The sequence below is a fragment of the Mirounga angustirostris genome, unplaced genomic scaffold (genome assembly GCF_029215605.1).
Source record: "Mirounga angustirostris isolate CCGP_5_RB_7025 unplaced genomic scaffold, mMirAng1.0.hap1 SCAF_9, whole genome shotgun sequence".
NCBI lineage: Eukaryota > Metazoa > Chordata > Mammalia > Carnivora > Phocidae > Mirounga > Mirounga angustirostris.
The window spans coordinates 133378607-133522785 of NW_026991717.1; the positions used below are offsets into that span (position 1 = coordinate 133378607).

The 144179-nt window shown below is 40.0% G+C and overlaps 1 protein-coding gene and 1 non-coding gene across 7 annotated transcripts; both read right to left on the reverse strand.

Annotated features, from left to right (window-relative positions):
- Positions 1 to 3798: 3798 nt before the first annotated feature.
- Positions 3799 to 86008, reverse strand: BTBD7 (BTB domain containing 7). Of its 6 annotated transcripts, none has more exons than XM_054513847.2 (11): positions 85756 to 85912; positions 59556 to 59743; positions 57767 to 58846; positions 27081 to 27289; positions 25498 to 25573; positions 21989 to 22149; positions 17269 to 17412; positions 15559 to 15748; positions 12769 to 12947; positions 10802 to 11254; positions 3799 to 9059 (listed from the first exon to the last, which is right to left on the reverse strand). In XM_054513847.2, exons 2-11 carry the CDS (start codon positions 59635 to 59637, stop codon positions 8244 to 8246), a joined length of 3390 nt encoding a protein of 1129 aa, XP_054369822.2. In that variant the 5' UTR covers positions 59638 to 59743; positions 85756 to 85912; the 3' UTR covers positions 3799 to 8243. The 6 variants fall into 6 exon arrangements, with proteins under 6 accessions (XP_054369822.2, XP_045757395.2, XP_045757396.2 ...); XM_045901439.3 differs by lacking the exon at positions 85756 to 85912 and adding an exon at positions 85232 to 85472; XM_045901440.3 differs by lacking the exon at positions 85756 to 85912 and having other exon boundaries at positions 57767 to 57894.
- Positions 82102 to 82205, reverse strand: LOC123862573 (U6 spliceosomal RNA). Its single transcript, XR_006795275.1, has one exon. It is a non-coding gene; the product is annotated as a U6 spliceosomal RNA (small nuclear RNA).
- Positions 86009 to 144179: the final 58171 nt, after the last annotated feature.

Below are 144179 nucleotides of genomic sequence, written 5' to 3' on the forward strand. Positions count from 1 at the left end.
GTAAACTGCTGTCACGCCACTTAAGGATGGGGACCCTGAGGGTTAGTGCTTAGCCCCCCGGTCCTTCAGGCCTGGCCGTGCCCTGGTTGGCACCCTGGTGACGGTCCTCACTAGGCAGGCCCTCCTTGGGAACACGAGTCCTTCCTCCCTCGGGTTTCCTGGCTTTGGCTTCCTCACTCCCTCCGAAGCCCGGCCACCATCCAGCAGATTCCCCAAAGTTGAGAGACAAGTGATGCTCGCCCCCAGATCCGAGGCTCTCCCCCACCGGGGAGACCTCAGAAGAGGACATCTTCACCCCGGCGCTGGTGCAAAGCTCAGGGCTGACATCTGTGGAAATGTGCATGGCTATGTGGACCAGCCAGCTCTGGGGCAGGTGCGGGGGGCGGGGGGTTCAGAGACTGAAAGGGGTCCATGGGCCAGAAATATGCAGATGGAGGGACATGTCAGGAGGTCACTGAAGTGAGGCCCATGACAAATCCCGATGTCATTATCAATGTCACGCATACAGCTGCGTTTGGAGTGGGGACAGTGCAAGTTTAGCAGGTGACAGAGGGGGCAGAACAATGCAGCTCACTTCCATCCTTTCTGTCAAAGGGAGCACCCTTCAAACCCAGACGAGCTGAGCAAACGTGACAGGGAGGATCTGGGGACCCTGAGGGTCACTTCTGCGGAAGCAGCATGCTACTGTCCTTCTGTACAGGAAGACCAAATACTAGAAAGGAGCAAATGTCTCCGTTCATCTGCCCTGGTACCGTTAAGTGGGGGATGGTAGGTTCTGGTAAATGGGACAGGGCACCTTCACCTGTGTTCCCTCGAGGATTCTAAGATGAACTACTGAACACTCGCAGAAAGCCGATGGATTAGGAGTGGGGTGTTTTAAGAACAAATGCTGCTGAGCCGGCCTCCTTTCCACGTTGATGGGGTCAGCAGTTCTCGAGTGGGGGGTACGCCCCAGCCAGCCTGCACCCGTGTCACAAGCGGAGATGAAGAGACGGGGCGGCTGGTGGAGAGGACAGCACCAGCTTTGGCAGTGTCCCAGGCCCCCCACAGCTCATGGCCCCTCCGGCCCCGTCCCCTGCACCCCTCCCCCGGCCGGAGCCACTCAGGCCTGTCTCCGTGCGCGTCTGAGTCTCACCTCCATCTGCCCGGCCTCTCTCCGCGGCTCGCCGCCACGCCACCCTTGCCAGCCTCACTGGCCTCCGTGCTGCCAGCCCAGAGCATCTTTTGGGCCTGATCTTCCCGAATCTCTGAGCAGCAACCACTGGGTTAGCTTTTGAGGAGGGGCGGAATTGGTCCCTAATCTCTTACTTGTAATTAACTTGAAAAGGTAATACGTGCACGTACCTTGAGAATTCAACCAGGATGAAACGTGTACAATTAAGCCCCCGCTGGATGACGGTGCCCCTCGAGGCCGTCCTGGGAACATTCGCACAGGTCCTTGCAGACATTTTCAGGTCTATGTGAGTGTATTGCAGACCTCCTGTGTCTTCTCCATGAGTGGGAGCATACGTATGCGTGGTTTTGTGTTTCACTTCTTTCACTTCCTATATTCTGAAGATCATATTCCTTGCTTTTTAAGGGGTGGCCTTCGGGGAGCCCCACACTGCTGCTTTCCTTCTACCTGGTAGGCCGCCTTGGCCAGAGGCTCCCTCTAGCTGAACTGTAAAGGTTGGAGTTCCTCCAAGTTCATTGGGCCTCCTTTTCATGTCAAACCTTCCCCCAAAGCCACGCTATCTACTCCCGAGGCTGTCCACGTCAGCCACCTATGTGGCCAACTCCCACCTAGCACCCCCAGCTTGGACACCCAAGCTCCTAGCTCGCACCCCACTGCCACATGCACACGGCCACCATGCAACTGCCGTCTCTCTGCTGACCTAGCTTCTCCTGCTCTCCCCGCACCCAGCAGGGGCTGGTTCCTGTAGCGGTCACGCCATATTCAGAATCACGTTCAGCAGCCTCCTCCTCGTCTTCTGTTGGCTGTCTGGGCTCTTCTCGGGAAGGCCGCACCAGCCTCCTGCCCGGTCTCCTGATCCGCCGCAGCTCCTCTGCAGTCCGGGAACGTGGAACACACACATCTGCTTACAACTCTGGCGGCTTCCCGCTGCCGCTAGGATCAAAACTGGCAGCCCGCCCTATGAGGGCCCGACGGCCCTCTCACTCCGCCAGGAGCTTGTTTCCTCCGTGCGTCTTCCTGGAAACCCTCCCCCGACACGCCCTCCCCCTGCCCTGCGGTTCTCACTTTCCCTTGACCTGCACTCTCACTCCGAAGGTCCCTTCCACATGAAGTCTTCCCCATCCCGGGGCCAGTTAGATCCCCAGCCTCACCTCTGTAATAATCCAGTGTCTTTTATTCCTCGACAGCCTACAACCGTTATGGGGCAGGGCTGTGTCTCGTTCATTACTGTCACCTCAGGACTGAGCAGTTAGAAGTTACTCATTGCATGAATACATGTTTGCGGAACAAATAAATGCCACGCTTGTGCCCGCCTCCACCCCCTGCACATTATGCTCCCCCTGCCTGGGTCACCGTCCTCTCTGGGGTGCAGTATGTTTCCATGGTTGAGAACTCCAGCTCTGGAGTCACCCCATCTGGGTTTAAGCCTCTGCTCTACCTACCTATTGGGTGTGCGACCTTGGACAAGTTACTTGCTATCTCTGTGCTTTGGTTTTCTCATGGCACTAATAATAGTATGTAATTCACAGAGGATTAAAGGAAATGCTATCTAATTCATTGATTAAAGGAAAAAAAATAAAGTGCCTGACATTGAATCCGGCATATATTTCTTCCCTCATTCATTCCTGGGCCATGTCAAGCTGGTCTTCCCCTCACCCATGATAACCTCCTACTGCTCTGTACTGCTTTGTTTCTAGGACAAAAGTCATTTCTGGTGAGTCCAGAGTTTCTGAGAATAGGTATCCTGTTGGCTCTGTCTGCTGGGAAGAGCGGACCCAAGAAATATTCCTCAGTGCACCGAGGAAAGGTAAAGCCTGACATGGCTGAGGAGCTGGCCGGCACCCACCATTCCATGGGCCATCTGCAAGTACAGGAATGAACATTGACTTACTCAATTTTTCTTTTTTAGGTTTTTAAGAAGCTCACCTACAAAAAAAACCCTTAGCTTTTATCTCGAGAGTCCACACAGTTAAACCTAAGATGATTACAAAATACAGAGAATCGCCTTAGTGAGACATGAAGGGGGAAAGGCTAGAATGGAACTTATTAGTGAAATGATTAAAAAAAAAAAAAAAAGATACTGATTTTACAGCAACTGAAAAGATGGAAATTAGAAAACTTTCTATTTTGCATGTTTTTTCAGAAACCTAGACTAGATCATGACTCCCTTACCCTTTCAAATTGAAAAATATGAATGAGCCCGAGTTGGAAGGAGGAAGAGCTCAGACACATGGAGACCTGTGAGTCTTAGGGAGCATCTGGGTTTCTCATGGCCCGACCACAGCACCTGGCACCCTCCAGGTGTGGGTCCACATGGGTGGGACGCTGAACTTCTTTTGGAGACCCCTGTGCAAGTAACTCTCAGGTAAAATTTGTAAACCGAAATCTCTCAGAAGTGTCCCAGTAAAATAATAGAAGAGAATGAACTAGATTTAGATGAAAATGTGGTATTTTCAAGAAAACCATAATAATTTTAAAGAGCCCCCGGTTAACTGAAATCCTGGAAACAGAGAGGAAGTTCACCTAGAAAGCCTCCCAAATCTACCCTTAGTGGAGTACAATCGCTTCTGTAATTGAGGACTGTGTGCTCTAGGGCTCAAACAGACTGTATCCAACTCAGCAGGTTCTATACAAGCCATTTATTTGAAATGCCAACTATATGTAGGATAAAGTCAGTGCTACATGCTTATCAGTAACAGTAGAAAAATAGAACCAGTGGAAACCTTTGTACAACCGTAATGATACTCAAAAGAGAAATGTATCATTTTACAATGCTTCACACAGACGAATTCAAGTTTGGAGGTACCTAAATAAAAATACTATATATTTCTTTAAAAAACACTATGTACAATTGAAGCGTAAACAAGTTTTACAAAGTACTGGTTATGCAGGTTGTAGAAAACACTTGCATAGGACATGGAATCAGTTTAAGAAAAATTTCTGAGCCTTTAGCATTGAAGGCACTTGACTTTACACCGGTAACAGCACGACCACAAGGACTGCAGTGATGCAGAGGGTGCCGCCTCTCTGACCGACAGATGTGGTACACGAACAGCAAGGGGGTTCAGGGAGCGTTATCTTCCAGCCACCCCATCTGAGAGCAGGATTCCATACCACCTGCCCATGGAACCCAGATACACAGTCACGCGTAGGTACACCATGAAGCTTCCAGAGCTTATCTTGTCTCTTAGAACCCACGTAAACACACAGACACGAGAGGTTATTTTCAAGACACACACTTGCAAGTAATCTTTCTATTATAATATTCAGAACGTGGAAGATTGACACACGGTCTGAGGGTTTTCTAGAGGAAAAAAAGAAATCCAAAGACTTGCTGATTAAACAATTATATAACAGCTATTGCAATCTACAGGACAAAAAGACAACTTAACATTTCATAAAACATTGTTCATACAACAGTGTTAATGGAAAATAGTAAAAATACTTTTTAGTGTGTGACGGTAACTCGTTTTTAGTAAGGTTATGTGTGAGGAGGTTTGAAAGTAAACCACTTAGTAGACAAAGTAAACCATTGCAGAACCGGGAACAGCACCCATCACTGCTGCTTTAATAGTAACTTTCAACTGAAAGTTGAAAGTCAACCAAAAAAAAAAAAAAAAAAAAAAAAAGTCAAATAAACATTTCCCTTTGAGTTCATTCCTAAGGTAAAAACACGAATGCCTCAGAATTGCAAAACAAGTGTCTTACAAGTGTTTCATGAAACACGTTTCCCCCTGAAAGGTGGATTACACATTATGAAAATACCTATTTTGCTGAGTAGTTACTGAGAAGTGTTCCCGCTTCCCCGGCAGAGACCGGCGCGCGGCCCCCGCCGCCCCGGTCACGCTCTGCAGCATCACCCACGTTCACGTGCACAAGGGCTGCCTGCTACCAGAACGTCAACAACCAGTCAAGAGAAAACCCAACAATAGGTGGCAACTGTAGTAATAAGAGTTGTTGAGGACGCAAAACCAAGAATTAGGTAAAGTTTCATAGACAGCTCTACAAAAAGACTCAAATATAAAGAACCTGTTAAAAATCCTTAAAATCCAACTGGTTCTGGAAACGCCAGGAGAGCTTAGGTCTAGGGGCGTGTGCCTATAAGGACCTAATGGGGCAGGGGAGGAAGGCTGTGGTGCATGGAAAACTGAAACAGCTGCTTTCCACTGGTAATTTTTGCCTTTCATGCTGCTATTTCTTCTTGAGTCACAGGTGACTTGGAACTTATCCATCAAAATCACAAAACTAAAACAAAAATATAAGGAGAGAACCAACAGCATCTTGAAGAAACATGGGTCTTCTCTTCCCGCTCGAGGAGCTAAATGGTAGTTCTCTAAACCGCAATATGGCGGGCACTGAAGGTGGCGATTGTCTGACGGCCTGATTGTCCGTGGCCTCGAGAGGAGATCTGGTATTTTGAGATTTGGTTCTCATGAAATTTCTAAACCAAGTGAAATGCCAGGTCCTGTGGCCTAAAGTTTATATTATACATACTTTTTTTTCCTAAGAGCAATCTTAACTCAGACTTCACATTTATTTTAGTACAGCATTAACAGAATTTTAATGCCAAGTAAGCGTTGCAGAAGATTGGAGAGGTGGGCTCAAGAGCCAGAGGCACACAGCTATGCAACCTACCTTAGCCACCATCCTTCACAAGATACATCAGATGTCCACAGACGCCTGCCCTAGCATACACAAGCTGCACCTGCTTACCTTCTGCAAGTCCCACCAGTCCACAGTCCCACTGATTAAAGCAAGTCCCTCTCTATACACAGTTTAGTCAGATCAGCTACTAAATTATTAAAAGCAAACTTCATAAATTAAAGTAGGAACAGTGGCCACTTATTTTTATGTTTGGGGGATATGAAAGAATATTTAATAAGTTTTCAGGAAAATGAATGGTGTGACATCAAACAGCTCTTGTCTAACATTTTAAAAAATACAGGTCAGAGATGAGAAAGCTCTTCCCCACCCAAATTAGCTCTACTCACTCTTCTTTGCAGTACCAGCACAGTACAGTCTGAATTCAGAAGAGAAATTTAAAACTATATCAAAATAATTCATGTCGATACATGTATATAAATACACATTAAGGAATATGATGGAATTAACAATTTTGTTTCTGAAGAGAGACAGACTGAAATAGGCTTCAAAAGACACCATCATCTATTACAGTCAAACCTCCTAAAAATGAGCATAGAGTCCTATGTTTTTCTATCTTTAAAACAAGGAGCCTCCAAGGCGATGCTAGCCAACCTCCCAGGGGACGAGCGTGCGCTCCGGGAGGCGCGAGGCTGAGCACGCACCACCACCAGCATCGACGACCACGCGAGTAGTAGCTAACGAGGCAGGCAGAACGCGGGGCAGCGCTGTGCCGGTGAACGCAGATAGACTGACATGCTCCCCGTCTTTGAGACTACCTACTGTTAGGATTTTTTAAAATGTCAGATTATTCCTGAGTGTATATCCACAGGGTAAAGTAGGAAAGACTGTTAAGAGAAACTACAGCTTCGGGAGAAATCAGAGTTGTTGACGCCCAATAGAAACCTATTTACTTAAAAGTGCATGTAATTCATTTATATGGTAGCTTGTAAAGGCTCCCTAGCCCTGCATAGTTTTAGAGTGAGTGTGAGTGATTCATAGTTTTATATATATATACATACGTAGAAAAGAGGCTCCCAGACATCCTTCCCATGAGGGAATGTTCGGCAAGTCCCTTTCTTCTAAGTGCTACGGCTGTGTACGTGTATGTGTTTGTAAAAATACAAAGTGAATGCTCAAATAATGTTGAAGTGATTTAAAAACTCAAATACTAATATATTTACATTGGAGAGTAAGAAAAAAAACAGTCCTTAGCTCACACATTGCCCTTCAAAGGGAGAGGATCTTAAAAGATCCCATGTGCTCAGTGGTTCAGTAAAATCCCAAACCAGCGTCCCCAGTGGAGTTCAAGTAGGACATGTAGTGTTTCACTGGAAAAAAAAAAAAAAGGTTTCTTTTTTGGTGACAAAGCATTATGCATCCTTCAACAACTTTTTTAGGACACCAAAATTCAGACAAACTTTGAAAAACATTTAAAAGAAAACATAGGCTTACAAACACCAAATGACATCCGTAAGACTGAAGCCCTTTTGTTTTTTTTCCCACAGAGAGCAAGAAAACTGAAGGCAGCAGCAGTCATTTCCCGTCTCGGCTGGAGAGTCGGCGCTCAGAACCCGAAATCCCGTCGGGCAACCCTTAAGTTACTTCGCTATTTCCGCTGCCTTAGGATTCCAAGAAATCCAAGGTCTTGAGAACCTCATCTAGCGCTAGGCTAATGCGCACGACCAGCATCAGCGGGGATTCTGACGGCGCCCACACGGTGAACAACACTACAGCTTCAGCCCGGGCACAAAAGGCTTTGCTCCTTTCGGTTCTTTACTGAACCAGAAAACGTCAGGATCCTGACTGGACTCCCGCTGGAGAAATGAAGACCAGCTCCCAAGACTTGTTAAGGAAGAATGATATTAGACTTAATGGAGATCGAGCAGGAAGATTTCTGAACTAAAACAATTACCAAAGAGAGAGGAGCATTTTGATGTGCTGTTCTTTGGAATTTCTATAATTAAAAAATAAGCACAGAACTATTTCATAAGAAAATACATCTTAGTGTGCAGTCCAATGCACGTGGAAACTGGTAGATGAAAGGTAAAATGCAAAAAAGTATGAAAATACGGTTCCTTTAAATGTGGCAATAAAGTTTGACATACTGATAAAAAATCAATACAGATAAAATAAATGTACAAGTGCAAAAAAATTCCATCATTTGTAAAGAGGAAAAAAAAAGTGCCAGCTTGCTTGCTCTTAAAAATGCTTCCCCACACAACTGTTCAAACACAAAACAGACAGATGCAGCATTCAAAAGACCCTCGTAGCATGCCACGTCTCATAAACATGTATATACAAAAACTAGAATAAAATAACGTGAGACTGAGTTAGCTGGCATCGATAAACTGGTCTCTAAGTTGTCGGGTTACATCATAAAATGGGATGTTTCACATCTCAGGCACAGACGACTTGGAGGTTGCTCTCAGAGGGCAGACTTTTTGTAGAGGAAGTCTGGCTTGCTTGGTGACCTCCTTCCCCTGCTTATTGAATCTTCCCTTTCTAAATCGGTATTTCGCTGAGCTCCGTGGCCCAGGGACTCGCTGTCCACCAGTCTCCTATTGGATCGCTCTTCCGGAACTTCAGAGCCGCATGCAGGATGTGGGGGTCTGTTGGGAGTCAGCCCAAAAGTCAAGTCAGTTTCTACTGCTGTTCGTCCCCTGACGTGGGCTGGACCACTGCCAACATTTTCTGGGGCTGCCAAAGGAAAGTCTGACCGCTGGGGTGGCTGCTCAACAACATCAAGGTGGATTGGCTCATTCTTTTGTCTGTGAAGATGCCCGTCAGGGGAAAGTGGATATTCTCTCCTAGCTTCTTCCTGCTTTTTCGGAGAGGTCTGGCTAGGTAGGTAGGCTGACTTTAAGCCACTTGGTGATGCCTTATTGTGGCTATATAAATCAGGACCAAAATATCCACCTTGCGAAGGGGAAGGGGTGCGTCGGCCAGAAGCAGGCGTAGAAGGTCTGCAAGCAGCATTTGAGAAGTCATAGAAATCCGGATATTCCTGCTGATTTTCTCGAGCATCTGCTTTTTGCTCTAGTGTGTGTTTCTTTCGAGATGTGTGCGTATGCCTCTGTGGAATACATGACAGATGCTGGGGAGGCCCTGGTCCTACTTCAGAAACGGACTGGCTTAGCTCTGTGTCTACAGCCAGTTCTGGAAGCCTCCTGTCCTTAAGTGACAGTGTGGAAACACCCATGGCGATGTCTGGCATTAGATCATTTAGCACAGGTTGTGTATACTGCCAAGAGAAAGAAGAAAAGGGAGGGTTAAAAGAAAAAGGCCCACGACTCCCTCTTTGTACCAATGATGTTCACTGGTTTTGCTTCCTCATTATAAAAGTGATACATGCTTATTTTTAAGAATGATAACACTATAAGGGCGCCTGGGTGTCTCAGTCAGTTAAGTGTCTGACTTTTGATTTTGGCTCAGGTCATGATCTCAGGGTCGTGGGATCGAGCCTCATGTCGGGCTCAGCGTGGAGCCTGCTTGTCTCTCTCCCTCTGCCTCTTCCCCTCCCGCCCCCGTGCTTGCTCACGTGCTCTCTAAAATAAATACATTTTAAAAATCTAAAAAAAAGATTACAACATAGAAAATCATAAAGGCCACAAAAACAAAACAAAAAAACCCCACTAATCTTCCCTACTGCGATAACCACTGTTAACATTTTGAGGTGTTTTTTTTTTTTTTTCTCTGCTCATATATTATTTTTCACAAAATGTAGTACATATATAAGTCTGTCACTAAATTTTGAGGTTACTATTTAAATGACAGCATAATATTGCACTGTATTGATGAATCATGGCTTATTTAGCCATTCTCCCACTGCTGACATTAAGGTTGTTTCCAATTTCTCTTTATTATAATCAAGACTACAGTGGGGCACCTGGAATGTATAACTCTTGATCTCAGGGTTGTGAGTTGAAGCCCCGCGGTGGGTGCAGAGATTACTTAAAAATAAAATCTTAAAAAAAAAAAAAAAAAAGACTGCAATGAACATACAAATAAATTACCTTTAAAGGGAATTTTATTTAAAATCCAAAGTAGTAGAACTTTTGAAATTGTGGAACTGAGGGCAAGGCCAAAAGGATGGAAATTTGGCCTATCAAACACTACCAATCCCTATTGTTTCTTCTTTTTTAGGGGCTTGGGGGGACAGCAGGGAGAGTAGGTAGAAGGGTATAAGGTAAGGAAGGATCGTAATTTGACCCAAGGTGTACACTAGTCCAATGTCCAGAAAGTCATATTTTAATAAAGATTCCCTGAACTAATATATGTATCTTTTGTTTTTCTATTGAAAACCACTGACGGACAACGTGTGACTGAGCAGGAAGGTTCAAAAATCACTACTGTTTTTTTTTTCCCCAAAGGTATTATATAAACAGAAATTCAACCTCCAATACAATGCAAATCGACCAGGAATTATTGCTTAGTTTACTAGGTCCTGACGCTAGCTACTGTGACCCCCAGGCAAATGTGCGCTCTGATGGAACAGGCTGCCAGGCCGAAGGACTGATTATCTGTCCATTTTCTGAGCTGGGAGTCTTTCACCACATGGCTCCCGACAGTATACACAGCTATAAATAACTTCCCCTTCCCGGCCCATCAAAGCATTTGGTGGAAGAGTAGATTCTATAGAAATGAGGGCAGCTTCTAGACATGTGCTTGAATGGAACATCACTAAACTGGTAACATCCACTGGCACCGCCCAGTAACGTGACCCCCTCCGAGTACCCGCAATGAACACGAAGACAAGGAAGGTACCAACTAGCCCCGACGCACACGCCGTCTCTCCCCCCACGCTCCCACTCTGCTCCATTATCCTTCTCTCTCTTTTCCACAGCCCTGCAGTCTAAGCCCTCAGCTTGTCGATAACACCCCTGGGCATTGCTGAGTCCCAGCAGGGATCCTGGGGTCAGGGAAATTGCTTCTAATATTCCAGGAACATTTAATTTCAGGTAAATCAGCGAAGTGCTAACTTACCACTGGTTTCTCACATGCTACTGCTGCCGAAGGGGGGGCGGCGGCGGCGGCGGCGGCGGCCACGGTCTGTCTCCCCGGTCCTGTGGTGGTGGTGCAATCAGGTGCTGCAGCTCTAACACCTGGCAAGTAGACTGGAGCGGGGCCGGCTTTAGGGGCCGTTCTGGAGTGAAACAGCGAATGATTACAGGGATAGGAGAACGAACGTGAAGGGTGCTGGCTGGGAGGTCTTTGTTTCCAGCCTGCTTTGAGCTGGTTATGGATTGGGGTAGCTGGGGGGTGGTATGGAGGTGGTGGGGGGGGCAAGGGTGGATGGAAGGCCACAAAAGAGTCCAGATCTGTAAACATGGTTTCTGCAGTGGGGGTACTGTTAACACGACATCTCCCGGACTGTCTCATTGTCAAGAGTGGACTTTCATCCCCAAAACGTTCATCCGGAAAGAACTTGTGAGGATTCTAAGAAAGATTTAAACAAACAAACAAAAAGGACATTTATTAGCAAATTTCCTAGATAGAAATTTACAGGTTGAGAGCATTAAGTGAGATCCTGAGAAAACCACATTCAGCAAGAGTATAAGGCACAACATATTCCTCGAGGCCAGAAGCCCAAGAAAAAATTACCTTAATAACAGCACAAAAGGATACAGTGGAGGCTCTGCAGCCTAAGATATGGCTATCAAGGAGAGCTGCTTAACTAAATATTCCAGCAATCAGATCAGTTATCTCTTGCAAGATCACGTGATAATGCAAAAGCAGGAAATAAAACCTAACTCAAACGTGTCTTTGCTGAGAAAATAAAATTAAGTACCAAAGGAAGAAAAGGCATACAAGTGAGGATCCTCCTAGAATTTTCTGACAACATCTCCACTCTGCCTGAAATAACTATAAAATGCTAATCTTTACCTGTTATGTATGACTCAGTTTGATTAGTATTTTGATAAACATTATATAAGAATATTTAATTTATAAAACTTTTATACATCTTAAGATATCAAATTAAGATACAATTTAGAATGGCAAAAGGAAAAGAAATGAATAGATAACAAGACTCTATTTCAGGGATGGAAACCACGGCAAAAAATGAAAATCAAGAACGGCCTGCTGCCCTGTAAACACCACAACCACATTCCCTTTGAAGACTCAGGCTAAACAAGTCTGGAGTCAGGGGCAAAAAAAATCCAATCACTTGACCAGACAAAATAAAATTTTATTTTAGGCTCTGATTTCGCGACTGTGAACAGACCACTTTACACGTTTTCCTTCATCGCAAAACCGATGATACTGCTCTGGTACTTGGTAAGAAATGAGTTTTTTCCCTGCTCGTTAAAGAAAAAACAAAAAAGCACTCATTCCTTGATTCTCAAGCTTATAGGATTTTTAACTTCCTGCAAAAAATTTCTTATTATCTGGAGGAGGGGAGAGGAAGAAAAGGGGCATCTGGCAGATCTGTTAAGTCTGGTAGTAGGCCACAACCTGAAATCTAGAGACCCAAAGAGGGACAGAGAGCAGTGGAGGGTCAGAATTTTCTACTTCCTCTTTCACCTTCGATGGGGATGCACACCATGAACTTTTAGCAGGCCTATTAGGCACAAGAGACACAGCTGCTTACACACGGCACCTCTTATCTTCACAACATCCACTCTACTGCTATGGAAACTGACACTCGGAGTGGTTATGTGGTTGGCTCAAACTAACTAACTGATAAGCAGCAGAGCCAAGATATAAATTCAGCTCTCCCTCCAGAGCCTGTGCGCTCCATCCACCCTACATACGGTCTCTACAGAGGGCGGGGCGGGGGGATGGGTGCCTTGGACAGGACAGGACTTCCAGGCTATCACAGTCCCTCGAGGCAGCGAAAGGGAATGCGCTAAGAAACAGACGCACGCCGTGAGGGCTCCTTGAGAGGTCTGAAATAACTTCTGCACAATGATCAAGTCTCCCTATTGCACCTAGTCGAATGCCATCCCCACCTGCAAGAGCTCTGCAGCAGCGTCCGCGAGACCAAACTCTCTTAACACTCGAATTTGAATTTCGTAGCTGACCGTGGCGCCTTCCCCACAGTTGAGTGCGTAGGCTCTCTGCACCTGCTCAGTGTGCCGGAGTTCCTGCAGACGTCTGACCATGTCTTTCATAATGAGGAGACGAGGAACTGAAAAAAGAAAGGGTTGGTTCACAAAAGATCGGAGCTGCATGCAAGACCACCCACTGAGCACAAGAAAGAAAGCATGTGTTCTGCATTAGAATCTTCTTATACATTTGTTGATAGCATTTTAATTTCCTGGAAACATAGTAATTTATATGCTGCCTAGAGGAGGGGAATCTGAGTCTGGAAAAAGAGAAAACCAGGCAGTTAAGAAAGTAGAGTGAAGGCACGTGTCTCGAGCAGAAGGACCAGGCATGTGTCAAATGGGCAGGTGACAGCATGGCATGAGCAATGGGCATCACTAGTAGCTTAGGGTTCAGAGGTACAAGCAGGAAGAGTAGGAAGAGAGAAGGCGAGAAAGATGGGTAGCAGATCATGAATGACCCTGCATGTCACGGTAAGAACTACAGGGAGTCGCTTGTACAGGGGAATGACAGGATCAGAGGAGAGCGGTGAGGCAGTAAGCGTACTCTGAGAGCAGGGTAAAGCAGGGGATGGCAAACTACAGCCTGGAGGCTGAATCAAGCCTGCCACCTGGTTTGTAAATATAGTTTTACTGACACACAGTTACACCAACTTGTTTAGGTAGTGTCTCTGGTGCTTCTGATGGTAGAGTTAAGTAGCTGCGATGGGGACTGCAGAGCCAACAAAGCCTAAAATATCTACCAAATGGCCCTTCTGGAAAATGTCTGCTGAGCCCTGGTGTAAAGGCCAGAATGGGAGTTAGGTTAGAGGCAGGAACACCAGTTAGGAACCTGGACTAAGGCTGTAGCAGGGGGCTGGGGAATTGGGGACACCGTCTATAAATATCTAAGAGACAAACTGACTAGACTGGCCATGGCTATTATTTCTGGGGAAAGGGGAGCTATCATTTACTGAATGTTTACTTTGTGCCAGGCGAACTCCTAAGCATCTTACTCATGGTACTTCCTCAAATCTTCGTAACAACCCTAGAAAGGAGATATTATAACCATTTCGCAGACAAGGAAATTAATGCTCAGGGAAGTAGTTATCTTGTCAAAAGTCACACAAATAAAGTGGCAGAGCCAGGATATGAGCCTTATTGGCATCTTCTCCAATAAAGCTATAGGGCCTTCCTTAGGGTGAGGTGAGCAAGGAAGAGGGAAGAATCAGGTAACACCAGAATAGGACCAGGTCTTGTTAAATAAGACAACAAACACAAGTCTTATTTTTCTGAACATACTTAATTGTGAACATCTCTGGGCTTTTTAGGTTCAGTTTTAAGATTAAATTATGCTGCTATTCAATTGTATTAACTCAAGCTGATAAAACCAGGCTAATGACCATAGCTTCAATATCTGCACAAATCAGCTATAGTAGTATTTCTTTTCCTACTGTTGTATACTTTTTATTTATTTATTTATTTTTTAAAGATTTTATTTATTTATTTGACAGAGAGAGACACAGCGAGAGAGGGAACACAAGCAGGGGGAGTGGGAGAGGGAGAAGCAGGCTTCCCGCGGAGCAGGGAGCCGGATGTGGGGTTCGATCCCAGGACCTTGGGATCATGACCTGAGCCGAAGGCAGACGCTCAACGACTGAGCCAGCCAGGCGCCCCCTGCTGTATACTTTTCAAATAAATGATTGTCAATATTTTGCCCACAGTGGCTAAATGTGATAAGGCCAACAACTGATCAGACATCAGTCCCAGAGTAAAATGTATGTGTTCAATTAATAGTTCCTTTATTCTTTTATTTGTCCTTTATTGAAAAAGACATTTATAAGCAGAAAACGAACAGTGCCATTTCTACTAATGCTACAGTCTGCTGATGTTTTTGAATCCTGTGGTGGTAATTGGTAAATTGGTAAATTTCTATAAAATTTCTGACCCCCAGATCACTGTGGATTTTACCTCAAAACCTGACACTAGCATCCTTTGGTTAAAATCAACATTAACTGATGCTCAGAAATTTTTGGACATAACAGTTATATCTCTAACTAAGGTCAAGGAAAAAATTTCCTCAAAGTCATGACAGAAGCCTGCGCTACAACAGAATTCACAGAGCAGATCCTGGGGCGCTGGATGGATCTCTAGGAAACCAACAGTGATTGCATTTGGGAGACATGTCTAGATTGGAAGATACAAGTTTATAACTCTCCTCAGAGTCTTATGTGAGCATGCTTTATGGTGATGAAAAATCTGAATTCCTTTGAACTAGTGGTTCCCAACAGCAAGCGATTTTGCCCCACAGAGCACATTTAGCAATGTCTAGAAACATAAAAATGTTTCCAAAAGGTTGTCACAAAGGCGTGCGTGCGTGCGGTGCGCATGCGTGTGTGCACATGCTATTGGGCACCTCGTGGGTATGGGCCCAGGATGCTGCTGAACACCCTTCGGTGCACAGGACGGCCCCTCCAACAAGGAATTGTGTCAAGACCACCAAGGTTGGGAAACCCAGGGCTAACTGGAAAACCTGTACACACTGGAGAATAAAATATGAAACAAAAAACCCTAGCTTAGTAAGTACTAATTCTTTAACGAGAACAATGCAGAATGGGCACTGGAAAGTGGAGAGAATTAGCACATACAAAAGGCTACACAAATGATCAGATTATTCATTTAATATAAATGCCCGACAGAAGGCTACCGTCTCACCTGGAATTTCATTGGCTACGACTGAAGGAGGGCTTGACTGGTGACTGCTGATCTGCTGGTGGCTCATCATGTGACAGCACTGTGGCACGGCGGTGTTGACCATGTAAAGTGTGTCTGGCACGTTGGACATTCTAACCATTCGCAAACGCACAAGATCTGTTTGCTCCACCATCATCTCATCCAGCACTGACTGAAATAATGATTCAGTATTAAGAGAATCTGTCAACTCATCTCTGTAAATCACGTTTGGAGAAAGATTATAGCCTTCATCATATAAAAAAGGAATTTATTGTTTTCAGTGCATGAAGCTTAAAATTAATAGTAAAACGAGAAAGAACCCCTAAGAATCTTTCTGTATCATCTTGGAAAAGAAATAATTATCTTCTGATTGTTTGCTTTTAATTAAAGTATTCGAAATTTGAATGTATAAAATTAGTCAGAAGGAAATTATACCTAAAGTTACTATAAAAACAATCTATACATGAGCTAAATATCAGATCCAACAACAAATGCTCAAAATACAAAATACTGAAGATTGATTTTAAATTCAACAGACCTACATATAAACCCAATTGTTAATTTAGTTTCAGATGAATCTCAACAGACTACAGAATGGCCAAAACGATGTATAAACCCTTCCACATTTCCTGGGGGCAATTATCTATTTAAGTGTGGGTTCAGCCATCAGGAAACAGGGAAGTCCCAGGAGGACTATCTGATTAGCTCCCGCTGCCCCATTCTGAGACAGAGCAGAATGCAGGATCATTTATTACAGACCTTTTCTTTTATCACCAGACACAACCTTTGGTAAAGGCCTCTGCTACTTGCGTGCTGTTAAGCACTGAACTTATTTCCGAAAAACCAGACCCAACCATTTTACTTTTTTCCTATTTTAGATTATTTAAAGTGCCAACCACTCAATAAGAGGTAGATTATTGACCTACTCAATAAAATTAACTTCTCACAAATCCTTTCGCATATCTTAAGCTAGGAGCTCTGACAATCAAAATGAGAAAAAAAAATTAAGGTAACTTAATTCTATAACGAAACACAATGTGTTGCCTGTTAATTTGTTTCACAAAGCTTAATTAAGGGTGATTTCTGACTTTCAAAGAGTGTCAGTCAGTTCCTCAAAAGGCCATCCCAAAGTTCTAATGGCCAAATACAGCTAATAAACATCACAGTATTCCATTTTCACATTACCATATTTTCTTGGAATTCTTCATATTATAATACACAATTTACTTAATAAGCCTGAAATTTTATCTTAGTTTTGTGCACTTATTCTCAAACTAAACATAATTTCCAACAGTCAGCCATTACAGAAACACATTATAAGAAACCATGTCATTTCTTTAGTTTAAGAAAGACAAAATGTGTGCAATTTTCTTTCAGAACATTTTTCCCATCTTGAAGATCACAAAATACTATCATTTCAGTAAAATTTATTTTTTTCCAAATTAACAATTTGCAACACAACTAAGATGAGAAAAATGTAAAATGCAATTCAACATGACCTAAGTTATAAAAATACGCTTGATAATTAAACATTTCAGAAAACTATTCCCGTGAATAGTTGAACTAGAGTTTACTTTCATTTTCCCTATTACTGGATATTTAAGCGATTTCTAAATGTTTACAGTACCACAATGAGTATCTTTGCGCTAGTTCATAAAATGTACTCTAATATCTTAAAATGATTTTCATTACCTTCGCTTCCTCCACATAGGGAGAGAAGAGTCGAGGACGAACATATATTCCAGCATTTTTTTGCCGTAACCAGGCATTTGATTTTCCACCTTCTGTTGTAGGAAGCATATCTGATGGAGGAGTACTAATCAAGCCTCTTTTCATCTTGAAAAAAAATTATTTTTAGATGAACTATAAAGATTTGTGTAGACCTAGAATACTATTAAGATAAAAAATAATTACACCTATAAATCATGAAAATTTAGGAATATATGTGAAATTTCAAAATACTCTAAATGTTTAAGAATATTTAAAGGATTCAGCAATAAAAAGGTACTATAATGTACCACTTTTCTCTATACAGGGGAATGATGCTTTTATTTTTATTTTTTTTAAGTTTTTATTTATTTATTTGACAGAGAGAGACACAGCGAGAGAGGGGACACAAGCAGGGGGAGTGGGAGAGGGAGCAGCAGGCTTCCTGCCAAGCAGGGACCCTGATGTGGGGCTCGATCCCAGGACCCTGGGATCATGACCTGAGCCAAAGGCAGACACTTAACGACTGAGCCACCTAGGTGCCCCCGGAATGACGCTTTTATTTATTTATTTATTTAAAGATTTTATTTATTTATTTATTTGAGAGAGAGAGAGAGAAAGAAACAGCATAAGAGGGGAGAGGGTCAGAGGGAGAAGGAGGCTCCCCGCTGATCCGGGAGCCCAATGTGGGACTTGATCCCAGGACTCCGGGATCATGACCTGAGTGGAAAGCAGTTGCTCAACCAACTGAGCCACCATTTTAAAATGATGCTTTTAAAACAAGAGCTATAGTAATTAAAAATACAGTGAGTTGGATTAGCTTTCAGAACTTTTAATAAAAACCAATTTCTATTTTTTTTCCCTTACTCATTTAGAAACGGATTCCATCCCCACCCCATCCACCTCAAGACAAAGCAAGAACATCTTCTTGGGCCTATATCTAGAGTACAAGGATGCAGGCAGTCTGCCTGGTGGTTAGGGACAGGAGCTCTAGGGGAGGCAGACTGGACACAGATCACTAAGTCCCCATTTAATAGCCATGTGAGCATGGACATGTCCTTTCATCTGGACCTCACTTTAAGGGCTCCCAGATGACCCTGGAGACGGGACTCTGCATGACTAACTAAATGTGGTGGCCTTGTTTCCTCGTCTATGCTAGGAGAAAATAAATCAAGTTACCTATAGCTCATTAAGGTGGCTGTGAGGATTAATGATGGTAATACAGGTAATGCACTCAGCACAGTGCTCAGCACGCACTAAGAGTGTTTTATGCTTAACAGCTATTATTAGCAAACTTTCACTGGGGACTTCTGGGCAAAGCACGGAATTAAGAAGAGAGATATGTAATTTTTCTAAGTCTACTAAACCAAAGTTCTAAATTATCTTTCTAAACCAAAATCAGGGCTCACAAACCTTGGTTTGTGTCCCAGGTTTTTTTTTTAAAGACTTATTAGAGAGAGAGAGAGATCTCATGCGCGTGTGCACAAGTGGGGGAGGCAGAGGGAGAGGGAGAAGAGACTCCCCGTTGAGCAGGGAGCCTGAAGCGGGGCTCCATCCTAGGACGCTGGGATCATGACTTGAGCTGAAGGCAGACGCTTAATGGACTGAGCCACCTAGACGCCCCTGTGTCCCAGGTTTTTTTAAAAAAGATTTTATTTATTTATTTATTTATTTTTAAAGATTTTATTTATTTATTTGAGACAGAGAGCATGAGAGGGAGGAGGGTCAGAGGGAGAAGCAGACTCCCTGCCGAGCAGGGAGCCCGATGAGGGACTTGATCCCGGGACTCCAGGATCATGACCTGAGCCGAAGGCAGTCGCTTAACCAACTGAGCCACCCAGGCGCCCCCTTATTTATTTATTTGAGAGAGATCAATAGCGAGAGAGAGCACGAGTGGGGGGGAAGGGTACGGGCAGAAGGAGTAGACTCCCCATTGAGCAGGGAGCCCAACACAAGGCTCAATTCCAGGACCCCAGGATCATAATCTGAGCCGAAGGCAGATGCTTAACTGACTGAGCCACCCAGGTGTCCCCCAGGTTTTAAATAAAACCAAGTACTGTAAAAAAACAAACAAAACCAGAATCACACATTGTTTTGTGTCAAATATTACTCTTGTTAAATATAATAAATGTCTATTTGCTGCATTAGTTAAAATTGTTTTTAAGATTTTATTTGAGAGAGAGAGAGAGAGATTATGAGCAGGGGGGAGGGGTAGAGGGAGAAGCAGACTCCCAGCTGAGCAGGGAGCCCAATGTGGAACTCGATCCCAGGACCCTGGGATCATGACCTGAGCTGAAGGCAGATGCTTAACCCACTAAGCCACCCAGGAGCCCAGTTAAAATTGTTTTTAATTAATAAAATACAGCATTATACAGCATTAGATAGTATTTAGAAAACAGAGAAAAACTCATAACTCTAATCTACTCAACTGTAATAATACTTATATATTTCCTGCCAGTCTTTTTTTTTTTTTAAAGGTTATTTTTTTTTTCTTTTTAAGATTTTATTTATTTGCGAGAGAGACAATGAGAGACAGAGAGCATGAGAGGGAGGAGGGTCAGAGGGAGAAGCAGACTCCCTGCTGAGCAGGAAGCCTGATGCGGGACTCGATCCTGGGACTCCAGGATCATGACCTGAGCCGAAGGCAGTCGCTTAACCAACTGAGCCACCCAGGCGCCCTCCTGCCAGTCTTTTTCAAATGGATCTTTACATAATTGAATTCTAGAATACATAAAAACACATTATTTTGTATCCTTCTTTCTGAAATTATATTCCATCATTAGCATTTTTCATGTTGCTATATTAGTCTCTATAACCACTGTTCAAGGCAGCAAAATATTCTGTTGAGTAGTTGTCCTATAGTTTACTTTTATTTTTTCTGTTATTGGACATTTGAGCAGTTTCCAAATATTTAAGGACAATGCTACTAATGTATCAGTTATACTTCCCCTATGGGATGGTAATATTATTTCAAAAAATACTGACTTAATAGGTGAAAAAAATAGTAACTTATGGCTTTATTTTGCCTTCTTTGGTGTGTGTGATTACTAGTGAGACTGAACATTTTTTTCTAATCATAATTATCATAAATATTTCATTATTTTCTTCTACTTTTTCCATGTTTCAATTTAATATTTAATTCTGCAATCTAACAGGGATTAATTTTGTGTGCAAGTGAAATGAAGGTTTAACTTTATTTTTTTTATTTTTTTAAGATTTTATTTATTTGCGAGAGAGAGAGAATGAGAGACAGAGAGCATGAGAGGGAGGAGGGTCAGAGGGAGAAGCAGACTCCCCGCTGAGCAGGGAGCCTGATGTGGGACTCAATCCCAGGACTCCAGGATCATGACCTGAGCCAAAGGCAGTCGCTTAACCAACTGAGCCATCCAGGCGCCCGAAGGTTTAACTTTACACGAACTCCCCCAGCACACCAGCTAGTCTAGCACCACAATGATTCACTGATATCTGATAGATTATTATATGTTTAATTGTTAAATATTAATGAGGATCTTTTTCTGGGCTATTTTGTCTTTTCTGTTTTGCTAGCATCTCAAGTTAGAGGGTTTTTTTTTTTGTTTCTGTTTTTGTTTTTTAAAGTAAGCTCTAGGCCCAACATGGGGCTTGAACTCATGACCCTGAGATCAAGAGTTGCATGCTTTACCAACTGAGCCAGACAGGCACCCCTAAAAATATATTTTAAATTCTGGAAGAGTTAGCCCTCCTTCATTATGTGCTCTTTAGAGAACTTAAAAAAAATTCTTATCAAACAAACAAATGAACATTGGCAGGGGGGAGGGAGGAAAACCAAGAAACAGAATCTTAACTACAGAGGACAAACTGATGGTTACCAGAAGGGAGGTGGGAGGGGGGGATGGGTGAAATAGGTGATGGGGATTAAGAAATGCACTTGTTGTGATGACCACTGGGTGTTGTATGTAAGTGAAGAATCATGAAATTCCTCACCTGAAATGAGTATTACACTGTATGTTAACTAACGAGAATTTCAACAAAAACTTCAAAAGAAAATAAACAAATAAATAAAACACTTGTATGCAATGAAACAAAATTCTTATCATTTTTTTCCAGATGACTTATGTTCCTGAGCAGTTGAAAACACTATCATGATGTCTGTAAGCATTGCATTAAAGTTATAAACCAACATGTGAAGAAGTAATATTTATAATATTTATTTTTCATATCCATTAATTCAAGCAATTCTGTTAGTTAAAAATTTCACTTTAAAAAAACTATGTAAGTAATATGACCAGCTCCATTACTTTTTAACTGAAATACGATCATAAGATTCAGTCATCCTTTTCACATTGAACCAATCTCCTTCTCTTCTCCCTGATTTATTGCTGTGTAAAAGTCTCCAGAAGTAATCTCTACCCTTTCCTTTGTGAGTAAGATCTACTTGATCTACACTGATAAATGGCTAAAGTACCTCCCCCTAGCCTATCTTCTTGCAAAAGTCAGACTGCTATACCCACTCAACTCTCATTCACCAAACATTTGTGCCAGTGGTCAACACGGGGGACACAATACGGTACAAAACACACGTCTGTTTCTGTCCTCAAGGACTTTACAGTTTCACCATACTCTATTAGTAGAAATTAAGTACAATGATTAAAAAAAAAAAAAAAGATAAACCTGTACATTTTGGTGCATTTTCTTTTCATGAAAGAAAATGAAGAAAGGAACTTACCGCATCACTTAGGACTTCACTGTTTATAGGTAAGATGTGTTCAATTCGCACAAACGGTAGGAGAGAAGAAAGGATCTCTCTAAGCTCTTCAATGTCTAGGTCTCGTCTTTTTACGCCTCTTCTGTTCACACTATGGGCAGTGCCACTCAGTAAGTTTGGCTCTATGAGACAGAAAATGACAAGTCTCCAACCAAATCCAAATTTTCAAACTTTTTTTCTCCAGTACATTTTCGGTAACATGCTTTATACTTAAGTGCATCTGCTCTAAAAAGGATTATAAATCATTTTTGTGTCTTAAGTTTACTTAATAGAGATGTTCTTTGACAAAGACAAAGCATGATATCAACAGGATAGCTTCTTTTGATTGTTCTGCATTTTAAAAAATAAATAATTCTTTTCCACATACTAACTCAAAGGAGAAAAGATGACAATCTATTAAAATCTAGTTTGACCAAGGGCTTTTTCTTAAGCTTTCTCACTGCTGTGACCAGTCTTTACTACAATTAAGGGCATTATAGGGCAAGTGGCATTTCTGGTCACTGTGGGTTATCAGTATACTCACTAGGCTACCATGTTTACCAGCAACTTAACAAGATATTAATTACCTGGTATCTAAAGCAGCAAAACTCAATGTGCACTGTATTTAACTTTGATTTTTATGATAGTCTCCTAAATTTCCATAATACGGGAATGTTACTGCATAAAAGTGAACACTTTAATCTCTCACATGCCATATATTCCCACTGTTCAGGGCAGAGAGTAAAGGTTTTCTTCATTAGGGATCAATGAAAGGAGAAGATCTGAAGTACATATAAGCTTTTAACACTGAGTGGAAAAGAGAAATTACTAAAATTTTGGGAATCTTTAATCATGTCTATAATCTAGGGGCTATATTTTTTTTTCTTAAAAAAAAATAAGATCTTTAAATTTCCAAATATAAGTGCTGTATTTTTTGCAAACAGGTATTTCCCTTAAATCACGTGATAGACACATGGATAGAGAGATAAGAAATAATTGTTTTTTGAGAAGCTAAGCTTTTCCTGGCATCATTCAAGATAAAATTGTTGCAAGATGTGGAAAAGGGTTTTCTTCCTTGCCTTGCTATGATTTGGCTTCATCCTTATACAAAGCACGTTTTTCAAAAAAAAAAAAAAAGTTTTTTTGTTTTTTTTTTTAAGATTTTATTTATTTACTTGACAGAGACACAGCGAGAGAAGGAACACAGCAGAGGGAGTGGGAGAGGGAGAAGCAGGCTTCCCAATGAGCAGAAAGCCCGATGTGGGGCTCGATCCCAGGACCCTGGGATCATGACCTGAGCCAAAGGCAGACACTTAACCAACTGAGCCACCCAGGTGCCCCACCCCGCAAATTTTTCCCTTAAAGTAGTGGCATCGTGTTTTCAAATGATATCTTACATAAAACTCCCAAATATGTAACAGGTAATGGCAGAATCTTTTTATTTTTTTATTTATATTTTTTTAAGTGTTTTTTTTTTTTTTCTTCTTTATTCATTTGAGACAGAGAGATACAGAGAGAGAGAGCATGAGCAGGGGGAGGTGCAGAGGGAGAGAGAGAAACAGGCTCTCCGCTGAGCAGGGAGGTGGATGTGGGACTCGATCCCAGGACCCTGGGATCACGACCTGAGCCGAAGGCAGAGGCTTAACCACCTGAGCCACCCAGGCACCCGGCAGAATCTTATATATGAAGGTGACTGAAAGGTGCAGCCTGGCGTGCTTAGGTTCCTTCTCATCCCTGTGCAAGAGCCTTCCGTTCTAACCCCATTGGAAAACTACTATTTTAAGGGAAATCTTACCAAGGATGCTCATTATCAGCCCAAGATAAATATGACATTTCATCATTACCAACCTTACATCAATGAACAAGCCTATGGCCTATGATTATGTAGCATTATATACAATTAATTCTTGTTGTTTGGAGTAGCCCTATTCTATAAGGTCAGTGTAAACAATCAGCAAATACTGAACCATTGCTTCTAAGGGAAACACAGGGTTAGGTTCCTGTGAGCCTCTGGTGCCAACAATTTTATCAGCCGATGAAGACATAACCTTGTTTTATGTGTGTTTCTGTTTAAAGACACCTTATTACTATATATTGTTGATTCATGAACACTGCACTCATAGCCAAAAGCACTGTCACTCATGCCTGAATGAAGCTTATTTAACTCTTAGTTTCTCTATAAGGGACATCACAGCCTTCCTGTGCTTGGAAACATCATACAGCACTAAAAGTTACAATGGGAGGCCAGTTTGATCAGTAAGATCACCAAAAAACCCCCATAAAATATGAAAAACATGCACTTGAATAGACTGAAAAGGACACTTGTTTGCAGTATGAGAACTGATATAAGAAGCCAGAGTGTCACCCTGCTCCACCTGAAGCTGGGAACATGTACATGAGGGGACTCAAATTTTTTGTCACTCTGAGCACGTCTGCAATTGACCATGAAAGTGCCATGGGTACTGATTTTGGGGGTTAGAAGTAAATTTTAGCAGGTAGGTGAATTTGCAAATACAGAATCTGCAAATAAGGATAGATGGTATACTGGCCTTTCAGAAAGTCCCAAATTAATAGGAGTGGCTTTAATATTAAAAACAATTCACATCTGAGAACTGCTAAAAGGCTTTTTTTGTCAGCCATAGAGAAATAAATTAGTAGGAGAAACTAAAGGTTTTGAAAGGCAGGTGTAGCTTGAAATTTTTATGTATTCTGAAATGTGACAAAAACTGTAAATGCACTAAAAATTTATCATTGACTTGAACACTTTAAATAGGTGAGCTTCATGGTATGTAAAATATATCTAAGAAAGCCATCAAAATATGACATGAAAGGGAAATCTGTATTTAATTTTACTAATTAAAATGTTTTGAATAAATGTTTTGCTTTGGGCTTGCTATATAGAGGAATACAACATTCTATAAAGGGAGGAGCATGCATACGATGCTTCCACCTCTTCTGCACTATCCCCAGTTGGAAGCCATTAAAAGCACTATTTTGCCTTTACCTTCCACAAAATTGAAAAATAAACAAATACGCTTTTTATGGGGGGGATAGCCATATTTTTTAATTGAGGTAAAATTCACATAACATAAACCTCACTATTTTAACCATTTTAAAATGTACATTTCAGTGTCTTTTAGTATATTTAAAATGTTCTACACATGTCACCACTATCTAATTCCTAAACATTTCCATCAACAATATGCTTTAAATGAAAATCATTAAATGAAAAATTTCATTCTAATACTTCTATAAATCAGTAAACATATATTATTAAGCATATAGATAACATTAAAAGTACCCTTTTAAAGTTGTAAAATAAAATTTTCTGGCGTATTTATTTCTACCAAAGTATACCCTTCTCCACTAAAGGATTTTACGGATTGTGAAAATTTCTATTTTCACCAGGCAATAGTGGCTATTGTCAAGACTGACGCACAGCATGCCTCCGGATAAAAAACTTACAGTATAAGCTAATTTTGTGAGCTTACCTCTGTCAGCTATTCTTTTCATCAACTGATGCTCACCCCATTTAATCAGATATTTAAGGATATCTTGTTCACTTGCCTAGAATAAAAAATGGTTTACATTTATTTTAGTGAAATTAGACAAATGGCGAATTTCATTAATGACTTTTCCTAGGTCATAATGTACATACAGGGTGCAAGTTAACGCCTTTCCCTCTCTACCGGCTGTGTGAAAAGTTCCACTAAAGCTGCAGTCCACCAGCCGCAAATGCATGACTGCTTTGCATGTGTCCAGTAACCTATCTCTTGGCTCCAACGAAATTTTTTATTCTTGTTTTCATCTTTGTTTTTTCTTTATCCTATTCTCTTCATCTATTTTAAACTTATTTTATTCTACTATATGGTCTCTATACAGCTGCCTTAAATTCTTCTTGGGACAAGGGAGAGTAAATAGATCAAAGTAAAAGTATACAGATACCTGGTGATTACTATCTTCTGCAGGAACAGAAAACCCAGGTACAGCAACTTGTTTTGGCAGAGACTACACTCTGCACAATGTATGCTACTGACTGGTGAAGGGCCCTTCCAGCAGTCTGTGAAATGGCAAGGTGCCCCTCTTTCTTTGTTCTTTACTGAAAATCTTAGAGCAAATCTAGGCTGCTCTCCAAGGTTTTTACTTTCTAAATAGAAATGCAAAGCTTTCTAAAGACAATAATCTGAGAGAACTGACAAATCCTAACCTCCATAATGCACGCAGTCTGGATCAGGACAATGAAACGAGGTTAATGAATAGAGATCCTAAATAAATCAAATCCAATTACGACAACATTTGTACTGCAATCAAAGCACAGATGCTAAGTGGATTATTAACTCTTCACTGAATCTCTCACTGGGATGGAAACATTTTATTATTTTCCTAGTACAAATATAAAGAAATAGGTAATGGCTCAATGGATTTATGTTTTTGTAACATTAAAACTGTTTGTATAGTTTTCTGCATAAAATTCATACAACCAATTCCAAAAAAATTAAACTTGAACATATGTTACTTGAAAGTATTTTTTGCAATATTTTAAATCTATTGTTAGTTTAAATTACCAAATTAGATTGACATATAACTCAATGACAGAAGAATTTGCTAAAAACTACTTCTGATTACAAATAAGTCGTTGAAAACATTATTATATTTTGGTAAGACACATACACTGAGTTTTCATAAGCATTTGAGTAGATCAGAAATTGAATACTACTCGTAACTTTGTGCTGCTTAAGCTGCTGTCTACAGTCTATCTGATACTCCACCAAAACCAAGAAATTGTTATAGTGAATTAATGGAAGCCAAGAAAATCACTGTTGGGATATGCTTCTGACCTTGCCTACTGCCTCAACCCCTTTGGTGCAGTTGGCTGGGTCCGGGGCTTGTTCACAATGTTGAGTCATAGCAGCAGGTGCATGAAAGGCCAGAGAGCCAGGCTTTTCCTGTACAAATTTGAAGAGGGCATCCCTGGGTAGGCTGATCTCTCTAGATGGGAGAATAATAGAGTGTAGGTGGATTTCCTGGTGCACACATGGATGACAATGAGTTTGAGAGGTGTATAAATGATTACCTGTAGGTAGTCAGACTGGATAGCAGTGAGCAGATGGTCTTTGCTGAGTTCATAAAAAACATCCGAAGTCATGACCTGGGAAAATTCCTCACAGAGGAAATGTAAAGCTTGTCGGTGCACCCACTTAGAGCCATATGGATGAGAGCTCCACTTGAGGATGGCAATTAAGGTATCTAATGAAATGCTCTCAGCAATGATATCCTCACAGCCTAAAAGAGAAGGCAAATACTTCTTAAGATTAGTCATAAATAGTACTTAGGGAACATTAGCATGTTAGACACTACTTAAAAGTAGCAATAGTAAAAAAGAACAAGGAGATAAATAAAATTTCGTGGAAATCACCAAGACTTGGTGGGATGGGTTAACAATAGGTAACAACAGACTATGACATCTATAGGAAACCCGCTGTTCAGTAGAGACAGATCCATAGAAAGAGGCAGAGAATCTTCACAATTGTACAAGAAAGTAGGTATCTGTGCAAATCCAACAATTTGAGTAAGACACTAGTGGAGAGCCCTGGACTGCAAGGGAGAAAAGAGAAGGTAGAAAGGACACAGTTGTGGGAACTGGCCAGTCAGAGAAAGGCCAAAGCTGGGAAACACAGTTCATGACATACTGGATGACATGATCATAACCGGCTGAACAGATGGGTGAAAATGAAGGTGAAATAGAACCAGGAAATTTAGAAAGTTCTGTATCTCAGTGAAAGAAAATCAACTGCACAGAAGAGGACAGGAGAGCTACCTTAACCACAACCTATGTAACAGTGACACCTGGGCACCTGAGCTGAACAGATGCAAACCATGACATGGCTGCTGTAGGGCTGAAGCAAGCTCAGGCTTTTAAGATTCAAGCACAGAGTCCTGTGTCGCACTGCTGTCCTGTGGGGTGCTGTGTTCTGCTCTGGGCCCTGTGTTTTAGATGGGGCACTGACAAAATGCCAGGATTCTCAGAGGAGGGCAAAAGAACAGGAGAGAGTTTGAGGCCTGTCACAGGAGAAAAGCTCCGAGCAACCAAGATTACTTGGCTTATATAAGAGAAACCTGAGGGGAGACAAAGGTGCTATGTTTAAATGTCTGACAGACCTTCTTGAGGCAGAGGAGAAATGACTGACTTCCCTGTTGTTCCAAGGGCAGGTCCTGGATGTTAAATGGATGTTGAAAGAAGGGGGATTTTGCCTCAATATTAAGAAATTTCTAACAATTAGATTTGTTCTCCTCTTGTCCCTCAAAAAAAAGGATCCTAGAAAAATACAGGAGCGAAGCCTGGCTCATCACATAAGGGATAGGGTACCAAGAACCCCTATGTTGGATACGGAGCTGACGTCAGATAGCATCCAAGCTGCTTCCACCACAAAGATAAAATCACTTTTAGAAAAGCGGTAACAGAGTATCAGTGTGACAGTAATTTAATCTAAACATTAAAGATTAATTTACTTAATCTCAACATTAACCTGAGATCCTGATAAGGAACACTGAGACCACCACAATGGAATCTGTGTGTAAACAACACCCAAAGAAGTGAATATGCACTGATGAGGAGTGAGAAAAATGGAAAACTGTAAACCGTTCTCATGATTTTATGGTGAGCTTTGCATGCCAGGGGCCAGAGGAAGACCTGTGTCATTCTGCTGCTTGAAAGCAGGCCCTGGACTAGAGGTGAGGAGAATGAGTCAATCTGACAGGAGAGGCAATCTGATAGAGGTGTTTGGGCACGAAGCAGGGGAAGTTAGAGAAAAAGTGGTTATTCAAAAGGATGTTTCACAATCCTACGAAACCAGGATACTGGCAGAGGGAAAGGAGAATTAATTACATCATATATATATATATATATATATTTTTTTTTTTTTTTTTTAAGATTTTATTTATTTAAGAGAGAGAGAGCATGAGAAGGGGGAGGGTCAGAGAGAGAAGCAGACTCCCTGCCGAGCAAGGAGCCTGATGTGGGACTCGATCCCAGGTCTCCAGGATCATGACCTGAGCCGAAGGCAGTTGCTTAACCAACTGAGCCACCCAGGCACCCAACAACATCATATATTTAAACTCCTGAGAAGTTTTCAAAGAAGTGAGACGTGATAGGAAAATGTGGGCTTTGCAATCAAGACAGACTGGACTTGAAATCCCACTTTGGCCACTTAGAAGCAAAATCATTTTGGACAAATCCTTAGCCTCTTTGAGCTTGAAATGTTCTCATTTGTAAAACTGGATTTATACTCCTAACTCAGGGTTGTTATGAGATATAAATGAGACTGTACCCTTGACACTCTTCATTTGTTCAAACATTTTGCAGTACCTACTTACCAAGCGGTGTGAATACAACACTCTTTTTACCATGCCCTTTCTTGGGTGGTATCATCTAACCCCCAAGGCCTTAACTCCCAAAGCATCCTCATGACTTTCTTTTCTTTTTTTTTTTTTTTAAGATCTTATTTATTTATTTGACAGAGAGAGACACAGCGAGAGAGGGAACACAAGCAGGGGGAGTGGGAGAGGGAGAAGCAGGCTTCCGGCGGAGCAGGGAGCCTGACGCGCGGGGCTCGATCCCAGGACCCTGGAGATCATGACCCAAGCCGAAGGCAGACGCTTAATGACTGAGGCACCCAGGCGCCCCCCTCATGATTTTCAAGTCTATATACAGTTCCAGGGTGCCTGGTTGGCTTAGTCAGAAGAGCACGTGACTCTTGATCTTGGGTTATGAGTTCGAGCCTCACCTGGGGTATAGAAGATTACTTAAATAAACTTAAACAAAAATGTCTACATACAAGGTGCCTGGGTGGCTCAGTCGTTAAGCGTCTGCCTTCGGCTCAGGCCATGATTCCAGGGTCCTGGGATCGAGCCCCACATCGGGCTCCCTGCTCCGCGGGAAGCCTGCTTCTCCCTCTCCCTCTCCCCCTGCTTGTGTTCCCTCTCTCGCTGTCTCTGTCAAATAAATAAATAAAATCTTAAAAAAAAAAAGTCTACATACAGTTCCAACCCAGAGCTCTCTCCTGACTCCCAGACTCATTCCTTTAACTTCCCACTGAAGAATTCCACAGGGATATTCTGCAGACCTCTTAAAGGCAAATCAATTCATTTTCCTCTGGGAAACCTAGTACACCATCCCCCCCCCCCCCCCCCACCGGCCTCCTTAATCCTTGCTTTAGAGAGAGATACCTCTTCCTCCCAAAGCCAGAAATTTTAGTCCTAATAGTGATTCTTTCTCCTGAAGGCCACATCCAATCACCATCAAATGCTGTTCATTCTATTCTTGTTTTAAATACATCCCCTCCACTGAATCTCTACCACCTCCCCATTTCAGAATCTGATACTTTCTAAACCCCGCATCACTGAAATAGCCTCAAAAAGTTCCCATCTTTCTCCCTTCCAATCTGTTCTCCATACTGTTGCCAGATGATCTTTTAAAATGTAAATCAGATTATATATGTAACAAATTATTCAATAGCTTGCAAATAACTTCAAGATAAAATCCAAACTACATATTCTTGACGGTCTGGCCACTGCCAACTTCTCCAGCCCCATTCCTGTTCATATTCTACACTGCATTCATTATAGCATTTCCTAGAGTTCCACCAAACTCTCACCTCCAGGTCTTTGCATACGTTGTTCCATTTTTCTGAAATGCTCTTAATTCTCCTTCTTAACTCATCCACATTTTTTAGACTTAGCTTAGACGCTGCCTCTTTCAAAACCCCACATTGATCTACCCTACCCTACCCCAAGCCTAGGTCAGGTGTTCCTCCTACCTAAAAATGCTGCCCTAGTTCTCTCTATATAATAGCACTAAATTCTCATACTATCTTGTATTTCTTAAATATCAGTCTGAAGCCTCTACCAGACTGAGAGCTCCTTTGGGGTAGAGGCCCCACCTTATGTCATTCTACAATGTCTGACATTTAGTAGCTAATCAATTAAAAGCAAACATAATAGCTAATACTTTCGAAACTTATTACGTGCCAAGTCCGTACCTGACTTAGAATATTTAATTTCAGCACTCCTATTCAAAGAAGGTGGTATGATTATTCCCATTTTGCAGATGAGAAAACTAAGATTCACAAAGATTAATGAGCTTGCTCAGTCTTACCGCTAGGGAGAAGACAAGCTGTATTTAACTAAACATAGCCTTCCCCTCCCACCAGAAAATCTTCCCCTTTTTTATGCCTCTAAACTTAGGTCTTACATGAATCAACGCTCATCAGAACTTCACTTATAACCACTCCTCTTATGAACAGGAAAGCACCTTATAAATATATCAAACATGGTGATATTAACTCACAAATGTGAAAGGAAGGCAATTAGGCAAAAAATTAGAATGCTGAAAGTATATTTTAAGAAGAGATTTATCTAATATTGTCAAATGTAATACTTTCATATTACAGTAAAGGATTTCAATTAGTGGTAATTTGCCTTTTGTCAAGGTTATTGATAATGGAATGAAAATGTAAACACAGCAACAAGGCTGAAGGGGTGCTGGCAGGGAAAGGCCAGCAAGCAAAATGCAAAAAGGCTTCATACAATGCCATTTCCTTGGTAAATTCTGGACCAGTCTTGTTGGTCCAAAACATTACCAGCACATTATCGAAGATGGTTGGATTCCGGCTGACAAAGTGATACTAGGCCAAACCCCATAAGACCAATGTATAAAGGTCCACTTATGTGCAGTGTAGGTGTTTACTTCTAGTGAGCAGAATGCCATGTTCATAAACTATCTTGGGTCAAGAAACAGTTGTGTTTGCTTCTTTTTAAATTTATAATCTGTCATGGATCAATACTTTAGTAGAAACCAGTAAAAACACTGCTTGAATATTGTGACGATGTCAAACTGCCAGGAAGTTTCTAAATGCTTACTCTCAATAACCGTACTTCCCTCACTACAGACACGCTTTGAGGAGCACTGCTGTCTAGAATCCCTTCCCTTCCCCTGTGCCAGTTTCAGGGTGTATGATGGTCAAATTGGTTTCCTCCCATTTGCTACTAATTAACTCTCAGAAGGAACGCTTTTTTCCTCTTCTGTTTCCCTACAGAGTTTATGGACTCTGTTTCCTAACTAGAGATAAAATGATATCCTTTTCTTTAAAGACGACGAAGTTCATAGACAGAATGACTATCTTTTTAATTTTTATCCTGTATTTATTTTTTTTAAGTAGGCTCCATGCCCAGGGTGCAGCCCAACGCGGGGCCCGAACTCATGACCCTGAGATCAAGACCTGAGCTGAGACCAAGAGTCAGATGTTTAACACCGGACTGGGTCACCCAGGTGCCCCTCCTTTATCTTTTTTAAACTAGAAATATAGAGTGTAAGAGTATTATTCAAATATGGCCGATCATTGTACATATTTACCAACACCAGCCCTCTGATACCACCCCACCCATGGGCAGAGTATACATCCCCACCCCAAGACTTTGGGACTGGCCATGAGATCTGCTTTGACCAATGAAATGTTAGTGGATACGAAGTGACAAAAAGCTTCAAAAGCACTTTTTGGGAACTGGGCTTGCCCTCTTGCCTTCTGCCACTGCCATGGTAAGGACATACTGTGGCTGGCTTGTCGATCCTACGGGGAGAATGAGCAGCAGCAGGAACAGAGCCACCCGGCCCTGCTAAACCACAGTGGCAGTCAGAACGACCCCAGCTGCTGCGAACTTCAATCTGTAATTTTACTGGGGGACCTGGAAATCTGTGGGAAATACATATTCATGTCATATGCCACTGAGATGGAAATCTGGTTGTTACACAGCAATGGTTGACTAATACACTGTTTACCTTTTTTGGATGAACTTAAAAGCCTCTATCAATTTCCTTGTAACAGAAAAACTCATCTGTAGCCAAGACCTGGAATGGCTCATAGGTGCCAGGCATTCTGCTCAGGCAGCAGACTTCCAGTGATGCGGTTGTGAGGCTGGCAGATGAAATATGAAGTTAACTTCTTAGGATTTTTTTCCCTGAAAACTGCATTTTACAGACCCCTTGCTTACTTGATTAATCCCTTCTTCTATTCTTTTTTACCAGAATATTTTCTTTCTGGTATGTAATATTTGCAAAAAGGCCTTTTTAAAAATTTGAGATACAAAGAAGTAAAACAAGTTGACATTTAGTAATACAAATGATTGTTCCTGCTGCATGCTGAACAGGAACACTTTCTCCCTCTTCATGCTCCTGTGGTAACTATAAAATAAGCTTCAGTGTCGACAGATTTCCTGAAAACACGGTCAGGATCTGTCTTTATTGCCACTCTCACACTTGTACCACCAGCACCAGTGGGAAACCTTTTCACTGGCTCATGTCCATCAGAAAAGGTAAAAGCAACTTCTAGATTCTGTTTCATATTGGGGCTGAGGTGGGAAAAGGAAGAACACAGGCAAGGGGAAAGAAGCGGAGAACCAGTGGAGGGCGATCACAGCTCGTTATGCAGCACAGACGGAATAGTAAGTTCAGAGGAAGGCTGGCCTTAGAGCAGGCACGGTGCCTCTTCAGCAGCATCAGTTAGAAACAGAAGTAAGACTTCAAGTGCAAATAGGCTTGAGAAAAAAGTTGCTTCAGTTCTTTCCAACTAACCTGTATGGAACGGATTCCAGTTCCCAAGGAAAGGCATCATGAAATGAGAGGGAAGTGTGGGCAGTCGAAAGCGCGTATGGGGCTTTGAATTCTGGCAGTTACATCACTACCTCTTGACTCTCGCCCTTAGCGCCCCGTGCCAGATCAAAGCGCACCCCGTGATTCTCATTTCCTCACAGGGAGGATGAAATAATCCCATCAGAGTTCTGAGGATTATGTTAAATAACATCAGGGAGCCAGTGTGTTCATCAACATTACCCTTTTTCTAGGCTAGAAATCTTAAATCAGCTATGGCGACTCCACCTCCTTTGACATACATATAGAACTAATCGATGCGTCCTACTGATTCTTCCTTCAAGATGCTTTTATTTATTTTTTTTATTCTTATGTTAATCCCCATACATTACATCATTAGTTTTAGATGAAGTGTTCCATGATTCATTGTTTGTGCACAACACCCAGTGCTCCATGCAGAATGTGCCCTCCTCAATACCCACCACCAGGCTAACCCATCCTCCCACCCCCCTCCCCTCTAGAACCCTGTTTGTTTTTCAGAGTCCATCGTCTCTCATGGTTCGTCTACCCCTCCGATTTCCCCCGCTTCATTCTTCCCCTCCCGCTACCTTCTTCTTCCTCTTTTTTTTTTTTCAAGATGCTCTTTGATTAGCCTATTTTCCATTCCCAGGAATGCGACCTCTGTCTGAATCCTTCATACCTCACATATCAAATACTGAAAAGCTTCCTGCTGTCTCCCTCCGTCCGTCTTCTAATCCATACTGAGCACACCACGAGAAAGGTTTTCCACCATTGTCCCTGCATCTTCTCTATTTTATTTTATTTTTAAAGATTTATTTATTTATTTATTTGACAGAGAGAGCAGGAACACAAGCAGGGGGAGTGGGAGAGGGAGAAGCAGGCTTCCCCCCGAGCAGGGAGCCCGATGCGGGACTCGATCCGGGACCCTGAAATCATGACCTGAGCCAAAGGCAGACACTTAACAACTGATCCACCCAGGGGCCCCTGCATCTTCTCTATTTTAAACAGGCAACCAGAATTCCAGAGCCAAAGCAGAAAATGATAGTTAGACATGTAAGGGTTCGAAGAAGTCAGTCTGTGCTGCAGCGTTTTTAACTGCCAGTCCTTGGACTCTGCAACTTGTGAGAGCTGGTTGGATAAATACTCCTTTCCGCTCCGCCTCAGGAGGACCAGTCTGAAGACCCAACAGAGCTCTTCAGAGGGTCCTGGCAGGGTTGAAACCCTGGCGCCTCCAGTGGCGACTAGCCCAACACCGCTCTTCTGCTTTCCTTCCTCCCCTATCTCACTCTTCCCGGGCTTGCGTGCCTGTTCAGGGGATTACTTACCAAATAAGCCACCTGCAAGCAAGCCTTTGTTTTAGGCTGCCTCAGCACAGGTTGTGGGGGGATGGGATGAGACACCCATACAACGAGAGGAAGAGAAGTGGCCCTAGAAAACAAGATTCTCCAGTGAGATTCTGGAACTAGGTCACTCACTGAAGAAATGACAAAAAGGACCCTGGTTCCTAATGGTAAGTGGGGTGGTGGTGACTCCTGCATGCAGCAGCATGAAAATACTATGGTTTTTCTCTAAGTGAAGTACTAATTTAGTAGTAGAGGTGGCACCTGAATGGAATGGGAACATTAGGAACCAGGAGGACCTAAAATTGGCTGGCTTTAGCTAACTGCTTTCCAAGTCATGAAAAAAGGAAACAACAGGCTCAGGTTAGCCACCCCTCAGTCTACACATTCTGTCAGTCAGAAGACTTTCAGGTTGGTGTTTTAAAAAAATCCTTATTTCCTGCAGCTGCAGAACTGCCAAAACTCAAGCTCCAGATTTAATTTTAAAGATATGAGACCTCAAAGACTTGAATGCAAAGCCTCAACAAATCTTCTATGATCAAATCTGGGTCCAAATAGAAATAGCTGGTGTCAGAAATCTGGAATGGGGCTATTTGGGTGGATGAGCGAGGAATGTCAAACCCCAAGATTTGTCTGAACTTTCTGGGTTGGGAGACACAGCTCTCCTAACTCCCTGTAGAGGACAGCAGCCTCCTCCTACCAGGAGACCCTGCAGGTGCCTGCAAAAAAAATGTTTGTCCTCTTTAAGACCTGCCTCTGCCTCTGCTCACTAGCTCCAAACCAATAATGAGGAGCTAATCACTCATGATCACAGTCTGAGCAAGAAAATACAGTTTCTGTTCTTGCGGGGGGCGGGGGAGGGAGGAGAATGTACACATCCAAGAACTGCAAGACCTGGCGATACTGACCGGCACGGTCTAGAAGACCATTTGTGGGAGTGGATCTTGAGAGTGCTGGACCAGGATGCTAGGTCTGTGGCGATATAATACATCAGGAGCAGGAAGGTGTTTGTCTGGAATTCAAGGGATTCACCAGGGCATCTTTTGTTGCTTCTCTGCCCAGTGATAACAGAGACTGGGCAACTGTAGCAACCAAGGATATTTTAGTATATGTGCTGCCAAAGCGAGCACTAGCAACCAAGGATAAAGCAACTCAGAGCTCAGACACCTCTGGGATGAAGGTCTGGGTCAGCCCACCTGCAGGCTACCCAGACCTGCTGAAATACGGGCAAAGGAAAATGAAAACTTAGGTTGGGGGACAGAAGAGGGAGATTGTGCTAATCTGTACAGTTCCATCTTGCTTAAGCCTAGAACTGTTTCCCACAATCTCCGTTCCTATATGGTTCCAAGCAAAGCTGGTCAAAAGCAGAAATGTGGGAGATTGGGAGGGCAGAAGTACGAGCATTACTCTCTAAAAGTCACCACAACCAGATATGGTAACAGGCAGACACAGAGGTGCCTGTGGGTGCTAGTTTGTCTTTGCTCTCCCCTGCTCCAAGTCCAGTTCTCCGTCCCAACTGCAGCCCCTGCAGTGGCAACACTGGCCCCAGGTCACCAAAAGATGCTTGGCCGAAGAGCCACTCTTCACATGCTCCCGTACCCTGTGCAGCCTCCTGTCAGTGGCTCAGTGTGCCTGTCCTCTCAGGTTGACTGGCTGGTAGCTCCTCTGCATTCTACTTCTCTCCCATTCACACCTTCCCTTCCCCAGCTTTCCCTGCAGTGGTATGAGGCTCAAACCCTAGAAGAATTCCCTTCTCCCATAAGTCAGAGTTGCTTTGCTTCCCTCAATTGAACTCTGAGTGATGGAGTTTTGATAAGAATATCAATTATAGCCTCCAGCCAGTTGCAACAGCTGGTACTGCGACTAACTGCACCATCTTTCCTGAATTGAGTCTTTTGTAGAGGTGTGGCTGGTTATCACCCTGAAGGCTCTGTGATCTAAATTATTGTTTTCTCCTCGTTAAGTTAAATCACATCAAATTGTTGATATTAAACCATTTTGACCTGTGAAAATAACCTCAGAAGATTAAATAATGTATTAGTTTTCTACTGCTATGTAACAAATTACCACAACAGGTTAAAACAAATCATCTCTTATTTTCTGTGAATCAGGAATCTGGGCACAGGTCACGTGGACCCTCTGTCAGGGTTTCATAAGGTTGTAAATCAGGTGTCAACTGGCTTGCCATCTCATCTGAAGAAGTGGGAAGTTCTGGGGAAGAATTTGCTTCCAAGCTCATTCAGATTGTTGGCAGAAATCCCTTCCTTGTGGTTGTCTGACTACGGGCCCAGCTTCCTGTGGCTATTGGCGGGGGGTTCACAAGCAGCTTTTAGAGGCTGCCTGAAGGTCCTGCCATGTGGTCTGCTCAACAGGCCTTCTCATGACAGAGTAGCTTACTTCTTCAAAGCCGGTGAGGGAGGAAGTCTCTCGTGCCAGTCTATTAAGATGGAATCTTCTCTAAATATAATCACAGGAATGATGTCCCATCCCTGCCATATTGTATTGGTTAGAAACAAGACAGATGCTGTGCTCACGCTTAAGCGAGTATAAATATCAGAAGATGGGGATCATTAGGGGTCATCTTAGGGTCTTCTTGTCACAGTAAGTTTATGACCATTCTAGTAATACCACTTCTGACATACCGAGCAATCCAAATCATTTTAGTCTGTCCTGAGTGCTCCTTTCTTTGATCTACTTCAGCTGTCTTTTCTCAGAACATGTCTAACTTTACCACTTCTCTGAAGCGGGTAAGAAAAACTGCAATCAATATTTTAGGTAAAGGTGCATTATAATTTGGCCAAAAAAAGAAAAAAAGGTCAATTAACAAGGGAGTCAAGAATATTCAATGGGAAAAAGACTGTTCCTTCAGTAAATGGCACTGGGAAAACTGGATATCCATATGCAAAGGAATGAAACTGGACCCCTATCTTACACCACTCACAAAAACTAACTCAAGATGGATTAAGGACTTAAATGTAAGACCGAAACCATGAACTCCTAGAAGAAAGCATAGGAATAAAACTCCTTGACATGGGTCTTGGTAATGACTTTTTGGATATGACACCTAAAGCACAAGCAACAAAATTAAATAAGTGGGACTACATCAAACTAAAAAGCTTCTGCACAGCAAAAGAAACAGTCAACAAAATTAAAAGGCAACTTACAGAATGAGAGAAAATATCTGCAAACCATATATCTGATAGGGGGTTAATATCCAAAATATGTAAGAAATTCCTACAACTCAACAGCAAACGAGCTGATTAAAAAGTGGGCAGAGAGGGGCACCTGGGTGGCTCAGTCGGTTAAGCATCTGCTTTTGGCTCAAGTCATGATTCCAGGAGTCGAGCTCCCTGCTCAGCCAGGAGCCTGCTTCTCCCTCTCCCTGCCACTCCCCCTGCTCATGCACACGTGCTCTGTGTGTCAAATAAATAAAGTCTTTAAAAAAAAAAAAGTGGGCAGAAGTCTTGAATAGACATTTTTCCAAAGAAGACACACAAATGGCCAAAAAGTACATGAAAAGGTACCCAAATCACTCATCATCAGGGAAATGCAAACCAAAACCACAGTGTACCACCTCACACTTGGCAGAATGGCTGTTACAAAAAAGACAAGAGTTAACAAATGCCAGCAAGGGTGTGAAGACCCTGGTGCCCTGTTGGTGGGAATACAAGTTGGTGCAGACACTACAGAGAACAACATGAAGGTTCCTCAAAAAATTAAAGGAACTACCACAGATTCAGCAATCCCACTTCTAGGAATGTATCTGAGGATGATGAAATCACTCTCTCGAAGAGATGTCTGCACTCCGAAGTTCACTGCAGCATTACTTACAATAGTCAAGATGTGGAAACAGATGAGTAAAGAAAATGTGGTGTGTGTGTGTGTGTATATATGTGTGTGTGTGTATATATATGTGTGTGTGTGTGTGTATATATATATATATATATATATATATATAAAATGGAGTATTATTCAGCTATAAAAAAGGAAAGCCTGCCATTTGGAACAACATGGATGAACCCTGAAGGCATCATGCTAAGTGAAATAAGTCAGAGAAAGACAAATACTGTATGACCTCACTTACACGTGGAATCTAAAAATGTCAAACTCACAGAAAGAGAAAATAGAATGGTGGTTTCTAGGGGCTGATGGGTGAAGAAATGGGGAGAGGCTGGTCAAAGGGTACAAACTTCCAGTTATAAGATGAGTAAGGTCCAGAGTTCTAATGTGCAGCATGGTGACTACCGTTAATATCGTATTGTATGCTTGAAAGTTGCTTTGAGAGTACAGCTAAGTGTTCTGACCACCACCACAACAAACTATGTGAGGTAAAGGATGCACAAACCAACCTTATTGTGGTAAACATTTTATAGTATATACATGTATCAAATCATTACATTGTGCACCTTAAACTTACCACAATGCTATATGTCAATTATGTCTCGATAACGTGGTTGGGGGGGTGATAAAAGAAAAGAAATCTAGATTAAAATCTATTTTCACTGCAAAAAAAAGGAAAAGTAAGTTGAGTTTTTCTGGGTTTTATTTCTCATACTCTTTTGGTTAATGCTCAGAATTTGGTTATTTCTGTTGGGTAGATATTAAAAATAACTTCTATACATAATATAGAGCAGAGTCTTAAAGTACAACATATTTATCTACATTGAAGGATATCTTTCAAGTTTCTGTCCCTTTTAATAGGGGGACTCTTACAAGTTTCTTGCAATAACTAAATGCCAGAGGGCATTAGTAATATTATAGATCTATTCCAAATATCTTTTTATGTTTCCTTTCAATATATTAAAAAAAATTTTTTTTTAAGATTATTTGAGAGAGAGACAGCGAGAGAGGGAACACAAGCAGGGGGACCGGGAGAGGGAGCTGCAGGCTTCCCGCAGAGCAGGGAGACCGATGTGGGGCTCAGCTCGATCCCAGGACCCTGGGATCATGACCTGAGCCGAAGGCAGACGCTTAACTGACTGAGCCACCCTGGCATCCCTCCTTTCAATGTATTTTAAAAGTTATGTACTTAGACTATCTCTGGATGGATTTACATAAAATTGGTAACATTGGATGCTTCTGTGAAGGGAAACTGAGTGGTGGGGGCCAAAAAGTTGGGAGCGCAGGAGACTCTTCGCGGAGTACTCTTTGTACTGTTTGAATTCTGTTCCATCTGAATATATTATCTATTCAAAAAAATCAAATAAAAAACAAACAAAAACCATCAGGCTATGGAAGTTTCCAGGAGTTCCTTCCCCCAGTGCCAATATAAAATCAATCACTGACCACAGAATCCAAGCAAATATTAGAAAGGAAATGAGAAGGTTCTCTGCTTTGAGAACATTACTCCCCTCTGATGGGAGAGAGGCAATCACTGAGATTCACGCTGCTTGTGTGTGAAAACGTACCCTGACTGCTTGTATTCTTTATTCTGATAGCTTTTGCCAAGCTGTATGAAAAGGACAGAAAAGATAGGAAAGAAGTTACTGTAGTAACTTGGTAATAAAGGAGGCGGCTAAAGTACACAGATAATTATAAAAGATTAAAGATTTCTCTAAGCAATGGAAGGAAAAAGACAAGACTAAGAACAAGAACACTTAAGATACTTATTTGAATATATATTTATATTGCTTTAATGTTTACTCTATAAAATAATGTTTGGTATGGCATTTTTAATATTTAGGCTTCAGTGTTTTTTGGTGTAAGTGAAAACAGCATGATGAAAGGGAAAAGCCTTCACAGGGATGTTCTCTAAACACAGACACCCTATACAAGCCCCTGCTATACTAGAATGCAGAGGATCAAATTCTGGAGCCTACAGGACACCCGAACTCCTTGAAATTGAACACATATTCTTATGTGTGGGCATCTGACTAGAAGAGAGATGCAAGATACACTATCAGAGTCAGACTGACCAGAGACCCAACCCCAATTCCCTTTAACTATGTGATGTGTGAAATTTTGTCTGTTTCCTCATCTGAAAATGTTCCCTAATCCTCAAAAATCTACCTCTTACTATAATTAAGTTTCCTCACACACCATTATACTGGTGTATTCTAATTCAGAAGCAAGCACAGGGTCTGTGGGGAGTGGGAGAGGGTAGGAGGACAGCAGAGTCTCAAGAGAGCAGAGCAAGTCAAAGATTATAAAGAGAACAGAAATGCTGACAACCCAAGTGTACTGTGTACTTTCCACTCACACGTCACTTATTAAAATGTTAAATAAAAACAATTCTAGGGGTGCCTGGGTGGCTCAGTTGGTTAAGCAACCGACTCTTGATTTCAGTTCAGGTCATGTCAGGGTCCTGAGAGCGAGCCCCCTGTCCAGGTCCGCCCTCAGCGCAGAGTCTACTTGTCCCTCTCCCTCCCCAAAACAATTCTAGAAGTCTCAGTATGTGAACAACTCAGAGGTTCACATACCTTTAACAAAAAACAAAAAATACCCATTTACATCTATACTTTATTTACTATCCTTAAACCATTTTCTCACTGTGACAAAATAGTAAATTAGTATCCTTAATTCTGTTATAATAATAAGAAAAACCCAAAGGTTTGGGGGTAGAGCCATGTTATGATTTTCAGAAAACTTTTTGATATTTACTGGTTATCTCTTAAATATGATTGTGTCTCCCTTCAAAACAATGTACCTCACAGATAATTTCTTCCCATCCCTCTTCCCCCATGATGGGAAAGCATAGCCCTGCAGTTAGAAAGACTCGGATTCAAGTTTTGGCCCTAACACTTTCTAGCTGAACCCCAGGTAACAGTATTTTCAAGCATCAGTTTACCTATAAAATGGAGAGAATACTTACCATAGATGATGCAAGTTAGGAGCTTAGCAACAGTGCCTGGCAAAAAGCAGGTGCTGAAAAATTCTACTAAATAAATGAATAAATATAGTAAGAAACTTCAAAAAAGAATTAGCAGTTTTTGATGAGTAATTTATAGATTGTATCTGCTTAAAGGATGTATGTATTAAAAAAAACCCCCACTATTTCTGGAACATTTCTCATGATGTCTACGTGCTGATTATGGTCTCAGCCAAAGAGATCTTGTAATCAGGCCATATTACTTGCTGTGCCCAGGATAAAGCCCAATGTCTCTGCACAGTATATCAAGTTCTTTTTTTTTTTTTTTTTAAAGATTTTATTTATTTATTTGACAGAGAGAGAAAGAGAGAGAGAGAGCACATGAGAGGGAGGAGGGTCAGAGGGAGAAGCAGACTCCCTGCTGAGCAGGGAGCCCGATGCGGGACTCGAGGATCATGACCTGAGCCGAAGGCAGTCGCTCAACCAAGCTGAAGGCAGTCGCTCAACCAACCGAGCCACCCAGGCGCCCAGTATATCAAGTTCTTTACTGCACAGCCCTACTGGTCTCTGGAGCCTCGTTTCTCACCACACCCCTCTTATCTCTGAAACCCCTATCCTAACCCCAAGTGCCTGGCTCTTATTTATCTCTGGGTTTTTCTACCTGTGTTCCTCTCCCTCCCCTCCTCCTGCCTCACCTTTATCTCTAATCTTTACTTAACTCCCATTCATTCTCCAGGTCGCAGCTTTTCTGGGAAGCTCCTGATACTGTCTCCCTTCCCTAATTCTCTATATTGAGGTCTGCGGCTCCTCCTCTTCCGGTGTGCTCCCCTACCATCCAGTGCTTTGCTCTACTAAGACATTTACACTGTAACTGCCTATTGGTACTTAGCACTAGATGATCTTACTCATTACTTCAATCTCAGGGTCTGGCATACAGTAAGTGCTAAATGAATATAAGTATACGAGTCATAGTGCTAATTCTATACCGAGGTCTATCTGAATCGACAGGTTATATTCTTCCTTCTCCTCCATAATGTCCTATTTTCACCTTTATTTGCTGAGAACTCAGGCAGCTGCCATTCTCTCAGGTTTACAGACCTATTATGATGATCAGATTTACAACACTGTATCCATCCACTTCTATTTAACTTAGTATATCTAAAAACCTGACATCAAAATATAGAAGTGGGGCTCCCTACCAATGAAGACTTTAGATACTTAATATTTTTACTGCTTACACTTATATACAAAAAAAAATATCAATCTGAAAGTTAAGATGATGCATTAGAATAACAAAGAGACTATTTAATCACAGTTTAGCTTAGAAACTTTTCTGAACCTCTCATAATTAGATACAAGCCTAGATATAAAAGGTTTAGAGAACGAATGTGATGCCTACGTATCTTCTAAAAGTATTTTGGTGAATCAGTCTCAAAATTCAGCATTCCTCTTTAATAAATGTAAGCCTCCATTAGGAAGAAACACACTGACAGTGGAAACTGTATTAAAATCAACCCATTTTGGAAAAGGCCTAACACTATTATGGTTGAAGAGGAATATGGTTAGAAACAAAGACGTATAAGTGTGCAAACTGTGTTTTCGGCACAACTTTCAGATGTGTAGATATTTCACCTTCAAATGCCATGGCATGTAAAGCATGTATCAGAAGCTTTATAGACATGTCAATGCTGAGTAAGAGGTATACAAAAATGTTACCTAAACAGAGCTCAAAGCTATTTATTTTTTATGCTGAGCGAAATAAGTCAAAAAGAGAAAGACACGTATCATATGACCTCACTGATATGAGGAATTCTTAATCGCAGGAAACAAACTGAGGGTTGCTGGAGTGGGGGGTGGGGTGGGAGGGATGGGGTGGCTGGGTGATAGACACTGGGGAGGGTATGTGCTCTGGTAAGCGCTGTGAATTGTGCGAGACTGTTGAATCTCAGATCTGTACCTCTGAAACAAATAATGCAATATATGTTAAGAAAAAAAAAAAGAAGATAGCAGGAGGGGAGGAATGAAGGGGGGGAAATCGGAGGGGGAGACGAACCATGAGAGACGATGGACTCTGAAAAACTGAGGGTTCTCGAGGGGAGGGGGGTGGGAGGATGGGTTAGCCTGGTGATGGGTATTTAGGAGGGCATGTTCTGCATGGAGCACTGGGTGTTACGCACAAACAATAAATCATGGAACACTACATCTAAAACTAATGATGTAATGTATGGTGATTAACATAACAATAAAAAATTTTTAAAAAAGTTTTTAAAAGATTTTTATTTATTTGAGAAAGAGAGCGAGCACAGGCAGGGGGGAGTAGCAGAGGGAGAAACAGACTCCCTGCTGAGCAGGGAGCCTGATGCGGGACTTGATCCAAGGACCCTTGGGATCAGGACCTGAGCTGAAGGCAGACGCTTAACTGACTGAGTCACCCAGGCGCCCTACTTGTTTATTTTTATTTTTATTTTTTTTTTTTTAAAGATTTTTATTTATTTATTCATGAGAGACAGAGAGAGAGAGGCAGAGGGAGAAGCAGGCTCCCAAGAAGCAGAGAGCCCGATGCGGGACTCGATCCCAGGACCCTGGGATCATGACCTGAGCCGAAGGCAGACGCTTAACCATCTGAGCCACCCAGGCGCCCCCTACTTGTTTATTTTTAAAGACTTCATTTATTTATTTGAGAGACAGAGAGTTAGAATGTGGGTGAGAGGGAGAGAATCTGAAGCAGACTCCGCACTGAGCACAGAGCCCAATGTGGGGCTCGATCCCACACCTGGGAGATCATGACCTGAGGCGAAACCAAGACTGGACACCTAACCAACTGAGCCACCCAGGCACCCCTCAAAGTCTTCTAATAAATCAAAGTCATTCCCTTCGTGGAGACATATTGAGTAAGGCTAGCCCATGTTAATTTGTAATAGAAACTGTTATTTTTTTTCACCTAAATATATGAAAAAATAGTTGGAGGCAAGAACTTTCTGGTCAGTTACATACACTCCAAACTCAGATTCAGTCTTTAGGAGTTATTTATAAAAAGGTACCATTTGTTAGCAGTGTTTTCCATTGGGAAGTGAGACTGAAGGGTTCTTAAACACCTTTTGTATTATTTGTATTATCTGAATATCCAAACATCAGTACATCTCTTATATTTTTAGAAACAAAACAAAGGGGTGCCTGGATGGCTCAATTGGTTAAGCATCTGCCTTCACTCAGGTCATGGTCTCCAGGTCCTGGGATTGAGCCCCGCGTCAGGCTTTCTGCTCAGCGGGAAGTATGCTTCTCTCTCTCCCTCCCTCCCTCTGGCCCTCTCCATTGCTAGCTCTAATAAATAAAATCTTAAAAAAAAAGAAACAAAACAAAAAATGTAATTATTAAAATAAAGTAACTCTACATATTGACATAATTTTTGCAAAGCTTAAGTGTGAAAAAGGCAAAATGATAATATGTATAGTATGGTACTATTTATGCTACAACATAACAAGATATGCATGTGAAATACACACACACATTCACATACATATAAAGTAGATGTGATTAGAAGTGGCTTCAGGGAAGAAACAATGCAAGTATTTTTACCTGCATCTCTAATAACAGGAAGAGCATCTCTATAATAGGAAGAACAACAGTAGCTACCATACCAGTTACCATAAAGATTAAGTGAGGTATTCCACACAGTAACAGCTAAATAACGTCATTACTAATCTATCTTAATTCTTGGAATAGTTTCTTCCAGCCACTTTCAAAACCAGAAGGAGACGAACACCTGTGTGTGGTCAAAGTCCCTTCTACTCTAGACATTTTAGAAAATAAGTGTAATATTTGGTTTTAAGGCAAAAACTTCAATTCTGTATCTCAATATTGTATTTGTACAATGCTGAGGTTCTTCTATCATTTTCCTTCCTCAATCACTAATGTCTTCCCCCAAATAACCTGCAGCTTGGATTGCATTAGTTTGTACTTCTTGGCAATAGAAGGTGTAAGAGTAGTCAAAATTTAACTATGGCAGAGTCAGAAAAACAAAAATAAGTTGGGGCTTTAGGAAAAGGCAACAATTAGGCGACTTCTCTTAGTGTTTCTATGAGAAAAAGTGACTACAATCGAATCAAAGTGGAGTGGGAGTTTACACCAGACAGCTTACCACCATGGGAAAACTCTATGGACCATTTTTTATGGTCTTGTTTTGACAACCAATGTTCAATGTTCTCTGCAATTGTAATCCTATGTATCATAGCTGAAAAAAGTCTGAATCTGGTAATTTCTTTAGACTTTGGAAACTTGGAACCGTGCTGTCAAATGATGTGTAAGAAAAATAACTCAATTCTTATCTTTAGAAACTGTCTACCGGGGCACCTGGGTGGCTCAGTCGTTAAGCGTCCGCTTTCAGCTCGGGTCATGATCCCAGGGTCCTGGGATCGAGTCCCACGTCAGGCTCCCTGCTCGGCAGGGAGTCTGCTTCTCCCTCTGACCCTCCCCCCTCTCATGTGCTCTCTCTCTCTCTCTCTCTCAAATAAATAAATTAAAAAAAAAAAAGAAACCAAGACACATATGCACCCTCTACTCAAAGCCATGTTACAGCAAAAGGGTCAAAGAACATGCCCTTCAGGGGCACCTGGGTGGCTCAGTCCTTAAGCGTCTGCCTTCGGCTCAGGTCATGGTCCCAGGGTCCTGGGATCGAGCCCCACATCGGGCTCCCTGCTCTGCAGGAAGCCTGCTTCTCCCTCTCCCGCTCCCCCTGCTTGTGTTCCCTCTCTTGCTGTGTCTCTCTCTGTCAAATAAATAAATAAAATCTTAAAAAAAAAAAAAAAAAACTGTCTACCAAAGAGTTAATGTAATTCAGTTTTTAGAAAGATTTTATTTGAGAGTGAGCAAACGAGAGAGAGAGAGAGAGACAAGACTCCCCACTGAGCAGGGAGCCCAACTAGGCTGATCCCAGGACCCCAGGATCATGACCTGAGTTGAAGGCAGATGCTTAACCAACTGAGCCACCCAGGCGCCCCTGTAATTCAGCTTTAAAAACGTTTGTTAAGGCCCTCCCAAATGCAAGCCAGGCATAGAGCTTGGTGCCCACACTTCTGTGAAGAGAAAGGAATAAGCTCATCTGAGGAACCCAGGAAGAATTTATATGGTGAGTATGTGGCCGAGCCAGGATTGGAGCACAGATCTGACCCCAGACTTCATATTTATAAAATACCATTAAATTTGGGTACCGTTATTATCTGTGAACCTGAGCAAATCTCCAAGCTCCACAGGGTTGTTGTGAAGATGAAACGAAAGACATATATGTAGGGTGCCCATCATGAAGCTAGGAACATAGTGACATTCAAACATGGTTCCTTTTAGTTCTCTTCTCCCTGGTATTGCATCTTGCATAGCAATGGTGTTCAAAAAAATGCTAATCTGAAATCAAGTCTCTCTCTACTTCAGAATACATTGCATTGGGCAACATCATTGCAGATGCTTTCCAATATCCTCATGGTGTTCAGAGTTCAGTATACTCTTTAAATAATAAAAGCTCAGCTCTTTCTTGTCCCTATGTTGTTCAAAGTTTTGTGTCCATATCCTAATGACCTGACTACAGCATTTCATCTTTTGACTGATTATATTAGTGTCTACAAAGTTCTAATTAAATCTCTCAAATCTTGACTATAATAAACACATAATTTGTGTTGGGGAAGAAAACCAAACCAAAACAAGCAAGTCTTCCTGTTTCATCATTTCCCTCAACTGTGGTATTCTTGGGATTTTAGTATGACAGAGAAAAGATTTTGCATATTATTGAGAAAGGGTTCTAATTGTCCTCAGATTAAACTTTTTGGCTTCAAAAGATTGACAATCTTCCCTGGCTTCCAAGAATATGTTAAATTCAACTGATACCTATTACATATCAATGGACAACAAAAGAAAGAGTTGATGTGACTTTATTTGAAACTTAAAACTGAGTTTAATGGTATGGAATTATATACCATTTTGACCACCTCTAAACTTATTTTTAAAAACAATGCTTCATATTTATCTTCTAGATTGAGATTGAGCATCTTAATTTTATTTGCAACTTCAACGGTTAAGCATTTATTACACACACCCCCTTTTAAAAAGAAAAAGTTACTCAGTTTTCATAGGTATTAAAGATAACTCAAAATATGTAACGCATTGATTCTACCTGAAACTAATAATACAGTATATATTAATTAAATTGAATTAAAAAAATTTTTTTAAATGTAACTAAGAGTATATACTAAGAGCAAAGTAGTGTGCTAGGTTCTTTGGGTGATTCAAGATGATGAAGATTTTCACCTTGTCTTTAGAGAGTATAGCACACTAGTTGATAGAGGAAATGAGACAGGTACATAGGTAATTTCAAAATAAGTTAGATGTAAGAACCTAAAAGAAAAGTAAAAGAAGTGTTTTAGAAGTTTGCAGGAAGTAGAAAATACTTTTAATTTGGAATGTGTAAGACAAAACAAAGGAAATAGCATGTAAATTTAGCCTTAAAGAGTATGGTAGAACTTGGACATTTAGTGGTGAAAGGCAAAGATATTCTAAGACCAAAGAAAAGTGTGAGCAGAGGATCAGAGGTGGAGAGTTTGCAGTCTGTATGAAAAATGGTTTAAGTTCTAAAATAAAAAATGCAGTAAAATATTACACTTTAGAGCTCTACTCATAATTTTTTTTTTTTTAAGATTTTATTTCTTTACTTGAGAGAAAGAGAGGGAGAGAGTGAGCATGAGTGGCGTGAGAGGCAGGCTCTTTGCTGAGCGGAGAGCCCGATGTGGGGCTTGATCCCTGGACTCTGCGATCCTGACCTGAGGTGAAGGCAGATGCCCAACCGACTGAGCCACCCAGGCACCCCTCTACTCGTAATTTTGAGTAAAGAATTTCTTAAACGTTAAGTGTCATTATGATTAGAGATGTGTAACTTGAGAGTCATCTGAACTGCTATTCCTGAAACTGAGATTAATTCTTCATCTCTGTTGTATAGGTAACCGAAATCTACATTTTTACTCTTAACTGTTGTTGATAATGGTCTTTAACTTAGCTCCATTATTCTCTAGGAAGTATTGTCCGACTAATTTGCTAAAGAGGAAACAATTACAGATAGAAGCATATTGAACTGCCAGTTCAACTGAACTGAGACAGAAGAAGAATGTCAACACAGAGACAGTGGAGAGGATGGAAGAGGGAGGAAGGGCTTAGTGAGTCGGAACAGTTAGTCTTTACTACTTTGCATTTGTTTTGAATCACACACTCTTGAAATCTGACCAAGTTGCTAAGGGAAAATTAGGTCATAGCTTTCAGTTGTTTCTCTGTTAGATTTCGAACCCAATAAAATATAACCACATGCATTATGACTAAAAATATGGGCAATGCATTATAGAGTCCACTTTGGAACTAGTGTTATAAATACTTTTCATATTCCATAGATTGAAAAATACATTTTTGATCAAGATGAAAAAATAAAATCTGTGGTTTAAAGTGTACTACTGTAAAATGCCCTGACCTGGGATATACACATAGATATTGGTGCTAATCCTGAGCTATTTTGTTCTGAGGTCAAGAGTACTTATAACAAGGAAATGTAAGTTCTTAGGGTAGGCCCAAGGTTGTTAAAATTCATGAGAAAACCTACAGTTCTCCTAAAGAGTGGATTTTTACTCAAAGAATTAGAAATCAATACATATTCTCACCATGGTACTCACATTTTCAGAGGTGTTTACACAGTGTAGTGTATGCTAAAATCATCGTGAAAATCAGTGCTCAAACACCTGATCTTTCTTTTGAGGCTCTTCTAATCTAGCCACCTATTTTGGAATTACGTACACTGGTCTTTTTACTATAGGTACTGTTACCACCCAGGTTTCCCAGCTGTAACCACAGAAGACAACTCTAGTTGGCTTAATTAAAGAGAAAAGGGATTTATCTGAAAGGATACTGTTAGCCCACAGTTCCTGAGAAAGTTGAAGACCAGACTCAGAAAACAAACAAGAGCAGAGGAAGGCTGCAGAGTGAGCATTGCGTCAGGAAGAGAGCCAGTGGGTACCCCAGGCTGCCCACGGCCTGTGACCACCACAGCTCCAGCTCTGTGTACAGGCAATGGATGCCATCAGTCGCATCACCGCCACTGACCTCTCTGCTTTACCGCTAGATGTTGCTGCTCCTACCCTGCTTATACAAAGAATTCTCTACAACCCTTGCTATTCTGTTCTATCAGCTCCCATTCAAAAAGCCCAGGTCATGTGCTTAAACATTAACCACTGAGAAGACTGAGAAAGCAAGTATTTGACCTCTTAGGTTTTTACACTGGGGGGTGGCTTCTGCCCTCCATCAAGACCTGTACCGTGAGGAATTTCTCAAAACTAGGAAGAAGGTCGTGATGCTGACAGCCAAAAAAGTCAAATAACTGACACAGGAACACTCACCGACTCAGGAAAGAATGGCTTACTCAGTACAAAGCCCTCTGTTCTCTGGCTAAGTGCTCTGAAGCAAAGTTTGAGTGGTGACCTACCCAGGCCCTTGCCCCCCCAGTTTTTAAATGTCTTAACGGGGCCCACATTTCCCTCTTACTCCTGCCCAAGTGGTTCAGCACAAATCAGCTCACGGCTGAGACTCCTCAGAGCTGATGCTTCAATCACTAGTCTGCTATTTTGTTGTTACAACTGGGCCACAGTGTCCTCCCACCTTCATCCCTGGAAAGTGGTTCTCATACTGCTCCCCTCTCTCACCATGCCCACATTTCTGGGCTTGGGGTCAGAAGAGCTGGTACGAGTCACAACCTTATTCACAATCTCAGGAGAAGGCTAGTTACTCATCTCTGAGCCCCACCATACTCACAGGTTGTCAGGGAGACCAAATGAGAGAAAGTAAAAGCCCTTTGTAACCTAAAATGATAAGCATGATCTTACTAGTTAACATTATTGATAGATATGACAAATCCCCCAGTTCTTCAGGATTACGGCCTATCCTATCTAGGTCTCTCTGGTTCTTCTGAGCACTGATGTCATATCTTTATTGTACTAAAAAATTAATTTTGTAATCAAAGCAGTATATGTTCATGATCTAAAAGGTCTTGTAGCTAGTAGTAATAAAAAGCTTATTCTAAAGACAAAACCATCTGCCCTATGTCTTTCCTACTCCCAGTTCTGCTCCCCATAGGCACCTCCTCTCAATTTTTTAGTTGTTTCTTCTGGTATTTACCTCTCTGTATTATAATTTTTATTAAATCAATATTCAGTGTTCATATTTAAATACTGCTTATTGTGAGCCAAGTGGCATACCAGAGTTATATTTTCTTCCATATGTAATTTTAAATTTTTCTCGGAGCTATTATTTTCTTCTTTTCCCACTTCTTTTTCTTTTTTTTAAATTTTATTTTATGTTATGTTAATCACCACACATTACATCATTAGTTTTTGATGTAGTGTTCCATGATTCATTGTTTGCGTATAACACCCAGTGCTCCATTCAATACGTGCCCTCTTTAATACCCATCACCAGGCTACACCCCCCTCCCCTCTAGAACCCTCAAGTTTGTTTCTCAGAGTCCACAGTCTCTCATGGTTCGTCTCCCCCTCTGATTCCCCCCCTTCATTTTTCCCTTCCTACTATCTTTTTTTTTTTTTTTTAAGATTTTATTTATTTATTTGACAGAGAGAGAGACAAGGAGAGAGGGAACACAAGCAGGGGGAGTGGGAGAGGGAGAAGCAGGCTTCCCGCCGAGTGGGGAGCCCGCTTTTTTTTTTTTTTTAAACATATAATGTATTATTTGTTTCAGAGGTATAGGTCTGTGATTCATCAGTCTTAACACAGTTCACAGCGCCACTTCCTTCATTTTCTATAAATCTACTGTTAAGTCTTCATAAAAGCACCAAAAGACCCATGAAATCTCTTTCAATGTCCCTTGTCATTTAATGTTCCTAGAGCCTTTCACCCTCCTGGTCCAGTCTAGACGTGATGTCTGCTAGACCTACTATATAGCCAGTACTTAGGATTTCCCTTTCTTATTTCCTGTGTTTGACGCCATTTCCTGGGTCCCACACTTCTTTGTTCTTGGTTCACTTCATCATTTAGTGGAATACATCCTTCCTCAGGAGGGGTGCAAGGGAGATCAGTTCTTTGAGGCAAGACTGAAAAAAATGGCTTTATCTAGCCTTACACTTGATTGACAGTTTGGCTAAATACAGAATTTTGTGTTGAAAATAATTTTCCATCAGCTTTTCAAAGGCACTGTGCCACTGTATCACAGCTTTCGGCTGCTGCTACTGAAAAGCTCAGTACTATTCAGAGTCCGGTTTCTTTGTATGGAACCGAATGTTTTCCTCTCTGTAACATTTTAGAATCTTCTCTTTTTCCCTAGAGAAAGGGATAAAACTTTTTTTTTAAAAGTAGGCTTGAACTCACAACCCCAAAATCAAGACTCAAGCTGAGATCAAGAGTCGGATGCTTAACCAACCGAGCCACCCGGGCACCCCGGGATAAGACTTTTTAATACAGAAATTCCTTTAGCTTTAGCAGTATTTCTTATATTACTCCTCAGATACTGGCTTCTCTTCCATTTTCTCTGGTATGTTTCTAAAACCACCACTTGTTAAATTGTTATACCTTCTGGACCAATACTATAGTTTTCTTATTTGTCTCCACTGTTGTCCAGCTCTTTGTTATTTGTTTTAAAGGTTTCTTCAATTTCACCTTTCAATCCTTCTATTATATTTTTAATTTCTGCTATCTTATTTCCAAGAGTTCCTGTCTTTACTCTTACAGTATCCTATTTACATCTCATTGATTCAACAGAGCACTCTCTTACGTAAGGGTATTTTACTTCTGTTGTTTTCCTCTGCTTTCTTCATGGTTTCTGCTAATACTTTGTTCTGACCTCTGTCTCAATTTGGAAGCTTTCTTCAAAAGTCCACTGAGCCTTAGACGGGTTTTCGTATTTATGAATGAAGCACTAAACTGCTGTGTGGAAGCTCTGTTGCAAAAGTAGGACTGCTGACTACAGTCTTCTCTGTAGAAAAACGAAGGCAAACTGGTTTTTTCACCATGTTAACTCCTGAGCATAACTTCATCATGGAACTCCACAACATTGGTCTCCATCAGTCTATATTCTCTTGGGCTGTTCACCATTTCTAGAGCTCTAATTTTTTATCTTGTATCTGCCTGGCTTAGACTAGAGCAGGGGAACGGGAGTGATTTTGCCATTTACTTTGTAGGCTTTGACATAAATTCAGATTTCAACCTTGTGCTTTACCCCACACCCCCACCCACCCTTTTCATAGCTATTTCCAGATTTGAAATCTCTCTAGTTTGATTTCTTTAGAAAATAAATCTTAAGGTTTCTTGTGTTTGGTTGGGGGCGGGGGGTAGAGAAGGGAATTGAAGGGGCAGGTTAGGATTTGCCAAGTGGCACAAGTGATACTTATGTAAAGAACAAACAGATGGACCACTGAAACAAAATGGAAAAAGTACCAACCCAAAATACTTGGGAACTTAGAAAAAAAGGTAGCACAAATAAGAGGAGAATATGGATTAATAGAGGGTACTCAGAAAACCAGCTCACTATATGGAGTAAAACAAAACCCAATTCCTTTCTGACACCACCTATAAAGGTGAATTCCACGGTGGGGGGAAGGGTTGATCCATTCAGTAGTCAAGACTTAAAATCAAATCTCTCTTTTCCATTTGCAACACTTACCTCTTCTTCCCAGAGTACTAAGTACCCCCTGTGAATTGCCTCTCTTATCCTCAGTAGCCCCCTTTATAGGCTCTAGAGTTACAGACTGTTCCTCTGTTTTAAGTCAGTGATCAGTCCTTATCTGCTTTTCAGCTTCCAAAAATTTCAGTATCCTTTCTCCACTCTTGTTTTCTTCTTGGGTATCTTTGTCCTTGAGGGTTTATATTTGTTTTATTCCTTTACTATACCATTAGGGCTTTGGAAGAGCCAGAAATAAACTTATGTTTAATCTGTGTAGGAAATCAAGTGAAATTAAAGCTCATCCTAAAATGCCAGGCCAGTACCCCATTACCTATTAATTGACCTCCCTAATAGTGACTGCCTACTTGTCTGAATAAAACGCATTCTCAGTGTAGGCCAGGAAGCTGCCCTTTTATCCAAACCACTCTGGCTGTCTGCCTATACCGCCTCTTTTTACGATGCTCTTGAAACTATTAGATCATCTCTCCATCTTGAAGGACGTATTTAGTCTCAAGGTCCCAGCCTCCCTTGACAGAATTTGTTTCTTTTTAAAACTGGGCTTTAACTTTTGAAGTTAAATCTAATTAGGAATAAAAAGTAACAGTCATTAATTCAGAATCATTTACTGAATGCCCACTATGTCCCAGGCACAGGGGACACAAAGATGAGAACAATAAGGTCCTACCCTCAAGCTGCCCAACAGACTAGTCTCACAGCGTTGCTTAACTACAAGTTAAGCCCTTGTCTGAATCATAGAACAAAGATGATTTTGGTGACTATTTTCTTAATTCTCTCCAAAATGGTACATAACTATTACTATGCTGGATGCATCAGAGAGATGCTAATTCATTATACACAATATGATGCCTCAGAGTATTACAGGCTTAATCTGCTTGTAGAACTCCTGCTGAGAAAAACCAATTGTAGAATGACAAATAGCCAGATATTTACAATAGTTTGATAAGTGGCATGTATCATCTCACTAATGATAAAATTATAAGAAAATTTTAAAACTGGTAATAGTAAAAATCTGCAAAATATAGTTAGTATTAGGTTTAATCAATAGTTATAAAATTATTTTTCTGAATGTAAATAGTTTTTTTTTCTTTTTATTAAAGATTTTATTTATTTGTCAGAAAGAGAGAAAGAGAGAGAGCACACAAGCAGGGGGAGTGGCAGGCAGAGGGAGAGGCAGGCTCCCTGCTGAGCAAGGAGCCTGATGCAAGATTCAAACCCAGGACCCTGGGATCATGACCTGGACCAAAAGCAGACAATTAACCAACTGAGCCACCCAGATGTACGCCCCCCTTTTTTTCTTAGATTTTATTTATTAAAAGTTAGTTTTAGAAAAGAACGTGGTAGTGAATGAAATATGTTCTGATGATTATCATTTAATGGCTAATATTTATTGAATGCTAACTATGTATCAGGCGCCAGTCAGATCACTTAACATATATTATTTCCTTTAATCCTCATAATCCTACTTTACAAGGTTACTATTTTTATTTTATAAATGAGAAAATAGAAGCTTAGAAAGGTGACTTGCTCTGAGGTCAAGCACATTAAAACATGGTAGTGAAGGATTCAAATCCATCTGTCTGGTTCGAGTCTGAGCTCTTAAACTTCATGGTATAAAATTACTCTCCCAGTGACCAAATATTCTCCTTCCCAAAGAAATGGGGTAAAAATTATGCTGAAGGTATGGTCTGTTATAAACACTAATATGTACAGTATCATAGGCATGGGGGAAAAATAAGGCCTACATGGAGTGCAAAAATAAAAACATCAAATAACCTAAACTCTGTATTTTGAATAATGAAAGGAAACAGAGAGCCATGTACACCCAGGTTTAAGGAATATATATATACACATATATATTACAGTAACCAAGACTAAGGTAATACAAGGAGTGTTATATCTTTAAATGTACTTAAAAAAATACAATTTCTAGCTAAATGATAAAAAAAAGTATTTAAACTCACTTAACATAAAAGAACTCTAGATCAAGTATTACCTAAGAGCTAAGAGCTGGCTCACAATTTTACTTTTCACTCAAAACTTGAAACAACAAACCCCCAAAGAACTGTATTAGGGGATGCTTTCCCATTTTTTAAAAACAGCAAAGTGGGGTGCCTGGGTGGCTCAGTCGGTTAAACGTCTGTCTTCGGCTGGGGTCATGATCCCAGCGTCCCACGACTGAGCCCCACATCGGGCTCCCTGCTCAGCCGCAAGTTTGCTCCTCCCACTGGCCCTCACCCCACTCGTGCTCTCTTCTCTCAATCACTCTCTCTATCAAATAAATAAAATCTTTAAAAAAAACCCCAGCAAAGTGTATACAGTACACTTTGGTTTATTATTTAAACATGTCAAAAAACAAAACCAATTTGAGAAAACAGAGGTTATTACACATTTTGGGCAATGTCACAACCTTCAAATTTTTCTGTAGAGGCATTTTCTGACAAATTTGGTTTTACAGAATAAAACAGTGGTAGGTCAAGCTGCTAGGTTATTTTTGATAACATTATTTTCCTGTAGTCTGACATCAAAATAGCCTACTATTATTAATGTAATGTTGTTTTAAACTGATAAAAATATTTTAACATTTTAATTGTGGTAACAAAACTAAATTCGTACTATTACTAAAAAGATAATGGTAAAGTAAGATTTCAAAAGATCCTTTATGTAACAGAAATCTCAACTTTTTTCACTCAGGTTTATTAGTGCCTTCTTTTGTATAATTCCTCTCATGTAATTTATTTCTTATTGTTATTAAGCTGGGGCTTTATTTTATTTCTCAAAGTCCTATTAATTTGCTGATTGAGACATACAACACACATTTTTATTTTCAAGTTAGAAAAATGCGTGTAGCTTTCATTATTCCTTAGTTCATTAAATTCCTGTCTTTTGACCCAGCCATTAACCTTTTCTTTTAATTGGCAACTTCTAATGTTCTTTCAGCAAATACTCATTAGCTAAATTTCTCAAGTAATTTCATGTCATATAGCTTTCTTTTTTTTTTTATAAATATTTTATTTATTTGAGAGAGAGAGAGAGAGAGCGAGAGCAGAAACACAAGCAGGGGGAATGAGAGAGGGAGAAGCAGGCCTCCCGCCGAGCAGGGAGCCTGATGTGGGGCTGGATCCCAGGACCCTGGGATCATGACCTGAGCCGAAGGCATACACCCAACCCCAACGACTGAGCCACCCATGTGCCCCAGCTTGTTTTCTTTTAAAATACAGCCACTGAAAGCAAAGAATGCATTCTTTCAAGACCACAAATTCCTTTTGTTCCATGTGGAAGGTCTCTTTCCAGCTCTGAAATGTTAACATTCTAATGTTTACCAATAGATAGATAATTCTTTTAATGTTACCTTCATGTATTCATTTGCCTATAACCCCAAAAATGTGCCTTCCTGACCTAAAAGTTTTAGTTTATATTAAATGAAGAAGGCTCCTGAGTCTAGCACTGACCGTGCCTTACACACTGTAGGCTGTTGCTGGATATACAAGTTGAGTTTGAAAAGAAGATACAGAATACTTAAAAATTTAAATCAGGGGCGACTGGGTGGCTCAGTTGTTAAGTGTCTGCCTTCGGCTCAGGTCATGATCCTGGGGTCCTGGGATCGAGCCCCGCACCGGAATCCCTGCTTCTCCCTCTCCCGCTCCCCCTGCTTGTGTTCTCTCTCTTGTTGTGTCTCTGTCAAATAAATAAATAAAATCTTAAAATAAATAAATAAAAATAAAAATTTAAATCAGAAACTCTGCCTAATTCTTTGATTCAAATAAACTTGTATCCAAATGTGACTATTTTCATTTTTGGAATGAATTTTCATTCTTTTTCTAAACATTCAAGCATCAATAAGTTAATGAGTATAAAAATGAGACTAAGTTACCCCAGGAGTCCTAGATCAAGAATAACCATGACATCTGGGGAACGAGGCTAGTTCAAAGCTTGGGCGCAGACAGGGTGCAGGTGGTAGTTATATATTCCCACACGTATCATCTTACATTAGGGAATTAAGAGCCTCACATCTCATCTATTGCTCTTAGTCACTAGTTTTGAATGCTTGGTTTTAGTACTAAATGAACACCCACATTAATGCTGACCCTCAATTCTTTCTCAGATTCCTTAACTACATACTCAAAATAACTGACCCAGGCACATCCCAAACAGTGAAATCATATTGAACATACTGGCTGTGTTCTGAATTTGGAAGACAAATATGTAATTCGAGAAATCAAAATTAAAAACCAGAATTTCATACCTTGTGCAAGCATGTTAAATTCCAAGAACAGTGCTATGTGGTAAAGTTCCATGGCTTCTTCTGCCCTGGTCATGCTTGGCTTCCCTGCGACGAGAGCCTGAACTTCACTGAGACTCCCCACCGAGGGGCTACAGTGCAAAACAGAGAGGTCCACCGCATCAGTATACATACAGTGTAATATAACTTTCGCATATTTTTTTGGTATAATGGATTCATCTAATATAATTCTTGTGGGAGTCCTCAAAGTTCGGTCTGTGATTTCTTCACCAGTCCGTATCCTCCTTTGTAATAAATTCCGAAAAAATGGGGACCGTGCTGAAATAATAGCCTTGTGAGCTTTGAGCTCTTCATCTAAACAGTTCTGATTTCCACCAAAAGCTTCAACCAGTTCAGAGTCTGAAGAAAAACTAAGGACGACATCATAATAACACATGTAATCAAAAAGTCCACGCATATCTACATCAAGGGAATTCGGTGTTCCAAATTCTTCACTAAGCTGAACGAGGATATCAACATTTTGAAACCTTGAGTCCTCCATTCCAAACTCTCCTGTATAAAGGTAGTGTAGCAAAGCAGAAAACATGGGCATGTCTATACCAGCTGTATTGATGTCCATAACAATCTCTGCCCCATACTCCGGTGAGGAAGAAAGCAGTGTTTTAAAGAACGGACACCTTGCTGCCAAAATGGCCCGATGAACAGGAAAACAAGTTTCTTGAAATATTAAGTCTACATCGGTACAATACTTGTACTCATAAAGATCGGCCATATCTTTCTGCAATGTCCGAGCTTCTGGTCTAGCCAAACTGGCTTGTAGAGAAAGCTCCTTTAAGGCTGAAGTTCCCTCATATTCCTCCACTAAAGCATTAACATCTCTAACATCCCACCCAGAGAGGAGTTCTCGCATCTGCTTGGCGTGATCGGCAGACCTATTAGATTTTCGACGCTTAATAAACTTCTTTTTGAGGGTGGCAAGGCCAGAGGTTCTCTTTTTTTTGTCTTGTGGTTTCTCATGGCCATGGTCAAGGCTATATAATTTTGATTCACAACCATAGCCTTGCTGAGAATAGGATGATGTCCCTAAGAAGGAAATCAAACAAATGAAAATTTGTTTCTTTGTTCTTAACATTCATTTTCAATGTTCACTTTAACACATATTTCATGCTAAAAATTTTTACAGATATTCTTGAACCATTCAAATAAAATTAACTTTTATTTCTATGAAGGAAGTTATAAAAAGTTAAGTTTACTTCTATATTAAATAAGGAATAGAGACTAACAGAGTAGATTATTATTTACTTGACAAAATCTTTTTGGTTCTCTGGCTATCAAAAACCAAGTTATCACAGATTTTAATCAAGGATTTTTAGGAAATGAGAGTTAAGCAGATTTGTAAATTAAGAATACTACTTGTATGTAAACGTGAAATTTTTTTTTCTTCTTCTTAACTATACCAAGGCTGCTTTGCACTGGGGAAAATAAATGGACCAGGATGCAAGAAGCTTGTATTCCACTATTTTTACACCAATGGAGAGACTGCCAGGTTTCTGAGGGCAACTGGCAATTATGGTTAAGACATCAAAGATTGAAAGTGCTATAGCAGCTTGGTCAGGATAAAAATCATACAAGATAGATTTACATTTGTGGGGAAAAAACCTAGATGTTGCAGAATTATTATCTATAATAACTTTTTCACAGTTCAATTCTCTTTTCAGCCAAAAAGACCACTGAAAACACAATTCTATTTATACCCACAAAAGAAAATGAAAGTAGAAAAACTGAAAGTTACCTATAAAAGTCTGTTGGGCTTGAGAATTTCCCCCTACCCTCGGGGAACATGAATGAGGATAGTTAGATGCATTAGCACCCATTTTCTTCAGTCACTCAGGCATTCCATCTGCTGGTTCTTCAGAGTATAATCCCAGAGGCCTTTACGAACTTTCAACCCTGGATCCAGCAGCCTCTTTTCATCCATTTCTTGGTATGAAACAAAAATAATTTTATTCATTTTTTCAAATGTATTTCAAATTGCACAGTAAAAAAAAAAAAAAGCAAGCTAGTGAAAACTGCTTTTATTTGCAAATGACATGCTGTCAAATTCACATGTAGAAATTTCGGAAAATGTAAACAAATAGTTAAACTTGAATTATGAATCAGTGGTAGCTGCAATTTTGAGCCATAAAATGTACCAATTATATACTTTCTAAGGCAGTGAAAAGTAACAAATCAGACTAATTTAAATATATAATTATGGAAAGAGTATTTCAAATTACAAGGAAAAGTATTTAGAGACTAAAAAATTTTTCAATTTTTTTTTCTTACTCCTTTAGAGGCAACCATCAGTTATTATAATCTAACATTCTAAGCAATTTGTAAACATTGAAGAGGTTGGTGGGAGGGATGGGATGGCTGGGTGATGGACACTTGGGGAGGGTATGCACTATGGTGAGCGCTGTGAATTGTGTAAGACCGATGAATCACAGACCTGTACCCCGAAACAAATAATACATTATATGTTAATTAAAAAAATGTGGGGAAAAAACCACACTGAGGAGGTTGATACTAGAGGTGGTCCTCCTCATGAAGCCCTGAAATAAAAATACTGCCTTCTATTACCTGATATTATGACTTAACATGGACAGGGCAGTACCAGTAAGAGATAATTTTAACAATTACAGAATAAATTCCACACCATGGAGCCCTAACTCTCAGAGCTGCCGGCAGAAGATATATGCACAAAGAGAAGACACTCTAAGATTAGAGAAGAGGGTAATAGGAATACTGTATCTGTTTGGCATCTGGATATATAAAATTTATCTGACTAAAAGGGATAATGGTTTAAGAGAAAACACTATTTTTTTTTTTAAAGATTTTATTTATTTATTTGACAGAGAGAGATACAGCAAGAGAGGGAACACAAGCAGGGGGAGAGGGAGAAGCAGGCTTCCCGCAGAGTAGGGAGCCCGATGCAATACGGGGCTCAATCCCAGGACCCTGGGATCATGCCCCAAGCCGAAGGCAGACGCTTAAGGACTGAGCCACCTAGGTGCCCCGAGAAAACACAATTTAAAATCTATTACTGGAATTGTTACAAAACCAACCAGGAGGTAATCTAGCCTCATAATGAAGGATGAAGTGTTTTAACAAATAATAAACACACACACCCCAAATCACAAAAAATATGCTAGAAAACAGAACGGTGTCAAGATTCTTGGAATTTATTTTCATCTCTGTTACTGACACAGCATAACCTTAGGAATTCAAGTTTAAGAAAATCACTGTTAACATCTGTGCTTCCTTCAATCTTTTTCCATTAAATACATGCGAATTTAAGCATAGAATGATCTACCTATAATGTTCAAGACTGGGAAACCTTCTACAAACTGGATAATATGCCAAGTGACAGTAACTTCAAATCACACACTCACATAAGCAAATTTCTTAGTTGAAATTCACCTACCTACCAAGGAAAACACAGCATGTTAGACTTTTTACTCCGGGTGCCTGCTACTGAAGTCAGAGAAAGGCTATGGGTAGACAGGGATTTGACAGTGCATTCTGTAAGAACTACCCCGCAAGGAACCCAAAGAGTTTAATATACTATTTTGTAAACATTAAACGGTCAAGAAAATTACTTCCTCCAGGAAAGTTAGTTTTTTTAAAGTTTGGTGCTTAATGTAAGTAAATTCAGTTTTTTCTATTCTTAAATACTAGAAATGTACAAAAGGCTGCTTTTTTGGGTAATTTTGAACACTGTCAATTTAAAAAAGATTTTTATCATTGAAGTATAGTTGACATTAAATGTCAATTCTTATAAAATGGAAATTAAATCTGCCTGTGTTAATTTCAGTTCAAACTTAAGAAACAGTAAGTCTAATAAATCTTAGTTTTCAAATTGAGCTCCTTAAAAGCTTTAAGGTTCTATCAGGTACTTTCAGTGGTTCTTTAGAAAAAACTAGGGTCCTAGAAGCCAAGTTTGTGGCCTCATTTACAGGTCAAATCCTTTTCTCTCACTGAAGATTTGTAGATAAAACACAAAAACAGGGGTGCCTGGGTGGCTCAGTCGTTAAAGCGTCTGCCTTCGGCTCAGGTCATGATCCCAGCGTCCTGGGATCGAGCCCCGCATCGGGCTCCCTGCTCAGCAGGAAGACTGCTTCTCCCTCCTCTACTCCCCCTGCTTGTATTCCCTCTCTCCCTCTCTCTTTCTCTGTCAAATAAAAAAACAAAACAAAACACAAAAACAGCACAGAGAATTCTTTTTCAAATTTGAAATATATTAAGAAGAATGCAGATAAAAATGAAAGTCTTTACCAAAATGAGAGAAAAAAAGATTAAAAAGATGAGCTTTGAATCTGGAAGTAATGGATGGTAAAAAGTGCTGGTAAAATGTCCCCCTTATGGTAGGTCTCTTCTCATTTCCTTCTTTACTCATTCTTGAAGTTACATATTGCTTCATTTGTTTTGTTTGCTTTTAATTTTTTTTTTTTTTTTTTTTTTGAGAGAGAGTGTGCAGGCAAGCAGGCGGAAGGAGAGAATCTCCAACAGACTCCCTGCTGAGCATGGAGCCCAACGTGGGGCTTGATCTCATGACCGTGAGATCATGACCTGAGCTGAAATCAAGGATAGAACACTTAACCGACTGAGCCAACCAGGTGCCCCCGTTTGCTTTTAAATTTTTAAGACTGCAGAGCAAACTCACTAACACAGCACAAAGTATACTGCTGAAACAAAACAAGAATGGTGCCATGTTTCCAGATGAAGAAAAATCAGGGTCCACAGTAGTGGACAGAGTTCCTACTCTGTCACATTGTAACGAAGTGTGCACATACACATAGGAGAATCATTTTCATCTGAAAATTCTGCAGGATTGGTAGGGACACTGTTACCCTGGTCCATCTGAAATTTAAACCTTGTCAAAAATGTCTTTTTTTCTTTTTCCTTTCTTTTTTCAAAAAGCTCAATTTTATGGTGAGCATAATTAGATATTCTAAAGCAAACATACAAAGGTTACAAAACATCATCAGCCCCACTGGAGACACAAGACCACCTAGCAAGCACTAGGGAAGTCACAGGCTGAGATAAAGATGCTTGGCCAACTGCCACTGTAATTAGCACCACAGGGACAGCTGGGGTCTCACCCTGGAGAGGTGACTTGAAATAAAATGTCTTTGGGACTTAGGGACAGAGTCTCTTCCTGGTAGCTCCTATTTAATGGGAATCCCCTTCAAGATGAACTAATTTGGGCAACATTCATATTTTCTACTGGAGCTCTAATACTAAAATAAACATAGGTCTTGGAAAGACTTAGTGGGAGAGATTTTTCAGGATCAGATATAACCCTTAAGTCCACCCTGTGTCCCCTGTTTCAAATCCTGGGGTAATCCTGACTGTGCAGTTATAGTACTAAAACCCTATTTCTCAAAATTCTCAGGGAACACTTTTATTTATTAAGTAACCAAAACCCTATGCCATATGGAACACAGTATTATGTTATTTAGTTCTTAATCTAACCCACTGCCTTTAGATGCTGGAAATGAGAATAAGTCACAGTTAAAACTCTCAGAGATGTTTTCATTCTAGACAAGCTCTGTCTGTCTCCTACATAAAACAGGATGAAATCCAATTTTTGGATGATATGGCAGGAAAGGAAAGGAAAAAAGAGGGCCCACAGGATGCAAATGGCCCTATAAAGCGGATCTTTTTCTAGAATCAACATTCTGGGGGAGTTCCCCTCTGTTAATAGTCTATATGACCAATCTCAATCAAATGATCTAACTGGCTTAAAACAAGCTTCAGTGATTGCAGCGACCCAACTGAAGGGGAAAAATGATACTGAAGGTAACAGAATTAACAATCCCATGAGAATATTTTTAGAAAAAAAATCAACCTCTCTGCCTTCCAAAAAACCCTAGACTAGCATTTCCAAACAGTTTTCCCAAAGATTGGAAAATGCAGGATTGAACAAAAACTGATAGGTCTCTTTACATATAGAATGTTTTAGCATCTTTAAAGTGCTAAGGTGCATTATGAACCTCCAGGAGGAAGTATTCAGCGTGATCTAAAGGAGCCCCTTTGCCCTACAGAACATTAAAGGAATGTGCTTGTAATGATACACTTTGGACAACCTTGACCTTTGCCATAAAAACACTTTTTACTGCTTTACACACTAGAGAACAATGGGCATCAAGTGACCTGGGATAGAGTACATCCGTCACTAATGTACCACTTACATGGGATAAGTCACATTTAACTTCTATGAATCTCTGAAACTGAGATGTATGGGTCTCAGCATCTGTAAAATAAAAAAGTTGATCTAGAGTACCTACAATTCATTGAAGTTTTATGACTTATTGGTTTGGGAAATGAGGACGGGGAAGGGAATTATTTCTATATTAAATCTTAGTGTACAGAGGGGGGAAAAAGGCAATTGGATTTTGGGTTTTAAACACATGTTTTCTCCTTAGTCTGATTATTAGCTATGGTTATAGAAGGACAGGAATGTGGGGGCACATGTGAATATGAAAAACAATTCATAATGAAAGAGAAATGCAAACTTCACTCCTGTCAAATCTAAGGTGACCATATAATGTACTATCACACCAGAATGCTTGAGGGTGAAAAGGGGTACAAACCAGATGGGATGCCAGAACATATACAGCCTGGGTCTAGTGGGGCCAAGTGGGATGAATGGCCACCCCTAGAGCCAAATCTCACACTTCCAGAGCTAGAAATAAGACACCGTTTAAAAAGAAAACAAACAAAAACCAAAAACTTCCTAAAACTTAAGTTAGAATAGTAAGACTTATGTAGACCTCATTCCCCAAGCATATTTTACCTAACATAACAACTCACATTTATTGAGGTTTTACTATGTTCCAGACTCTGTTCTCAGAACTTCGCATGTAATAACCCATATAATCCCCCCAGTAACTTTTTACTAATGAGGCTTAGAGGTTAATAATTTGCCCAAGATTAAGTGAAAGAACCAGGATTACTTTGTAAATCTTCAATTCTATCCCTGGATACATTTTAAGAACAACAAAACAAAAGGGGTGCCTGGGTGGCTCAGTCGTTAAGCGTCTGCCTTCGGCTAAGGTCATGGTCCCAGGGTCCTGGGATCGAGCCCCGCATTGGGCTCCCTGCTCAGCAGGAAGCCTGCCTCTCCCTCTCCCACTCCCCCTGCTTTTGTTCCTCTCTCGCTGTGTCTCTCTCTCTCTCTGTCAAATAAATAAATAAAATCTTAAAAAAAGAAAAAGAAAAAACAAAAGGTAACTGTGGACAGTTAAGTCAGAAGCAGAGTCAGCAGTAGACCCTTGTTGTTTGAAGATCTCTTCAAAAAGGGGAGACCAGGTTCCGAAAGCCACAACTAGGCTTATATGTGTCCTCTGGGGCCATCTAACAGAGGCAGATGACCTCCACAAACCCCACTCCTTCCAGTGACAAAGAACAACAGTGTTTATAGCAGCAGCTTATTAAAGAAAGGCAAAATTTTGTTCCACTGAACATATTTATTAAGGCAGAGAAGCCAGAGTGATGGAGCTAGAAAGGGCCTTCAATTTTCTTTTGGTCAACCTTGTTTTTGAAATTATAACCTCATGGAATGGGAGAAAATACATGCATATCATACACTGATAAGAGATTAATATCCACAATACACAGAGAATTCCTACAACTCAACAACCAAAAAAACAAACCGATTAAAAAATGGGAAAAGGTCTTACATAGACATTTCTCCAAAGAAGATATATAGATTGCCAAATAAGCACATGAAAACACATCACTAATCATCAGGGAAATGCAAATCAAAATCACAATGAGATACCACCTCACCACTCCTATTAGGATGGCAATTATCAATAAAAGAGAAAATAAGTGTTGGCAAGGATGCAGAAATTGGAACTTTTGTGTACACTTGATGGGAATACACAATGGAAATGGCCACTGTGAAAAACAGTATGGAAGTTCCTAAAAAAATTAAAATCAGGGGCGCCTGGGTGGCTCAGTTGGTTAAGCGTCTGCCTTTGGCTCGGGTCATGATCCCAGGGTCCTGGGATCGAGCCCCGCGTCGGGCTCCCTGCTCCGCGGGAAGCCTGCTTCTCCCTCTCCCACTCCCCCTGCTTGTGTTCCCTCTCTCGCTGTGTCTCTCTCTGTCAAATAAATAAATAAAATCTTTAAAAAAAAAAAAAATTAAAATCAGATTTACCATGATATAACAGTTTCACTTCTGGCTATACACCCAAAAGAACTAAAAGCAGGGTTTCAAGACATGTACACTGATGTTCAGAGTAGCATTATTCCCAGTAGCTAAAATGTGGAAGCAACCCAAAAGTCCATCAACAAATGGATGAATAAGCAAAATGTGGCATATACATATGATGGAGTATTATTCAGCAGATGAATAAGCAAAGTGTGGTATGTACATACAATGGGATATTATTCAGCTTTAAATTAAAAAGGAAGGGAATTCTGATAAACGCTTCAACACAGAAGAACCTTGAAGACATTATGCTAAGTGAAGTAAGTCAGTTAAAGAAGACAGATATTGTATGATTCCCTTTATATGAGGCATTCAGAGTAGTCAAAATCATAGAGACATAAGTAGAATGATAGTTGTCAGGGGCTGGAAGGAGGGAGAATATGGGGAGTCAGTGTTTAATGGGTATAGAGTTTCAGCTGGGGAAGATGAAAGAGTTCTGAAGACAGATGGTACAATACGAATATATGTGATACCACTGAACGTACAATTAAAAATGGTCAGGATAGTAAATTTTATACATATATGTATTATATGTTTTACGTATTCTACCACAATTAAAAAAAAAAGAATTACAAGCATTGCCATCAAAAAACTATTGTCATCAAAAAACATGTATTTTTGAAGCTTTATGGCTAAGGTTCAGAACTGACTTATCTAAAGAAATTTCTTTTCCAGGTAAAGTAAAATAGATTCGTTATTATTGTATTTCTTTTCAAACATCAGAGAATTCATTTGAAAAAAATTAAGACAGGCAAAATCTTTCCATTTCAGGAATGTTTCATTGTATCAACCATTAATAAAATATATACAAATATTTCAATGTCAAATGAAATGAACAGTATTTCATAAAATTATAATATTTGCCAGAAATAATGTAGTACACTTTAATTTTTATATTTAGAAAAAATATTATTTGCACTCTTTTAATTTACACATTTCTGATTTTAAATTGTATCATGAAAAATTCTAAAAATATACAAAAGGTAATAGTATACTGAGCCCTCAAGCCTGTATCACTCAGATCCCAGAATTATCCAAATTGTTTTGGCTTATATTTATTTATTTTTTTAAAAAGATTTTATTTATTTATTTATTTATTTGACAGAGAGGGACACAGCAAGAGAGGGAACACAAGCAGGGGGAGTGGGAGAGGGAGAAGCAGGCTTCCCCCTGAGCAGGGAGCCTGATGCAGGGCTCGATCCCAGGATCCTGGGATCATGACCTGAGCCGAAGGCAGACACTTAACGACTGAGCCACCCGGGCACCCCTGGCTTATATTTAAATGCTTAAACTTGATGTATAAGGCTTACAGCTGGAATTGAAATGTTTGTTAAAAGCTTCTTATAGAAATAAAAATCTGAGGAGATACATGTACATTATGATTATAATTATCCTAACTATTGGCTACCATCAGCCAGCCAGTCTTTTTTTATTTTTTTATTTTATTTATGTATTTGACAGAGACAGACACAGCAAGAGAGGGAGCATAAGCAGGGGTATGGGAGAGGGAGAAGCAGGCTCTCCGCTGAGCAAGGAGCCCAATGCGGGGCTCGATCCCAGGACCCTAGGATCATGACCTGAGGCGAAGGCAGATGCTTAATGACTGAGCCACCTAAGCACCCCTCAGCCAGCCAGTCTTAAGCAGTGTACATGAATTAATCCTTTAAATTTCTCAATCATGTGAGCTGTAAGTCTAATTTTTTTATTTTTATTTTTTTTAAAGATTTTATTTATTCATTCGACAGAGAGGGAACACAAGCGGGGATGCGGGAGAGGGAGAAGCAGGCTTCCCGCCGAGCAGGGAGCCTGATGTGGGGCTCGATCCCAGGACCCTGGGATCATGACCTGAGCCGAAGGCAGACGCTTAACCGACTGAGCCACTCAGGCGCCCCTGTAGGTCTAATTATTATTCCCACTTTGCACAGGAAAAACTGGGAGGTTAGCAAAATGAGGCATGGAAGGCTTAGTTACTTACCCAATGTCACAGAGCTAATAAGTTGCAGAACCAGGCTTGGCATTCAGGCTCTTGTATCTATGAACGATGTTATCTTTGCAAATTTTTTTCCCCTAAATGTTTGGAGGAAAAATTTCCAGAGCAGACAAATATAGTTCCATTCCAGAAATGGGAAGTGAGTACACACCTGACAGTGTTACTTTTGGCGCTTAAAAGGCTCTCTCATATAAAGCAAAAAATGACTTAACTGAAAGGGTAGCTTATGAAATCAGAGCAAAAGTGCCTTTCTGAATATTTACAGCTAGACTGCGTGTTCCTTGATGGCAGGACGACACTTGTTTATGCTTGATCAACCATGCACCCACCCATCCAATTCTGAGCACCTGCTGTGTTCAAGGCACTTTGATAGGCCCTGGGAATATAGCAGTGATTACACACTGAATAGGAGGATTTCTCATGAAATTAAAAGAAGGACTACTGTTCTGGCTTCCTAGTTTAGAGCCAGACCTTTAAGAATTAATAGGAGTGCATCAAGTAAAAAATGAAAGGTCATTCAAGGTAGAAAAAAAGGGATGAATAAAGGGGAAGAACTCCAGTCCCAGTCAGGGTCCACTCCCAGTTCTCACAGCCCCGTACCTCTATTATCTGCTAATACCGCAGCATAATTACATTTCCACCAAACTGTACGCTTCCCAAGGGTATGCACTCAGATGCTTTATCTTCTTTACCATCCACCACAGAATACAAAGTAGACACAACATTCGAGTGAATAAATGTTAACTATTATCATGAACATTGATAAATAATGTGTCTAAGGCCTAAGAAGTACATATGTTAAGTGTAGGGGCAGGAGTTCGATCAAAAAGCCTCAAATTCCACACTGAAGTGTTGAGCCTTTATTCAGAACACAGTGGGGGAACTACTGGAACAAAGCACAGAATAGTAGGAGGGAAGCACACTTACATTTGTTTTAAAAGATTACTGAAGGCAGAAGATACTCAATGCAGGAAGACTTATTAGAGCATTTTTGCTATAGTCCTGAAAGTGTTAATAAGGATCTGACTTTCCTAATCCCTAAAATGAGGACGCTATCCCCTACTTCACATTAAGAATTAAATAGGATAATATGGGCTGACAGTGGAAAGCAGAAGTAACCCATCACAGGGTTTTCATGAGAAGCCTCGTCTTGTGCCAGGTCCGACCTGGCCTGAATGAGATACATCTTAGAGATGCTGAGGTATTCTGAAATACTCAGTTTCTAGACATTTAAAGCTGAGGCCAATTCCTGGAAAGAGGTGAGTAAAGGACCCATGTGGCAGCACCGTGAAGATGTGAACAAGCATCTTACTCTGCAACCTTTACCTCAGAGCTCCTATTCAAAATGCTTCATCCAGACCTAAAAACCTCAGAATAAGAGCCTCCTAAATGGAAAAATGGGAACACAGGGCTGAAAAGGTTTGGAAGCCTGACTCTCAGCTCCTGGGCTTTTGCTTATCCCATTTGTCTGGGCCTCTGGCAGGAATAACTGAGACCTGGTGGGGCAGCCTGGGCCAGAATAGTGACCTCCACAGCAACCACAGAAGGAGATGCGTGGCCCCAGGCATCCCTGACACCCAAGGCTTTGCTGCCTTCTCCTAGCAGCTATATCCCCCAAACTGAGGTAGCTCTCAAAGGAATGAGAAAAATTTTCTCCAATAGCTAGGAAAAAGGGCCTGTAAGCCAAGGGTGGAAATGATTATGAGGCCCTCCACCACAGATTACAGAACTGCCCAATCAACTGTCTTATAAGATAATGGTGCCATTGGAACTTTTGTGTTCATGACAGGAAGACTAGTTTTGAGCCAAGCACACAATAATTGAGTGAATAAATAAAATCGCTGTTCTAATCGGGGACAACTGTTTTTACTGTTAGCTTAGTGGTGTATAAAAAAGTAGCTCTGAATGATTCAGAGAAGGAAATGAGAAATCTGAGTCTAGATTTGAGTTTATAAAGGATTTGCAGAGAGAAATAGAGCTGAAACCAGACAATATATTCGAAGCAACTGAATTTAAAGAAAAAAACACAGAATTTCTCATAATCTCCATTCAAAGCCAAAAACTCACATTTTTTGAAAACCAACTTATGAAAATGTTAAACAAAAAAAATACAAGGACGTATTTCTTGTTCATGAGTTTCTGTGGGCTCCAGTGGTGCTGTTGGGAGATATGAAAACATGCTGAGTGAGCTTGACAGTAAGCCTGCACATGGGAGAAGAATATAAAACAAAACAGAAATGAGTACACTCAAAGGTATCCTCATCCAAGGCAGTCTTCTTAAGGACATCAAATTCCAAACTACTGGATCATCAAGGAAATAGTCATGTGAACAGTCCCATGAATTATTCAAGTTGTTATAAATGGGAAGATAATAATAGTTCAGAAGTTATCAATAATTCTGTACTAAAATTTTATTTTTCCTCAAATGGCTCAGACTAAGAGAGTCCAAATAAATATGGGAGAAAACCCCATTACTTTAAATTTTCAGTGAAAAGGGGTAGAAAGCTATTTATAATGGGGCATTAATAAGGGCCACTCCATTCTGAAACTTACAGAATCTTTGTTGGCATGACAAATGAAGAGTGTTCCTCCTAAATTTCTTCTGAAGTCCATAGTTAGAAAGAATCTTGTATACAGAGGTGCCAGTAAAAGAAGTGGGTTTGATGATGAACAAGTTTTGAGAAATGTAAGCTAGGAAGGACTCTATCTAGTAGGAGAGACACCAACAAGGCCTCTTAGGTAAAACAAGAAGTAGAAAATTAGACAAAACTCTTAGCCTCATAACGATTAGTAGAGGCCTTTCTTAGAACTATGATAAAACTTTTTCCTATCTCCTTCCTCAACCCCACTGCTCATCCTGTGCTACCCACCTACTGTAGCAGAAACACAGGAAGAGGATACTGCAGTCCAGATATTAAGACTGAAAAAGATATTCTAGGTCCTGTTTATGCAATGTAAGTCTGCATGTTAAAACACTATTTTGCATTTGTTTAGGATATCTGTAATAAAAAATTAAGATAAACCCTATGAAGTCCTTATCATAGAACATAGCACAAAATTGGTGAGGGGATGATGGAAAGAAAGAAGGGAATGATGATGATGTCTCTATCTTGCATGACTGGGTGGTTAGCAATGCTGTGAACCAAGAGAAAACACAGGACATGCAATCTGTGGGTGGACTGGGAATAATAAGGATAATGGGTTTGAGGTTCCAGAGAGACATACCAAGGAAGAAGTATTATAAACAGCGCATACGTAAAGGAAGAAGTCTAAAAACAAGAGTTTCCTAATACTAATATTTTCAGCTCTAGAGGTAACATTCAAATATGTATTACAATATGGCATTCTCTTGATATAATTCATTTACTTTTTTTTAAAAAGATTTATTTCAGAGACAGAGTGTGGGAGAGAGGAGGAAAGGGAGAGAGAGAATCTCAAGCAGATGCCCCACTGAATGCAGAGCCCAACACGGGGCTCGATCTCACAACCCTGAGATCATGACCTAAGCAGAAATCAAAAGTCGGACGCTTAACTCACTGAGCCACCCAGGTGCCCCATAATTTATTTACTTCTGAGGATATGATTTATAAATGTCCTATCGATGTTTGCAAAGATAGAGTCTAAGAAGTGACACTGTTCTTTTTTTTTAAAGTAAGCTCTACACCCAACGTGGGGCTTCAGCTCATAACCCTATGAGCAAGAGTCACATACTCTACCAACTGAGTCAGCCAGGTGCCCTGACACTGTTCATTTTTTGAAGCCTAAAGCCATTTCTGGCATAACTGCATTACTGCATAGTGCCTGGTCAAACAAGGGTGATATTGAAGCTCTCTTCCAATTCTTAACATGTCTGAGTCCATGTGTTCTCCTAACAGTACCTGAGTAACTCTCATATATGCTATCAATAAGATATACTGGATATGAAAGCATTTTATTAACTACAATTTTTAGACATCACTTCTTGAAACAGATTCTCTTTATCAGTTGTTTCATTTCTGCCTTCTCTGAACAAAGATAATTTCCTTTGGGTTCACCGAGCCAAGAAAATTATACCTTAGAGGAAGAGGATATGTCTTCCATGTGGTAATCATTATTGGAATGAATGTCTTGTCAGCAGTAATATTTTGCCAGCATCTTTCACCCCACAAATGAAGAGATATATGATATTTTCTAGAATCATTAACAGAATATACAAATAAATTTCCCTAACATTTTTTCCATCTTAAGTTTTCCCTTACTTTTCTTTCTAAAGAGATTATCTTAAACCAATCCATTTCTTTATATGGGTACTAGGTACTGGTTGAGATATACAGGTCTTCATTTGACTCCTGAGTCATTTCCTTAAAAAGCATTTCCTGCCCCTACCTCGGGGCCTGCTATTCCCTATGCCTGAAACACTTTTCCCACAAAGTCCTCACATGGCTCACTCTCTCATTTTATTCAGATCTTTTTTCAAGTGCCATGCCCTCAAAGAGGCTTTCCCTAATCATCCTCTAAAAAATAACATGCCTTGGGGCGCTTGGGTGGCTCAGTCATTAAGCGTCTGCCTTTGGCTCAGGTCGTGATCCCAGGGCCCTGGGATCGAGCCCCACATCGGGTTCCCTGCTTCGCGGGAACCCTGCTTCTCCCTCTCCCACTCCCCCTGCTTGTGTTCCCTCTCTCGCTGTCTGTCAAATAAATAAATAAAATCTTAAAAAAAAAAAAAAATCAACATGCCATTTTATCCCATCATTCTCTATCCCCTTTCTTCAGTTTATTTTTCTCTACAGTGCTTTTCAGCATTTGAAATTATATACCTGTTTCTTATTAACAGTCTCACAATACAACGTAAGCTCCAGGAGAGCCAGAACTTCATGTATTCAACATTAAATCCTCAGCACATGGAACAGTGCCTGACAAATATGAGGTATTGAGTTGAAAACTCCTGAATGAAATCAGTTTTTTAAAAAATAAACATTACAGGTCGCCTGGGTGGCTCAGTTGGTTAAGCGTCTGCCTCCCATTCAGGTCATGATCCCAGGGTCTTGGGGTTGAGCCCTGCATCGTTGTCGGGCTCCCTGCTCAGCAGGAAGTCTGCTTCTCCCTCTGCCCCTCACCCCGCTTTCATGCTCTCTCTCTCAAATAAATAAAATCTTAAAAAAAAAAAAAATGTTACATAAGGAAAGACTTGTTTTTAATTATTCTTTAAGCTTTTCAATCCAAAAACTGTTTCTCAGGATCCACTGGATATAGTCTAAGCCTCACAGAAGAGTGTGATTTAAAAACTGCACTAGTATTTGGGAGGAAAAAATTTTTCCGAAAAAAAAAAAAGAAAGACACCTGAATCACAGTATACATACAGCCTTAAATATGACACTCTGTTGAGATGTTTCAAAATACATAAACAATAAAGTAATCATTTAAAAAAACCACACTGATTCCTCAAAAAATTAAACACAGAATTACCATATGATCCAGCAATTTCACTTCTGGCTATTAAAAAAATGAAAACGGACTCAAACAGCTACTTGTATTCCCATCTTCATAGCAACATTATTCATAATAGCCAAAAGGTGGAAGCAAACTAAGTGTCCATTAGACAGATAAATGGATGAACAAAATGGTACATAACATATAATTCAGCCTTTAAAAGGAAGGAAATTCTGATACAACAATGTGAATGTACTTAAAGCCACAGAACTGTACACTTAAAGCTGGTTAAAATGGTAAATGTTATTATATATATATATATATATACACACACATATATACATATTTTAATGTTACATATATTTTTAACCACAATTTTTTAAAAAGATTTTATTTATTTATTTGAGATAGAGAGCACAAGCAGGGGGAGAGGGAGAAGCAGACTCCCCGATGAACACAGAGCCCGACATGGGGCTCGATCTCGGGACCCTGGGATCATGACCTGAGCCGAAGGCAGACGCCTAACAGACTGAGCCACCCAGGCGCCCCTTTTAACCACAACTAAAAAAAGGTAAGTGGGAAAAATCTCCATTAAAACAGACAGAAAAGCAATGTCTTTCCTTTCTTTATATTCTTTTAATGACTATAGTGGGAGTGTCTTATAAGAGGACCATATAGTTTACAAAGTGCTTTTCACACAGTAATTCATTTTATTCTCATATCAAGTCTTCAACGTAGACAGGACAGGCTTCATTCTCTGATCCCTGAATGAGGCAGGGAAGGCAGAAAGGTGAAGCGACTTACCCAAAGTAAAATATACTGTAAAATGGCAAAGCCAAAACTAGATCCTAGGCATTCTGATCTCGAATTTACTGTTTTGTCTCAACAAGAAAGCATCTCAAGTCTTCAGTCCTATACCAACCTTTCCAAAGAGAACAGCCATGTCTTCCTTAAACTTCTCTATGTTCTTATTACTCAAGTCTTAAATTGTTACAAAGTTTCTATTTCATTACTCAATTAAGATTAAACAATAGATCTTAAATTAATCTCCAGTGCTCTGCACTGTTGGTGAACAATAACAAGTATCAACCACCTCTAGTGACTATGCTTCTATTTTCTTCTCTATTTTCCTTCCTATTACTTGTTTTTTCCTCCTTTGCAGAAGATACTTTTGCAATTTCTGTAATAAAGAAAAACCCTGAGCAGAAGGCAGATGCTTAACCGACTGAGCCACCCAGGTGCCCCCAACCATCTCTTTAAAGAAGCTCTAATTTCTTTCAGAGGGAAATGGTATTTAGAAACCACAATCTGGGTGCTATGGGAGCTAAGTGCCTTTTTAGTACACAGAGATAGGTAATTTTATACACACATAGCTATATAAGCATGTACATAGATACAAACAAATACATGAGTTTATACTGATGCTTCCAACTCATTTCAGATTTGTAGGGTTTTTACTTAATCTCATTGATCCTTCATCTGTTTCTCCTTTCTTACATGCCAAAACCCTATTCTCAATGCTGCCTACATAACTATTCATTTATTTTATCTCACAGTATACATGTAACAGCTGAGAATTATAATGTCAGTACTATCTACCATCAACAATATGATAAAGAAAATCATTTTATGTTTATTTTTTGCAATTTTTTCTACCCTTAGGATATTACCCAACTCAAGATATCCTACAAATTACCATGTATGTCAGTCACTTGGAGTAGTTTACTCTGTGTATCACTACCTGGAAGACACTTGCTAAGTTTTATGTTACTTTTGATTTTTAGGCATTGCATTTTTAACTTAATTGTGACATAATTCTGTAAAATATTTAGATGGGTTTAAAGTCAAAACCACAAAACAAGATATATTCAAAGACTAGATGCTCTCCCTGTCTACTCTAAGTTCACCCCTCCTCCCTGCCCCATAGGTAACTTCCCCACCCCCACCCCCCAAATATAAAAGTTCTTGGTCAGACTTGAAAACACTCTAAAACAGGTCCTTGGCAACCTCCAAATTATTCTTGATGACCCTGATATCCTTCTGGCCATAATCTTGGGACCAGATGGGCATATAAAAAGTTACCTTTACTAATACTTCTATATAATACCCCAAATTCCCTCTTTTTTGGCTACTATCCAATGGCTCCCTAATAGAAGCAATAATGAAATTAGCTAGTAACTTCCTTCTCCTATCTCTCTACTTCAGCATCTAATTTTAGGTAATATATGTCTAATTACAGTTAAACCTATGAGGCAATTAGTGGGTTTATTCTACTTTTTATATATTCTCCCCACATTTTTAATAATTAAACTTTATCTACAGAATTAAACTATTGAGTGTTACACACTATACTGTCTTTCAATCTTAGTCCCACATTAAAAAATATATTTAATGTCCATTACCAGTTTAAAAGTGTTCTTCAGAATACAGGTCCACAATCCCTTATCAGGTAGAAACCTCTGGAGCTAGATATGTTCTAAAGTGCAGACTTTTTCCCTCCTCTTTCTTTCTTCTCTAAGAAAGTAATATGATATGTGGATTATTTACTGTAATTATGTAAATCCTCCTAGTTAGGTTTAGCATAGCACCCCATAATCTAACAAATTAACATTTTGCAGTACAGTATATTAAATATTTAAACTAGGCTATGATAGTTTAGATGCCAAATGAATCCAGGTCATATAAGTGTTTGCCATCAAATGAGTCTCCCTAAAAAATGATTTTCAGAACTTTTGGAAATTCAAATTATAAATAAAAGAGTGTGGACCTGTAGCGAGTAGCTCAAGATCACGTAATAAAAATAGTATTTCCCCTACCCCACCACCAAAAAAGTCAAGTCAGAAAACATTTTTATGTATATTAAATGAAGATATCTTTTTTGGTATGGCTGACATATATATTAAATTTCAGGTGTACAACATAGTGAGTTGACAATTCTGTACATTACCCAATGTTCACCATGATTAGTTACCATGAAGATATCTTTTAAAATGGTATTTTTCTATAAAATTCCATGGTATTACTGCAAACAGAGATTATTTGTTAGAATTTTGCTTAGGAGAATCTTATTAAGCCCATGTGGGCTTTTTCTAATATAACCTATTGTAATTCAACACAGCTGTCAGTCCCCTGCTGATACTTTTATTTCCTATTAAAAATGCATTCTTAAAAGAATATAAAAGTACATCACATTCCACTAATCTATGCAGCATTCTTTTAAGTGTAACCATTAGAATTTTTAAACTAGAAATTGAGGGAAAGAATGCAAAGAAATGAGGAGATGAGCCTGGTTCTTAGAACTCTGGCTCTACTACAGAGAGTCATAGCTTAACTTTAGGGTGGGAGGTACCTGTGTTTTTGATAATAAAATGAAACTATATATTCTCAGTTTCATAACTAGTTTCTAGTTATGAAATACTTCTTAAATAAAATGCCTACTTTATAAATGTATATCTCACATGGTCTGAAATTTGTTATCTCTTAGCTGTTTAAATGATTTTAAAAAGATAATCTCTGAGGAGTCATGAACAACCTAGGAATAGTCACTATGGAAGTCTCATAGATCATCATTCTAAATAGGTTAAGAAAATCTAAACCAGTAAAAGAATCATTAAAAGAGATATTCAATTATTAAAAATAATTTTTAAGCATAGCTATAGTCGTCTCCCCTTATCCATGGGTTCACCTTCCACAGTGTGTGCTGCCAGAAGGTAAACAGTAGCTTAATGCTGTGTCACAATGCCTATGGTCACTCACCTCACTTCATCTCATCACACAGGCATTTATTTTATCATCTCACATCATCACAAGAAGGGTTAGCACAGTACAGTAAGATATTATGAGAGGGAGGGACCACATTCACATAACTTTTATTACATTATATTGTTAAAACTGTTCTATTATTATTGTTGTTGATCACTTCTTGGCCTTTTGGCCAAGAAGTATTGTTCATCTCTTAGTGTGCCTAATTTATAAATTAAACTTCATCCCAGGTATGTATATATATAGGAAAAAACTTAGCATATATATGGTTCAGTTCTATCTGCACTTTCAGACATCCACTAAGGGTCTGGGAACATATCCCCTGTGGACAAGGTGGACGGGGGGAGCCTATTGTAACTACAAATTACTATGGTGAAGTTAATTTATTTGACTCAAGCCAACAAATGGTGAAGTATACTGAGACAGGAATTTTAACTCTCCTTTCCCATCCTTCCTCTTCTGTCAGACTTTATTGCTGAAGCATGTGACAGAACTATGACTCTGTAATTAAGGCTATAATGAGATTTCTCTGTCATAAGCTATTACTAATATTTGCTACAATTCATCTAGTTCTGCCACAAAGCTTTTTTTGCTTACCAGAAAATTCTCATGTATAGTCTCAAGCAAGCAAGAAATATTTTGGGAAAGTCTGAAGACAAGAATAATTAGGTCTTATGAAGCACATTATGAAATTTTTCTCTAAAGAACACTTCACAAATAAATCCAAGATAAAACAGACCTGAATATACTTTCAAAATATTGGTAAAAAATACACATATTATACTTGAAGTTCTGGAATTCAAGTCTCCTAAAGAAGGAAGGAAGGAAGGAAATTGCACAGTAACAACACAATTCATTATTGCTCCTTCCAGGACTCCAACATTAGTAAGACTTTTCATAAAATTTAAGGGACTGTGGCCCGAGGAGACTGTCAACCTTTTTATCTAAGTGCACATTTTTAGAAAATAATTAAGGGCAAGCAAAGAACACTTTGTATATCTAGTCTAACTGAATTCTCCATTTCCCTTTAGTTTAAAGACAGTAACATACCTCATGTTTATTTAAAAATTATTTACAAAACCCTTTTTCATGTTATTATTTCAAACTAACAACTCATTGCTGAGTATCTATAATGTAGCAGACACTGTGCTCCATCCTGTAGGCTTTGGCTCAAAGTACAGGGAGTTATGTGGAGGAGTCAAACATACAAGCAAGTGGGGGATTACAGTAGAGTGCAACAGGGCTGGAAGAGTGGGCCAAAGTACTAAGTGAGTGAGTGTACGACTACTGGTAAAGGTCATATTTGAACTGGGTCTTGAAGAACAAACATGACTGCATGAATAAGGAGATTTTTGATGGCAAATAACTCCAAAGAAACGGCTTCAACAATAAGGAATTTATCTGTCAGGTGGAGAAATCCCATGGAAGGGAAAGCCCCAGGCCCCAGTACAGTATGTCTAAAATGATGTTATCATGGACCTACGTTCATTTTCTCTGATCTACCATCTTCCAGGCATGCTTCATTATCCCTTGTGGTCACAAGACAGCTGCCAGTGGCAACTGGGGTCATCTATTCTCTTGTTTATATACAATAAGGGAAAAAGTCCTCTCCCCCAGAAACAGAATGTCTCCTTCCCTTCAATCTGACTGGGACAAATAACAGTTTACAGGGAAATGCCCTGAGCTGACTGGCCTGGAGTAATCAAAATCTACCCCTGGAGTTGGTGATGAATCATCTTCTCAGAGTCTCCTGGATAACAAAGAGAAAGAACTCCAAGCACTGGGATAAACACATGAAAAACAGAAGCACAGGAAACAAGAAACAGCTTGGTATGGCTGGAGTGATGGGAAATCTAAGGTTGGACATGGTCTACAAACTCTCGTGAGTTTGGACTTTATCCTATAAGCAATGAGAAGTTAACACAGGTTTTTTAAGTAGAGAAATAACATGCCTGAATTTTTAAAGAAACAAATGTGGTAGCAATATAGAGAATAGAGAAGGAACGGAAGAGTGGAAGAACAAATGACAGAGACGTTGGTAGGCTGTTCAATAAACAGTTCACTGGTAAGAAAGTGGTGACAGGAAGGGGAAGAATTGAATAGCAAACACAGGATGGCAAAACTGCTTTGTAAAACATTGTATATTTCTATGAAAATCACACACACAGGAGGAAAATTAAGCCCCATACAGGTTAAATGGCTTGCTTAAAATCACAAATCTATAAGCAGTAGTCAGAATCTGAACAGAGGTTTGATTCTCAGCCCAATGTTCTATCTAAAAACTCCCAACAATGCTCAAAAAACGTTTTTGAATCCTGTGATGTAAAGGATGCTCTAGTGATTCCTATTTATTCCAACCTTAACATATTGTTCACTACATGGATTCAATATCAATTTACTTAGCAGTACATTATACATTTTTGAAGTTTCTATGTTATTTGAGATAGTGAGGATGTTGTGAAAACTCAATTTGTAATGTCAAATTTACAGACTGTCAAAGGATTCTAAAAACCACTGCAGTTTGCATTAAAAGAATTTTGAATTTGTTTTGCAAATAAACTAGGTACTGAATATTTGAAATGCATTATAAATCTGGAGCCAACAGGCACCTGAAAAGTTTCTTCTAAGTTATGCCTCCCTTTGAAATTTTGGATTCTGATAACCAACTTCCACTATCATCAATTTGAAAGATGTTGCCTCACTTTTAAAGACACTTGTTTTAGAAAAAGTCACTTGCTTGTTTCTTTTTACAGTGGTGAAGTCTGATTTTGTTTGGTTTCCAATGTATCGAGACTGGATTAACAGGGAAGATGGTTTAAAATAAAAATAAATGTTTTCCATTAAAAAATTATAAGCAAAAATACAGTTTTTAGCTTATTGGCTTAAATCTTAAGTCTGCTTCTGAACTCAATGAATAACTATAGGGAGCACCTGTGTGCCTGGCACTATACTATGTTAGATGCTGGGAATACAGCTGTGAACAAATCATACTATAGTTATTCAGGCATATATTTGTATGATTATTTTGATTAGTGTCAGTCTTCCCTACTGAATTAACTACAGTACTATTTTTCTTCAGCCAAAACATGACTGCAAATGTACACAGATGATGCCTAAAACATCAACTGGGCATTAACATGTTATTTTGCTGATGACAGCAGAATTTTCTCTGTCACCAGGCTAGAGACACTCTCAGCACCCACAACTGAGTTTTTTTCTCCTTCATAAAAACATACCTGCTAAAACACTCAGCTAATCAGGAATATAAGGAAACTATTTCAACATAATAAAGGAAAACCCACGGCTATCATCATACTGAATGGTCACAGATTGAAAGTTTTTCCTCTAAGATCAGGACAAGACAAGGATGTATATTTTCACCACCTGTATTCAATATAGTTATGGAAGTCCTAGCCAGAACAATTAGGCAGGAAAAAGAAATAAAACGCATTCTAATTGGAAGGAAGAAGTAAAATTATTTTTGTTCAAAGACATTATCTTATGTGTAGAAAATTCCAGATTACATACACACACACACAAACACACATCTGTTAGAATAAATGCTTTCAGTAAAGCTGCAGGATAAAAAGTTAACACACAAAAATGAGCTGTGTGCATTAACAATGAATAATCCAAAAAGGAAATTAAGAGATCAATCCTGTTTGTGATAGTATCAAAAAAATAAAATACTCAGGAATAAACTTAACCAAGTAGATGAAAGATTTTTACACTGAAAACCACAAAATGTTCTGGGAAGAAATTAAAGATACAAATAAATTGAAAGATATTTGGTGTTTATGGACTGTAAGACCTAATATGTCAATAGTGCTTCAATCTATAAATTCAATGCAATCCCTATTAAAAAAATCCCAATGGCTTTTTTTTTTTTTTCTTCCCCGCAAAAACTGAAAAATCCACCCTGGAATTCATTTGGAATCTCAAAGGACCACAAACAGCCAAAACAATCTTGATTTAGAACAACGTTGGAGGTCTCACACTTCCAGATTTCAAAAATTACTATAAAGCTACAGTAATCAAAACAATGTGATACTGGCATAAAGACAGACTCACAGACCTACAGAATAGAGAGTTCAGAAATAAACCCTTGCATGGTATAATCAAGTCATTTTCAGTAAGGATGCCAAAACCATTCAATGGAAAAACACAGTCTTTTCAACAAATGGTGCTGGGAAAACTGGGTATCTGCATGCAAGGACCTAAACGTAAGTTTTTTAGGGGGAAAGCTTCATAACTTTGGATTCGGCAATGATTTCTTGGATATAACACCAAAACATAAGCAACAACAACAGAAAAACTATGTAAGTTGGACTTCACCAAAATGCATCAAAGGCCACTCAACAGAGTGAAAAGGTATGCGTGGAATGGCAGATATATTTGCAAATCCTATATCTGATAAGGGATTGATATCCAGAATATATAAAGAATTCCTACAACTCAACAAAAAAGCAAACAACTAGATTAAAAATGGTAAAAGAACTTAATAGCAGGGTGTCTGGGTGGCTCAGCTGGTTAAGCGTCTGCATCTGGCTCAGTTCATCAACCCAGGGTCCTGGGATCCAGCCCTGCATTAGGCTCCCTGCTTGGCGGGGAGCCTGCTTCTCCCTCTCCCTCTGCCGCTCCGCCTGCTTGTGCTCTCCCACTCTGTCAAATAAATAAATAAATCTTAAAAAAAAAAAAAAGAACTTAATAGGTATTTTTTTTTTGAAAGTAGAAAATTTAGTAAGACTGTTACAATATGGCATGAGACATCAAATAATTAATGGTTACTGAGTATTTGAAGAACCTGGAAAATATGCTGCCCTCAGTCACCAGTAATCAGATCCTTGAAGTGTTTGTTTGTTTAATCATTTCATGTATTTGTGCAAGTCCTGTGCACAATGAAGTGACCAAGACACACAACAGTCCAAACGCTTCATGAATTTGCATGTCTTCCTTGTGCAGGAGCCATGCTAATCTCTGTATCATTCCAATTTTAGTATATGTGCTGCCGAAACAAGCACAATAGATATTTCTCCAAGGAACATATACAAAAGGCTGATAAGCACAAGAAGAGATCATTAAACATTAGGGAAATACAAATCAAAACTAAAATGGGGGCACCTGGCTGGTTCAGTTGGTGGAGCATGTGACTCGTGGTCGTACTTGTGAGTTTGAGCCCCATGTTGAGTGTAGAAATTATTTAAAAAAAACCACAATAATGATAAACTACTTTACACCCATTTGAATGGCTATTACCAAAATAACAGAAAACAACAAGTGTTGGTGAGAATGTGGAGAAATTGGAGCCTTTGTGCATTGCTGGTGGGAATGTAAAATTTGGGGGGTATATACCCCAAAGAAATGAAAGCACAGACTCAAACAGACATTTGTACACTCATATTCATAGCAACATTATTCATAACAGCCAAAAGGTGGAAGCAAACCAAGTATCCACTGACAGATAAATGAACAAAAATGGATGTACATACATACAATGAAATAGTATTCAGCCTTAAGAATGAAGGAAATTCTGACAGATGCTACAACATGAATGAACCTTAAAAACATCATGCCAGTCACAAAAGGATAAATACTGTATGATTCCACTTACATGAGGTACCTAGAGTAGTCAAATTTATACAGACAAAAAGTAGATAATGGTTGCCAGGGGGTTGGGGGTAAGGGAAATGGGGAGTTAGTATTTAACAGGTATAGAGTTTCAGGGGGGAGAAATGAAGAGTTCTGGGGATGGGAGGTGGTGATGGTTGCACAACAATGTGGATGTACTTAATGCCACAGAACTATACACTTAAAACTGGTTAAAATGTCAAATTTTATGTTTATGTACATTTTACCACAATAAAAACAAAAACAACACCTGCCATGCATCCTTCCTACGGACTCTATCCTAGCCTAGGTTCTCATCTCTTCCTATTTAGGTAACTGCAACAGCTACTGTCATTGCTGGTTCATTCCATTCTCTCCTCATTCGAACTCAACCTGTAGATCACTCACAGGTTCATCTTGCTGGTTTGTCATACTAATATCTGGCTTCCAACCTTACAAAGGCTCCCATATCTTGCCCAAGAAGATGAAAATCCAAATCTCCTCGGGGTGCCTGGATGGCTCAGTCATTAAGCGTCGGCCTTGAGCTCAGGTCATGATCCCAGAGTCCTGGGATCGAGCCCCACACTGGGCTCCCTGCTCAGCAGGAAGCCTGCTTCTCCCTCTCCCAGTCCCCCTGCTTGTGTTCCCTCTCTTGCTGTGTCTCTCTCTGTCAAATAAATAAATAAAATCTTAAAAAAAAAAAAAAAAAAAGGAAATCCAAATCTCCTCAATCTAGTACTCAAACCTTTCGAGATATCCTTCCAACTGTGCGATTTTTTTTCCTTTTAGTTTCCCAAATCCAGCTGCCAGCTCATCCTAATTTCCCTCCATTCCCCTCCCCCAAAGCTAATCTCCACATCATATTCTCGCTTTTCCCTCACAGAGTAACTGCTCCAGTATCTCTGTAAATCTAAACCCTCATAGGCTAGCTCAAGTCCCAAGTGTTCCAGGAAGTTCTTTAGACTCCTGAGGCCTCACTCATCTCCCTCTAACCAGAACACCTACAGTATTCTTTGTATTAATAGAATGTACTAGATTGTCTCCTAGACTCATAAGGGTACATCTTATCTTTCCTGAGGGCAAAGTCTATATATTACACTTCTTTTTTTTCTCCTCTCACAACTAATATAATGCAAAACGCAAAGCAGATTTTCAATAATCACCAGGGTAACTGAACACAAGGTACAACTTTGATATGTGCGTTTCACTGACTAGAACATGATTAGAATCATTTGACATTATTGCATTTCTGAAGGTTAACCTGTGACACACAACAAAGAAAACTGCTGTAATTCACTAAGAAAATACATGGAAACTAGGCGGTATAACCTAGCAAACACGGGTGTTTTAAATCTTAAAATCAGAGTCTCATACAAAACTTGTTTAAATGCTGGTACTGGGGCACAGAACAGTAGAATAGTTAGGCTTTGTGGGACAGAATATTGACTTACGTATGGGTTTTACTGAATGCATGCAAGAATGAGCCATGCCTATAACTGGGTGAAAATATAGTTATAGGCCTATGAAAACTCAAAATGAAATGTCAGTTTTATTAAATTCAGTTTAGGGAAAACCGTCTCATCAGTTACTTGTGGTAACTGAGGGTAGCTGTCAGAATGAGAGTGAGGCGCTTTCTCATTTCTGCTTTCAACTTTACCGCACAAAGACCTAGGGATGGGAACCAGTATTGGTGAAGAATGCCATCAGTGAGGAGTAACAGGCTCAGGAGTGTAGTGAGAAGAGCTCTCTAAATGGGGGCGTAGGGAGGCCCAGATCCTAGTTTTGGCCCAATCCCCAGCCAGTTGTAGGACCCACAGCAAGTCACTCATCTCCCTGGGCCTAGTTTCTCAGCTTTAAAACAAGTCATACCAGATCTCTAAAGGTTTTTCTGACTCCAAAATTCCAGGACAAGTTTAATCACAGCTTCTATTCACATGTATGACTCTTGCTATTTCAAATCTTTCTTCCACATTGCCGGAAGAAAGTAATGTATTTCAACAATCTAAAAGAAATAGATGCCATTCAGAGACAAAAGATTCGGTTAGTTGAAAAAAAACTAAGTAATTCTGTAAAAATGCCTATTTTCTCATGACAATAAGATGTTTTGGCAGAAGGAACATCTCTCTGGTAAAGATAACCAAGACTGCTTCTGTAAATTAGGCCTAATCCAGAGTATTATCTGTGCTGGTATGTGAAGGGGTGCTATTGTAGTTCAAAGCAGAAACAACACTCGCCAGAGCTTCTCCAAAAAGACGGTGAGAAAGTTCTCATCCTCGGGGTAAGGCTAGTAAACAGCTGTGCAAATAATAAGGCACTGAAAACGCACGCTTTCAGCCCTTCCAGTACTCCAAGCACAGACTCCTTTATCAAACACCAGGTATTGTCTTCCTCCCAACCTGTCAAAACGCAATTCCAGTTTGATCCCGGAACAGTAACTTACCCGGACGATCTAACTTCTCTCCTCCCCGGGCGCAGCCGTCCGCAGGCCTGTTCCCTCCCCTATTCCTGCCGGCCGCTCTCACGCCCACCCCGGGGCGGTCGCAGCCCCGCAGCCGGGTAAAACGCGTCCGAATCTGGGGAGCGGTTTCCCGGCGTCCTGGGAGCGGCGGGTCCCGCCCCTTGGAACCCGGAGCCGGCCAGGCCGCCGTCGCGGCCACCTCGGGCTGCTCTCCCCGCCCCGAGCGCCACACCTCGCGCCTCTGCCCCCGGGACGACGGCGCACAGCCCAGTCTGCCCCTGGGAGCGCACGGGCACCGGTCAGTTCGCCGCCGCCGCCGCCGCCGCCGCCTCAGCCCCAGACCCACGACTGCCCTCCCCCGCCGGCGGCCTGGCGCCCCCCGCGGCGGCCCAGCCCCAGCCCGGCGCCCCCACCTCCTAGGCACAGCCCCTTCCTTGCCGGGACGCCCCGCGCGACGCCGGGCACAGCCTCGGCTCCCAGCCTCAGAGACACCGAGGGACACTCACCCCGGAGGTTCCTCCCGCCGCTGCTGCTGCTGCCGCCGCTGGGGCCGCGGCCGTCGCCCCCGCCGCCGCCACCAGCACCGCCGTCCGCACCGGCGCCAGCACCCCCGGCCATCCTCCTCCTGCCGCCGCCGCCGCCGCCGCCGCCGCCCTCTCCGCTCCTGTCAGTGGTTCAGGCTCCGGGGCTGCTCCAGGTTCCCCTCGCCGCCATTTTGACTCCTAGAGGGAGCAGGAGGGGCTCGGCTCGGCGCGGCCCTGGGGCGCCTGCGCGGCGCTGCGGAGCCGGCCCTAGCTCCCGCCCGCCCCCGCCCCCGCCGTCGCCGCCGCGCCTGCGGTCACGTGGGCTCGCGCGCCGGGCCGGGCCGGGCCGGAGAGGCGGGTCGTGGGCCCGGGCAGCGGTCGAAGCCGAGTGCGCGCGCATTATTTCTTCTCCACGCTGGGGAGCGCAGCGCGGGACGTCCGGAGTTTGAAGCGCGTTGCGGCATCCTGCTTCCTTCGGGGAATTGTGACAAATCATTAAATGTGTCAGAACGGAATTATAATAACTACGTTACTGGACGATCAGTTCTACCCAATTCATGCTGCCATTTGGCGGCCGGCATCCTGATCGATCGCACATCTTGCATTGTCAGAGAAGGCAGCGCTTCCGCGGAAAACTCCTTTCTGACAATCTCGGCGTTTCGGCGGCTTCTAGGCAGTTTATCTTCACCTCTGTCTGCGTGGTGCTTTTATAGGCAGCACCTTGCTACTTGCCATAGCAGGTTTAAAAAAAAAATCTCAAAGACACGGAAAAGTTTTCCTCAACAAAATGTCTCCGTAAATGAGGGACAAGAATTGATGAAAGCGCATGATCTCTGCTTGGATGAGCCAAATCGCCCTTCCCTGGATGCCCCTTGTCTGGGAGTTTGCAATAATTCCAGCGATGCCATGACAAAAACACCTGGTATTTATTAAACACCTTGTAGTGCTTAAAACACCGTTAAATACATGGCTTCGTTTGAACACCAAGCCACCCTTTGAAGTAGTCGGGACAGGTATTACGGTTACAGTCGTTTTACAGCTAAGAAATAGTCTCGGAAATCCTCAGTGGTCTGCCCTGCGGCACACACGCAGCATTAATAAGTAGGCGTGAGCAAGCCCAGACTAGAAGTCCAGACATTCTGACCCTGGTCGCCAGGCACATCACCCCTCACAGTTCTCAGGTAGGGCTTAGAAATACCCGATGTATTTGTCCTCTGGGAATTTATTTAAAATCCTCTTGAAAGTATTTTCATTTTCAGTCCCCACCCACCCTTTGAGAAACAAGTTTTCCAAGTCACAGCGAGTCTTTCTGTTGTTCTCAAACCACCTCTAGGCTTACAAGAATAAGAGCAATTTCTCATTTTGTCATGTTTTTCATCATCTCTTGGTCCTTTATTATTTTATCCAAGCATTTCATATGTGGTTGGAGAATTTGGGTTTTTCGGTTTTTTTTTTTTTTTTGGCATCCTTCCAACCTTTATCCAAAAATGTAAAAAGTGTTAAAAATGTGTAATCCTGAGCTTCAGATGCTGGCTTTCAACCTCATAGCAAATGGGGGGAGAGGGTCAGAATAGAAGTTCAGGGTTCCTCCCACTCCCGGAGAAAAGGGAAGCGCCAGGCATGGTATAGGATTAGAAGAACACTAGGGTGCTATGGAGAATGGGGCCCCCTTCGCTTCTGAGGGCCCCCCCAACCCTCCTCTTCAATGAAGAAGACCCATTTAAAATTACTGAAACTTGCACAGGAATCTGGTCCAAAGCGTATGTGGCAGGCAGCTAGCTGACCAAAGAGGAATTAGGGCTTGTCCCCATTTCTTGGCAGGCAAAATGGGGTGCAACTCAGCTTCCACCTCCTCACTCCCCTCTTCTTTGCTCTCTTCCTCAGAAACGTCATTGCTAACAGCAATAATCTGGTGCTGCCGGGTGATCCACACAGGACCAGAATCAGACATCAGAAGGCAGGTTACAGGTGGTTGGAGCTGAAAGTCAACCAAACTGAGCATGAGTTGGCAGGACAACTTGAGGTTGGTCACAGGGACTGCAGTCTCCCAGTGGTCATGGTTCCAGGCCACGAGTTCTGTCTACCACATCACACTTATTTTTGGCCTGCTCCATGAAGCAAAGCATGGTCAAAGCCAACACGTGCCCCACATTATCTTCTTCTTTAACTTTAAAGGTGAAAGAGCAAGTATGGCTAGAGAGCTCATCACCAAAGAAAAAATGGAGCGGGGACCTGCAGACCCTTGACATACCCTGCCTGACTCTGGAACAATAAGGGGGGGGCTGTGTTGCAAGGTAGTTCCCATTCATTTATCTTTGTCTTAATCAACTAAGTATTGCATTAACTGAAAAAGTTGTTACATGCAAACTAAAAATTCTATTGTCCATACCCCTTCTTGATAATTCATTAAAAAAGATCCGTCCCCATCATTACACTTTCTCACTTATTCCTGACCCTCCTTACTTGACTTTGGTTCTGTTTCCTAGACACAATTTAAAAAACAAAATTAAAACAAACCAACAACAATAGAAATCTAAAATTCTATCAAAGGCTTTTTGGTTTTGTTTTTAAGGGAGATGGGCAGAGGGAGAGGGAGAGAGAGAATCTCAAGCAAGCTCCACAGCCAGCACGGAGCAGAGGCAGGGCTGGATCTCACCACCCAGAGATAATGGTCTGAGCCGAAATCAAGAGTCAGATGCTTAACCGACTGAGCCACCCAGGCGCCCCTATCAAAGGCGTTTTGAAACACTAAGTAAGGTCTGCTGTTCTACCTTGTCCTTTTGTCCATCTGCACATTCAGAGAACTCTAGTAGACCAGTTGGGTATTATTCGCCCTCACAAAATCCAAGCATAAGTGTTCCATGATGTTTTCCACCCTTTAATTCATCCACCTTGTGGTCTCTTATCATACCACTTAGCTACACTTTCAAGATACTGAAGCAACTCAGTTTACACATCCATCAGAGTTTAGATGTGTCTAGTTTTAGTCCAACACATTTTTTAAAGCCTCCAGTACCATGTGCCAAGCACAGTGCCCATGCTCAGGCTAAAAAAATAAGTGATTCTTTGCCCTTGAGGAGTTTAGAGTCTAAACAGGAAGACAGACTGGGGGAAAAATGGCTAGTGCTAAGATAATATTCAGTAGTGGTGAACAGAATGGGTCCTAGAGTCATACAGATCTAGGTGGACATCTGACAAACCAGGCCAATCAAAGTTGTTTCTGAAAATTTCTGCCAGGCTATCCTAGGATATGTTTCCTCTTAATCTATATCTCTGGGATTATGACTTTAGAGGACAATGTAGATTTTCTTCTTCAGCTCTGAGGAGAAAGCCAAGAGCAGTAGGAATGAACACCACAAGCAGAAACAGAGAGCTTATAGAAGGGGAAGCCATGACATCATTTGAACATTGGGGCATGGCTGTGCCCTAAACAAATCCACCCTTGGTTTTCTTGTGTTGATGAGCCATTAAGTTGCCCTTACTTCCCCCCTTTTAAAATCTTAAACTGGTTGGGAGTGGGTAAAAACAGTGGGATTCTGTCACTTGGAATCAAGAGACCTGAATTTGTGTTCTGTTCCTCCTGCTCCCTCCATCAGCAAATGGTACCCCATCCACCCGATCCACCTGGACACCTATGCTGAAAACCTGAGTCATTCCTTTCATTAACTGTGTATACCGTTTTCTGCTACTCCATTCTGTTCCTTCCTTTTTCTATCATACATAACCATCCACTGAAATCCCTCCCTAGGCTCCTTTCTGGAATACAGTATGGAAGCTATGTTTTTTGTGTGTTTTTTGAGAGAGTGAGAAAGAGCAAACAAGTGAGGGGAGGTACAAGGGAGAAGAAGAGAGAGAATTCTAAGCAGGCTCCATGCTCAGTGTAGAGCCTGACTCGGGGCTCAATCTCATGACCCTGATATCATGACCTGAGCTGAAATCAAGAGTTGGAAACTTAACAGACTGAGCCACCCAGGCGCCCCAGGAAGCTGGGTTTTTGAAATCATGATAAAAAGGAAAATTCTATTTCTCCTTATGCTTTGCATGTAATGATTCTGTTTCCAAGTGTTTTTCTGAATCTCCTGGAGTCTAAAATATTAAGTGAAATGAAAACACATGTGTCAAAGTGCCCAGAAGAATGACTGATACCTTGAAAGATGTGAAAGATGTCTTGCCTATCCCAGGAAGAAAGAAACATTCTTATCATCAGACAGAGAGTTTGAGAGTCAAAGATTAGGGGAAATGTATACAAACAAATCCTGTTCAACTAAGCCTTATCTTCCTAGTCACTTTACAATTAACCGCTCTGACTCAAGATACTTTGTATTGTCCTATTTTCTCTATTTACTACTCTTTGTCCAGCTTAGTATATAGGTGTTTTGCTCCAACTGCTTCTTTGGGTCTTCACTCTCCTATGGCAATTCCCATGTACATGCAAAAATCGGTATGCCTTTCTCTTGTTAATCTGTTTATATTGATTTAATTCTCAGTCCCAGCCAGTCCCATCTCTAATGAGATAGAGGTAAATTTTTGCCTCCCCTACACATGAATGCAACCACATTTAAAATACGAACTTCAGTTCATTAAGTACACAATAAGGAGAGTGAAAAGACAAACCACCTGATAGGAAAAGATATTTGCAATACATAAAAACAAAAAAGGCTTATATCCAAAATACATAAAGAATTCCTACAATTCGATAAGAAAGCATCCCAATAAAAAAATGGACCAAAGATTTGAACCTGTGAGGAATCCAACCAAATGACACAAACGAAAAGGTGTTCAATCATGTTAGTACAAAGGAAATACAACTTAGAGCTGCAATAAGATAAAATTACTGACTCATCAGATTGGTAAAAATTAAAAAAAAAAAAAAGACAATTTCAGAAAGTCCTGATGAGGATGTAGGTTAATAGGAACTATGTACACTTCTGGTGAGACTGAGAATAGGAAGAACCATTTTTTTTTTTTTTAAAGATTTTATTTATCTGACAGAGAGATAGAGAGAGAAAGCACAAGTAGGCAGAATGGCAGGCAGAAGGAGAGGGAGAAGCAGGCTCTCCGCTGAGCAGGGAGCTGGACGTGGGGCTCGATCCCAGGACCCCAGGATCATGACCTGAGCTGAAGGCAGACGCTTAACCGACTGAGCCACCCAGGTGCCCCGAGGAAGAACCATTTTTTAAAAAAATTTATCTGTTTATTTGAGGGAAAGAGTGGGGGCGAGGGGCAGAGGGTGAGGGAGAGAGAAACCGAAGCAGACTCTGGGCTGAGTGTGGAGCCCAGTGCGGGGCTTGATCTCACAACCCTGAGATCACAACCTGAGTCGAAACCAAGAGTCGGACGCTTAACTGAGTGTACCACCCAGGCACCGTTAGGAAGAACCATTTATAAAAGCAGTTTGGCGTTAGGCAGGAAAGATGAAAATTGGCTTGTTCTATGGCTCAGCAATTCTAACATTGGGTATATAGAGAAACTTATGCCCATGTATACACAAGAGCTATGAACAAGAAGGTTCATAGCAGCATTGATTATATGAATCAAAAACTGATAACAATTTATTTATTTATTTATTTATTTTAAAGATTTTATTTATTTATTTGACAGAGACAGAGACAGCGAGAGCAGGAACACAAGCAGGGGGAGTGGGAGAGGGAGAAGCAGGCTTCCCGCCGAGCCGGGAGCCCGATGTGGGACTCGATCCCAGGACCCTGGGATCATGACCTGAGCCGAAGGCAGTCGCTCAACCAACTGAGCCACCCAGGCGCCCAAAAACTGATAACAATTTAAATATCCATAAATAGGAGCAGGGATAAAAATGTAGTATGTTAATGCATTACATGAAATTAAGCTATAAAAAACATGGATGAATCTTACAAACATGATGTTAAGCCAAAGAAGCAAGACACAGGAGTGATCACACAAGATAATGCCATGTATTGTATTATTGTATTCCATTCTTTCTAAGATACATTTTTTAACAATGCTGACATTTGTTGACCAAATTTCAATTGATGACTTCTTAGTACTGGGTCCTGATATAGTTAAGATATTTTCTTTTTTCTCAGTGAGACATTAAATAATGGCATCTTAAATTCTATAAAATTAAAAAACAGGCAAAGCTTGGGGCACCTGGCTGGCTCAGTTGGAAGAGCAAGTGACTCTTGATCTTGGGGTCGTGAGTTCAAGCCCTATGTTGGGTGTAGCGATTACTTAAATAAATAAACCTGAAAAAATTAAAAAATAAAACTTAACATTGTGTTTTAAAAAGAACAGGTGAAGCTAAACCATTTGGTTTAGAGATATATAAACCCTAAACTATATGGAAAAGCAAGGGTGAGTAATGGTGATAGAATCTCAAATATTGAAGATGCTATGGAATATTCTGAAGGTCTAATTGGCAAGGATACAGCCAATCCTTAATCCTTTGGATGGTTATATTTCCCTCACGAAACCTAGAGATGGAATTCACCTCAGTTTACTCAGCATCCTACTTCAGGGTGCATTCTCACACATTGTCATGGTCTCACATCCATTTCCCACCTTCCTTTTTCTTCATAACGTCCTTATTTTTCCCAATCAAGTGTTCTGAGTGGGATCAATCCATGCTTTATACCTGGTTGCCTGATTTAAAATTTTCAGCAAAAGCTATTCCCCTGACTTTAAAAATTAGGTCAGGAGAATCCGGATAAGGAACCCCCTCAAGAACCAGGATGTGGTGAAATGTTTGCTAGGACTTCTGGAAGAGAATATCTCTTCTTCCACAGAAGATGCTGGAAGAGTCTTCCCTTCTTCCACTGAATATGACTAAAAAAGTATATAGCCCCAGGAGCTCTTTGCAACCATCTTGCTCCCTGAGGGAAGCCTGTCTTAAGGTAATATTAACTTGTACCTTAAGAAAAACTAACATCCTTGTGATATCATTAGAGATACTTAAGCAGGCTTTACCTGAAACTAGTCCTACTTCTGGCCTTGGCAATTATGCGAGCCAATTTTACTATTAGTTTTTCTGTAACATTCATTCAAAGTCATCTCAACTGAAACGTGTATTATTTCATTTAATCTCCATATCAACATTCTAAGAGAACTATTATTATACCAATTTTGTCTGAGACTTTGCAGCTAGTAAATGATAGTGCTCAGGTCTGACCTTTGATCTTTTGGCTTCGACTGCCAATGTTTCTCCATCTAGCATAACAGAAATCCACTGAAGAATTTCTGCGTGTGGTTCAGGAGAGGAAGAGGAACGTCAAATTTAAAAACGAAAAGGTGATAGAAGAAAACTAAAAAAGCGTTCATCACATGTAATTTTTTTTTTTAAAAAGAACAGAGCAGTTCTTTCTCAGGGTTCTTTGTAATAATGGATGGAGGCTTTTGTTGGATCTCTCATTAGCATTATGCTGGCAATTCAAAAGTATGTTACTGATGCTACCAATTGCATAACACTGAATGTTTCCCCCACCTTTGCAACTCTTCTGCTTTTGCTGCTTGTTTATTTGAGTTTCTCTGTCTTTAAGGTCATGCAGTTGTAAAGACAGACACAAATAGACCCGGAGAAACGCACTGCATTTTGCAAAGACCTTTGGTCCTTGAATAGCAATTAAAGGTGTTTTTCTAGAAGGTAGAGAAGTCAAGATGTTTGGACCTAAGGTAGTACAGTCTTAATTCATTATATATACTTTTCTAGAACCCTAACACCAGTTTGTTTAGAGCATGAACATTTATAAAAATCACATTAAAAAGAAGTCAGTGGGCGAGTGTGCCTTTCTTATTCATTGTATACACAGAGCTCAAAAATCAAAAAGCCTGATCTCCAGGCTACAGCTCTAATTAGGCCCTTTTATACAATTGCAGCAGGAAGGTGCCATATTGTAGGTCACTGAGAATATATTGAATTCAGGGCCCACTAAGCCCTTTATTGAAAATTGTAGAGGTTGGAGTTAACAGTGTCAGTCTTTTGTGACTTGGAGAAATTAAACGGAGGAAGGTTGTTTGTCCCTGTAATTTGAGAAGCTAAAAGTGCCACCTCCTGGGGTAGGGGTAGGCAGCAAGGAGCTTAATTGTGTTGTGGCTGAATTTGGAGTCAGATTTACTGACACTGTCAAAAGTAATTTAAAGGTTTTTTGTCACAGAGGAAGACCTAAAATGCTTAATTCTCACATCAACAGCATTCTGGTCTAAACTTTTAAGATTGGGAGTGTTCAGCCAGAGTTGTCTCTTATCCAGCTTGTTCTTAGCTTACTTCAGCATCATTTGTTACCTCTTTTTAATTAAGAAAAGAGGGGAGAAACCTGAAGAAAAAAAAGACTTGACTAATACTGTTTTTTAAAAAAAGATTTTTTTTTTTTTAAGATTTTATTTATTCATTTGACAGAGAGAGACAGAGTGAGAGGGGGACACAAGCAGGGGGAATGGGAGAGAGAGAAGCAGGCTTCCCGAGGAGCAGGGAGCCTGATGCGGGGCTTGATCCCTGAGCCGAAGGCAGATGCTTAATGACTGAGCCACCCAAGCGCCCCATAAAGAAGATTTTTTTTTTTTTAAAGATTTTATTTATTTGACAGAGAAAGAGAGCAAGCACAAGTAAGGGGGAGCAGCAGAGGCAGAGGGAGAAGCAGACTCCTGGCTGATTAGGGAGCCCAACGTGGACCCTGAGATCATGGCCTGAGCTGAAGACAGACGTTCAACCAACTGAGCCATCCAGGCGTCCCCTTGACTAATATGATCTTGATTAAGACCCATTTGGTTGCAAGCGATAGAAATCCAGCTCCCTCTAGTTTAAGCCAAAAACAGGATTCATCATAAAGAAAATAAAGAGTGGCCCAAAATTCAAGGACAAGATACTCCTCCTAGCTTTAGGAACAGTCAGAACCAGGGATTCGAGTATGGTCTGAATGTTCCTTCTGGCCCTTATCTCTGCTTCTTTCAGTGGCTGGCCTTCATTATTAACTCACCATGGAAGGGCTTTCTCCACAGGTAGAAACAAAAACAAAAACAAAACATGGCTCCTAAGTTAGACCATCTGTTGCCTAAAACAGTCTTGAGCTCCAGCCTGCTGGTCCCAAGCATAACATCCCTGGAGAAGGGCTCTTCGGCCTGGCATTTGTCAGGAACCCAGCTTTAAACTTAGGCCAGGAAAAGGGGCAAGGCTGTACTAAATAAGCTCTTATGGGATTCATTATGTAACCAAGTGTTCAAACTATGGGGATTTAGGAGTCCCCAGACGCTTTTAGGGGTCTCGCAATGTCAAAATTATTTTCATTAAGAACGATTAAACAAAAATTACTTTTATTTATTTATTTATTTTAAAAAAGATTTTATTTATTTATTTGACAGAGATAGAGAGACAGTGAGAGAGGGAACACAAGCAGGGGGAGTGGGAGAGGGAGAAGCAGGCTTCCCGCGGAGCAGGGAGCCTGATGCGGGGCTCAATCCCAGGACCCTGAGATCATGACCTGAGCCGAAGGCAGACACTTAACAACTGAGCCACCCAGGCGCCCCCCAAAATTACTTGTATAATGATACTAAGATATTTGGCTTTTTCACTCATTCTCTGAAGAGTGTACAGGGGAATTTCCCAGAGGCTGCATGACATGGGATATCAGAATAGATTGAATGCAAAAGCAGATGGGAGAATTCAGGTGGCCTAATCTTCTATCAAGTCGGACATTAAAGAGATTTTAAAAAGTAAAAGAATGACACTCTTCTCGCTATTGTCAACGCAAACTGAACAAACCTTTTATAATTTCCAAAAAAAAAAAACAAAAACCCTAAAAAAAGGAAGAGAGTTTTATTTGAGCCCAAGTGAGGATAGCTTCCCAGGATACATAATCTTCACAAGTAAGAGAATGCTCCAGGGAAGGGATGTTTAATACAGGGTTATATATGTTTTTTTGTTACATCAAGAGTTACAAGTCATCGGGATGAAGGACATTTCAGAAAATTATAAACTTTATCTTATGCTTTCAGTTTGTGCAAGGTTATAGGCTTTGGAGGGATGGAAAGGGAACTTAGGGAGATTTTTACTCTTTAGCTTGAATTGTTTCTTTTAGGTTATTTGCTAACAAAGCACATGTATAATGTTTGCTTGGGGCAGAAATGGAGCTCATGCTTTGAAGTCATTCTGACCTTGGTAAAAATTAAAGTGTAGTTTCCCTGGGGTCCCAGGAGCAGCGCCCACAAAACATGAAAAGTTGAAGATTTCCCTTAACACTATATTTTTTTAAGATTTTATTTATTTATGTGAGAGAGAGAGTGAGAGCGAGAGAGCAGAAGCAGGGGGAGCAGCAGAGGGAGAGGGAGAAGCAGATTCCCCGCTGAGCAGGGAGCCTGATGCGGGACTCGATCCCAGGACCCCAGGATCATGACCTGAGCTGAAGGCAGATACTTAAGCCATCCAGGAGCCCAAGAATCCTCAGTAATTTTTTTTAAAGATTTTATTTTATTTATTTATTTGAGAGAGAGAGAGCACAAGAGGGGGTAGGATCAGAGGGAGAAGCCTACTCTCCGCTGAGCAGGGAGCCCGATGTGGGACTCGATCGCGGGACTCTGGGATCATGACCTAAGCCTAAGGCAGTCGCTTAACCAACTGAGCCACCCAGGTGCCCAAACCTCAGTAATTTTTAAGGTGATCCTGAGATTAGCAAGTTTGTGAACCATGAATGTATCCATGGCAACTTCCTTGATTTTTTTCTAAGCCTCAGTTTCTTTATCTGTAAATGGGGATAATAACAATGCCTACCTCATAGAGGTATTGGAGAATGAAGACAGTTAGTACTTATAAAGTGCTTAGAGCAGTGCTGTAGAAGGGTTAAATCATCATAATAATAATAACCGCCACCACCATGTGGATGGGGGAGGGGCAGTTCTTGGAAAAGAGAGGCTCGCAGACTATGTGAGATGTCAACAACATTGGAACCAAAAGATAACCTTTCAGAGAAGATCATACGAAAGTATCAAGGATCCTGTGTTAAGGCAGATACTACACAAAAAAAGTGCAAGGGTAGAAATGATCTCATTACTTGGGCTCTATGTCTTGATTCAGTAATTTGAGTTTTTCCAACAATGATGTGATAGCTGAGTCTAAGTGTCAGGGTTCCAACTTTCCCCATGTGGCTTCTCTTTAAGTCTTTGGGTATTTGCTGTCCCCTAACCTACAACTGGCCCTTCCCTGTTAGTGATACACGGATGAGTATGAATGCCCACTCTGCGACACTTTAGGTGCCAAAGGCACAGTTAATCCTCTTGGCGTTCCTGAATGGTAGGCATTATTAACTTAATTTCACAAGGGAGGAATCTGAGGCTGAGAGAGAATGTGAGTGGCCCAGTGTGACACAGTTAAAAAAAGAACAGAGCCAGGAGTTAAACCTGGATTTGTCTGACCATGGAGTCCAAACATCTTCCCAGTATTCCATCTCATCTGCTATCTAGAGAGAGGGAAAGAAAGTCATTAATGAGAAATAAACTCTTCTATTTCACAGAAATGAAAGGTTTAATTACACCTTTCCTCTTTTTTTTTAAAGATTTTTATTTATTTATTGAGAGAGAGAGAGCGAGAGCACGAGAGGGAGGAGGGTCAGAGAGAGAAGCAGACGCCCTGCTGAGCAGGGAGCCTGATGCGGGACTCGATCCCGGGACTCCAGGATCATGACCTGAGCTGAAGGCAGTTGCCCAACCAACTGAGCCACCCAGGCACCCCTTCCCTCTTTTTTAAATTGAGATTTAATTTACAGCATTGTATAAGATTAAGGTGTACAGTGTGTTGATTTGATGCATTTATATACCACAGTATGATCACCACCGTAGCTTTAGCTAACACCTCTATCACATCGCATAATGATTGTTTCTTTTTTATGGTGAGACCATTTAGTCTTTTAGCAGTTTCGAAGTATGGAATACAATATTGTTGACTGTAATCACCGTGCTGTGCATTAGATCTCTTGAACTTATTCATCTTTTAGTTGCAAGCTTGTACCTTTGTCAGCATCTCCCCATTTTCCCTACCCCCAGCCCCTGGTCACCCCCATTTTACCCTCTGTTTCCACAAATTCAGCTTTTTTAGATTCTAAGTGTAAGTGCTATCATACAGTATCTGTCTTTCTTTGTTTGCTTATCTCACTAAGCAAACCTTCTCCAGCTCTATCCATGTTGTGGCGAATGGCAGGATTTCCTTCTTTCTCATGGCTGAATAATAATCCACTGTGTACACACATGCATGTGTGTGCATGCATGTGTGTGTGTGTATGTGCATATATGTATCACAACTTCTTTATCCATTCATCCTTTGACAGACAATAGATTAGGTTGTTTCCATATATATATTTTTTAATAACCCTGGGCATTTTTAAAAAGCTTCTATTTATTTGAGAGAGAGAGAGAGGCAGCGTGTGCACGAGAGAAGGGGAGGGGCAGAGGGAAAGCAGACTCCCCACTGAGAGGGAGCACGAGATCATGGCCTAAGCCAAAGGCAGATGCCTAACTGACTGAGCCACCCAGATGCCCCTTGTTTCCATATTTTGCTTATTGTAAATAATGCTTCAATAGTGCAGATACCTCTTTAAATTCCTGTTTTCATTTCCTTTGGGTAAATACCCAGAAGTAGGATTGTTGAATCATGTGGTAGTTGTATTTTTAAGTTTTTCAGGAACCTCCATACTGTTTTCCATGGTGGCTGAACCAATTCACATTCCCACCACCAGTGCACAGGGGTTCCCTTTCTCCACATCCTCACCAACACTTACTTTCTTTTGTCTTGATGATAGCTATTTTAACAGGTGTGAGGAGATATCTCATTGTGTGTTTTTTTTTTTAAAGATTTTATTTTTAAATATATTCAACATGGGCCTCCAACTTACAACCCCCAGATCAAGAGTCACATGCTCTACCGATTGAGTCAGCCAGGTGCCTCTCATTGTGGTTTCGATTTGCATTTCCCAATGATTAGTGAGATTCGGCATCTTTTTATGTATCTTCTTCTTTTCTAATATATGCATTTAATGCCAAAAATTCTCCCTGAGTATTGCTTTAGCTGCATCCCACAAAGTTTGATGTGTTGTGTTTTAATTTTCATTCAGTTGAAAATATTTTCTAATTTCCCTTGTGATTTCTTCTTTCACAATGGGTTACTTGGAAGTATGCTGTTTAATTTTCAAACACTTGTGGATTTTTTCAGATACCTTTCTGGTTGTGATTTCTAATTTAATTCTATTGCAGTCAAAGAATATACTGTGTCTGAATCCAATCCTTTTAAAATATTGTGACTTGTTTTATGGCATTGAATATGTTCTATCTTGGAAAATATTGCATGTACACTTGAAAAGAATGTGTGCTTGAGTATGGTTAAGTGGAGTGTTCTATAAATGTCAATTACCTCAATGTGATGGTGGTGTTCACGTCTTCCATAACCTCACTGATTTTTGTCTATTTGTTTTATCAGTTATTGAAAGAAGAGTTTTGAATTCTCCAACTATTTTATGTATGTATGTATGTATTTAAAAGTAAGCTCTATGTCCAATGTGGGGCTTGAACTCATGACCCCGAGATCAAGAGTTGCCTGGTCTACCTACTGAGCCAGCCTGGGGTCCCACCAACTATATTTTTAGATTTGTTTATTTTTCCTTTTGGTTCCTTCAGTTTTTTTCTTCAAGTATTTTGAAGCATTGTTATTAGTGCATACACATTTAGGAGTTTGACATCCTCTTATGAATTGTTCTCCCTTCATCTGTGCTGATATTCCTTGCTCTGATACTTACTTTTTCTGACAGGATAGCCACTCCAGTTTTCTCTAATTACTATTTGCATGCAATATCTCTTCCCATCATTGTCCTTTTAGTCTACCTATATCTACATCTTTAAAGTGGGTTTCTTTTAGACAGTTTATAGTTGGATCTTTTAAAAAAAATCTAATGTGACATTTTTTGCTTTTTATGACTTATATTTATTTATGTTTAATATAAATGGTCTAAACACATGTACCTTTTATAGTCATCAAACAGGTGGTCCAGGCTCAGATAAGTCAATTGAGACCTAGAATTTGTTACCCAAAAACAATTTCAAAATTACAAGTTTTCCATTTCAATTTTTCAGATATCCTAAAGGGGACTCATAGACTATAGCAGTTCTTTCTCAAAATTCTCCTTCATTTTTATTTCTGTGTTACTCACAAAGTGTAACTGTTCACACTCCTTTCTTTTCAACTCTTCAGAAGATAGCTCCCAACAGTATCTTCAAAAGGGTATTTCTGCCACCCCTCTTGGAGGGTGAAAGAGAGAAAGAAGTTGAATAGGCAAAACTGGAGTCCTCTTTGGTCCGTAGAAGGAGAGACACATCTGGGAACAATTATACATTAATACATTTTGTCCATTTGTGTTCTCCCATAGTTAATCTCATGGCTGCAAAGAGATACCCAATGTTTAAGTTTCCCACCATGCGTTCATTCCCTCTTTTCACAATCCAGTACCTCCCTTGCCTATTTTGTCAGCCTCTACTGTGTGGGAGAGGGTATAATTCCTCTCAGCATTTAATCCTCCACTCTCTCCAGACAGTGTCTTTGGTAGGGAAAGGAAAAGAGAGCACAGAGGTGTGAGCATTCAACAAATGTTTACTGGGTATCCACTATGTGTGAGGTACTCTTTGGAGTGCTTTCTGGTAAGCAAATCAGACAGAACTCCTGCCCTCATAACACTCACCTCTTAGCGAAAGAGACACACGATGAACAAACAAAATGTATAAATTTAGATGGTGCTTATGGGCCATGAAGAAAATCAAGCAGAGAAGGGGAAAGAGAGCAGCTGAGAGCAAGGTGAGGGCTGTTTTTTGCAGGTAGTCCAAGGACTTAGTGATGTAAGGGAGGGAGCTGTGAGGATGTGTTGGGGAGATTTTCCAGGCAGGGACCAGCAAGCAAGACAGAAAAACCTAGGTAGTTTCAAGAGGCCAGTGTGGATTGGGCATGATCAACAAAGGGGAAAGTGGAGACAGGGAAATGAGGTTAGGGAGGTGGCCAGGCACTTTTCTGTGGGACCTGAATTGATAATTCTAGAGCAGAGCTGTCCAAGAGAAATGTGTGAGCTCTATCTGTAATTTTAAACTTTCTAGTAGCCATGTTAAAAGAACTAAAAAGAAATGGATATAATTAATATTTATAGTGTATTTTAAACCAAATATGTCTAAAATTTTATCATATCAAATATCTAATCAATATAAAATTTTTACTAATGAGATATCTTGCATTCTTTTTTCTTACTAAATGAAATGAACTGAATGCTTGTATTCCCCTCCCCCAAATTCATATGTTGAAATCCTGACTCTTTTTTTTTTTAAAGATTTTATGTATTTATTTGAGAGAGAGAGAATGAGAGACAGAGAGCATGAGAGGGAGGAGGGTCAGAGGGAGAAGCAGACTCCCTGCCAAGCAGGGAGCCCGATGCGGGACTCGATCCTGGGACTCCAGGATCATGACCTGAGCCGAAGGCAGTCGCTTAACCAACTGAGCCACCCAGGCGCCCCGAAATCCTGACTCTTAATGAGATGGTATTTGGAGGTAGGGCCTCTGGGTGGTGATTAGCTTATGAGGGTGGAGCCCTCACGAATGGGATTCATGCCGTTATAGAAGAGATCCCAGAGAGCTCCCGTGGCCCTTCTGCCCTGTGTGGACACAGTCTGACAGCTGTCCATGAACCAGGAAGTGAGCTTTCACCAGACACCAAATCTGCCTATGCCTTAATACTGGACTTCCCAGCCTCTAGGACTGTGAGGAAGGAATGTTTGTTACTTAAGCCCCCAGTCTGCAGTACTTTGTTATAGCAGCCTGAACAGACTAAGGCACTAAATTTTTATACTTGGCAGTTACAGTCACAATTCAATTTGGATGCTAGTTTTCATCCAAAATACTTCATCTATATTTAGATTTCATAAAATGTATAGCTGCAACAGTAGATTGAAATACCCAAGTTGTTCCCAATATTGAAGTTCTCTAATAACTGAACCAGGTATCAAGTTTTCAAATTCAAATTAAATAATACCAAAATTCTGTTCTTCAGTGGTATTTGCCACATTCCAAGGGCTCAGAAGCCACAGAAGGCTAGTAGATATTATATTGGATAGCACATGTGGTTAGTGGGTATCAGTTACTGCAATGACCTCTCACTCCGTATTTGTCCACAGAGCATCCAGGGTGATCTCTGAAAAATGGAAATCAGTTCACATTGCCCCTGCTTAGAGCTTCTAGTGGCTTCCTATGACATTTAGTAAATCCCAATGACTCAAGTGGGGCATTCATTTTGAGGCAGATGAAGAGCTCCCATTTTTACCCATCCTTCTTCCTGAAATCCCATTATAATGATAGTAAAGAAGTACAAGAGGAAATCAATCCATGAGTGAAATGAGAGGTGGAGGAGCAGGGCTATATTAGCAAATCAAGTTTTGGTGAATTTCTCTAAGATGGAAGGTAAATGTGATTTTAATCTTTGGTAAAGCAGTGAAGAAAGAGGCACAGCTCTGAGCACACAAGAAGCTTCAGGGGACAAGAGAGATGTCTTCCATTTAAATGATCCCAGCTACTTAAATGATTGGCTACAAAAATCTGGAGTGGGAAGAAAGGCACAAATTTAAGGTAACTGATGGAAAACAGTGAGTGGAAAGGATGTGTGGGTCAGCTGCTCCTCTTCTCCTCTCTCAACTTTGTGCATATTTTGGCAGTGTTTGTCTTAGGTGGTGGCTAGAGAAGTCTTCTTAAGAAACCAAGTCATGTCCCGGGATGGCAGTAGTTGGGAAGCCCAGAGTAGAACCTTACTCACTTTGGCATGGGGATGAGAGAGGGAAGTCTTCCTGCCTATCAGCTGACATATTCAGCCTGCACATACAGATCATGTAATCAGCATTTTCATTCTGGAAAGAGATTGGTGATAGAAAAGTACCCCGGTAATTAATCTGGCTTCTCATATTCAAAAGCCCCAAAGGACAATTGAGGGCCGTAAGATAGTTGCACAAAACCAGCAGGGCAAAATGAATAATAATTCACCCTAGGAGAAACATAAATAGTTCAGGGAATAGCAATGAACTTTTTAAAAAGTTCAAATTAATATTCTCAGAGAAATTTGAGGAGGCAGTGCATCTATAAAATATAAATAGATGACACTTAAAAAAGAAAACAAACCTATATGGGGTGCCTGGCTGGCTCAGTCAGAAGAGCATGTGACTCTTGATCTCAGGGTCATGAGTTTGAGCCCCACACTGGGTGTAGAGATTACTCAAAATAAAATCTTAAAAAAAAGCCCCAAATAATTAAGTGTTAGAAATATAATTCTAAAATGGAAAGCTCAACAAAAAGCCTAGAGGAAAGAGTCAAGGGAATCTCTCAGAATATAGAACAAGAGGACAAAAAGAAAAGTTGAAAGACAGAGAGGACTAACAAAGGAGAGCCAACATACATCTAATAGGAGTTTCAGATTGAGAGTAGAGAAAAAGTAGATCTCTCAGAGCTAAAGAAAGATCCACATCCTCAAACAGGAAGGTCTCATCCTGTGCTAATCCATATGAATGATAGCCATATCTTGGAGAAACTTCACAAATCCAAAGACAAAAGACTCCTAAAAAGATTCCAAAAAGAAAAAAAAAAAATCAGAGGTTGAGAATCAGCATGACACTTCTTAACAGTTACACTATATACTAGAACACAAGGGAATAATGACTTTAAAATTTCTGAGGGACAGGGCGCCTGGGTGGCTCAGATGGTTAAGCGTCTGCCTTCAGCTCAGGTCATGATCCCAGGGTCCTGGGATCGAGTCCCTCATCGGGCTTCCCGCTCCTTGGGAGCCTGCTTCTCCCTCTGCCTCTCTCTCTCTCTCTTTCTCTGTCTCTCATGAATAAATAAATAAAATCTTAAAAAAAAAAATTTCTGAGGGACAATGATTTTGAGTCTAGAATTCTATAGCCAGCCAAATTAGCATTTAAGTGGGGCAGCAAAATATTCTTTTTTTTTTTTTTTACTTCCACTACTTACTTTTCCTTTTTTTTTTTTAAACTCAGTCCTTCCAAGGACTGAGGAAATTTATTACTCACGGACCACTCCTAAAAGAGCTGCTTAAGGATGTACTACAGGAAAATGAAATAGGAATCAAAGGAAGAGGAAGATAATCAAGTTGCAGGAGAGCGGCAATCAAAGGAAATCCTAGAATGCAATAAGCTTAAAAAGGAAATGGTGTGAAGCAACCGGATTCTCTTAGAGAGTAGATCAAAGTTTATTACAGTATTACATAAAAAAAACCACAATATATTCCGTTTTTCCTTCAAGAGCCACAAGTGTAGTGGCATCACCTTCTCCACTGGGTCCACACTATTTGATATTGCCATGAATATTTTTTATATTATCAACACACTAGAGATAATTATTTTTTGGGTTTCTTTTTTAAGATTTTATTTATTTATTTGACAGAGACAGAGATAGCAAGAGCAGGAACACAAGCAGGGGGAGTGGGAGAGGGAGAAGCAGGCTTCCCGCCGAGCAGGGAGCCCGATGCGGGGCTCGATCCCAGGACCCTGGGATCATGACCTGAGCCGAAGGCAGATGCCTAACGACTGAGCCAGCCAGGCGCACCCCCTTCTTTGGTTTTTAATGTAGAGAATTAATTTATAGACAATGTATGGAAAACTTGATTAACATTAGAGAACAGAATATAAATGTTATAAACTCTGCCAGTGAGAAGTAAGGCCCTTTGAGAGGTGTGAGTGGAGAGGACAGAAAGACAAAGGGAAGTAAGTGAAGGGTGTTGAGTCTTTCGCCTTACCCAACAGAAAGATAAGAGATACTGTGTGTGGGGTTGGGGAGCTGGGCAGGGCAAGTAGGGGCGAGGGGAGTTTGGGAAGGGTAAGACACTGAGCCCAGGAGCAGAGGGATGAGGGGTAACTGGGCTGGGATGTTCAGTGAGGCCGGCAAGGAACGGCAGGCAACGTGTGCGAAAGTGGGGGAGAGCAAAAGAGGCTGAGCGGAAGTAGGGGAGGTATGGGCGGAGCATAGCAGGTTATTGAGAGGAAGGGGCGGGGCGGGGGCGGAGATGAGCAGGGGGAGGGGAGCTGACGCCTTCTGCGTCCAGGGCGCCTGCGCAAACTAGTCGTCTGCTAGCTCGCGCCATCGTGCCTCGTCGTGCCTCGCCTCGCCTCGCTTCGCCTCGCGCGTGCTGTCCTGTCGGCCTCGCCTCGCTTCGCTTCGCCTCAGCGGAAGCCATGCCCCGCCTGCTCGTTCTTTGTGTGGTTCCCCGCCGCCGCGTGATCCCGATGGGACTGCAACCCGGCCGCCGCCTGACCCGCTTGGAGCTCCGCCGCCGCCAGCGCCCCAAGTTGTCCGTGGTGAGTGGGGGCCCACGCCTCAGGGCGGCGCGGAGCGGGGCGGGGTGGGCGGGGGGGAAGGGCGCGCGGCTGAGGCGGGAGCTCCTCGACGGGCGGGAACAGGGTGGGGGCCCGCGCCTCGTGTGGTGGCGTCGGTGCCGGGCGGCCTTTGAGGGTCCGGCGGGGCTGCCTCCGGGGCGCGAAGGGCGAGGGCAGAGCCGTCGCCAACCCCACACGGTGCCTGCCGCCCTCGAACGCCCTCTTCGGGGCCGACGCCTGTTACCTGCCCTCCGACGGGGGGATTCCCGGGCAGCACCTGGGTTCCAGGGTTCAGAGGTCGCAACTGGGGGGCCGTTAGGAGAAAGGCGTTGTCTTCCAAAAATCGAGGTTGGGTCATCTGGGAAAGGCAGTCCTGCTTCTCAGGCTCCGTCAGGCCGCGTGACGAGGACGACGGCCCAACTTCCTCGGAAGGTCGACACGGATCTGGTTAGGCAGCCAGTGGCCGGTCCAGCGAGCCGCACGCACTGACATCGCTCTCCGTCTTCTCTCCCAGGACAGCGTCGTTGGGCTCGTGGTGCTGTTGGTGACCTTCTTAGTACCGTGTGGTTTTGCGCTGAGACACCTGCGCGGGTTCAGAATGAGAGTAGGTGCCGGAAGATGCAGAGCAGTTATTAACATCCGACGAGTTTTAAATGAGTAACAGTGCTTAGTTGGGGTGATGACGCAACCATTGTGGGTATTCAGTTTCATATCCGTTTGTGTATGGTACCTGTTTTGCACTTTTTTGGTCCAGTGCGTTACATGAAGATGAGTTTGTGTAGTCATTTAAAAACGTTAAATAAAGTTGAAACATTCATGCACGGTATGTGATCACAGATCATTTTTTCAACGTCGTGAAAGCCGAGGAGAATTTCATGATGAAAAATAGAATAATGAGGGATGCCTGCTGGGTGGCTCAGTCGGTTAAGTCTGCCTGCGGGTCAGGTCATGATCCCAGGGTCCTGGGATGGAGTCCTGCATTGGGCTCCTTGCTCAGTGGGGAGCCTGCATCTCTCTCTGCCTGCCTCTTTCTCTCTCTGACAAATAAAATATTAAAAAAGAATAATGAGAACAGCAGTGAGAGGTCAGACTTAGTGATGGAGATCATGTCATCAAGTGTATTTTATGGGAGTGAATGCGTATATCTAGTAACATCGACGTTAAAAGGTTAGATACATAGCAGTAAGGTAATACAAGTTTAGTTAAGTGATTCTTCTTACTATTTTTATGTTCCATTGATACTGCCCCTTATAGTAATGAGATCCAGACTTCAGTTTTCACTGTGGAAATACAACTTTTTATTAATTTGTCTTAAATTTGCCTCTACATTCAGGGATTTAGTAAGTGTCTTTGTACCTCTCATTTATTGATTTTATTATTTTCTACAAGTTGCCTTTCAAGTTTGAAGAATTACATATACCTTTGTTTGAATTTTATTTTATTTATTTTTAAAGTAGGCTCCATGCCCATCGTGGAACCCAGCGCAGGGCTTGAACTCACGAACCTGCAATCAAGACCTGAGATGACATCAAGAGTTAGATGCTTAACTGACTGAGCCACCCAGGGACCCCATACCTTTGTTTGAATTTAGGTCACTTTGCCAATTATGGTGACTGTGGGCAACAGACCTAAACGCTGAGCCTGTTTCCTTATCTATATGATAGGAACTTAAAATTGCTCTCTTGAAGGAATGTTGTGCAGGAATAAAACACTGAACAAAGATAAAACACTTCCCAGGATAGTACCTGAAACAGCAATCAATAGACGTTAAGAGAATATGTGTTTTACTAATATTCAGCAAGTGTCATATTTGAGTGATATGCCAGGTATTGTCTAAGGTCAGTGAACTGAAAATAGATCTCTGCCTTTGTAGGGCATGGAAGACTTGCATTTTAATTACTTCACTATTGTATTTGCACTTTGAAATTTATATTGGTGTGTTAGGTTTCTCCAGAGAAACTGAGCCAATTTTTGTGTTTATATATAGAGGAAGAGAGGGGGAGATTGATTGATTGATTGATTGATTGATTTTAAGGAATTGGCTCACAATTGTGGATGCTGGCAAGTTCAGAATCTGCAAGGTTGAGAGTCTCTGGCAAGTTAGAGACTCAGGAAAGAGTTGCAGTTTGAGTCTGAAGTCAGTCAGCTGGTGGAATTAAACTCTCAGGAGAAGTCAGTATTTTTCTTAAGGCCTTCAATTGCTTGGATATGGCTTACTAACATTATAAGGGCAATCGGCTTTAGTCAGAGTCTACTGATCTAAATGTTAATCCTGTCCAAAAATTACCTTCACAGAAACATCTAGAATAGCATTTGACTGAATGTCTGGGTACTGCAGCCTACCTAAGTTGACAGAAAATTAAACATTCACAATAGGTAAAATAATTTTTCAGAGGGAAACCATGAAAAGGGTTTGATACTTTTAAAATTTAAAGGTATGAGTACAGTAGCTGATTGAAATCTTATCCATTTAAGATTCACCTTCTCAGGCGCCTGGGTGGCTCAGTTCATTGGGCTCCCGACTTGATTTTGGCTCTGGTCATGATCTCAGGGTTGTGAGATAGGGCCCTGCATTGGGCTATGCGCTCAATGGGGAGTTTGCTTGGGATTCTCTCTCTCCCTCTCTCTGCCCTCTTCCCCATGGGCGCATGCACGCTCTCTCTCAAATAAGTAAAAAAAAAAAATCTTAAAAAGATTTGGGCGCCTGGGTGGCTCAGTTGGTTAAGCGACTGCCTTCGGCTCAGGTCATGTTCCTGGAGTCCTGGGATCGAGTTCTGCATCGGGCTCCCTGCTCGGCGGGGAGTCTGCTGCTCCCTCTAACCCTCCCCCCTCTCATGTGCTCTCTCTCTCTCTCATTCTCTCTCTCAAATAAATAAATAAAATCTTTAAAAAAAAAAAAAAAGATTTACCTTCTCTGTTCACTGATGCAAATCCGCTCTTAGACCCTTTAAAGAACTCTGGCCCATCAGGACACAGACTCAATATTTTGGTTTCTTGTATTCACCAAGACCGTGTTCCTGCTGCCCATTTTGAAACTTTTTCTTCTCTGACTCTGATGACTTTATGCTTAAGCTTCTGATGCCTTCCTCTATGTGTTCCAGCTAATGACAGAAGACTGGTTTACCTTTGTCCTGGCTAGGGAAGACTATTGAATTATAGGAGTCTTTTCCATAGAACTTAAGCACCAAATTTCTGAACCATTTATTTGACATCATTCTCATGGAATAATGCTGTGTTGGGAGGTGGTAGCTCATTTTGATGAGTGAGCTCTATTGCCCTGTCATGTTACTTAACTTTCAGTGCATAAATGTGTCACATTAAAAGTACAGTTGATTCGGGCGCCTGGGTGGCTCAGTTGGTTAAGCAACTGCCTTCGTCTCAGGTCATGATCCTGGAGTCCCAGGATTGAGTCCCGCATCGGGCTCCCTGCTCGGCAGGGAGTCTGCTTCGCCCTCTGACCCTCCTCCCTCTCATGCTCTCTGTCTCTCATTCTCTCTCTCTCAAATAAAAAAAAAAAAGTACAGTTGATTCTTATTACTTGGGGTAGTTGTGTTCTGTAAAGTCACCATGAACACTGAATTGGTGAATACTGAACCATTGTTCCTAGGAGAAATACCAGGTTATGTTCCTGTGAGCCTCTGGTCACAACATTTTTGTAAGTCTATCAATATATAACCTTGTTTTATGTTTGTTTCTGTTAAAAGATACCTTATTTAATATGTATTACTGATTCGTGATTTATAAGCATTGTACTCATGGACAATAGCACTGTAACTCATGTCTGAATGAAACATATCTAATACATGTATTTTTCCTGTAAGACCCATTACCATATTTTTGTGATTAGGAACTTTAGATAGCACTTAAACATTGTGTATGGGGCCCATTTTAAATAGTGAAATCACCAACACAAAATACAAAAACGTAAAAAAACACCAGATAAGCCATGGGAAAGACTTGTTTACAGTATTACAGAATGAGAACTGAAACAAGAAGGCAGAGCTTTGCATTGTTTGACCTCAACATTGCATGATTCAAATTTTTTGCCACTCTGCATGTATATGAGATGTGAAAGTGTTGCCTTCATTTTGGATTTGAAAATAATTTTAGTGAGTAGGGGAATTTGCAGACATGGAATCTACAAATAATGAGGATTAAGTTTTATTCTTAGAGGAGGTCTTGCTCTCATTTATGAAACATCTTGGGAATTCTTATTTTGAAAATTTAAGAATTTGCAGGGTGTTCTTTTGGGAAAAAATAAGTCCGGAGAAGAAACCTCATCCCTTGGGGTTGGATTTTTGAGGAATAACTTAAAAAATGTGAGTATGGCTTTGGGGAATAAATGAAGTAGTGCAATTCTTGGCTTAAAATGAGATTTGATAATAAAGTAATTATCTGGTGAAACTGCCAGAGGGAAACTACAAAAAGATTATAAAATATTTTGATAATGATGTCATTGGTGGATTAGAACTTTCACTATCCATTTCCCAGATGAGTACTTTATTGGCTAACATTCACTTGGCATCTGATAAACCGTTAATTCATTAGTGGGTATATATACTGCCTATCTGTCTCATATCCACAGCCAGATTTAAAATTCCTTGAGGAAAGGTGAGGTATGATAATGTTTTTAATCCTTAGGTATAGCATTGTGGGTAAGTCAAAATATTTGCTTTGATCAGAAGACTGAAATTTCTCCTTCCTGTAAACAGGTATGTAATGAGCTTCTAATATGTATTCTCTACATAGGAGTAGGGATAGTTCCTATCCTATTGTTTTTCCAGCACTTAGCTTGATGTCTGGCACGTATTCTGAGCTTTGTTTTGTTTGTTTTTGTTTGAATATACCAAATGAGTGGTTAAGGTGCTGGTAAGACAAATAGAATTCATCTCACTGGCCAAATTCATCTTTTCTAGTAATGGCTGGCTGTAGTGCTGTGTTGAGGAAGATCATAAAAGAAATGGAATAACTTTAATCAGTATAAATAAAATGTACCATCTATATTGACCCAGCATATCAATTTTTCCTTGATAACTTTTGGCAAAGAAATTTACAGAAATTGTAAATTAAGGTCCTTAGGTAAGGACTTACAAATTGTATAATATATTTATAAGCATAATGAACACAGTAAGTATGATAAACAATATTTGTGGTAAATATTCTTAGATTCTTGGAAGGTTGATAGTTATGAAATCTTTCTATTTGGAAGGATAAGGAGTGAGTTATTTTTCAATATAGGAAAACCATTTTCTGTAGAAAGTTCCATTTATTTTTAAAGTTCTGTTGCTATGGCAAGTCGCTAAATTTGGGTAAATCACTTAACTTCTGGAATTCTGTTTCCTTTTCTGTAAAATGAACAGGTTGACCTAGACCAGTGATTTTTAACTTTTTGCTTTATTCAAATTGATATATCATTGAAATATTTTGCAACTTACCATGTGAACAGGGCATTTTGATTTTTTTTTAAATAGTAACCTGAGTTAGTAAGAATTAAATTTCATAAGTCAGGTATTATTGTATTTAAAAGTACTTAAGATTTAATAATAAGTATATAAAATGATCCCATTTATAATTTATGAATAAACATGTATGTACAATATGATACTTGGGTAGGCCCTTCAATGGGGAAAATCACTTCTCTATTGTCATCTACATTTTGTCAGCCTTCACTCTTCTCAGCTTTATCACTACATTGTTCCCACCACACCTTTACTTGGCATCACTTAGACTTCTACTCGATTCTCCTCCACCAGGACCTTGCTGTTTTTTTTTTAACTTCTCCATCGACCTTGTCCACTTTCATTTAAGTGTTTTATTGCCAATACCTTTAGCTTATTTGCCCTTTTATTTTTTGTCCATGTGCCCTCCAAAATACAAACCATGAGTAAATCTCAGTCCCTCAAATTTTGGCTTGGGCCAGTGCTGCCTAGGAGATCACAGAATCAGACTATTAGTGCTATTAGAAATCCACTGTTTCTAAACTAATAACCCCCAATGCTTATTAAAATTCTTTTCTCTTTTCCTTTACTTTTCATTGTAGTGGCTAATTTAAATCTTGTGTATCTTGGCTTTTTATTCTATTAGCTCTCTAACCCAATCTTAGCAGACTACCTCATTTTTCTTTCTTTCATTATTTTATTTTATTATTTTACTTATTTTTTATTTTATTATTTAGGGTGCCTGGGTGGCTCAGTTGGTTAAGTGACTGCTTTCGGCTCAGATCATGATCCTGGAGTCCTGGGATCGAGTCGTGCATTGGGCTCCCTGCTCAGCGGGGAGTCTGCTTCTCCCTCTGACCCTCCCCCCTCTCGTGCTCTTTCTCATTCTCCCTCTCTCAAATAAATAAAATCTTTTAAAAAAATAAAGATTTTATTTGTCAGAGAGAGAGAGTACAAGCAGGGGGAGCAGCAGGCAGTATCAATGGATGATCCAAAGTCATCAGTGATTTTGTCAATAAATCTAGTAGTTTTTAGCCCTTACCTTTTTCTAATACTTGATATTATTTACTCCGTTTTTGAAATATAGGTATACCTCAGAGATATTAAGGGTTTGGTTCCAGACCATCACAATAAAGTGAGTCAAATGAATTTTCTGATTTCGCAGCTCATATGAAAGTTATGTTTACACTTCACTGTAGTTTATTAAATGTTCAATAGTATTACATCTTAAAAAACAATGTTAAATACCTTAATGTAAAAAATATTGCAAAATAAAGGTAACTATCACCTCAGCTTTCAGCAAGTCAAAATCTTTTTGTTGGTGAGGAGGGTCTTGCCTCAGTGTTGATGGTTGCTGACCAGGGTGCCAGTTGCTGAAGTTGGGAGTGGCTGTGGCAAGTTCTAAAGTAAGACAACAATGGGGTTTGCCCCACTGATTGGCTCTTCCTTTCATGATTTCTCTATAGCATGTGATGCTTTTTGATAGCATTATACTCACAGTAGAACTTCTTTCAAAACTGGAGTTACGCTTCTCTAACACTGCCATTGTTTTATCCATTAAATTTATGTAATATTTTAAACATTTTTGTTGCTTGTTTTAATGATCTTCACAGCATCTTCACCAGGAGTAGATTCCATCTCAAGAAGCCACTTTCTTTGTCAATCCGTAAGAAGCAACTCCTCAGCTGTTAAAACTTTAATCATGAGGTTGCAGCAATTCAGTCACATCTTCAGGCTCCACTTTTAATTCTAGTTCTCTTGCTGTTTCCACCACATCTTCAATTTCTTCCTTCACTGAAGTCTTGAACTCCTCACAGTCATCCATAAGGGTTGGAATCAACTTCTTCCAAACTCCTGTGAATGTTGGCATTTTGGCCTCTTCCAGTGAATCATGAATGTTCTTAATGGCATCTAGAATAGTGAATCCTTTCCAGGTTTTCAATTTACTTTGCCTAGAGTTGTCAGAGGAATCACTGTCTATGGCAGCTGCAGCCATCATGTATTTCTTAAATAATAAGACTTGAAAGTTGAAATTATTCCTTGATCCATGGGCTACAGAATGGATATTATATTAGCAGGTATGAAAACAGCATCCATGTCCTTGTACACCTCCATCAGAGCTGTGGGTGACCAGGTGCATTGCCAATGAGCAGTAATATTTTGAAAGGAATTTTTTTTTTTTTTTTCTGAGCAGTAATTCTTAACAGTGGGCTTAAAATAGTAAACCATGTTGTAAACAGATGCGCTTTCATTCAGGCTTTGTTTATAGAGCACAGGCAGAGTAGGCTTGGGACAGAAAGCCAAGATGTGTTTAACTCTCTATTAATTATGGAGTAAGAGGGAATCAGAAGAATATGGTATGGTCTGAAGGTGAGCTTAGCTCCAAGGGACCAGTAATTCTCAACCTACTCACTGCTCACTGGTTCCCCTTAATGATTTCCCAGATCTGGTGCCAGATTTTGATTCATGCACACAATTTGTTTTGATTATAGCTAAGTGTTCAAGCATACCTTGGAGATAATTGTGGGTTTGGATCCAGACCACTGCAATAAAGCAAGTCAAATTTTTTGGTTTCCCAGTGCATGTAAAAGTTACATTTACATTACAGTTTTTTAAGTGTGCCATAGCATTATGTCTAAAAATACAATGTAGGGGCGCCTGGGTGGTTCAGTCGTTAAGTGTCTGCCTTCGGCTCGGGTCATGGTCCCAGGGTCCTGGGATCGAGCCCCACATCGGGCTCCCTGCTTGGCGGGAGGCCTGCTTCTCCCTCCCCCGCTCCCCCTGCTTGTGTTCCCTCTCTCGCTGTTTCTCTGTCAAATAAATAAATAAAATGTTAAAAAAATAAAAATACAATGTTAATACCTTAATTAAAAGATATGCTATTGCTAAAAAATGCTAACTATTGTTGCCCTTGGGTGGTGCAGTCGATTAAGCATCCGTCTGTTGGTTTCAGCTCAGGTTGTGTTCTCAGGGTTGTGAGATCGAGCCCAGCATCAGGCTTTGCTCTCAGCGCAGAGTCTGCTTAAGACCCTCTCTACTACTTCCTCTGTCCCTACACCCTGCAAGCTTGCACGTGCGCTCTCACTCACTCTCTCTCAAATAGATAAATCTTTAAGAAAAATGCTAACCATCATTTTGAGCTTTCAGTGAGTCCTAATCTTTCTGCTGGTGGAGGGTCTTGCTTCAATGTCAGTGGCTGCTGTAGTGGTTACTGAAGGTTGATGTGGCTGTGGCAATATCTTAAAATAAGACAACAGTGAAGTTTGCCTCATTTATGGACTCTTTCTTTCACAAATGGTTTCTTTGTAGCATGCAATGAGTAATAATAATACTTTGAAATATTACCAAGCAGTAGATCTCAACAATGGGCTTAAAATATTCAGTAAACCGTCTTGTAAATAAATGTGCTGTTATCCAGGCTTTGTTGATCCATTTATAGAATAGAGCACAGGCAGAGTAGATTTAGAATAATTCTTAAGTGCCCTGGGATTTTAAGAATGGTAAATGAGCAGTGGCTTCAATAAAGTCTCCGGCTCCATTAGTCCCTAACAAGAGAAGAGTCAGCCTGTCCTTTGAAGGCTTTTTTTTTTTTTTTAAATTTAAATTCAAGTTAGTTAACATATATAGTATTGGTTTCAGGAGTAGAATTTAGTGATTCATCACTTACATATAACACCCACTGCTCATCCCAACAAGTGCCCTCCTTAATTCCTATCACCCATTAAGCCCATCTTCCAAGCCGCCTCCCCTCCTGCAACCCTCAGTCTGTTCTCTACAGTTAAGAGTCTCTTAAGATTTGCCTCCCTCTCTGTTTTTATGTTATTTTTCCTTCCCTTCCTCTATGTTCATCTGTTTTGTTTCTTAAATTTCACATATGAATGTAATCATATAATATTTGTCTTTCTCTGACTGACTTATTTCTCTTAGCATAATAACCTCTAATTCCATCCACATTGTTGCAAATGGCAAGATTTCATTCTTTTGATGGCTGAGTAATATTCCATTGTATATATATTCTACACCTTCTTTATCCATTCATCTGTTGATTGACATTTGGGCTCTTTCCATAAATTGGCTATTGTTGATAGTGCTGCTATAAACATCGGGGTGCATGTACCCCTTTGAATCTGTATTTTTATATCCTTTGGGTAAATATCTAGTAGTGTAATTGTTGAGTCATAGGGTAGTATTATTTTTCACTTTTTGAGGAACCTCCATACTGTTTCCCAGAGTGGCTGCACCAGTTTTCATTCCCACCAATAGTGTAAGAGGGTTCCCCTTTCTCTACATCCTAACTAACATCTGTCATGTCCTGTGTTGATAATTTTAACCATCCTGACTGGTGTGAGGTGGTGTCTTACTATGATTTTGATTCGTATTTCCCTGATGAGTGATGTTGAGCATCTTTTCATGTCTGTTAGCCATCTGGATGTCCTCTTTGGAAAAATGTCTATTCATGTCTTCTTCATATTGCTTAACTGGATTATTTGGTTTTGGGGTGTTGAGTTTGATAAATTCTTTATAGATTTTGGATACTAACCTTTTATCAGACATGTCATTTACAAATATCTTCTCCTTTTCCATTGGTTGCCTTATAGTTTTGTTGATTGTTTCCTTCCCTGTGCAAAAGCTTTTTATCTTGATGAAATCCCAGTAGTTCATTTTTGCTTTTGTTTCCCTTGCCTCTGGAGACATGTCTAGCAAGAAGTTGCTAGGGCCAAGGTCAAAGAGGTTGCTGCCTGTGTTCTCCCCCAGGATTTTGATGGTTTCCTGTCTCACATTTAGGTCTTTCATCCATTTTGATTTTATTTTTGCGTTGGTGTAAGAAAGTGGTCCTTTTTTTTTTTTTTTAAGATTTTGTTTATTTGAGAGAACGAGTAAGGGGAGGGACCGAGGGAGAGGGAGAAGCAGACTCCCTGCTGAGTAGGGAGCCCCAATGTGGGCTTAATCCCAGGACCCTCAAATCACGACCTGAGCTGAAGGCAGCCACTTAACCAGTTGAGCCACCCAGGTGCCCCCAAAGTGGTCCAGTTTCATCCTGCATATTGCTGCCTAGTTATCTCAACACCATTTGTTGAAGAGACTCTCTTTTTTCCATTGGATATTCTTTCCTGCTTTGTCGAAGATTAGTTGACCATATAGTTGTGGGTCCATTTCTGTGTCCTCTATTCATCCATTAATCTGTGTATCTGTTTTTGTGCCAGTACCATACTGTCTTGATGATTACAGCTTTGTAATACAGCTTGAAGTTTGGGATTTTGATGTGTCCCACCTTGCTTTTCTTTATCAACATTACTTTGGCTATTACTTTGGTCTTTTCTGGTTCCACACAAATTTTAGGATTGCTTGGTCTAGTTCTGTGAAAAATGCTGGTGTTATTTTGATCAGGATTGCATTGAATGTGTAAATTGCTTTGGAGTAGTATAGACATCTTAACAATATTTGTTCTTCCAATCCATAAGCATGGAATGTTTTTCTATTTCTTTATGTCTTCTTCAGTTTCTTTCATAAGTGTTCTATAGTTTTCAGTGTACAGATCTTTTACCCTTTTGTTTAGGTTTATTCCTAGGTATCTTATGATTTTTGATGCAATTGTAAAGGGGATCGATTACCTGATTTCTCTTTCTGCTACTTCATTATTGGTATATAGAAATACAACAGATTTCTGTATGTTGATTTTATATCCTGCAGCTTTGCTGAACTCATGTATTAATTGTAGCAATTTTTTGGTGGAGTCTCAGTTTTTCTACATAGAGTATCATGTTGTCTGTGAAGAGGGAAAGTTTAACTTCTTCCTTGCTGATTTGGATGCCTTTTATTTCTTTTTTTGTCTGATTGCTGAGGCTAGGACTTCCAGCACTATGCTGAACAACAGTGTTGAGAGTTGACATCTCTGTTGTGTTCCTCATCTTAGGGGCAAAGCTCTGTTTCCCCATTGAGGATGATACTAGCTGTGGATCTTTCATATATGACTTTTATGATGTTGAGGTATGTTCCTTCTACCCCTACTTTCTTGAGGGTTTTTATCAAGAAGGGATGTTGTATTTTGTCAAATGCTTTTTCTGCATCTATTGAGAGGATCATATGGTTCTTATTCTCTTATTAATGTGATGTATCACATTACAATGTATCACATTACATCACATTACATTCAATTACATTGATTGAACCAATCCTGCAGCCCAGGAATAAATCCCACTTGATCATGGTGAATAATACTGTTGGATTTGATTAGCTTGTATCTTGTTGAGACATCCATGTTCATCAGGGATATTGGTCCATAATTCTCCTTTTTAGCGGGGTTTTGTCTGGTTTTGGAATCAAGATAATGGTGGCCTTGTAAAATGAGTGGAAGTTTTCCTTCTATTTCTGTTTTTTGGAACAGCTTCAGAAGAATAGGTATTCTTTATTTTTTTTTTAAAGATTTATTTTTTTATTTGAGAGAGAGTGTGTGCACACACAGAGGGAAGGGGCAGAGGGAGAGGGAGAGAAATCCTCAAGCAGATTCCCCACTGAGCTCAGAGCCTGATGTAGGGCTTGATCCCAGGACCCTGACATCATGACCTGAGCCGAAATTAAGAGTTGGATGCTCATTGGATATTCTTTCCTGCTTTGTCGAAGATTAGTTGACCATATAGTTGTGGGTCCATGACTGAGCCACCCAGGGACCCTGATATTAATTCTGCTTTAAATGTTTGGTAGAATTCCCCTGGGAAGACATCTGGCCCTGGACTCCTTTTGTTGGGAGATTTTTGATTACTGATTCAATTTCTTTCCTTGTTATGGGTCTGTTCACATTTTCTCTCTCTTCCTGTTTCAGATTTGGTAGTTTATGTGTTTGTAGGAATTTATCCATTTCTTCCAGATTGCCCAATTTGTTGGCATATAACTGCTCATAATATTCTCTTAAAATTGTATTTCTCTGGTGTTGGTTGTGATCTCCCCTCTTTCATTCGTGATTTTATTTATTTGGGTACTTTCTCTCTTTTTTTTTTGATAAGTCTGGCTAGGGGTTTATCAATTTTGTTAATTCTTTCAAAGAACTAGCTCCTAGTTTCGTTGATCTGTTCTACAGTTTTTTGATTTCTATATCATTTACTTCTGCTCTAATCTTATTTCCCTTCCTCTGCAGGTTTTAGGCTTTATTTGTTGTTCTTTTTCTAGCTCCATTAGGTGTAAGGTTAGGTTGTGTAATTGAGACTTTTCTTGCTTCTTGAGGAAGACCTGTATTGCTAAATACTCCCCTTTTATGACTGCCTTTGTTGCATCCCAAAGGTTCAGAACTGTCGTGTTTTCATTTTCATTTGTTACCATGTATTTTTTAATTTCTTCTTTAATTTTGTAGGGTGTAGGGTGTTCTTTAACCTCCATGTATTTGTGGTCTTTCCAAATTTTTTCTTGTGGTTATCTTCAATTTTCATAGTGTTGTGGTCTGAAAATCTGCATGGTATGATCTCAATCTTTTTTTTTTTTTTTAAAGATTTTATCTATTTATTTGACAGAGAGAGACACAGCGAGAGAGGGAACACAAGCAGGGGGAGCGGGAGAGGGAGAAGCAGGCTTCCCGCAGGGCAGGGAGCTGGATGCGGGGCTCGATCCCAGGACTCTGGGATCACGACCTAGGCGAAGGCTGAGCCACCCAGGTGCCCCTGATCTCAATCTTTTGGTACTGGTTGAGGCCTCATTTGTGACCCAGGATGTGATCTCTTCTGGAGAATGTTCCATGTGTACTTGAAAAGAATGTGTAGTCTGCTGCTTTAGGATGAAATACTCTGAATATATCTGTTAAGTCCATGTGGTCCAGTGTGTCATTCAAAGCCATTGTTTCCTTGTTGATCTGCTTAGATGATCTGTCCATTGCTGTGAGTGGGGTGTTAAAGTCCCCTACTATTATGGTATTATTATCATGAGTTTCTTTAAGTGTGTTATTAATTGATTTATCTATTTGGCTGCTCCCAAGTTGGGGGCATAAATATTTACAGTTGTTAGACCTTCTTGTTGGATAGACTCCTTAGTTATGATATAGTGCCCTTCTTCATCTCTTATTAGTATTTGGTTTAAAATCTAGTTTGTCTGATATAAGTATGGCCACTCCAGCTTTCTTTTGATATCCATTAACATGATAGATGGTTCTCCACCCCCTCACTTTCAATCTGGAGGTGTCTTTGGGTCTAAAATGAATCTCTTGTAAGCAGCATATTGATGGGTCTTTTTTTTTTTTTTTAACCCATTCTGATACCCCTGTGTCTTTTGTTTAGAGCATTTAGTCCATTTCCATTGAGAGTAATTATTGATAGATATGAATTTAGTGCCATTGTATTACCTATAAAGTCACTGTTCCTGTAGATATCTCTGTTCCTTTCTAGTCTTTGTTGCTTTTGGTCTCTTTCCTATTCAGAGGGTCCCCTTTAATATTTACTGCAGAACTGGTTTAGTGTTCACGAACTCCTTTAGTTTTTGTTTGTTTTGGAAACTCTTTATTTCTCCTTCTATTCTGAATGACAGTCTTGCTGGATATAGTATTCTTGGCTGCATATTTTTCCTATTCAGCATGTTGAATATGTCATAACACTTTCTTCTGACCTGCCAAGTTTCTGTGGAGGTCTGCTGCTAAGCTTATGTGTCTACCCTTGTAGGTTAAGGATCTTTTGTCCCTAGCTGCTTTCAGGGTTCTCTCTTTATCTTTGTATTTTGCCAAGTTTCACTATGATATGTCTTGGTGTTGACCTGTTTTTGTTGATTTTGAGGGGTGTTCTCTGTGCCTCTTGGGCTTGAATGTCTGTTTCCTTCCCCATATTAGGGAAGTTCTCAGCTAAAATTTGTTCAAATAAACCTTCTGCCCCTTTTTTCCTGCTCTTCTTCTGGGACTGCTATGATATGGGTATTATTGTGCTTTGTGGAATCACTGAGTTCCCTAAGTCTATATTCGTGATCTAATAGTCTTTCCCTCTTCTTTTCAGCTTATTTTCCATAATTTTATCTTCTGCATCATCTATTAGATCCTCTAATTCTTCCATCCTTTTTGTGATTACATCTAGTTGGTTTTGCACCTTGATTATACAATCTTTTATATTGGCCTGACTAGTTTTTAGGTCTTTTATCTCTGCAGCCAGGGTTTCTCTGTTGTCTTCTATGTTTCTTTCAAGCACAGCTAGTATTCTCATGACTGTTGTTCTAAATTCTTTTTCAGATATATTGCGTATATTTGTTTTGAGAAAATCCCTGGCTCTGATTTCTTCTTGATCTTACCTTTGGGGAGATTTCCTCTGTTTTGTCATTGTGTCTAAGTTTCTGTCTTTTGTGTGTTTTCAAAGGTTGCTATATTGCCTGCTCCTGAGAGTAATAATACAACTATATTAAGAAAGGGTCATATACTGTCCAGGGCCTTGCGCTTTAGGAAGTGTTTCTGGTGTGTGCTGTGTGCACTCTGTTATGTTTTGGCTACTCTTTCCCACAGGTCAGTCCTCTGCAGAGTTCCTCTTTGCTTGCAGTGGGGAGTGTTTGGACCTTTCCCTAGGTGTGCTTCTGTTTGTTTAAGATAAGTCTGATTTAAAAAAAAAAAAAAGCCTGATCCAAGAAAAAAGGGACAGAAAAAGCAAAGAAACAAACAACAGAACCACTGTAATAAGCCTGATGACAAAGAAAAAGAAAGAAGGGGGGGAAGCCTGATTAAAAAAATGATAAAACAAACAAAACAAGCAACAAACAAAAAACTATAAGCCTGATTCCAAAAAAAAAGAAAAATAAATTTAATTTAATAAAATGAAAAAAATAAAGAAAAAGAAAGCCTGGTCCTATTCCCACCAGAACGGAAGCTGACACTTGGAGCACTCTGTGATCAGTAGACTTGGTACATGCTGGGGGCCTGTGCTGGTCTTCTGAGGGAGACAGGCCTGCTGCACTGACTCACAGTCAGACTGCCCTTGTAAAGATGCCCCTGTGGGGTGTAGGGGGGTGGGGTTTGGTGTAAGTGACTCCAGCTGCTTCTGGAGGCTCTGTGTTTCTCTCTGAAGTCTAACTGTGCTTGTGGGCAGGGGGATGGAAGATGGCATCACCTTGCCCTCTTTTCCTAGGGAGGGAAACGTGCCACCACCACTGTTCAGGAGGCCCTCACAGAAAAGAACTATCTCCCCTACTGTGTCCCAGGCTTTCATCAGATCCCTACCCTCAACCTGTCTATGCCTGGGCCATCAGCATGCCCAGTGCCACAGTTCTCCTGTGTTTTATCTCTGGCCAGTGGCTGGGGTTCAAAACCCTGAATCTTAAAGGACCCAGCAATGTGTGGACCCACTTCCCAACCCTGGAGAGCTTTGCAGTACTGTGCCCAGTACCATTTTGTCCCAGAAAAGCAGTCACATGCCTGCACAGGTGCCAGGAGTCTCTGGTGAAGCACAATGAAAAGCTGTGACCAGGTTATCTGCCCTCTGCATGTGCTTCTGTTCCCTGCTTTGAATGGACACTCAATGGAGACCAGTGTGCCTTTCGTCCTTGGAGAGACAATATACCCTCTTCCAAATGTCCTCCAGGAAGGGTAACATTCTACAGGATGACCCAAGGAATCCCCACCCCATGGCATCTTGCACAAACCTTACGCACTGCTCTCTCCCTGACTTCTCTCTGTGAAAAGGGCTCTGCAGCGGCACAGCTTTTCTCTCCCCTAATTCATGTCTCCAAACCTCACATCTGCCATGTTTTCTCCCTCCATTTGTGCAGATTGTTTTCTTAATCCTCAGATAGATTTCCTAGTTGTTCAAAATAATTTGACGTTGATCTAGTGTGTTTGAGGGACAAGGCAAGCACAGGGTCTCTCTACTACTCTGCCATCTTAACTCCTCCCCTGTCCTTTGAAGCTTTGGAAGCTATGAAAGTTCTAGATGGCATCTTCTCCAATAGAAGGCTGTTTAGTTTACCTTGAAAATCTTGTTTAGGGGAGCCACCTTCATAAATTATTTTAGCTAGATCTTTGGGAGAACTTGCTGCAGCTTCTCTATCAGCACTTGTTATTTCACCTTGCACTTTTATGTTATGGAGACAGTTTCTTTTCTTAAACTTCATGAACCAACTGCTGCTCATTTCAGACTTTTCTCCTGCAGCTTCCTCACCTCTCTCAGCCTTTATAGAATTGAAGAGAGTTAGGGCCTTGCTTTGGATTAGGCTTTGGCTTAAAGGAATGTCGTGGCTGCTTTGATGTTCTATCTAGACCACTAAAACTTTCTCCATATCAGCAATAAGGCTGTTTCGCTTTCTCATTTTTCGTGTATTTATTGAAGTAGCACTTTTAATTTTCTTCAAAAACTTTTCCTTTGCATTTGTAACTTTGCTAACTGGCGCAAGAGGACTAGCTTTGGTCTATCTCAGCTTTCAACATGCCTTCCACACTAAGCTTAATAATTTCTAGCTTTTGATATGAAGTGAGAGATATGTGACTCTTCCTTTCACTTGAACACTTAGAGCCCATTGTAGGGTTATTAATTGGCCCAATTTAAATATTGTTGTGTGTCAGAAAATAGGCCCACGTGGAGGAAGAGAAATGAGGGGAACAGCCCATCAGTGGAGCAGTCAGACAGACACATTTATCGATTAAGTTTGCCATCTTGTATGGGTATGGTTCATGGTACCCCCAAACAATTTCAAGAGTAACATCAAAGATCACTGATCACAGATGACCATAACAAATGGAGTAATCATGAAAAGCTTTGAAATATTGTGAGAATTACCAAAATGTGACACAGAAACATGAAGTGAAAATCTATTGGAACAATGATGCTGATAGACTTACTTGATGCAGGGTTGCTGCAAATCTCCACTTTGTAAAAAGCACAGTCTCTGTGAAAGCATAGTAACTCGAAGTACAATAAAATGAGGTATGCCTGTAATCTCTTCAGTGGTATCATATACTTAGATATCACACACTTTACTTACCTCCCATTAATTTTTTTTTAAGATTTTATTTATTTATTTGAGAGAGAGAGAATGAGAGAGAGCACATGAGAGGGGGGAGGGTCAGAGGGAGAAGCAGACTCCCTGCCGAGCAGGGACCCCGATGCGGGACTCGATCCCAGGACTCCAGGATCATGACCTGAGCCGAAGGCAGTCGTTTAACCAACTGAGCCACCCAGGCGCCCACCTCCCATTAATTTGATTGTTCTTTTTTTAATTGAAATATAATTGACATATAACATTATATTAGTTTTAGGTGTATAACATGATTTGATATTTGGAAACATTATGACATCATCACTACAGTAAGTCTCGTTGCCATCCGTCACCATACAGAGTCATAACATTTTTTTTCTTATGATGAGAACTTTGAAAATCTACTTTCTTAGCAACTTTCAAATATGCAACAATACAATATTATTGACTGTGGTCGCCATGCTATACATTATATCCCCAAGGCTATTTATAATTGGAATTTTGTACCTCTTTTTTTTTTTTTTTAAAGATTTTATTTATTTATTTGAGAGAGAGCATAAGTGGAGGTGGGGAGGGGCAGAGGGAAAGGGAGAAGCAGACTCAGGGAACCTGATGTTGGGCTCGATCCTAGGACTCTAGGATCATGACCTGAGCCGAAGGCAGACACTTAACTGACTGAGCCACCTAGGGGCACCTGGAATTTTGTACCTCTTGGTCCCCTTCATACATCCCTGCAACCACCAATCTGTTTTCTGTATTTGTGAATCTTGTTTTGTTTCATTTGTTTTCATAATCTACATATAAGTGAAATCAAACAGTATTTGGTTTTGTCTGACTTATTTCACTTACCATAATACCTTCAAACTCTCAAAGTCTATCCATGTTGTCACACACAAATGGCAATTTCATTGTTTTTTAATGACTGAGTAGTATTGCATTGTATATATATATATATATATTATGTATGTACGTATACCACATCTCATATGTGTATATACTACATCTTCCTTATTCATCCATCAGCACTTATGTTGTTTCTCTATCTATGCAGCTATTGTAAATAATGCTACAATAAACATAGGGGTGCAAATTTACCATTGCATGTCTTGAAGTAGTGTCTTCCTTTTCCTCAGATAAGTGCCCACAAGTGGAATTGCTGGATCATATGGTATTTCTATTTTTATTTTTAAAAAAATTTTGAAAAGATTTTATTTATGGGGTACCTGGGTGGCTCAGTCGTTAAGCGTAAATAAATAAAACCTTAAAAAAAAAGATTTTATTTATTTATTTAGAGAGAGAGTGCATGCATGAGCAGGGGGAGATGCAGAAGGAGAGGGATAGAGTATCCCAGACAGACTCCCCACTGAGCATGGAGCCCCATGTGGGGCTCAATCTCACAACTCTGAGATCATGACCTGAGCTGACATGAAGAGTCAGTTGCTTAACCGATGGAGTCACCCAGGTGCCCTGATAGTTCTATTTTTAACTTTTTGAGGAACCTCCATGCTGTTTTCATAGTGGCTACATCAATTTACATACCACCAATAGTGCATGAGTGTTCCCGTTTCTCCACATCCTCCCAACACCTTTTACTTCTTGTCTTTTTGATAATAGCTATTCTGACAGGTATGAGGAGATAGCTCACTGTGGCTTTGATTTGCTTCTCATTGTGGCTTTGATTTGCTTCTCCCTGATGATGAGTGATGTTAGGAGTCCTTTCATGTACCTGTTGGCCATCTGTATGTCTTCTTTGGAAAAATGTTCATTCAGGTTCTCCACCCATTGTTTAAATTAGATTTTTTGTTGTTGTTGTTATTGAGTTATATGAGTTCTTTATATATTTTGGATATTAACCCTTTATTGGATATATTGTTTGCAATTATCTTCTCCCATTTGGTCGGTAGGCTTTTCATTTTCCTGACGGTTTACTTTGTGCAGAAGCTTTTTAGTTTGATATAGTCCCACTTGTGTGTTTTTGCTTTTGCTGACTTGTCTTTGGAGCCATGTCCAAAAAGTCATCACCAAGACCAATATTAAGGAGTTCATTGCCTATATTTTCTTTAGCAGTTTAGGAGTTTTATGGTTTCAGGTCTTACATTAAAATCTAATCCATTTTGAGTTGATTTTTTTGTATGCTCTAAGGTAGTGGTCTAATTTCATTCTTTTGTGTGTGGCAGTCCAGTTTTCCCAATACCATTTATTGAAAAAACTCCTTTCTCCATTGTATATTCTTGCTTTCTTTGTCTTTAGTTAATTGGTCATATATGCATGGATTTATTTCTGGGATCTTTATTCTGTTCCATTGATCTATATGTTTGTTCTTATGCCAATAACACAGTGTTTCGATTACCATAGCTTTATAATAAAGTTTGAAATCAGGGAACACGATTCCTCTAACTTTGTTATCCTTTTTCAAGATTGCTTTGACTATTTGAGATCTCTTGTGGCTCAATCCAAATTTTAGGATTGTTCTATTTCTGTAGAAAGTGCCATTGAAATTTTGATAGGGACTGCATTGAAAGTAGAGATTGCTTTGGGTAGAATGGGCATTTTGATAATATTAATCCTTCCAATCCATGGGAAAGGAATACCTTTCCATTTATTTATGTCTTCAGTTTCTTTCATCAATGTCCTACAGTTTTCAGTGTACAGGTCTTTTGCCTCCTTTGTTAAATTTATTCCTAGGTACTTTATTCTTTTTAATGCAGTTATAAATAGGATTATTCTTAATTTCTCTTTCTGATAGTTCATTGTTAGTATGTACAAATACAACAGATTTTGTATGTTGATTTTATATCCTGTAACTTTACTGAATACGTTTATTCTAATAGTTTTTTGTGTGTGGAACCTTAAGGGTTTTCGATACATAAAATCATGTGTCTGCAAATAGTAACAGTTTTGCTTTTTCTTTTCAATTTTGAATGCCTCATATTTTTTCCTTGCCTAATTGGTCTGATTAGGACTTCCAATATTACGTCAAATAAAAGTTTGATTGTTCTGTTAGTCTTAGCCTCCCTTCCCCTCTGTTTAAAATTTCTTCTGTCTATATATTCTCATCCCTTTGGTGACTTAATTACTATCTACTTGTTGATTACTCCCAAATCAATCTTTCTATCCTAGATCTTTCTCTTGAAATCCAGAGTTACATCTTTTGGCCCAGCATTTCCTCTTGGATATTGCATAGATATTTCACATTAAAAATATTAAACCTGAAATCTTTCTCCCCTCACATCTGCTCTTCCTGTATGCATTCATTCATTCATTTATTAAGTATTGGAACAACTCCTGTATACCACTCTACACTGTATTAAGTACTGGATATATACTAGGAATGAAATAGATAACATCATTGCCTTAATTTAGTTCAGAGGGGGATACAGACAAGCATGTAAATTTAAGTATATAATCACAAATAAGATATGAAGAATAGCCAGGGGACGACCTAAAAGAAGTTGGGGGAGGGGGAGTCATTGAAGATATGTTTGCTAGAATGATATATAATTTGAGACCTAAAAGATAAAGAGGTGGAGAGGAAATTATAATTTTATACAGAAGGAACATCATAAAGGAGACCCTGTGTGGCCAAGATCTTGACATTTTATAGAACTAAAGAAAGCTATGTAACTAAGTGTTGTAGGTAGGAGACAAGGTGGTTGTGAGAAGATGATTTGGGGTAGGTGGGAGCCAAATCATAGCTGGTCTTATAGATCATGTTATAAATTTTAACATTTTTATTATATGTACAAGAGAGCTATTTAAGGGTTTTGAACACGAAAGTGATAAGATCTGGTTTTAGGAATATAGAGCAAGTAATTTAAGCTTATTAAAGTTAATGTAATGAGACATGAATCATGTTTGCCTTGAATCTCAAAAGTAAGATACCATGGTTTTTATTTCAGAAGCCTATGCCGGAAATAAACATAGGAACTGTCCTTGATGGTCTTTTTCTTACTATAGCCCTAGTCTCATAATGTCTTACTGATTTTACATTTTTAACTTATCTTACACGGACCACTTCTTTTCACCCAGCTTCAGCTTCCCCTCTTAACATCTCTTAACTGTCCTCCTAAACTGTGCTGTAGTTATATTCAAATACTTATGTTTTCATGCCCCTACCCTACCAATACATGAGTTTTCAGATTGCCTCCAGTCTTGACACAGATAACTACAATCTCTAAAATGCTTTCTTCCTTCTTCTACTCTTTACCTCTCCAATTCCCACTTTGGCTTAGAAAATTACTCACTTCTATTCCTCTCACAAGTCTCAAATTTAATATGCCCTTTGGGAAACTTGTCTAGCCTCCATGTTCCTGTAACATCCTCAGCTTACTCTTAAAACAGGTGTAATCTGTTCAAGAACCTGTTCACTTCTGGCCCACTCTTTCTTGTAGGTTGCAGTTCTTTGAGGTCCCAACCCAAATCAAGGGAGGTTCACCCATTTGCTTGATTCCCTCCTTTCCTTTGTGCTTCCTCTGTACCCCTCTTCCTCTTCTGCTCTCTACCTTGGTTGATTCTGGATTCTAGTTTCTATCTCCCTACTCCTGAGAGGCTGTCAAAAGCACTTCTTCCAGAATTGGCAAATGCAGGGCTTACCTCTCTTAACTTCTGTATTTCTCAGTTTTGGGCTTGCTAAGTCTTCAGAGTCTTCAATATCTTCAAATTTTTTGTTCCATTTGTCTAGTTGCTCAGAAATATTGGTATGACTTAACCTATGCTGCCATTTCCAGAAGTAGAGGCCCTAGTATATATTTTTTCAGTATATAACTATGTGATCTAATTTTCCAGATTTTGACATTTATTAATCTGTTTGTAAAACTATGGTTAAAGTAAGTGAAAAGTGCTCTCCATATAAAGAGAATGGGGAGTTCAAAATTATCTAAATTCAGTTTTTTGAAAGTTTTAATTGAGGTATAACACATAATGTGAAAGTTGTAAGTATATACCTCAATGAATTTCACAAAGTTAATATAGCCATGTAACCAGCACTCAGACAGAGAAACAGATTACCAAGTTCCAAGAAGCCATTTTTGTTCCCCCTTCTAATCATTAGGCTCCTAAAGATAATGCCTATCCCAACGTCTAATAGCATAAATTAGTTTTGTCTGTTTCAACTTTATATAAATGGAATAATACAGAACACACTATATTACCTCTGTCTTCATTAACTCAGTGTTATGTATGTGAAATTTATCCATGTTGTCACTTAGGCTTTATCTTAATAGATTTATTGTAGGTGGAAGAAGATTAGATAAAGAAGGTGGACTCGGCACGTATGTTCCAACTGCAAATAAATCTGTAGAAAGACACAACTCAGTAATCACAATAGATGGATGTTTTTGTAGTAGGGAATTCCAGGCTCAGTTTCAACATACACAAGGAGTGGGAGGGGAAAAAAAGCATAGAAATTTTCAAGTAGAGAAGTGATCAGGCCAGCAAGTTTCACCAAATACTTGAGAAAAATCAACACCATGAAAAAGAATTACCAACTTTAAGAAATAGAAAAACTAAAACTGAAAAACTCAATACAGCAAGCAGAGAAAGATTCTAGAACAACTATATTCTTATAGATTTGAGAATGTTGCATCCTTGACTATGAAACAGATCTTGGATATTAAACCTGTGATTGTTAAGATGAAGAACAATATCTGGGCTAAATAACAGAGTGACACAAAGTACAAAATAGCTGTAAGAGCAAGCTGTGAAATTCTTTGAGAACATAGAAGAAAGGTCATGGGATTAGAAATGGTAAGAAAAAAGCACATGGAATATAGATTCAGGAATTCAGTATCTGTCTGATAGGAATTCCAGATAGAATAGAGAAAATGGAAGGGAGGAAATAAAGGAATCAAAGAAGAAAATTTTCCCAGAGCTTGAAAGGACAAAATCTTCACATTACAACAATGCACCAAGTGCAAGTAGAATAAATTATGAAATGCTTACACCTAAATACATTATGGTGAAATCTGAGAAGACAAAGAAAGGATAAAGAGAGTTTTCTATAAAGCTTTCAAACAGAAGAAAAAAAAAGGCATCTACAAAGAATCAGATCTCTTATTGTAACAGTCTTTGAGGTAATGAAACAACACTTTTAAAGATAGGCAAAATAAGTTTTTAACTGATTAGAATACTATATCTCACCCTCAAAACATTTAAGTGGGAGGGAAAAATAAAGATATTTTTTAGATGTACAAGACCTCAAAGTTTACCACTTGGGGTATTTCAGTTGGGTTGTGGGTTGTAGAAAATGATCCTTTCCTTTCTTGCTCATGCAAAGATCTTTTTTTAAGTTTCTAATTTAATTAATTAAGGATACACATGATGTTACGAATGAGGTTGCACAGAGCAGATCAGATGGAATATATCTTAGTGCATCATTTCATGGCCCTCAGGTTCTTAATGGGATGTGCAGCTGTTGGAGATGATATCCAGGCAGAAAAAGGTTCTGTTGGATCTAGGGAAACTCAAGCCTTCGTGTTTTTGACCATTTATTCTTGAGGTTGAGGTCACCAGTCAGAAATAATGTATGTGCTTCCATTAGTGGGAACAAATATTTGGCTGTCTTGATTTTTAACCAAAAGACAGTATTACCAACACTTATCCTCCTCCGGGAAAAGGAAGCAGTGGTGTCTGTCCAATGTTCCCGAGCCTCTTATTTCATAGAAATTTTCTTTTTTCACAGCCCTGTCCTCTTGACTCTTACTTGGTGGCTTTCATACTGATTTTGATTTGAAGACTATCATAAATCCGTTTCTCTACATTTCTCCTGCAAATGAATCCAAGGAAAAGGAAGAGATGGGTAGATGAAATAGTATTGAAAAAGACCAAACAAAATAGTTAAGTCTAAGCAATAGTTGATTTGTAAAGAATTTAGTAATCTGGAACTGGACTCTCAGATGATCCCCTCAGATAGTAGGGTATGTATTGGAGTAATGGTGGATGGTGACCAGTGGAGAAGCCTATAGATATTGACAGAGATATGTTGGCCATGGGGCTGATATTTAAATGAAAATGTGTTTCTTCAAAATTTACGGATAGTTATAATAAGAATAAAAATAGTCTATTTTTCAAATTTCTAGTGGAAAAAATGGAAAAGAAAATCTGAATAAAGGCAGGAAAGTGAAAACAGCAAAAATAAAGAATTGTGAATTAGAAAAATGACATAAGAGGGCAGGAATAACTTTTAAAATGTTAGTAGTTTCAAGTGTGTTGACTCCCTGTGTTAGTTCCTGGGCAGTGGTAAGGGCAGGCAGACCAATCTAAGCAACAGGCTACACAATTTGTCCTCGTCAGCTCTTATTCAGGGCAGCAGGAGAGTGACCATTTTGTCTTTCTCTAGTCCATGATTTCTCCTAGGGATGGGAATAATGAAAATAGAGAAGCCAATATGAACATGATAGCTACAATGTCCTGATCAGAGTCAATGTGAGAAGCAGTAGGGACATAGCATCCCTGTGAAACAGGCTTAGATTTACATATTTATGCAAAATCCAAAACTCCTTCCTTCCTTTCTTCCTGTCTAATACTTTCTCAGAGTGATTCTACTGCAGCACATTCTCTGGAACCACTTTAAGCCCATTTTTCAGTTTTGTTCATTTTGCAGTCATAAATGAGTTAGATATTGCTTTTTCATTATATCTGCGTTTTTCTTTGATTATTTTTTATTTGTATTTGGGTTTGGCTCGAGGATAAGTATTTCTGATACACTGAGACTCTTTTAATTTTACTAGCAATCAAAAATTTAATCAATTTTTTCTATTAGAGTATTCATATTGTTTTTTTTTTAAGAAAGAATTTATTTATGTATTTGACAGAGAAACAGCGAGAGAGGGAATACAAGCAGGGGGAGTGGGAGAGGGAGAAGCAGGCTCTCCACTGGGCAGGAAGCCTGATGTGGGGCTCGATCCCAGGACCCTGGGATCGTGACCTGAGCCAAAGGCAGACTCTTAATGAGTGAGCCACCCAGGCACCCCCATACTGGTTTTTTAAAAAATCCACCTATATTACTAGAGACACAACCCCCAAAAAATTGAAAGTAAAGGGCTTGTTCTTACGTGAAAGACGAGAATGCCTACTCTGCTTTTCTTCAACATTGTACTGGAAGTGCTAGTCAGTGCAAGAAGGTAAGAAAAGGAATACATATTAAAATGAAGAAATAAACTGTCACTATTTGCAGATAGTTGTGTACAGGAATATCCAAAAGCATGTACAAGTAAATTATTAGCATTAATAAATAAGCTCAGCAAGGTGTGGGATAGAAGATCATTAAGCAAAAATCAATCAATTGTAATTCTGTGGATCAGCCAGAAAAGTTGTAAAATGAAATAAAAAAGCAACCTTCACAGTAGTATAAAAAAATGAATACACTGGGAATAGATCAATGAAAAGATGTATAATGTCTTTATACAGAAAAGTTTACATTCTTTAAAGAAATTAAAGAAGACCTAAATAGATTTATACCTTGTTCATAGATTGGAAGACACAATATCCTAAGGACGTCAGATTATCTTCAAATTATCTTCTCAAATTATCTGTAGATTCAAAACAATCCCAAACAGAATCTCAAAAGTGTGTGTGTATATGTGTATGTGTACTTGACCAGCTGATTCCAAAGTTTATATGGAAGTACAAAGATGAAGAACAGCTGAAACACTTGAAGAAAAGCAGCAAGATGGGATGACTCAAAATATCAAGATCTTTTTTTTGTAAAGCCACAGTAATTGTGACTGTGTTATGTGCACAAGACTGTAATTTGCACAAGCGGAGTTCAGAAATAGAGCCATTGATGGGGCGTCTGTGTGGCTCAGTTGGTTAAGTGGCTGCCTTCGGCTCAGGTGTTGTTCCTAGGGTCCTGGGATTGAGCCCCGCGTTGGGCTCCCTGCTCAGTGGAGAGCCTGTTTCTCCCTCTCCCTCTGCCTGCAGCGCTGCCTACTTGTGCTCTCTATCTCTCTGTCAAATAAGTAAATAAAAATCTTAAAAAAAAAAAAAAAGAAATAGAGTCATTAATATATAGACACTTGATGAGGCAAAGGTGCCACAACATTGCAGTGCATAGCAGTGGATTAAGGATAGTCTTTTTAGGGGCGCCTGGGTGGCTCAGTCATTGGGTGTCTGCCTTCGGCTCAGGTCATGATCCCGGGGTCCTGGGATCGAGCCCTGCGTCGGGCTCCCTGCTCAGCGGGAAGCCTGCTTCTCCCTCTCCCACTCCCCCTGCTTGTGTTCCCTCTCTCGCTGTGTCTCTCTCTGTCAAATAAATAAATAAAATCTTTAAAAAAAAAAAGGATAGTCTCTTTAATAATTTCTGTGGACAGGTATACACCCATATATATATGTAAGAAAGAAACTTCTACGTCATACCACAGCCAAAAATCAATTCCATATGGGTCATAGATATGACTATGCATAGCAAAACAACAAAGCTTATAAGATAAAATAGAAGAATATCATAATGACTCTGAGGTACAGAACAATTTTTTTTTTTATTTTAGAGAGAGAGCGTGCATGAGAGAGCACACGAATCGGGGGAGGGGCAAAGGGAGAGAATATCCAAGCCGACTCCCACAGAGCATGGAGCCCAACCCAGGCTTGATCTCATGACCCTGAAATCATGACCTGAGCTGAAACTAAGAGTAGGACACTTAACCAACTGAGTCACACTGAGATAGAGAAAAATTTTAAAAAACAGAATTAAGGGGTACCTGGGTGGCTCAGTTGGTTAAGCATCTGCCTTGGGCTCAGGTCATGATCCCAGGGTCCTGGGATCAAGCCCTGCATTGGGTTCCCTGCTTAGCGTGAGTCTGCTTCTCCCTCTCCCTCTCCCTCTTCCTCTGTGTGCACGACCTCTCTCTCCCTCTCTCTCAAGTAAATAAATAAATCTTAAAAAAAAAACAATTAAAAAACACTAGCAGTATATGAAAAGGTTGACACATTTGACACTAAAATGAAAATCTTCTCTTCATTAAAAGACAAACTGAAGAGAGTGCAAAAGTAGGCCACAAAGTGGTAGAAATTATTTGCAACATGTATAACCAACAAAGGGCTTGCGTGTAGATGATGTTAATACCCCTACACATTGATAGGAAAAGAAAATCTATAAAAAATGATCAAGGATTTGCATAGGAACGTCACAGGACATCGAAGTGTCCAACAAACATGAAGAAATGTTCAGTGTGCAACTCGTTAGTGACTAGAGAATTGCAAATTAAAAGAGAAACTGCTACACGATTACTTGAATGGCTTAAATTTAAAAAAAACTTCACTTCTAGGAAGAGCAAGGACATGGAACCACAAGAGTGGGTGGAAGTGTAAATTGGTACAACCATTTGGAAAACAGTTCAGTGTGTAGTAAAGATGAAGATGAGGCAGTCCTGTGACCGGCAATTTCACATTTAGGTATGTACCCAACCGAAATATATCTACATATGTATTGGGAGACCTGAGGCTTAATGTACATAGTATCATTATTTATATTAGTTTCAAATGTAAATAACTCAAACATCTATCACCAAGAATTGAGAAATAAGGTTTTAGTATATTTGCACAATGGAATACTATACAGTAATGAAAATTAACAAAAGACAGTTACATTCAACAACAAGGAAGCATTTCAGAAACAATGTTGAGGGATAGAGGCAAGACCAAAAGAATATGTACTTTCCGCATTTATATAAGGTTAAAATTCAAGCAAAAAGAAAATATCATGGGCGCCTGAGTGGCTCAGATGGTTAAGCATCTGCCTTCGGCTCAGGTCATGATCTCAGGGTCCTGGGATTGAGTCCCGCATTGGGCTTCCTGCTCCTTGGGAGCCTGCTTCTCCCTCTGCCTCTCTCTCTCTCTGTCTCTCATGAATAAATAAATAAAAAAAAATATCATGATTAGGGATACATACTTAATGGGAAAGGTACAGGGTGATTAAAAAAGAATTGAACATTTTCAAAACTTACTACACAATAACTATATTATGTATATGGATATGCAGCATGCACCAAACTGTAGATTTTTTTCTCCTGTGTCTAAATATACACATAATGAGTCTTGAATCCATTCTTTTTTTTACAGAGAACATAGTGACAGGGATCCCATATTCAAACAAGGTAAGGAAGTTATTTTTTCCCCATAGGCACAAGAAGTCTCTAAAAACCTAATTTTTCACCTCATTTCCATCACATGGTCTAGTGGTTCCTTAATAATCATCTTCTGTAAGAAAATGAATAAATAAAAAAAATAATAATCATCTTCCATGGATCAGGATTGGGTGTTCTATTTGAAACATTGAATGTGGATGCGTGGCCATTCAAATTTCTCGGGATACACTGAGAACTTTGTGTTTGTATCACCTAATACTGACATCCTTGAAGAAAGGAAGCACTGCATCATGGCCACCATTTCATCATTGGTGATAGGCTACAGAGAGTTTGGGCTAAATTAGACCTCAGAATTGATATGTATCATGGGAATAATTTTGAAGATTAGTAAAAGTATAAAGATATTGTGATAATTCTTTAAAATTTAGTTTTGACTTTATGTTCAGATATTTTTATTTAGTGACTAAATAAATTTTTGATAAATTTCTGTTATTTTAAAATCATCCTTATATCTCCTTACAAGGAGAAACATGAAGGTAATTACTCCAAAAGTTAGGTAATTGTTATTTTTGAGGCTGAGGGAGGGTTCTAATTGGGAAGGGCCTGTTAGATGCTTTTTTAATGTTGGCAATATCCTGTTTCTTGACCTGGTTGGTGATTACATGGGTGTTTGCTTATGTAACAATTCATTAAGCTGTGCACTGTGTTTTACATACTTTCCTGTATGTGCATTTAAAAAAAAAATTATTTATTTATGTATTTATTTATTTATTTATTTATTTATTTGACAGAGCACAAGCTGTGGGAGTGGCAGAGGGAGAGGGAGAAGCAAACTCCCCACTAAGCAGGGAGCCCGATGTAGGGCTCAATCCCAGGACCCTGGGATCATGACTTGAGCTGAAGACAGATGTTTAGCTGACTGAGCCACCCAAGTGCCCCTGTATGTGCATTTTTTTTCACAATATAAATGGCATTAAAGAACTTGGGAGGAAGGGGCGCCTGGGTGGCTCAGTCGTTAAGTGTCTGCCTTCGGCTCAGGTCATGGTCCCAGGGTCCTGGGATCGAGCCCCTCATCGGGCTCTCTGCTCCGCGGGAAGCCTGCTTCTCCCTCTCCCACTCCCCCTGCTTGTTTCCTCTCTCGCTGTGTCTCTCTCTCTGTCAAATAAATAAGTAAAATCTTAAAAAAACAAACAAACAAACAAAAAGAACTTGGGAGGAAATAATTGTAGTTTATGTGTTTTATAAGTATCTTCTTAAAGATGACAATGTTAGAATGATCCTCTAGACCTTTGGTGAATTTGATTTATTAGAATTCGTTTCATCAAAGATAAAGAGATAGTATGGTTGGTATTCTTGAAATACGAGCATTCTTTGAAGGAAGATAGATAATAAGTAGCATACCAGTTTGTGATCAGATACCTACATATCCAGTAGCAGAGAGAGACTTCGATATTCCGGAGAATGAGGAGCAGAAGCTATTTCACATAGTAAGATTCAGTAAATGTTTCTTGGGCTACCCCTAGGACTCAGTCATTAAATAGGGCTCTTTTTCAGGAACTGGTCCTTACCCTTGATGACTTCAGTGAATATTTTGAGAATAAAGGTTACAGTTCTGCATAATTAACATAGGGAATAAGATTCCCTTCTTTATCAAAGTAAGCCAAATGACATGGGTTTATTTCCAGAATTTTTACCTGTCAAGAATAATTTTGAGATAAAGACATTAAAACATTACTTAAATATGCTTGCCATTTTTCTAGGTGAAATTACATTTCAGGAGAACAATCATGTAAACCCTGCATGTATAAACTCTTTTAGGTAAGGGCACCTGGCTGGCTCAGTTGGTAGAGCATGTGACTCTTGATCTCGAGATTGTAAGTTCAGGCCCCACGTTGGCTGTAGAGATTACTTAGAAATAAAATCTTAAAAAAAAAAAAACCTTCTAGGTAGACTTCAGAGAATCTTTTATTTTAGCATTTTCTTTAGAATCTTATTACAGAAACAATTAAATTGAACCAATTTTTTTTAAAGATTTTATTTATTTATTTGACAGAGAGAATGAGAGAGAGAGCACATGAGAGGGGGGAGAGTCAGAGGGAGAAGCAGGCTCCCTGCCGAGCAGGGAGCCCGATGTGGGACTCGATCCAGGGACTCCAGGATCATGACCTGAGCCGAAGGCAGTCGCTTAACCATCTGAGCCACCCAGGTGCCCTAAATTGAACCAATTTTTAAAAGCCACATCATTATTAGAAATTCAAGAATTCTTTTTCTTTTCGTTGTGTGATTGGTTAGTTCCTCCCTAGAAAATATTTATACTTTGCCTGGCTTTCCCCCCATTCTTCAGTTTTCTTTAAAGTTCAGTTCTTGGTCCTCTGCTAAATCCTATGCTATTTCACTTCGGGAGCTGTTGTTATCCCTTTATTTCAACCATCACTTTTATGATGATAATTTTTAGGCTCTACCTCCCATTCAAACTCCAGTCCAATTTTTTTTTAGATTTCTTTGGGATGTGTGAATGTTCCATTCCACCATTACTTCAAGCTAAATGTCTTCTAAACAGAATTCTTGGAACCCATGACTAACTTCTTTCAAACCTCCAGCTTCCACCAATAGTTCTACTAGGCTAAAAAGAGAAACGAAGGCTATTTGGCTGTGAAATCTATTATCTCGTTGATCATCAGGTTTGATTAACCTTTGCTAGCTAGGTGGTTATCTCCACTGAAGTTTCACACACCCTGGAATAATAAGTAATAATAACGATACTTAATAGGTGTTATTTGTATTAACTCATTTTATCCTTATATCAACACAGATTGATGATTGTTGGTTTACTCAACTGCATTTTAAGTCATATAGGAGAAAAAAGAGTTGCAAACAGAAAATGCAGTTTTGCTGCCCTTTATATTTATCTATGTAATTACCTTGACAGTACTGTATTCCTTCTTGTGGATTTGAGTACCTTCATTTCCTTTTCAAGGACTCTCTTTAATATTTCTTTTTGGGATGATCTGCTAGTGATGAATTCTCTAGGTTTTAATTTATTTTTTAATATCTTCATTTCATTTTCATTTTTTAAAAAAGATTGTATTTATTTGGGGCACCTGGGCCTCAGTCAGTTAAGCATCTGCCTTCAGCTCAGGTCATGATCTCAGGGTCCTAGGATTGAGCCCTGTGCCTGCTCAGCAGGGAGCCTGCTTCTCCCTCTCTCTCTGCCCCTCCCCCTGCTTGTGCACTCTCTCTCTCTCCCTGAAATAAATACAACCTTTAAAAAAAGATTGTATTTATTTATTTGAGAGAGAGACTGAGAGTGAGCATAAGCCAGGGGAGGGGCAGAGGTAGAGGGATAAGCAGACTCCCCACCACAGGGCTCCATCCCAGGATCTTGAGATCATAACCTGAGCCAAAGTCAGAAGCTTAATTGACTGAGTCACCAAGGCACCCCTTGCCTTCATTTTTGAAGATAGCTTTTCTAGATATAGACTTTTGGTTGACAGGGCTTTTTTTTTTTCTTTCAGTACTTTGAATATATCATCCCACTGTTTCTGGTATACATGGTTTCTGAGAAATCAGCTGTTAATATTATTGACGCTCACATATAAATGATGAGTTGCTTTTCTCTTGCTACTTTCAAGATTCTGTTTATCTTTGGCTTTTGATAGTGTGACTGTGAGGTATATGTCTAGGTGTGGATCTTTCTGAATTCATCCCACTAGGCATTTGTTTAATTTCTTGGATGTGCAGGTTCATATTTTACATCCTATTTGGGAAGTTTTCATCCATTATTTCTTCAAATATTTCTGTATCTTTCTCTATTCTCTCTTTGAGACTTCCATTATGCATATGTTGGTATGCTCAATGATATCCCACATGTCTCTGAGGCAGTGTTCAATTTTTAAAATTCCTTTTTTTGTTGTTCCCCATAAGGGACACTCTTAATTGAGCTGTCTTCAACCTACCTGATGTTTTTCTTCTGTCTGTTTAAATTTTTCTTGAGACTGTCTAGTGAATTTTTCATTTGTTACTGTCATTTTCTTTTTTTAAAAAAAGATTTTAGTTATTTATTTAGAGAGAGCACATGAGCAGGGGGAGGGGCAGTGGGAGAGGGAGAGAAAAAAAATCTCAAGCAGATTCCCTGCTGAGAGTGGAGCCCAACGGGGTGGGGGTGGGGGGTCGGGGGTGGGTAGGATGCTAGATCTCACGACCCTGAGATCAGAACCTGAGCTGAAATCAAGAGTCAGACGTAACCAAATGAGCCACCCAGGCGCCCCTATTACTGTCATTTTCAACTCCAAAATTTCTCTTTGGCTCTTTAAAAGTTTTTCTTTTTATTGCTATTTTCTAATTAGTGAGATATTTTTCTTATACTTTCCTTTAGTCCTGTAGATGTTTCCTTAGTTCTTTGAACATATTTAAAATAGCTGATTTAAGTCTTTGTCCAGACATTGGGCTTTCTCAGGGCCAGTTTCTATTGGTTGCTTTTTTTGTTTCTTGTGTATAAGGTCATATATTCTTGTTTCTTGGCCTGTGTCATAGTTATTTTGTTGTCGAAAACTGGACATTTAAAATAACATAATATAGTAACTCTGGAAATCAGATTTTTCTTCTTTTCCAAGGTTTGTTTTTGTTACTGTTTGATATAGCTTGTTTAGCTAATGAGTTTTCTTGGTTAATTATGTAAAGTCTGTATTCTTCGTTGTGTGTCGCCACTTAAGTCTCTGGTTAGCTTAGTGGTCAGCTAATTACTGGATGGAGATTTAGCTGTTTGGAACCAATAAGTCTCCCAGTCTTTGCTGGGATGTGTGTGTGTGTGTGTGTGTGTGTGTGTGTGTGTGTTGGGTGTATACTTTTAACTCTCAGCCAGGCAGTTGAAAACTCTATCTTAGCCTTCACTTCTTATATAATGTTTTATGGTCAGCCAGAGATTAGAGATTAGGGCCTTTTCAGGTATTTCCTGAGCATGTGCAGACCTGTGGGTATATGCACAGACCTATATGTATGGATGGTCTTCTAGATTCTTAGGAATAGGTTGGAGCTTTTCAGAGCCCCTACAACACTTCATTCTCCATCTTTTCCTTTTAAGCTTTTTGGGTAGTCTGTTGTTTGCCCCAAATCTTATACACCCCTTCAGGCAGCTGTGAAGTTAAACAATTGCCAGAGATTGTTTTCGATGAATGCTTCAGGAAAAGTCTTTTTGAATTTGCACTTGGGTAAGCTCCAAGTCATGTCAGAAAACCTTGTAAGTGCGATCTTCCAGGAAACCATCAGGATAAAATAATGAAAATCCTCTTTGAATTGGGCTTTGAAGAAACCCCAAGCTGATTCTGCCCCACCCAGTGGCTGCCAGCTGCTATTTTCACGGCAATTGCAGTCTGTAGTTTTCAAGGCAAGTGGAGGATGGGATCAGGGGAGGTTAAGATGCCATAAAGCTCTGTTCTTACTGAGACTCAGGCTTTTTTGTCTGTTTTGTTTTTGTTTTTAAATGCTGCCTGGATTTAGTTAATTTCCAGAGTTTAGAAAATGATCCCGACCATTTCTGCTAGTTTTCTTGTTTTCATGGAGAAGAATTTTCAGAAGTCCTTACTCCCTCTTTTCACTGACGTCTTCTCTATAACTATGAAGAACTTAGCTGCTCTGTTTTATATGATGTGGGTATATAGAAGCATAAGATACATATTTTTTCATGCCATGGGAATCTTGTGATTTGGTCCTATCTACCGGATTGGGATAAATGAGTTAGGTGGGATGTTGCCCCAGGCACAAGATTGAGTGTAACCAGGGGGCTTTAGTAAGCCAAAGGAATTCAAGGTGACGCATCCAGGATAGTGAAGCAGCAACATTATGGGGAAGAGCCACAGTTGGGGCCTAGATTATAATATTGCACATAAATTTGGAAGGGCACATAAGTTTTACACATAAACTTGGAAATGTGGGCAGAAATAGAAGAACATCTCCCGTTATTGGTAGTGCCTAATCACATAAGCAGGCCCAGTGATTAGTTTAAGTCTGAGACATTGAGTAGCAGACTGGATTAGAGAGCTCTATGTACCTGATGGTCATTGCATGTTCCTGGGGTAGTGTGGTATAAGTATTGTGGCTTATAGGAGTTGCACCAGGTTAGTAGTTCAGTTGTCAAGGCAAAACCATAACAAAACATTGAATAATGCCAAGATAGCTTAGGATTTCCTAAATTTTTTAGTCTATAAATGTTGAAGGGTTTTAGAGGAGAGGGAAATCAATAATAGTTGCAGTAGTCAGGAGGGTCTTCATGTAGGAGTGAAAACTGCTCTTTGAATAACAGGGTTTGGATAGGCAAGAAGTTAAAGAATTGCTTCATGTACCCACAGACATAAAGGTAGAAATTAATATGAAATGGAAGGTGCATGTTGGGGTAGACATGGGAACTCATTTTGGGTTACATCAAATTTCTTAGTGAAATAGTATTGGAGAATAAGAAAATTTTAAAATAGGAAATTGTCCAGAACAGCATGATGAAAGGCTACTAGGGAATCAAAAAGGAATATGTGAAATGATTGCTAGGCCCTATTCAAATTAGACAACATGAATTAATGGTAGGTCTGTTCTGTACAGTAATTTTTTTTGCTATTTTTTTCTATTCATGTCTTATAATTTTTGAGGAAAAAAGAGCCCTAATTTTATTAGACACTTAATATATGCCAAGCACCATCCTAAGCACTTTACATGTGTATTTCATTCAATCCTCACATTTTACCTTTTGAGGTAGTCATCATTACCCATTTTATTTTATTTTTATTTTTTAAAGATTTTATTTATTTAAGAGAGAGAATGAGAGAGAGAGAGAGAGAGAGCATGAGAGGGGGGAGGGTCAGAGGAAGAAGCAGACTCCCCACCCGAGCAGGGATCCCAATGTGGAACTCGATCCCGGGACTCCAGGATCATGACCTGAGCCAAAGGCAGTCGCTTAACCGACTGAGCCACTCAAGCGCCCCACCCATTTTATAGATATAAGGAATTTGGTGTGTTAGTGTGGCCCCTTTGCTTCATGGAACCAAGATTTATCACAAGTAGTGGAAGTTTTATTGTGGGGGCAATCCAGATGTTGGTTGGGGTCTTTCTTTGTAGTAGAGATCTGGTTAAATTGGCCAAATTAACCTTTTTTGGGTACTTACTTGCCCTTTTTTTCATGTTTTATCATGCTTCTCTCAGGTTCTACCCCTACAGCTCTGACATTATATTAGTTTTACCTCATATTGTCCTGAACATAAAGCCCAGACTCTTCTTTCCACAGAATATCTGCTTGCACCAAGACTTTTACTTTTTAGCTAACTTTATTGAAGATTCAGGGGAGCACAGAAAGGAGTCAGATCAAGCACTGGACTGACTTTTTTTTTGGACAGATTTCTATCATTTTTCTGTTTCCACCTTTTTCTTCTCTTTTCCCTCTCTTTATCATGAATAACAGGAAAATTCCTTTATCCATGGCAGAATAGTTCTCTCCACACCCAAATCTATAAGACTTTCTTTTCCCAAGCACTTGTCAGAGTATTTAGACTAGAATAATACAATTGACCTCCTAAGGGGAATTGTAGCTCCACTTTTTAGTATAAAATATAATAATATATTATGTCATGTTAATCATTTAGTATAATAATATAATAATATTTGCATACCTATAAGAAGATATGCAAATATTATATTAAATAAAGGAAATGTGCGTGTGTGTGTGTGTGTGTGTAGGAAACAGGAATTTTAGTTAATGATTGTCTGGGAAAAGCTAAATTACTAGGCCTCAGGAAGAATGGGAACCATGACAAACTGAGATAGAGCCTGGAATGAGATGGTCATTCATAATTCTTGAGAGTTTTAGGGGCCTTAGAAGCAGAGTCTGTGGGTCTTTGTGTGGTGGTCTCTCATTGACCTATCTCAGGGATCCCTACTTGCCTATGTTTGTATCTGTGCTTTTTACTTTCCATGACTTACTTGCTAATCTTTTAAACTTTTTTACCTTCCTGCGAGGGGGAATCTTTTTGGAAGGAATGTCTTAAACTCTTTCAGCAGAGGCTCTTTTGGGTCAATATACCTAAGAAGCTTCTGGTGTATCAGGCATGGTATTTGACAGATTTAGTACTTAGAGAAATTTAATATGCCCAAGGTCAAGCAGTGGCAGAGCTAGCATTTGAATGATAATTTTTCTTAAAGGTTATATTTTTTTTACTGTTCTTGTGGGTAAGCCTTTTTTAAGATTTGATTTGGGTATGTAAATGACCCATCCCTGGAACTAACAGTAAGTAGATGGTATAAGTATATAGAATAAGTTAGCTGATAAGTGCCATATGAATAGCACAGGCAGAGCATTCTGGGAGTTCAGATGAAAGAGAATTTTTTTCTGAGTGAATGCTGAGGATTTATGGCTAAAATAAGCAACTGAACAGTAGAGTTAGGCTTTTTAATATGTAGGAATGTACAGAAAAGAATTCCAGGCAAAGGGAATGACATGAATAAAGGCTTAATGATGAGAAGTAAAAAGGATCAATTTGACTGTAGGATAAGGTACTGGAATCTATGGTACATATTACTTTAAGATGATTAGTCTGGGAGCAGCATGAAGAATGGATTAGAGTGGAGTGAGATTAACATTAGGGGAACTACTAAGGAAGAAGTTTCAATGATTCAGATGTGAGATCAAGAAGAAATAGATTAGTGTTATGGCAAAAAATATGGCAAGAAAGAATTGAACTCAGGGATGATTCTGAAAGAGAAATTATGTGACTTAAAGCCTGTATTAGTCTGCTAATAGTATAGAATACCATAGACTGGATGGCTTTAACAATAGGAATTTATTTCTCATAGTTCTGGAGGCTGGAAAATCCAAGATCAAGGTGCTGGGAAACTTAGTTCCCTGATGAGAGTGGCTGGAGATAGCCACTTTCTCATTGTGTCCTCACATGTGAGAGAGAGAAAGAGAGAGTGAAAGAGAGCAAGCTCTGGTCTGTTTCTTCCTGTTATTATAAGAACACTAATATTATCATGAAAGCCCCACCTGCATGGCTTCATCTAATCCTAATTACCTCCCAGAGGCTCCACTTCCCAGTGCCATCACATTGGGGGTTATTCATTTAACATATGAATTTTAGTGGAGACACCATTCAGTCCATAGCAAAGCCTAATTAGAGTATATGGATGAGGTATAGTGGAGAATAAGATAACATTGAGATTTCAAGTCTAGATAACAGTGAGAATAATGGCCCCATTACAATAAATAAAATCTGGAAGAGGTATTGATGGGGGTAGAAAAATAATGTGTGGTTTATGTATTTTGAATTTAAGGTACTAATGGAACATCCAGATATAACTATCAAATAGTTAAAAATATGAGCTTGAATCTTGGCAGATTGGCTGGGGAAAAAGAAAGAGAGATTTGAGGATATTCACTAGTTGTAGTTGAAGCATGAGAGTAGATGATATAGCCGAAGGAGGGAGAGATTTAGAGGATAGGTAAGAATTCCAAGGCTGATGCTTTGAGAAATGACTCCCATTGGTGGGGGGTGGGCAGGATGCAGAAGATGAAGGAGTCAATGGAGAAGTAGTCAGATTCTACTTGGCCAACATGGTAGTATATTTATGATTTGGGTCTTAACTTATAGTAATAATAGATAAAACATGGCTGAGCTCAAAACAAGATGAATAACAGTTTGTACTGGAAACAACTGAAATACAAATTTGTGAGTAGAGTTGATGTCACAAGGCTGCTGGACTCCAGGCTGAAAGCAGGCAATGGCACATTGCCTGCTCTTGCAGGGTAATGGGAGTTAAAGTGTTTCATGTAACACAGGAACTAGAACTACACTGCTTGAAGTCTCCTGCTTTTCCTGGCCATACTCCACTTCAAGAAGAGTCTGGGAAAACTGTTGGCTCCTGCTTGGGATACATACAGCTTAGAGCACACTGTAAGCATAGAGATTCAGGAAAATACTGATATAGCCTTGAGACTTGGACTGAATCAAAACTGCCCAATCACTTGTTGCTGGATTTGTGATACCTCTATTTAATAACCTTATCTGCTGGTATAAGAGCTGGTTCAGGACTGGCTGTCCAGGGAGTCCAGGTAGAAACAAAGTACATTTTGCTAGATAGGAAGGGTTGAACACAGAGGAAAAGAGAAAGATAAATAAAAATAAGAACAAAAGCCTCTTACATAAGATGCACTGAAACAGAGATTCCACAAATAAATCTAATGACAGGAAACATGGCCAAGAAAAAATTATAAGATGAATTCAATATAAATAAAATTATTTTTTATGGAACAAGCTGTCAAAAACCTTAAAACAAGTGTGTGTAGGATTAAATGAAAGACTAAAATTCATAGAGAGGAAAAAATTATGAACAAAAATCAAACATACATGAAATGAGAACAGGTGGATATGAATAATACAATTGAATGAAAATGAAAGTTTACATCATTGAAATTAAAATCTCAATTGTTGGGACACACACCAGATTGGACACAAAAAGAATCAGTGAATTAAAAGATAATTCTGAGGAATTCACTCAGAATGCAGCATGAGAGGTAAAAACATAAGGAATATGAACAAAAAATTAGGAGATATGGATAGAATGAGAGGTTATGAAACATCAAATAGAA

Coding starts and splice junctions, on each gene's coding strand:
- BTBD7 (XM_054513847.2), bottom strand. CDS start 59,637: ATGGGTGCTAATGCATCTAACTATCCTCATTCATGTTCCCCGAGGGTA. Junction 11,255..12,768: donor CTGCTGCAGAGCTCTTGCAG/GTGGGGATGGCA, acceptor AATCTTTCTTAG/AATCCTCACAAGTTCTTTCC. Junction 9,060..10,801: donor TAGCATGTGAGAAACCAGTG/GTAAGTTAGCAC, acceptor TTCTCTTGGCAG/TATACACAACCTGTGCTAAA.